This window comes from Melozone crissalis, unplaced genomic scaffold, assembly GCF_028551555.1.
Source record: "Melozone crissalis strain CALT ecotype California unplaced genomic scaffold, PUWL_Pcris_2 ptg000019l_1, whole genome shotgun sequence".
NCBI classification, from domain to species: Eukaryota; Metazoa; Chordata; class Aves; order Passeriformes; family Passerellidae; genus Melozone; species Melozone crissalis.
This window is the reverse complement of record NW_026535797.1, coordinates 15,930,226-16,063,724: the sequence shown is the minus strand read 5'-3', so window position 1 is coordinate 16,063,724 and position 133,499 is coordinate 15,930,226. Positions and strand designations below refer to the sequence as shown.

The 133,499-nt window shown below is 40.0% G+C and overlaps 3 protein-coding genes across 5 annotated transcripts; 1 reads left to right on the top strand and 2 right to left on the bottom strand.

Moving 5' to 3' along the window:
• Positions 1-28,122: 28,122 nt before the first annotated feature.
• HHEX (hematopoietically expressed homeobox) lies at positions 28,123-33,316 on the bottom strand. The gene is made up of 4 exons (XM_054277387.1): positions 32,938-33,316; positions 31,152-31,330; positions 30,878-30,928; positions 28,123-29,300 (listed from the first exon to the last, which is right to left on the bottom strand). Exons 1-4 carry the CDS (start codon positions 33,314-33,316, stop codon positions 29,067-29,069), a joined length of 843 nt encoding a protein of 280 aa, XP_054133362.1. The 3' UTR covers positions 28,123-29,066.
• An 18,509-nt stretch (positions 33,317-51,825) lies between these two features.
• On the bottom strand, positions 51,826-68,028 carry KIF11 (kinesin family member 11). Its single transcript, XM_054277378.1, has 22 exons — positions 67,949-68,028; positions 64,813-64,945; positions 64,615-64,712; positions 64,455-64,533; positions 63,584-63,769; positions 63,378-63,502; positions 61,911-62,001; positions 61,411-61,653; positions 61,192-61,287; positions 60,561-60,649; positions 59,981-60,068; positions 59,006-59,194; positions 57,881-58,088; positions 57,465-57,637; positions 57,066-57,188; positions 56,316-56,474; positions 55,780-55,919; positions 54,868-55,147; positions 53,525-53,747; positions 53,151-53,305; positions 52,720-52,833; positions 51,826-52,039 (listed from the first exon to the last, which is right to left on the bottom strand). The coding sequence occupies exons 1-22, from the start codon at positions 68,026-68,028 to the stop codon at positions 51,917-51,919; spliced, it is 3,195 nt and encodes a 1,064-aa protein (XP_054133353.1). The 3' UTR covers positions 51,826-51,916.
• A 6,840-nt stretch (positions 68,029-74,868) lies between these two features.
• Positions 74,869-126,737, top strand: IDE (insulin degrading enzyme). Of its 3 annotated transcripts, none has more exons than XM_054276636.1 (25): positions 74,869-74,939; positions 83,235-83,419; positions 84,741-84,948; positions 85,767-85,936; positions 88,029-88,151; positions 89,560-89,672; positions 90,080-90,242; positions 90,847-90,939; positions 91,471-91,562; positions 93,126-93,206; positions 95,216-95,319; positions 100,536-100,638; positions 101,593-101,715; positions 102,349-102,431; positions 106,472-106,616; positions 109,212-109,322; positions 110,603-110,723; positions 112,253-112,344; positions 114,630-114,741; positions 115,794-115,961; positions 118,622-118,894; positions 120,778-120,839; positions 122,218-122,290; positions 123,963-124,030; positions 125,194-126,737. In XM_054276636.1, the coding sequence occupies exons 2-25, from the start codon at positions 83,260-83,262 to the stop codon at positions 125,287-125,289; spliced, it is 2,937 nt and encodes a 978-aa protein (XP_054132611.1). In that variant the 5' UTR covers positions 74,869-74,939; positions 83,235-83,259; the 3' UTR covers positions 125,290-126,737. The 3 variants fall into 3 exon arrangements, with proteins under 3 accessions (XP_054132611.1, XP_054132612.1, XP_054132610.1); XM_054276637.1 differs by lacking the exons at positions 74,869-74,939; positions 106,472-106,616 and adding exons at positions 75,133-75,241; positions 107,141-107,285; XM_054276635.1 differs by lacking the exon at positions 74,869-74,939 and adding an exon at positions 75,135-75,241.
• The last annotated feature ends 6,762 nt before the right edge of the window (positions 126,738-133,499 follow it).

Below are 133,499 nucleotides of genomic sequence, written 5' to 3'. Positions count from 1 at the left end.
CCACCAAAGGATTTATATTTAAAGGCATTTGCTTAATTAGAAAGATTAATTAGTAATTCAACTGTTCAGATCTTTTATGTGCACTCGAGTCCATGAGTCCACAAGCCACAAACTCCCCAGAGATGTGGACCTGCTGTACATCCTCACTGACACAGGGTATCATCATCTATTTAAATATTTAAGACTTTATGAATAAAAAAAACAAAAATTCAAAAAAGGGGCAGTTGAGTTGTAGAGTGCAGTTGTAGGGTAGTGTGAGGTTCCACAAAACAGAACTACACAAAACTTCCAGTTTGCACTGTGCAAATGTGTATGTGAAAAACTATATGGCTGATTAGTAGATGTAAAGTCTTTTTCACAGAACTGATTATCCATATTGACTAACAAAAGCAAGGTTTCCCTCACAGCAATGAAAAGGGACATATTCTTCATGAGGCAACAGTGCACATTTACTTCCTGCAAAGTGCTGCTATTTTCGAAGTAAAACTATTTTGAAGAGCAGGACAAGTTGTTTTGAGGTATGTTCTTGACTTTCACTTTTGCTATATAATCTAACTGAAAGAAAAAGGGAGAAAAGTTAAACTTCTTTAAAAAAGTCCTTGGCTTTATGCACTTTCCTGTTTTCTGACCAGAAGTGAGAGTTCACTCCTCACAAGGACTGACAAGGCTCAAAGTTACAGCACACAGCAGCATGTCCTGCATTTTTCAAAAATTTCTTTAGCTCTACTGAGTGCTAAGGCCCACACCACCCCTTCTGTGCAAAACGTGGTCAGAGGCAGCAACCAAAGGCAGGAAGACAAAAGGAAGGGCCCCCCAGGGATCCTTGGCATAGGAGGCAGAGTGGCCACCAGCAGAATTGGGAAACTCGATTATTTCCCAGCTTGCACTCAAGGAGTGACAGGATTCTGCCAGCACCTGCCAGGAGATCCCTGCAGCTTTGGGGGCCCTGTGCTCAGATGGGATGGCTCTGCTCAGGTCACGCTGCTGACTGGCTCCCCCAGCAGCTGCTTGATGGGATTTGGAGCAATCTCCTCATCATGTTCATCAACTAATACACAGTTAAAATAATTGGAAAAGGGAGAAGGAAAAAGCCCTCAATCTGTTTCTGTGTCCACCTTCTAAGAATAACAACTTTTTTTTCTTTCTCAGGTGAAAAAAAAGAGATGTGAAGAGAAGAGACACTTTTACTTTGTCTTTTACCGCTGAGTCATTTAAACCTCTTTTTCCTCCCTTGAACAGTACTAGGAGATTTTACTGATCAGAGGGCGAGTCACATCACGGACGTTGGAGTGGATACTATCCTAATTTCATATTCTCCGTTTTTGCATGGTTAAAACACCCACCAGAAGTGTGTGGGGAGGAGCAGAAGCGGAGCAGAAGCTGCAGCTTCCCAGCCGGGGCCGTGCAGTGCCTGGACTCTTATCAGCCAGCACGGAGGCAGCTTGTGAGGAGCAGGAGGGCCAACAGGGCTGGGTGAGGTCCTGCAGGGGCGTGGGGCAGGGCGCTCTTAAAAACCAGAGTCAGCGCAGAGGAGCTGTGCTGGGAGCAGAAGTGTTGCTCCACAGCTTGAATAGACTTCCTGTGACAACATCTGGCACTGCAGCCTGCCCTGCTGCAAAGGGAACTCCTGGGGAAAATAGAAACAGAGCCACCAAGGTGGTTCCTAACCTGCACCCAACCTCCCGCACTAACTGCTGGGATTTGTTACAGCCTCATTAAGCTCATTTGACACACAGTTGTCTAGATAACCATCTAACATTGCAGATTTGTGGGAGCAATAGCCAGCTGAAAAGACAAGGATTCAAAACTTTAGAATTTTTTTTTTTTTTTTTTTTTTTTTTTGGTCACATAAGCAGACAACCCATCAGTGTACACCAAGTAAATCCCATCTGAGTCTGGGGTTTTTGAGTTTTTTTTTATTGTTGAAGCAATATTTTTGTTTTCGTTGTAGTTTACATAGTAAAAACAGGCAAACCGCGTCGCTGTTTAAAAAGTGATAAATTTAAAAACAAGAAGTGAAACAGTGCAGATACCTGAAACTACACCAATTCTGCTAGCTTTGCTACACTACCAACAGAAATAGTCCTGTCCTGTTTAGATAGACTTTGTTTTGCTACATGACTGCATATGCAGTGGAGTGATATCAAGTCCTGAGGGTCCACTCCTTTGATGAGTTAAGCACACAAAGGCCCACATTTTGATGCAATCTGATATCATATATTTAAGTCCTAGACAAACTGCAACTGTGAGGAAGTGATAAACAGAACTTCCTGCACAAAGCTGCCTGAGATAACACTTTCCATGGACTGGAAAAAAAGAGACATGATTGCTACAGAACTAAAAGGGAACTGTTCTGCTCTTAATAAATAACCCTTTCTTTTTCACGTGGCTGTTGCAAAAGTCAAAGCACAAGTGACTAAGATTCAGTAAGCTGCGAAGCAGTTCTCCTCACACATTGCTGAAATGATTCTTTGAGGAACTACACTTAATTCTGAGCTCCACATCCATGTTCTCCCAAAGGTTTCTGTGCTGCAGCTGCTGCCCTGCAATTCAGAAACCTCCTAGCTAATATTTTTACTTACGTTTTAAAGAATGTTTTAAAGAAAACTAAACTAAAAACTTTAGTCAAATGGAGGAATAAGGAGGGGTTGTTTAAAGAATAAGGCTAGATTTGTTTTCTATGAGGGAAAAGTCCTGTAGGAAATAGGATTAATTCCTTCTCATGGAATTTCCTCCCAATTTTGCACCAATGTCACCTCAAATGCCAAGAAATTTATTATATTTATAATCACTTTGAATTCATTTTGTGATTCTTTGAGCAGCCAAGTTTTCCTCACACTGAAAGTCACAGGGGAAATGAGCTTCAAATGTGAGTATTTAACATGCACCAGAAGTTGTTTGGGTTTTTATTAGAATTTAGAAAATGTTTAAAATATGGAGGTATTTCTTCATATGCAAACTGACTAGAGCACAAGATAAAAACCCATGGAAGTTAAAGGTTCAAAGCATGTGCAATTTCCAATACAAAGCATCAAGAATTCATAGTCAACTGTTAAAGGGTGAAACAACACTTGAAAACTACTTACACATTATCAAAAACACAGAGAAATCCCTGAAGCCTGGAAGATATTCCACAGGTGCTTCTGCAACAGCTCACCTGCTATGCAGACATCTTCTCTCACCTCACAGGGGAATGTCCTGGAACCAGCCTGGACATCAGAGGCACCAGAAGGCTCCAGACTCTGGCCATTACAGCCTGTTCTGTATAAAGTATTTCTGCTAACATTCATCAGTTCTGTGCGTTTCTTTTGAACCTCCTTTTCTGAAGAGCTCAGACTGTGTTACCAGTGAGAGAGCAACTGCAGTATATTAAAAATCAATCCAATGCTACCTATTTTTGTAACATTTAAAAAACTTCTCTGGCAACTGCAAGTTTGAGAAGCAATAAGGTCAGCACAATCATCAATTAAATTAATGTGACATTTTACTGGTGATATTCTCAAGGACTTGCCTGTACAGTGTTTCTTGACACACAAAGAGCCATAATATCATCATTTCTTCTGGTCCTTCCTGTACCCCACGCGCTGCTGGCTGGGTCTGCACCTTCCCCGTGTCCCTGCAGGCAGCTGTGGTCAGAGCAGGGCTCAGGATGCCCACAGCACAACCCTGCTGAGCCCAGGCAAGCCAAGGCACAGCTATACAGGGCTTCCAGTCTGTGAAACACCAAGCTATAGAAAACAAAATAGCTTTTCAGCATCCTTTTCCTTTGTCCCATTTGATAGGGCTGGGTTAGAGCAGAGCCACAGCGATGGGGCACAGCCCCTGCAGAAATCTGTGCGGCAGGCAGGGAGGAGAAGAGGAGAATCAGATTTACTCTGGAGAAATGGTAAATGAAAGCACAGTCCCGTGATTGCTGATAACTGTGCTGTCAGGGTGTGAGGCTGCAGAAAATAGCAGGCCTAATGATTCTTTTTCTGATAGCTTCTTAACACTTGAGCAAAGAACCAAATGCTGTGGATGACTACAGGCTTATGTGATTTATGAGACAGTAACTATCATAGTGGCAACAATAAGTAAAAATGTTTAAAATAAATAATAAAATACACAAGTACTTGTCAATTTAGGCCATTTTCAATTGTCTCTACATTATATTAGAAATATGGAAACTCACTCACTTTTAATCAAATTCAAAATTGATTACTTCCCCTTTAATCTTCCATATTTGCTAATTTTATTCTAAGCTCTTGTACATTCCCTTCCCTGGAAAGATTTATCTTGCAGATACATTAATGTAATCAGTTAGATAACAATCTATATGTCTCAGGTGCAAGTTGGTTTTGAATAAAAAATAATTCAGATACTTTTTTTGGGGAAGTCAAGGGCTGCTTATTCACTTGGGAATTATGGTAAAAAATTTTTGAACAAACATTTTTATCATTGTCAAAACAAGTTTCATTTTCATTATACTAAGTTATCTTGAAACCAATATTTAGTATAACACTTGAATGACTAGCTTATTGTTACTTAGATAGCCCAGTGATAGGCACCTTAGAAAGAGCAAAAATAGGTCATAGACTAAACTTAAGGTGGCAAACATTCTCAGTCTCCTCCTCCTTTACTATGAATACAACTGAAAATCTTCACATTGGTGGTAATCTCTTAATGGGCTTGAGCTCTTTATCTTGGCTATGAATTAATTATTGATTTTTCAACTGCAAATACAAGCCTGCCATGCAGACACTTGTGGCTACAGAAGGAGTGCTCATCTGATGTGAATCAGTGGACAGAGGAATATTGTGCGTCAGCAACCGATCCTTAAAATAAATAAAATGTCACTTAAATTTTGTAAAAACAACAAACAAAAACCCATTTGATTTTTAGTGCTGCAAATGGAACGCTGTGCCAACTTTGCTCTGCATAACAAGTCTCAGAAAGCTCTCCTGGGAATGTTTATATTGTGTTTCTATCCAGACTTCATATTTGCTTTGAATTGTGACAACAGTTTGACCGTTTTCATGTTAAAAGTTTCCTGCCTTTGTCATGAAAGGCGCTTTTCATCAATATAGACAAGAGTCATAACAGGAACTCAGGGATACTGCTGCAAACTCTGTGAGCACCTGCCTGGAAGCGCTTGAGCCCCAGCACCACCCCTACATTCCCCCTCAGCCCAGGCCTTCAGCAGTGGCAGTGCCCCAAATGCCCCTGAGAGAAGCAGAGGGCACCCAGACCCAAACCCTGCTGCTGCTGCCCCTCCGGGCGGGCCAAGGGCTGGGCAGGAGGCACCACAGGGGAAGGACAAGGAGAGCTTGGAGCAGGAACCTGAGTGCAAAGCATGGCAGAGAAAGGGCTCTGCTAAAATCCTCTTGGAGATGACTGTCCCATACCCCATCCCATTTTGGTCAGCATTCATGGGGATGAAGGTGGTTTGTTCAAATACTTCTGGCAGAGGATTTCAAAATGGGCTGTAACTGTCTTGCTAATCTTAACTGCACATGTCAGAGCCACTGAGAATGCCACAGAAATGCTGATAACATTAAGCTAGCTGTGCTATCAGTTACAAAAGATATCTATGTGTTTAAAAATTCGGGGAAAATATTGTTCGTTTTTTCGTAATTTTCTGTTCCAGTATGACAGAATAAGAATTTTGGCAGGCATGTTCAGATCCCTCTGCACCATGAAAAGCAAGCAGTACAGAACATTTTAAAGAGGTTTTTATGTACCTCAATACACATACATTTGTATGTCTTGGAAAGTAAGAACTTGCACACATGCTGGCATACAAGTTTGTGTTTTGATTTTTTACATTGAACATTGCAGAGCAGTTTGCTGTTTCCACACATATGCCCTAAGTCGAGTAAACTATTCATATCCCCATATATTGAAATATACTGACTTCCCCTTATGGAAAATTCTACTTGAAAGATAAGACCATGCACAAGATTGAAATAATACTGATCAGGGAGAAGTCACAGTGTCTTTGACTAGAAGAATTAGTTACCTCAAAGTTCCATTGCAATGAAGAGACATCAGAAAGTGTGATTGGCCTTTTAGGTTGTTTTAGTTGAGTAACGAATAGACTGAACTTCCTTTTTTTTCAAAGTGTAGTCAAATAGCGATTATGCAAAGTGTACAATTCTAAACAGCTAATTAAGCAGCAAACCCAAATCTTTACAGCTGAATAAGCTGCTTTAAAAAAGAGGAAAAAAAGAAGAAAAAAAAAAAAAGCCAGAAAACCTGTTACTTGTGTACAAGTTTTAAAAGAAAAGTCATCAGCTTCTCTAGCAATTCATCTCTCCACACAGTTTTTTCTGTACAAAACCCAATGAGCTACAGGATTCAGTATATTTTCCTGTCAGAGAACTCTCTGTCTGAAGCTCCCAGGAGAGACAGTGTTTCCTAATCAAGAAAGTTAACCATCAAGAAGGTAAAAGTATAATGCAAACTACTGTGACACAACTGAGCTTTCCAGTATCTCTGCTCAGGACTAAAACCTAATTACGTCACGCTGAAGAAACGAGAGCGCCTCAAATTTTCCAAAGGTCATTTTAACGTGACCTATGAGTTGTGTGTGCTTTCTTTCCATCATATACATACAGAAAAAAAGAACAAAATATAGAAATAAGTTCTAATAATATTCACATACTTTAGGAGACAAGGCAGAATCTCCTAATAACTGCATAGTAAAAGACAACTTTGAACATTTTCCTTGAAGTAGACTAGACTTGTAGGACCATGTAATTCCACTGGGTTTAAAGAGCTATCCAGCACAGTGAAAAAGCATACTCCAAACTGGTGTATTTGTCTATGCTTCCCATGCAGTGACCTTTATAATGTTATCATAGACTTCTCTGGCAAAGCCAAGAGCAGTGGCAGGGTTTGTTTTCAGTGCCTACTTGAAAAGTCCTGGGATTCTCTGGACATTGATCAGTCAAGTGTAATTTCTTTAAACTTCAGCAAAAAGCTACCAACTCTCATCTTGTAGTGCTTTTTTTGAAACCTGAAGAGAACCTGAAGTGAATCAATTATTGGTCAAGCACGCATTAGTCCGTCACAGAAGGTTAGCCCCTCAACTGTGTAATTTAATGCCTTTAGCTGCTCATTATGCACACTGATGGACAAACTGCACTATGAGAAAACAGCCATCACTACCCAGGACCCGTTTTACCAGCAATAGCATTTGCAGTACTTTCTTTTTAATCACATGTGGACTGTTTCTTTCCAGCTACCATTACTGTAGGCAGTTGTGTTCAGAGCTGTACAAAAGATAGCAAGCTTCACAGGAACAGGTACCAAAAACCCTTTATGAGGTAACCCTTATTAACCTCTTGCCTGGATTAGGACACTTAGTCATTAAGCCTATTTTATCAATTTCATTTTCAGAAACCTCCCAGCATTTGTTTAAACCTTTTCTTCACATTTACATTTGTTTAACAGCGCACTACTTTATGATGCAAGTCATCCATTGCTGCTAGGATATATACACTTCTAAATAAAACAAAAAAGTAATTCTGAAAAAATACTTCTGCAATAAAAAAAAAAAAAAAAAAAAAAAAAAAGATAACAGTTTTCCCATCTTTTATGATAGAAATACCACTTTGGATAATGGGCACTATTGCTAGATCTTTACCTTAGCAGCCAGGAATGCTGATTCAAGTACTTTGCTTATATTATCCTGTTATCTGGGACTGGGGTCTTCAACAGTGCAGAAAACTATGTGAGACATTCTTGATACTCTATTTAACTTACTTTACTATGTCTCCAAGGTGTTAAGTGAAGTCTGTCACTGTCCCAGAAAAGTTCCTTAACTCTGTGGCTTTCACAAACTTATATAACCCATTTATCTTCCAATTCACCTGGGGATTACGGAAAACCTCAGCTGAGTCGCAGCTTTTAATGAGCTTACCCGGAGCTCAGGGCTGAGATACCGAGATTGCTCCTCCTCTGCAAGGCCATAGCTCAGACAGGGCTACAAAGACAGCAGGGTCAGAGCACAAGCCAGACCTGCTTCCCTTCCATCCCTAGCCAGACAGCCAGGAAAAGGCTCACTCTAGGGTTTGCGTGTGTCATTGTTTCCTAAACAAGGTGGATCACTGAATTTCAGCTAACCCACAACACCAAACTCTCACCTGTGCTGAAGGTTAAGATGCACGGTTAACAAACATGGTGAGGCCTCAAAGGGCTTGCTCAGGTTACCTATCATTACCCGGAGAAGCTTTGCTGGGAATTAGATTTCCCAGCATTTAATTTAAATTTAAGCGTTTAATTTAAATTTAAGCTAACCTGACTGCCTCCACGCCTGGAAGGTGCAGCCCTGGACCTGCTCAGATGAGAGCTCTTAGCCTGCCTCTTCTGAGAATGAGCAGTCAGGAAACTCTGCAGCCACTTAGCTCAGGGAACTTCTGCTGAAAATTAACCTGAAAAAACACAAATAAAGTGGTTAGTTTCCACTAGTGTGAGTCTTCACAAGGTGTGTGGGAACAATGACTGGGGAGAAAAGGGCCAGAAGAGCTACTTTGGCTGCAACTTCTTAAAGGAATGGTGGGACCATCAGGAAGGGACTGAGAGCTGTGCCCGGACTTAGTGGGAGCTCTTTGCCACGACTTAAAACCGAGTTGTTTTGAAATAGTAGGTTTGCTGTATGTTTCTACGCTGCCTCCTGCTGAGGATGCTAAAGAGCTCAGCAAAGCTCACAAACAGCTCCTTGGCAGGTATTATCACTCCTGTTCTACAGGATTGAGGATGTGGACAGAGTTTGGATTGTTTGCCTGAAGCAAAAAGCAAGTTAGTGGAAGGGAGACAGAAAAACAAAGCCACTGATCCTTGATTCCCACCGCTATGTTAATTAATAAGTCGATTGTGACCAACATGCAGAACATGAAGAAGTGCCCCCTGAGCATTTACCATCAATTTAGGCAAATGAGCAGCTGCAATACAGCAGTGCCTGCTCTGCTGCACAGGCAGGGAGAGCCGAGCGCACAGCGCCAGCCCCGCGGGGCTCTGCGCCCTCCCTTAGGGCTGGTGACTCCAAACAAGGGGAGGCAGGCCAGGGAAGGCACAAGGTACGGTTTAGACATGGATAACCACCCAGCAGATCCCAGCATCAGGTTCACATCTTGAGGGCGCTGGGTGTTGGCAGCTCTCCATCTTGTCCTGCCGTGGTGGGGCTCTGTCCCCTGCACAGAGCTACGGGGGAGCCACTGTTGTGTCATCCCTGGCAAGTCAAGAGGAGTGTGCATTGCCCTCTGTGGCTGTTGGCAAATTGTACCACTCCCAGATGGGAAGCAGCTAAAATTATAACGCTATTGAAGGAGGAGGAAGAATTTTATTTATTCTGATTTACAAATACACATTATGAAAGGATACAAAATTCTTTGTCATTGTTTTAAAGCCCGTATGAAGCCTTGCAAAAATATATATCGCAATGGAGAAAGCAATACTTTACTGCTTTAATAGAGTGGTAAAAATCAGATTAACACCCACTTTATCATAGTTTCTGAGCCTGCACTTCTGCCTTTCCTTCACACCACTTTGTATTGACGTGAAGGATGGCACACACTGTGGGGTAATGGATATTCAGATCTCACCTGTTCTAAAGGGAGTTGCTAGTTGGCTGTTAAGTATTTTTATCTTGTGGTTTTATAGCCTCCCCTGCCACAAGCAAACAAGGCGCTTCTGCCCTTGAAACCATGAAGGTTGCAGAGTTAACATGGCCCTCTGAGGTAGCACCAGAGAGGTAACAAGGGCTGATGTGCACAAAGCACGTGTCCACCAGGTAAGATTTGGTGTGTCCTGACTCATTTTCACCTGTTTTAAGTATTAATAGTGGTGTTTGTAAGTATTTTTTTCTTTTTGCAGAAGTCATCTTAACATACTAATGTATGAAATTCTGTTTCAATCTCTCAAAAATTTCCAGCTGAGGACACATTTATAAAGTATGCTTAATTAAAAACAAAAATCCTAACTATTTTTTCAGCTACTCCCAAAATATTTCATTTATCCAGACTTTGGGCAAAGTCTACTGCTCATTTTTGAAATAAAATTTCACACACAAGAAAGACTTGGGCAGAATTGAGGCACTGTGACATAAAAGTGTGCAATGCAGCTCCTTCCCCTAACAGCTGGGGCAGATTTAATTCCCTGGCATTGACCCTTTTCTTTGTGTATGAGCAGACAGACCTTTCCCAACCTGATCACTGTTACCCACCTCAACACGTCTTAGATATCTTGTCTCACAAGTTTTCTCTCTGATGCTATAGGAGGGGGTTTTTTACTCCTCAAAAGCACTTCTAACCACTAATAGAAATGCTGGTTTATTGACCCAGAAAATTGACTCATCAGAATCAGGAATTTCTGTGAGGACATTGCAGCAGTGATGGCAGCCACAGGGGATGGGGACATGCCACACAGCAAACCTGGGGGCTCCAGTGACACATTGCTTCAGGGTCTCTTTGTGTCCAGCTCATTCACAGGGGCTCACAGACCCTGCAGTTGTTCTTGTTCTGCTTTGGCAGAAGCCCAGGTATGAGAGCAGTGACAAGAATGGGACAGTACCTCTCTTGGAGGAGAGGGGTAACCCATGTCCTGGCAGACAACAGCTCAGTTCTTCATCACTTCCCAGACTCCAGGGGAACACCAGTCTGGAGATCTTAATCAAGGAAGCATCTGGATGTCCAATTTTACTGCCTTTCCCAACTAGCTAGCATGCCAAGGGCTTCCTTTCAGCTCCTACCCCAGGATGTACATGAAACTGACCCATGACATTTAGACAAAATAAAGTCATAAAAGGGAGCACGGCAATGTCTGAAACCATTCACTGGGCATGGATTGCCATCCAAAGTGATGTACGTTATGAGAGCTTTTCCAGACAGGAACAGGAGCTGAAAATGTAGGCTCCAACATCTCATCAGTGCTACAGGGTTTAGCAGCTCCTCTTTCTTTAAGTTTCCCGCTGCATAATACCCCAGGCACAGACACTAGCAAACATTGTGAGAGTGACAATAATAAATAACCTGTATTAATCATGGAGCTTTATAAAATAAAATAAACACTGTAAGAGTAATAATTTCCTATGTCATTTTATCCTCTGAACTTTCTGGAGCTGGTTGAACTGGCATGTAACAGATATTTGCTCCGGCTTGTTTTCAGATACATCCGCACGGATTCAGAATAAACAACAGAGAAACAGTGCAGGAACTTGGAGCTTCCACTGCCATGACCAAGAGCAGAACATAACCCACTGAAGGACATCCTGGGGCCAGACTTGGGAAATGCTTAGAAGATCCAACACAACCAAACCCTTTCAGGCAGGAGTGCCATACTATAAACAATATATTAAAGGCAACTTCCTTAAACCTTTCCTGGAAAGAAATTTATGTCATAGTTAAAGGCATTTCCCAAACATTTTCATCTTTGTTCTTTCAATCTTTGATAGTGTGGGAAGGAAATCAGACAGCTTGTGGATATTGCTGCTACCCTTCAATTCTACTGATAATAGTTGTGGAAACATACACATAAGAATAACTTCCTGAATGAAACAATATTTAGCGCATATAGAGGCCTTTGTTCTTGCTGCCCAAAGAATATACAGTTATACACAATTATAGTGACTTTTACATGACCACTAGGATGTGTGAATGCTCTCTTGGAAAAAAAAAATGCAGCCAAATCAGGTGGGTTTTTCCACACAGAAGGGACAAACAGATATGTGCCAGCTCCATTTTTCTTAAGCCAGTTTTATCATAACAGGAAGTATTGCTCATTTTAAAATTGGTGCTGAATTATCTTACAAAAAAACTGTGATGAACAGTGGACAGAGCTTTCCCCTTTTATTTTAATACCTTGAACAGATTATTAAAAAGAAGCAGCCAATGTGTCTCTAGCTGAAACACATTCAGTCACAGGACTGAAGACATAGAGGTTTGATAATCCTGCCCTCACAATTAAAGAGAATCTGCATGATTTTTTTTTTTACTCAGGCATAAAAAGAAGAGAAATTTATGACAAATATACCTGTCACAGCAAAATGATAAAAATACCAAGCAGTCAAGGTTTCCCCTGTGTTTAGACTTTCTAATTTTGTAAGACAGTAACAACTGGGGAATATTAAAATGGCCATATTGGGTCAGACCAAAACTCCACGTAAGCAAGTATCCTCCAGCTATTACAACTGTGCTGGATAATTAAATAAGAGGACAAAAACAAAACAATGGGAGAAAAATAAATCTGAACAAAACAGAGCAAGGTGAAATAACTTCCTACAACTGCATACACATACCTGCTTTCCATCAGAAATGCTAAAGGACAAGAAGGATGCAAGCACCAGTCCTCATAGAAGGTCTCCAGAAGAAAAGCAAGGGAGCAAACTAGACCAGAAGTAGTAAATTAAGACAAAAGAGACAACAGGTGTTCCTTGGTTTTGTTTGTGTCAGGTGAGTAGAAGGATTGGCATTTCCCAAAGCAAAACTCAGATCCCATAAGAAATCCTGGGGAGTGTAACTTTATTAAGCTTAGCTTTTCCCTCCTCTACACTGGAACATGAAGAGATTATTGTGTGCTCATGTCTCACCTGTACTGTATATTCAGTAATTTTATTTTCCAGGCTACATGATTTTGACTTTGCCCATGTTAATATGAAGTGCTGTCTTTAATGCCTCTTTAATTTCAAATCAATACAAAATTCTGATATTATCTAATTGGTCAAAACCCACATAATTTTCCCCTTCCAAGCCAGTATATAACACAGTTATCCAACACATCTCAACAGAATGACTTGAATCTGTCATTGAATGGAAACAAAGCATGCTTATTGCTTTTTCCAAATTTTAGTGTATATACATGTGTGTGTGTGTTTGGTGTTTAAGATTAAGCACCCTTTTTTCTTTTTTTTTTTCCCTTTTTTTTTGTTACTTTAGTAGAACATGTTTTGTTTTAAAGAGGGATTTTTTTGACTGTGTTTCTGCTCTGGTTGCCAAAGTTAAGAGAAGTCTTTGGTTTCAGACATTACAAATTTCAAGTACAAAGTTTCTAATTTCCCTCACTCTGCACACCTTGCATAGTTATTCACTCTAATCCTACGTCTGAATTCATTGCATCAGATATTTATAAAATTAAATACATCAGAAATGAGACCTGCAAATTTAAATCTAGACTGTTTTGAGGTACTTTATGCCATATCAGAGAATCATAATAGACTTCACCATGTAACAAAACCAATGGTTTATTTAATTTATTTCAGCCTAAGATGGTAAGGACATAATCATACCTGTTTCTCCATCCTGCCAGTTGCCTGGGCAAGCAGTAAGCATTTAAAAGATTGGGACCTGTGAGGAACAGTGTCAGTGTTTAATTAGAGAACCAAAGTAAAAATACCCCTATGCATTAACCTCATTTGCTTTAAAGTTTGAACAAACCTAAGTGGTTTTTAAGTTGAAGTCTGTAAAACATCCTGATGACTGCTCCTTTATTCTTTGTAAGTATACTTGAGATTTTAACCTTTGTCTATATTTATAATTTTATTCTAAATCTTAACCTAAGAATGTCTCTTCCTTTGGTTTCCTGACTGGAAGACTGAGCTGTGTTATTACTGGGATGAGACATTGCTGATAGTCAAATCTTCAGGAGGAGGCCAGCATGGCTTTGTCCACCACATAGGCAGGGAGGGATTTTATTCTGAAATTCAGTGGAGGCAGTTAGGCTAAGAACAAATACTTTTGAAAATCTCATCCTAGTCGGGGTGTTTCATCCTCTGTTTTGCTCTATTAGGTGAGTACACAGAGTTTTGGGGTCTGGTTCTACACCTGCCCCATCTAAATGGTGGTTATGTAAATAATACACTGGCCAGGCACCATACTGGCCCATCAGCCAACGAGTGTGGCACCAGCAGCAGGGGTAGTGTGGGAAATCAGAGGAGACAAGAAGTGAAAAAAGAAGTTGCATGAGTTCTTCCTGCCCTTGGTTTGTGTCTTTTTTTTTCTTTTCTTTTTTTTTCTTGTTTTTGATGACTCCACCCACATCATCGCCCCATTAAAGCTGTGGCCTGGGCAACCCTGAGAAGTGTGCATGTGAACAGGAGCATCTTCAGCACATCAGAGGGCTTCAAAGCATAACATTCACCATTTCCAGTAACAATGTTAAAACTGTGAGTTGCCCTGTTCCAGAAAAGTCAGAAAATTGAGAAGAGCATATTTGTTTTACACATCACATAAGTTCTTATTTTCATTATGATACTTTTAGTCTCTAGCTGCACATTTTCTGATTTCTCTTTGACAGTGTTACAGGGTCTTTGCACTTCTTTTCTTTTTTCTTTTCTTTTTTTTTAATGGAAGACCAGATTATCACACAAGAGCAAGAAACAAGACTGAAAATGAGTTCTAAAACCTGTTGCAATAAAGAGTGCAGTGCGAGGAGCTGGCGACACCTCTGCTGTGTGACCCTGGGCAAGCCTGTGCCTTTTTGCTCCCTTTCCGCTGAGTAAATAGATGCCAGAGGGGCAGCTCTCTGTGTACCAAGCTCACATGTGAAAGCTGCTGAGACAGTGAGATCACAGAGACCTTTGCTTTGGTGTCATCATCCTGGAAAGGCAGAAGTACTGAATCAAAGGCATCAGGTCTTTCATGTGAATAAAGTGCTGATCCCACAAGCTCTGAGGCCTCTGCTGACTGGCACTGCTGAGCACAGAAGAGCTGCCTTTCCACCAGGTCAGCAAACAAAAGGTGCTGTTCCAGTGGTCCCAGAGGCTGATGCCACCTCTGCAGGCTCCCATGAGAATGTCGATCTCCACGCTAGCACAAGTGCTGACCTCAACCCACCACATAGATAATTTTGTCTTGATGAGGACCCAGAAACATGTGTTATATTAGAGAATTTGTAGCTCCAGTTGTTGGGCCTGGGGCATGGGAGGAAAGCAGCTACCTGGGCTTGTTAAACACCTGTTATGCGTGTTGGTGTTGGCAGAAGGGAAGCTCTTTATATCACTTTTAGCTACACAGATGACTCCATTTCCTAGCTAGAAGATGACTCCCAGCCCCCAGAGGGTCTCAGCCCCTCCTCCTAGGCCCTGCAGGGAGAGCAGGCTCTCTGAGAGCCCCCAAATGCTGCCACAGCATCCAGCAAAGGCAGAGCCACTGCGCCCCTGGGGACAGCGCAGCGGGCGGAAGGGTGAGCCCAGGGAAGGAAGGAGTGGGTGGACTGCAAGCATGCACAAATATGCACAACTCTCCTCCCACCTTCTAGTGGGTCTCACTGGAGAAATTGCTTTAATTCTCCATCTTCTGCCCTTCCCAAAGCAGAGGCATTAACTAAAGCCCTGTGGCCTAAATTGCCGCTGGTGCCAGGGGTGGATTGTCGTACCCTTGGGCTGGTCATCGCTGAGCACTATCAGCAAGGACAGGACTGGCAGAAACAGAGATACGTAGCACTTGAATTTCTTGTTGCATCCTCAGATTTCAGACACCTCCACAGAGTATAAGCTATCAGTGTTGGAACTATTTTTCCTTCAGTTTAGGTGGGGGAAAAATTAATTCATGTCTGTTCATTGAAAAGCACTGTTTTCAGCGTCCTGAGTAGCTGATTCCACATACTTTCCTTACCAAAATCCAGCCACCAAAGGTAAATGATCATTTAGATCATGCAGATGCTGGCATTGGATTCAATGGCATCAATCAAAAAAAAAAAAGGAAAGAAAATGGGCAGGTGAATTGTACTCTTCACAATCAGTGACTTCACTGTCCTTGCACTTCTGGAGACAGGGCAAAGTTCAGGCTTGACCTGAAATTCTGCAATTCATTTTGTTTAGATAATTGTAAAAATATGCTAGTCTTCCTAAACAGACACACGTATCCTATTTCTCATGGTATTACTACACTGGACACAGAGGCTGTTGTGCACTCACTAATTATCCAAGGGGGCTTCAGCCACTCCTGCAGGGAGCCATTCCCTGCCAGGGCAGGTGAGGGACCAAGCACTGCTTGTTGGAGTAGCCCTTCTTGCTGGTGTCACACTTGTCTTTTTATTGTTATTTTACTGATTTTGATAGAACTAGTAAAGCTCTAATTCTGTGAGCAGACCCTGGTGAAATGGAACGTGGCAGGGGAGGAACAGAACTCCCTGTTTCATTTTTAACTCCTCAGGCTGCCCCAGCAGTGCTGCAGCCCACACAGCATCCACTTCTAAACCCACGAAAGATGGAGGTGGATTAGAAATAAGTATTAAATTGTTCTGCTGCATTTATAACAAGATATTCCCAATTCCAGGTATTTTGAGCACAAGGTACCTGGCACTGGCATATCCACATTGTATGTAAGAGCTGGGGTGCAGGGCAATATGTTGTCCATTCTGACAGCCCTGCCTGGGTAAAGGCACACACCTGGAGGGGGTTTTGGAGCTAGAGGATTCTCTAGAATCATCTTGTCTGGTCAGCAGGGACCATATAATTTGGTCCTCTTCAGTTTTGACATTTTTTTGGAAAACCTTTTTTTTTTTTTCTTACTACCAGCAGATTAAGAAAATTTTTAAAAATGGCCAAGCAAGGGGAAAAAAAGGCCCTATGAAGACGAAACTAAAAATAAGAGAAGAAATGGAAATCCAGTGGTAGTTTTAACTCTAGTTTCAGCTACCTTGACAGGAAAAAAATGCAGTATTTAGATAGCTTTTGACCACCTAGTCAATTTAAGCTATTTTTGTACCATTAAAACCTGATTTATAGTCTAGAACTTATCTACTGTAATAGAGCCAAATGAACTTTAGAGATCAACTTGTTATAAAATTATCAAAACCAAAGGTTTTAGGCAAAAGACAGCAGATCCCTCTCCATAGCAGCACAAGTGCTACAAGAGGTAGCTGTAATGGCATAAATGGACATTTTATCAGCTTTCTGTCAGGGACTGACAAAATCATGTCAAATGAGGCATTAAAGCTCTAGTTTTGAAAAGTGTGATAAATACCAGCCAATCTACTGACATAATATATTGTGAGTCAAATATTTAGTTTTGCATTAAATCTAAATCCAACATTAGAGCATTTCCTCTTGATTAAAAAGGATAAAATGTAGGTGTTATTTTATGCTTCAGTTCCCACATGTAATTAATGCTCAACATTCAGAGCTCTTTCTTACATTATAAATGTGTCAGTAAACATGTCAAGGAAAGAGGGGAGGCACAAAGGAAACAAGAGCAAAATCTATATGCTTAATTCATATTCCTCCATTTGCAGTGGCTCATATGTTATTGCAGAGCCTATTTGCAGACACTTGCCCTGCCAGTGAGCAGCTAACTTCCCTGATTGCTTGTATAAACAGTCTTCCAGATCAGGAGACAGACGTTGTAAGGGAGTTCATAGCTAATTTAATTTCAGTATCATTAGGAATTAAAAGCAGGGCATCAATAGATTCACAATAAATGTTGGCTAGGCAATGTAAGCATTGCATGATGTGACTATTAAAAGCCTTAGTATTTGTGAATGATCACATGGAAAGGTTTTTGAGAAAGTTTATCATCTTGAGAATAAGATGTACCAAGTTAGAGAACAGATTGCTGCAGAGATATGATGAAACATTTCAGTGTTTTTGTATCGTATATTACTGATCTTAGTGGGCAAGGGAAAATTCTACTTTTAAATGTATATATATGTATAGGCTAGTTAATGACCTACTCATATCTAGAAATAAAATGAGACAAATCCTCATGAATCACTGAAATATATTTATTCATTATACATTATATTTCCAGCATTATGCTTCAGCTGATTCTTGGAAGACAGAAGTTTGAGAAATGTGTTTTATAAACAAGTACTCTGACCTCAGACTCTGGTAGTTTCAGGAAGCACTGCACTGTAATTGCTCCTTTTCTAGAGAATATGTTTTAGAGAACTTAAATGCAATCCAACACTGTATAAGCTGGCATGAGTTCAAGTGAAATGAAAAACACAAAATAAGTAAACACATGCCAGCTTCATTTTAGGAAATATGTTGATTTATTTGTTAGGGAAAAGGTCTCTCTAGGCTTGCTAAGTTTGACACATAAATCAGCGCTCCTTGCTAATTTTGACACATAAATCAGCATTAAGTGCAACCTGCAGGACTTGGTATAGCTCATGCTACCAGAAAAATAGTTCTTCCTACTCTGAAGAACATGAAAAATCACTGAAAATAAGAACAGAATAAAAATAAGTAAACATACAAACACAACAAAAAAAGAAAAATACAAACTAAGGAGACCTTAAAAAGTGGACTTCAGGATTAAGTACTCATTATATTCAAGAAAATTATACCTTGATTCTTCTATTTTATTTCAAAAATAGAAATTAAATGTATTATTAAATGAATGGCTGTATATCAATCTTCAGGGTGCAAGTTACAAGATATTGGACACCTAAGAAGCGGGATGAACTTTATTGCCAGTCAAACACCTCAAAAGTTGTTTACCAGGAGTAGCAAGGCAGCCTCTGCCGGTGCTCAGGTCTGCAAGGGGGAGGAGAAGGCACACAGAAGTGATGCCCTCATACAATTCACCCTTTTGGTGGGTAGATGTTTTTATTCAGTTTCCTCATTTTCTTATCTGAAAACCACAAAGACCCTAAGCAGAACCATAGCTCAGAACAGTTGTGCAAATATTTGGCCCCAGGCACTTTCCTGAGCTGGCTCCTGTAGTTTCTCCCTGCAGGATCTCCTGGAGCACAGGGCTCTGCTCACAGGAATCCTTCAGGCTCTCCTTTCCACCAGGATGGCTTTTCTGGCCCACCTACCAAGTAGGAAGTCAACCCACTGTTGATATCAGCTATCACCAGGAATTACCTTTGAATCAGTGCTTAAAATGGTTCAATTGTTCCTGTAAAATGTCACAGCCAAATCTGCTACAATTCCAAAAGCTGCCGTGGTAAACCAAGTTACACAGGCTCTACCCTGTCCAAAAATGAGTTTGTGCTACTTTAACCTGAGAAAAGCTGCAGGACCATTTTGGACAGACTGGTTGATCACAATAACACAGGCACATCAAACTTCTCTGGCTTGACAATATCAGTGAGTCTTGGAACAGCTCTACACAGCTTCTACTCTTTCTGCACATTTCTGCAGTCAATAAACAACAGTTCAGGGCCAAAACCTCCCCAAACCCTAAAAAGGCAATACCTAAAAAAAGGAAAACAAACCCAAACTCCAGACCCTGAGTAGTTTTGCCCTCTAAAAGACCTAAATTGATGTTGTTTTCTTAAAAACTAGGTTTTGTCCTTTTCATGCCCACTGTCTTGTGTTACAATAAAAAATACTTTTTGGCACCTACATAATATTAAGGAAGACTCCAGGTGAATGTCCTCAAATTCAGGTTGATTTATATCATAATTTATATCACTGCCTTGTGCAGAATGTAATTGCCAATTTACATGACATCAAAATGCAACACTAGCAGTTTTATTTGCCTTGCACTTTGCACCTCAACTCAAGTACCTAAAAACCTAAGTAACAACCACACCAGTAGTGTAGGAGCTACTGATGGATGGGAACTTCAAGCAATAATAGGTAATTATAGAAAGATAATTACATTTCCCAAGAAGTTCGGAGGCATGTGCTCTAAGACTGGGGAACTGGCACATTTCCTTGTTGGTGCTGTGTGCTTTTGTCCCCTTTTCATATTTTGACAGTCAGTTTTTAACTCCAAAGAGATTTTAAGTGGCACGTGGACTGGCACAGAACCAGAACCAGACTTCAGTGGGAATATCCCCCAAAACTGGGAAATCTTGGTGCTACAGAATTTCTTGTAAATGATTTCTCTTCAGCTACTATGTCTCACTAACCCTTTGTGAAGGGGGAAAAACACAACCCAGCTCTTCCTTCATTTCTCCTTTTGGGACTTGTTCATAATCTCGTCAGATCTTTGCACCGAGAGAAAAACGTGTCTAGCTCCTTTCTGAGAGTTCATCAAGTTCATGTGGCTGAAGTCACATTGCTTGCAGGAATGAAGAAATTGATCCCAGATTCCTTCTGCATGGAAACCAGTTGTCTTTCTCTGAACTGATTTAAAAACCAAATGAAGTACATGAGGACAGAACCCTTGGCATACATGTTCTGGAAAAGGCTTCCTACATTACTGTGTGAACATTGACTGATCACTTACCCTTTCCGGGACAGGCATCCTGCAAAATGAAAATGTGCTAACCTGAAAGAATGTCTTCCTAGGATGTTTGGAAATACAAAAAATGCCACTGATTGCTAGCAGTGTTCATGTCAGTGCTGTACACTCTGGCATATAGAATCCAGGAGGTGCTCTGCCAAGTCCTCTGTCAGCAACTTCCAAAGGAACAAGGAGAGGCCCAGGATGAGCTGTCCTTGCTGCTCTGGAGTCTTCCTTGTGCTGCCAGGCTGGCACCTCCAGCATTTTCACAGCATGGGGCTTCTTCCTCCACAGGGATGCCAAATGCTGTCTTAGTTTATATTTATTCTTAATACAACCTCTGTTATGTGACAGGCACTGAAAATATTCTTGCATTTATATTTGAAACAGCTTTATTATTAAAAAATCATTATTTTCTACTTGTATTTTCCATCCTGTTGATAAGATTCAAATAGAAGAAACCTTAAAATATTTAGAAGTTTAAGGATCATTTAAGCAAACATAAAAACACATTTTATATCCTTCTTTGCCCTTACATACTTGGTGCATGGTAGTAGTTCAAAATCTCTCACATGGAGAAAGCTTATTCAGATGCTAAAAATATCCCATGTTTACACTTGTAAATCGCCATTAGCAAATGATTTTCCTAATGCTTTAGACAATATAGTAGCAAAGTGCAGCTGCTTCAGCCAGAATGGTATTTTAGTGATTTTTAAGAACTTAATGAGATCAGGTAATTGACTAGTGAAGCTAAAAATTTTACCTTCAATTAAACAATCAACAGTTCAGTACATCAACATAATCATCTTTGCCCCTCCACCTCTCTGTTATTAAATCAATATGTGGGTAGCAGTTGTCTAAGAAACCACTTCCTCTGTGTTTCTAAACCAGTGTTCAGGACCCATTTTAAAGCATTTATTCAACCTGTCTGGTGTAATTTGCAAATAATGGAAAGTATGTAGTAATGCAGATTCCGTAATCAACTAAGAAAAAATAAGGCCTTAATCCATTTGTTATTTAATGACATTATTTATCCTACATTTGTTCTGGTGCAACCACCAAATAACTTAATATTTTACATACATTTTTAAGTATCATCATGTGTGCCTCATTTGCCAGTGCTAGATTATTCCTCACATATATAGGAAATAAGATTGTACAGGTTGTGTTCATGAATTTTGTGATTGATAGCTCAGGAGACAGTCATGAGGCAAAAGTAGCATCGTGGAAAAAAATCACAAAACAACAGAAAATAATTTTGCCAGGAAACCCCTTCCAAGGGTTATATAACAACACAGCAATCTCATTTTGGAGTGGTTGATGATGAATCAATATAAACCACCCTCCCCAACCACAACTGTGCATGTAAGATGTTTATTACTTCAAGCACAGGGAACTTCTGCTGCCTTGCAAAAGACTCTGAAGCTGGCCAGTTGCATCCTACCACACAGGACTTTCTGAGAAGTTCTGGTGTCATGTCATCCACAGGCCTCTGTGGCATAATTCTCTTCCCTAGAAAAACCTGCACATTTGTTTCCATGAGCAGGTAGCATTTCTTTTGCTACAGCAAAAGTATCAGGTGAAAGTGAAAAAGGGAGAAAAAACATGTACTTTTCCATGTAAGTTTTTAAATTAAGACATAAATATATTTTCAAGTATACCGACATTCACCATCTGCCCTTTCTGTGAGTGTACCCTGACTGCCCAGACACACCCAAAGGCTGTGGGGTAGGGGTAGCTGGTGGAGCAAACCAGCACCAAGCATGAACAATATTCATTGTGAGAGTAACACGGGCAGAAAATGGGTGTCTTTTATTCAGTTATTGCAGTGTCAGCATTCTCTTCCCCTACCACAGTATGGGAAGTGGTGAACAGCACAAAGACTATCTGCATACATTTCTGACTGAGATTTTCAAGAGCAACTAGTGTTCTGATGGGGTCCAGTCCTCCCCAAAACAGAGTTATCATAAAGAGAAATGATTCTGGGGGAGTGCTGTACATCTCCTGCCTGTTAACAGAGGTGAGTTCAGGAGGCAGAGACAGCCAAGAGCTGCCATCTTTGCTGCTGCCACTGTTGCTGCTATTCCACTGAACCAAATTAGGATGCTTCACTTGGAGTAAAATGCTCCTGAAGTTGCAGGGGGTATTGCACCAAGGGGACAATATTATACCAGGCGCTTTAGTGGTGGCCAAGCCAATGTCGGTGCCAGCCTCCAGGGCCAAAGCCACAGAGAAGGGTTTAGCTCTGCAGGGCAGACCTGATCCATCTCCTAGGGATTGTACTGACCACTAGTTTCTCCCAAAATCTTACTTAAATGGAAAACTTCAGTCCGGTCCCTGACAGGCTGTCAGATCAGTCTCTGTCCTTTGCCCAAAACAGTAATTTTCCATTATCTGACTTTAGAAGAAATTTTTGGTTTTCTCCACTGCCTGCATCAGTATGCCATGGGGCTGCAGAGCTACTGTTCCATCCCATAATTTTTGCCTGTGAGCCCCTGAAGCCCCTGCTACTACAGCTCAACTCCCTCAGCTGTTCTCACTGTGACTTACACAGCCCCGTGTTTGTTTTCAGCCAACAGAGCAACTCATTCGCAGTTCCTGCCACATCTAACTGGCACTGACATGCTCAGAGATAAATTTAATCTGGTGCCTTACTGCCATGGAGCCCAGAATCAACCAACAAAACGCCCTCAATGAGCCAAACTTGCTCTGAAGTGCTGGTGGGGCTGCAACATCCATCAGCCAAAATGAACCAAATTAGTGCAGAGCTGTTCCTTAAAGGGTTATTGTTTCCAAACTCCTCACAGCAACTTGGGCCAGTTCCAAGGTATGTTTGGGAAGAACTTCCAGGATAAGTCCTTGGAAAGTGACCTCAGCCACTAGCCCATCCTCTTGCAGAACTGGGTCCTTCTATACCTTAGGACCACAACAGATCTCTCTGATGGACTCTGTGTGCTAGATTAGGTTTTTGGCTAATGTGTAAGAGGGTTTCTTATTACAGAGAAGGAAGTGGAAGAACTGATGTGTATAAAATAAAGTTACTTCTTCCCCTTTTAACCTGTGATTTTTATCCTGATAGCTGCAGTAAGTAATTGAGATACAATTGCAGGGTAGTGGGCAGTCCTGACTCATTTTAAAAGGGCTCTACCCTCATGTGGGTGTACTCCAGGACAAGAACTCTCAGTATGTCTAGACTAGGATAAAAGCTGTGTTTTTAAAGGTACTGGCTATCAAGGTTTGACTACCATGATTTGAAACCTTGCATAGACAGGACAAGTCAAATGCTAAAAGGTGTTCAAAAGTGTTTGCTAAGTCATTCTAAAAATACAGCTTTGATACTTGTCTAGACCAGGACAGAATGCTCCTTACAATGGCATGCCCACCGCACCAGCCAAGGGGTAGCATAGGAAAGGATCAGCAAGAATTTTCTCCACATAGGTCTTCAAAGCAATGGCACAGATTGAAGTTCAGGGAAACCCTGAAGGGTCAGCCTAGACAACAAGGGAAAAAGGATCCCTTTTTTCAGTAGATTTAGTTCAGTCAGGAACTCTTTTGTCAAAAGCAAGACCCACTAAGAGTCTACTGATATAATCTGCCAGGTTTTAGCAGGTCATATTCTGGGCTCCTTGCTGACTGCAACTCAGCCTGCTAAAATCATGTTAAAAGTTTTGAGGTCTGTGTGTCTGTCAGATGGGATTTTTAGTCCTTAAATAAGCTTGATTGAATTAGACCTCCTGGAAATGGCCCCTTCCCTAAGGCTGATGAGATGGCAGCTCATTTTTCATGCCCATTCAATCTTTTAGCCCAAATCATTTGCCTAAACTGTACAACAAATGTGAAGTTCAGTTTGTCTTTAGGGTCAGTATTTCCAGCTGACTGTGAGCACCAATTAATTTCCTACAGGCCACCACAGCAATTCGTTTTGACTTTGACTTTGTTTTCACCAAAATGTACTCAGACAAAACCCTTGAAAAATCTGCTCCTTTGAGCAGCTACTTGAAAATGTCCAGCCCACATGCTTGCACACATACCCACTCTAACAATTGTCTTGTAAAAAGTCAGCAGATAAATTCTTAGTCATTAATACATATCTTTACATTGGTTTGCTCCTACCAGTGAAAAAATCAGAACATCTCTTTCCCAGAATTGTGCTAGTATCTTTGACATCTTGAAAAATACTTTCAGGAAAGAAAAAAAAAAGGAGGAAAAACGAAAAAGTCAATATGACAATTCTAAACAACCATAAGCACAGCCTCTCATACTGTTTAATATCAGGCTCTGTTTTGCTATGTAAAAAAAAAAAAAACTCCACAATGACAACAAATCAAAACAAGCAGAAAGAAAACCAAATAAACAAACAAAAAATCCAACAAACCCAAACAAACCTATTAGTTCTATTTATTATTAAGGCTTAATGACATAGGTAGGTATCAATTTGATAGGGAGAAAGAGCTACCTTTCAATTAGTCCCATTAGAGATTATGTCTTTATGACATGGGTGGGTATCTAACATTCAGGGGGAAATTCACGAGTCACCAACTCAATTGAAAGACTCCACCAAACAATAATTTGCTGTTATAACTCGAAGTGACCAAAGTAACACAGTCTGGATGTGCTTGAGACTCCCGGGGTTTAGTAGTCATTTGTCAATAGCTCTCAGACAATGGAGTTGTGAAACGGAGCCACTTAACATGATAAGGCTTTTACACGATTGTGTAAAGGTTTTTTGGCCTTAACATGCACCATCTGAAAAATTTTAGAAATACACATTGATTTCCTGTTTTGGATAAATAGGAATAAGCAAACCTCCTGTGCTCAGGAGGCCTGGAGCCAGCCCATGATTCAAAATAAGACAGAGACTCAACTGGCAGCAAAGGCTTTTTGGTAAGCTGTTGTCACCTGGACAAAGTCCTTACTAAGCCCAAACTACTGCTAAACGGTAATGCCAAGTCGATCTGAATCAGATCAGCATGCTCTGACCTGCTGTTCATGCTTCTTCCAGGGTTACAGCTCTGTCTGTCTTGGTACTTTCTCATGTGGTAAAACAATGTCTTCAAAAATGAACATTTTGCATATATATATGTGTGTGCATATATATATATATATATATATATATATATATATATATATATATATATATACATATATACATAGCTAAAAGATAATAATATCCATCCACATGATTCTTTTTTTGGTCCTCTGAGAACACATATAATAGCCGATGTCTTCCAGGCCTAATACCATTTCTTGTCATCCACTAAACTGAGTGGATGGATAAAACTCCTTTTATCCGATATGACCAGAGGAAGGTCCTTTTCAGCGAAAGCAAACAATTAGCAGCCCTGAGTTATTATTTCCTATTATTGTGCGATAGAAGAGCGAAGGATTAAAGCGACCTGCTTCACAAACATCGCGCATCCGCCTTCCCCCTCTCCCGCCCCGCGGCAGCACCGGCGGCGGGCGCGAACGCGCAGCCCCACGCGTGTCCCGGCCTGCGGGCGCGGGGCGGCTCCGGCCGTGGGCCAGGTGCGGGGCCGGGCCTGCGGAACGGGACGGGACGGGACGGGACGGGAGGGGAGGGGACGGGACGGGACGAGCCCGCCCGGCCGGCGCTGCCCGCGCATCCCGCGCTGCGCTCCCGCGGGCCCGGGAACCGCGCTGCGCACCGAGTCAAAGTACACAGCGGCCCGGTCGATAGCCTATTAGGCTAGAAACAGTTCTGCATATCAAAGGCCGACGAACCTAATGACTAAAAATATAAGTACCTGACCCGGAGGATTAATCACACACTGTCAAGCTGAAATTGGTGCAATTCTTCCAATCATTAACGTTTTGCTTACAAAAATGTGCTTTTCTATTTGTTTTTCTGCTAAATGATAACCATTTTCAAGTTGAATCGGCTGATAAAAAAGTCGAAAACAAGACGAGAGTTGTGCTGGAAAGGTCATACGTGCCAGTTCGGCATGGAAAAGCCAACGGGCAAACAAACAGGACAGAGCGGGCTGGCACGGAATGGGCTCGAAGGTTTTCCCGAACGGTGTAAAGTGCTTTGGCTGTTTTTCTTCTGCCAAAGAGAAGAGACTGCCCGAGGAGGGACACTCGTCCGCCCCACCGTGGTAATCCCCACATCGGTCTCCCCCGCGTGGAAACGAGCTGGGGAAATTAGGGACAGAGGCGGGGGATTGCTTCTGAGCGCCAGCTCGGCCGGCCCCGCCGGTGTGTTTTACTTTCCTGAGCCCCCTCCCCGGCCGGGCGGGTGAGCAAGGACATATCGACTGCCCGGCCCGGGTTACAGCGCTGTTTGTCACTTGTCGCGACACCCTGGAAATCCACATCCCCGGGCAGGCGGCTGCAGACGGCGCATCCGCGCTCCGCACCTGCAGGGAGCCGCCAAATCCCCGCCACGGCGGGGAAAGCGCCTGGGTCGGCGAGCCCGGCTTCCCGGGACCCCATTTCATCTCCCGGGACGCGACCCCGCGCAGTACCTCGGGCAGAGCCCCCGCCCCGCCCGTCGCACCGGGCCCGGCTGGCTCCCGGCTGGTCCCGGCCGGCATCAGCCCCGTGGAAATGCGGCTCGCCCGGCGCCCACTCCCACGGGCCGCCGCCGGCTGCCCACCCGTGACAGCCGCTCTGTTCCACGCGTGTTCCCATCCCCACGCAAAGCACAGCCGTAACACGAAGTGGAGTTGAAGAGGTGACGCCAGTTTCGTGTACCTTGACATCGGTCGGGGCAGATAAAGAGATAAAGAAAAACAGACGCGGACGGCATCTTCCCTCCCGAGCGCTCCCTGCTCTGCTCCGGCCCTCACGACCTCACCACCCTCCCCCGCAGCTCCCGGGACTCACGGTGGCTGTCCCCGTCCCCGTCCCGGTCGGGACCCGCGTTGAGGCCCAGGACGGCAACCGGAGCGAGGGGAAGCCGAGGGATGGAGAAGGGATCTCCTCCTCGTCAGCGCAGCCCCGCTGCGAGCTGTCTGCGCCCTCAGCGATTCCTCTGGTGGGGCTCACCGCGCTGGGCTCCAACCCGGCGCTAAGGGGGAGAGGAGCCCCAGGCACGGCCCGGAGCGCCCCGGGGCTTCCTCCCTTTGTCACGGGCGGTGTTAAACCAGGGGCCGGTGCAGCGCCACCAACGCCGGAGCGTTCGGCCCGGCCGCGGCCCCGACCGGAGCAGCTCAGGGCCAGAGCCCATGCCCGGTGTGCTCGGGCAGGGGGTACAGAACCTCCCGATCACCTCGTCTTTTCAGGCCCCGTTCATGAGCGCGGTTTTCGGACAAACCAAAGCTAAAGCCACTTATTCAGAAAACTCAGCTTATGTTTCTGAAAGAATTAACTCAGAAGCAACAGCTTGTCTAGTCTAAGGGCCATCCTCCCATGCCAGTCACAACAGTCACTTGTTGCTATCTAAAAGCATTTCTTGGCACTAAAAGTCTCTGTGACACTTGGCCAGGTGTAAATCCCCGTCCTCGGGTGCTCACTGTGTCACCTGGAGGGGCTAAATACCAGGATGCCCACTCAGGACGCCCGCTGCCAGGAGCAATTCTCACAGCCCGGCATCCGTGCTCCTTCCCCGAGTCATTTCGGAGAAATGCCGATGAATAACCACTGTTGACTCAGGTGGGTCAGCGTCTGCCCGGCTGGGGTCGATGCCCAGCCCGAGCAAACCCTGCCAACCCCGCTCCTCCTCCAGCCCGCGCCCCTCTGCAGCCCCCCAAGGTCAGGGCGACTCGGGGGCAAACACCCACGCTTCCAGCCCGGGCTTGCCAGAGCCCGTTCCCGTGTGGGCACAACCACGGGCAAAACCGAAACGCGGGGTGAGAAGCTGAAACACAGCAAAAAAATACAGCAGAGAGCCCACACGAGACTCCTGCAACTGAGGGTGCCCAGAAAGCTGCGGGGTGGCTGATGGCTGGCACAGTACTGAGGGAAAGGCGCTTACAACACACCTGGCAAAGGAGAGGTTTGGGTTTTCTCCTGCCAGTAACTGGACAGCCAGAGTGGCGAGTGTTGCAGAGTTTAGGTTTATTTCACAGATATGTCCATCAAAAATTAAATACCAGGTTTTGCCTTTTTTTTTAAACACTGAACAAATATGTACAAAATATGAACAATGTGAGGTATAAAACCACAAGATTTTTAAAGAAAACTAGTATGTACAGAAGCAGATACGTGTACGATAGGCATTATCTTCCCACGGCTGTGTGCTTCATTTCTGCCCTGCAGCAAGGCCCTATCACTCCCTGGATTTTCTTCTCAAATATGAAATCCATAAAAAACAGTGCTAGAGATTTTGAAGGAGAAAAATATTTTTTTTTCTGCAAATTGAACCATCCAAACTGTGAGGCAAAATTCTCAAAAATCTGAGAAGGCACATTTAATCTCACACAAGAAGAAAAAGGAAACTGTCTGACAACTCTACCTGACGAAGGAAGGATGTCTCAGTAGAGAGCACATAAAAGGGTGTGAGTATAAGGCACTTCTTGGGATGGTCAAATCCCTCCCTATTTCACAGAACATGCTTCTCTGCTTACAAAGGGCGTTTAAATTAATCTATTTAAAGTACGTTTGTTTACACATATAAAGGGCTTAGTCCTGCAATCCATACTCACTTCCACACTAGTTAGAGTTTTGCCTGATCACTGACAGCAGCTGATTCAGACCCTCTCCACCACCATGAGTAAGGACAGGGTGCAGGATAATATTCCAGTTAGAACATTGACAATTGTACAAACATATCTTACAAATAATTAAATACAAACCATGGTCCTTTAACCAAATTAGAGATGGCAAAACTGAACTGTTTGCAGAAAATACATCTTTCTTTCTTTGCTTGTTATAAAATTAGTCTATTTGGTGATGCTTTTTTCTTTCAATGTAACGGTGAAAGTTTTCTCCTGTAGCACAATATTCTTTCAAACCAGCCCCTGGTAAAGTGCAAGCCGAGTTAGGTCCGCTCTCTGCATGGGACTGTTAGTGGGCAGCAGTGTAATAGCCTTTATCACCTTCAATGTCCACTTCTTGATCAGAGTCCTCAGAGACATCTGACTCCAGGTCCTCGTGTGAGGCTGGTGAGGGGGTGTACTGTGAGCCATCCAGGGACAGCTCCTTACCCTTCTGCTCGGGGCTCTGGCAGCTCTCCGGCCTTTGCTCACTGTGACTGTCAGCACCTTCTACTTCTTCTTTTTTGGTGGCCTGGGGGTTCTCCTGCAATGAAAGAATCCTGCTTGGCACAGAACTAGAGGCCACAGAGACAGGAGGCCAGGGAATTCCAGCTGTGCTGTGTGGGAAAACCACCTTGCAGAAAAAGGCAGGTGTCCTGCTGCCTCCCCAGGCCTCCTGCCTATAAATCTGCCCGAGTGGGACAGGGCTGGGCAAGGGCTCTGATCCCACTCCCTCACAGCCACAGGGGCTGCTGCCGTGAATAGGGCTCCCTGGCGATGGTTATCGCAGCCACTTCAAAAGAGTCAGGAGCTGCTGGAGCCCAGGAACCTCTGAACTTTTGTCTTTAGCAAAGCAAATGTTTATTATGAGTCTACAAACACCGACACACAGCTTCCTCCTGCCCTGATCTTTCTTTAATTACACCCGACAGCAAGAGGAGGGAGGTTGAATCCATCAGTGGTCCAAAAGCAAATGGAAAAAAACTACCGATTAAGCTAAAACTCAACATTAAAACACTCACCACTAAAACCAAATCAAACCCCTGTTTGTGAAGGCAAGAGTAGCCCTATGTTGGCCCCTGTCTGGAGAGCCCAGTCCCCTAAGGGGGCATGAAATGCTACGTGAAAGAAAAAGCAGGCAGGGACACGTACCCATGATATAACCGTGCGGGCTTGGAGAAATGGATGTGACTGAATGAAAAGGAGGAAATGACTTAAAATGGCCGAGATCCCAAGCAAGCTCTCCGGACACTCTGGCATGGGCTGGGCCCTAGATGGCCTCTTGCCAGAATAATAGAACTTTATTAAAAAATCAACTGAAGATTGAGTTAAACTCAGGCGAAGGTCACAGAATAGATTCATCTAGAGCACCGTACCATGATTAGTTTACTTTTCTTTTTACTTTTATATTAAAGGCGAATTTGCCAGTAAACTGTGTGCATCCATGTCACATTTGCTGAAGCCAAACTCAGGTCAAGATGTTGGAATTTTTCAAAAATATTTGAGCCAAGGGACCTCAGTTTTGCTGAGTTCCTATGTGCCATAAAAATCCCTAAATAATTACCTGCTTGAGCATGATTTCTAAGGGAAGGGAAACTGCTTTAATTTCTTAGGCTCATGCATTGTAACTGCTTGCGAAAGGAAGGTAAAAACTGCTCAATTTTCCATGTGGCTCGTCAAACCAAACAAGGTGTTTGTACCTGCTTTCTCCTATGTTAGCAAAATACATCAACTTGTGTTTATCAAAAGAGGGCATTTTAAAACACCAGTTAATATTCTCCAAAAAAACTGCCTAGGTAATTTACTGACAATTACTTATCTTCTCCACGTTAATTGGCTAAACAACATATGGGTTTACAAAACAATTACCGTGGAGTTTTAATAGGTGGTGTGTGAAAGACGGGCATAATTGATATAGGAACTGCATTAGAAGCTTTTAACGTTAGTGCTGCCTGAACGAGCCCTCATGGATTCCAGCATGACTATTTGTCTTTTTAATCAAGGTGAAGAGGTTAAACAGCCTTTCAGATGACTTCTGCATACAACCTGGAATAGGCGAGCACGGCGTAAGATAAGACAATTAAAATACTTATTTCTATAGAAACAGAAACATCTCCGTACCTGCTTTAGACGCCTCCATTTGGCTCTGCGATTCTGAAACCAGGTTTTGACCTGAGCAACGACAACGAGAAAAGGTGCAGGGTAGTCTTGGAGCCAGTTAGCGCCCAGAGCCTTTCCCAAGCCACAAGCAAAAAGCAAGAACCTGCCAAAAACCCCTTCCCGCCGACCCTGAGCCGGCCAGGTCCCGGGAGCGATGCAGCGACAGCAGCTGCACGGCGGGGCCTGGAGCGAAGGGGAAGGGGTGCGGTTCCCCGGGGCGGGGGCACGGCCTCACCTGCCTCTCGCTGAGCTGCAGCATCTTGGCCAGACGCTTCCTCTCCGGCGGGGAGAGGTATTTCTGCGTCTCGAACTTCTTCTCCAACTCGATGGTCTGGTCGTTGGAGAAGCGGACCTGCCCCCCCTTCCTCTTGTGCAGCGGCCGCTGGATGAAGGGGCTCCAGAGCAGCGGCTTCCCTGCAAAGAGAGGCAGAGCGCCCAGGGTCAGGGCCGGCCGCGGACACGCGGGACTGGGGAGCCCCTGCCCAACCCCGGCCAGGCCTGGGAGCGCGCCGAGTCCAGGGCTCGCTAATTTCCTTCGCCTGATTTCATTTCTCTCAGTTCCTACTCTGATCTTTCCCCTCTCTGATTTTTTCCCCTCCGCCAAACGGAGAGACCAGTTAAAGTCACTTTACGGGCTTTGGCAACATTTCCGTCAATGTGTTTCCTGTTGGTCTATCTCGCAAAGAAAGAGACCAAAAAAAAAAAAAAAAAAAAAAAAGACCTTTGCTTCCTTCTGCTCTTTCACTGCGATGCCCTAAAGAAACCGTCAGAGTCAGTGCCCGGGTCCCTGTGGGGAGCGGGGACATCGCGGGGCTCGGCAGGGGTGATGCGCCGACAGGAGGGCACTGGGTTTCTAGGAAGGAGGGCCCGCATGTCCCCCACCCTCGGCGGGGGCTTTGCCCGCCAGAGGCCGCGGGGTGCCCGCCAGGCTCACCCGGGGCCGGGTGAGGGGCGAGGCGGGGCAGGCAGCGACACGCCGGGGAACCGGCCCCGCTGCGGAGCCGCAGCCGCGTCCCGGGGCAGGAGGCTCCGGCCAGCGCAACTGAGTCACGCTGTTTGTCTTTCTGCCTGCACCCTTTGCAATTTGCTGCATTGTTTTTCGAGATTTTGCTTGCGTCAGGCTTTAGTAATTCTTGTGCAAAACAGACTCAAAAAATAGGAAGCAACTGGTTATTTTAGCTGTCATAAAGTCACATCCCACACAGAGGAAATGAACAATATCAGAAAAACGGATCCCGGCTATCAGAAGTCGAGTGTTTCCTGAATTTGTCTGTATTGAGGATGTCGATAAAGTAATCAGCAATGTGCACGACTCCCGGGGAAGAGCCTGCTTCAGGCGGCCAGGAAAACACTTAACAGCTTCTGAAACCAGATTTACTCCTATCGAGAGCTCAAGGTTTCCTGTATGAACGGAAAGGGTCAGCCTCTTTCACTGCACAAATGTGGTGAGTCAGGTCCAGTTTTGCAATCACTAAGAACAAGTGCTGCAGCCCGGGCACGGGGCTCAGCCCCCGCAGAGGGGTCGCTTCCCGGCCAAAGGCGCGAAGTAACCCCCGGGACCCCCGGCCCGGCCCGGCCCGGCCCGAGCCGACCCGCAGAGGAACCTCGGGGGCCCCAGCGAGTGGAGCCGGCCTCCCGAGTGTTTTTCAAGTCATCCGCAGGAAAGACTGAGATCTGCCATGCGATCTCCAAGCACAATTAAAACTCCCCACCAAAACCACACGCGACATTACTAAGGACACTCTCAGAGTCACTTGGTTTGAAGGAAAACAAATCTGAGTCACGGCGGCCGCGCACTGTGGTCTCGCTGACAGACCCGGAGCACGGCACGTCTCTAATTTACTTACTGTAAATCAGACGGGGGCCGGAGGGAGCCGGGGGAACACAGAGAAGCGGCGGGGCGGGCGGGAAAGGGGACGGCTTTCGGGCACTTCCCATTTATCCCTGCCCCGACGGCGGGATGGGGACGGGACGAGATCTGCGCCGGAGCCGGGGAGGGCGGAGGGGGGCACATGGCTTACCCAGGGGGTCCTGCCGGATCAGGGCGTGCGCGTAGTCGCCGACGGCGCGGGGAAAGGAGTAGAGCGGCCCGGCGTAGGCGCCGGTGCCATAGGTGGCGGCGAGGTGGTGGGAGAAGGCCGGGTGGACGGGGGTCGGCTCGTAGATGGGGGTCCGGTACGGGGACACCAGGCTGGTGAAGGAGGAGTTGGGCGACGGCAGCGTCGGCGGCGGCGGGGCGGGCAGGGAGTGGGGGGCCGGGGCGGCGGCGGGGCCGCGGCCCAGGATGTCCTCGATGTAGAAGGGCGTGGGGTGCGCGGGCTGGAGCAGCGGCGTGGGCGCGTACAGCGGGACGCCGACGCCCAGGGCCGCCGGCGCCGCGCCCGGAGGCTGGTACTGCATGGCGCGGTCGCCGCCCGCGCACCCCCGCGCCCCCGGCCGCCCCTGCGGAAAGCCGGCCCCGACCGCGGCGGCTGGGTGCTGGCACCGCCGCCGCGGGTTTCTCTGGGCTCGGGTTACCCTTCGATAGGTTTCTATTGGCGCGGGGCGGAGCCCGCGTGGTCTCTGTCCCCTTCCTGCCACGGCGCCGTCTGGCCAATGAGCCTGGCCAGGGAAGGGGGAAACCACCCCCCGCCGGCAAACACTCCCCCGCCTCCCGGAGCGAACTCCCCGCGGCGCCAATCAACCACCGCCGGGGGAGCCCGGGCCGGCGGGGCGCGATCTCTCTCCTGCCGGGCCCCGACGGCACAGAGGCCCCGGCGCCTCCCTCAGCGGTTCTCGCTCCTCTGCCGGCGCAGGGTGCAGCGTCAGCGGTGCTCGGGCTTCCTCGTAGGGCTACGCGCTGACCCCTGCAGCGTGGCGCTGGCGCGGACCCAGGCAGGAGGCACGAAGCGGGCGGGCACCCCCGCCCGGCCCGGGGAGCTCTCCCTTGGAGAAACCCGCGCTGGCGCTGCGCCTGACTGCGTGCGCCGGGAACGAGTGCGGGGAGTGCGTGGGCGGGGGGCAGCACAGGCTGCGGCCCCGTGCCCGGGACAGGGCCGAGAGCCCGGCGTGGCGGAGCAGGAAGCGGCGCCGCGCTGCTCGCTGGCTCCGACGGCCGGCACCGGGCGGTAGGCTGGGGGGCGATGGGGCGGCGCGGGGCTGGGGACCCAGTGCCCGACAGCCCGGCTGGGAAAGCGGCGTGACGGCCCGAGCAGCGCCACCTGGGCTCCATCGATTCGAGTTTTAAGATCCCGCCGGGTGATTCCCCCTGCCCCGCAGCCCCAGCGGGAGATTCCCGCTCCATCCGGGCGCCGCCGACTCCACTCCGCGGGGCCGCCCCTCGCCTGCACCGCTGCCCGCCGGACTTGGGAGAGGGTGATTGGAGGCGTGAGCAAGGGGCAGCGAGCCCCGCTCTGCCCGCGCCCCTCAATCCCCGGGGCCTCGCCCCGACGGCAGCGCTGGCGCGGCCGCCCCTTCTCCCGCTCCGTGCGAGCCGAGGCGACAGGTGCAGCCTGCGTGTCCGCGGAGCCCGCCGTGTCCCGTCCCCATCGCACGCCTCCGTGCTGACAGCGAGCACGGAAAGCTGTTGAGGAATAGCAGGTGCCGGTATAACTCTGCTTTTTTTTTTTTTTCTTAAAAAAAAAAATTAAAAAAAAAGTCTGCAGTTCAAACCCACGAAGATCTTAATGAGAGGCTCAGAGCAAGACGAAAGGGTGTTGGTGAAATGAAAAACAAAAAAAATATATTTTTTAATAATACAGAGAGGTTAGGTTTTCTTTTTCTTTACATTGTTAACAAATGCCAAAACTCACCTTTAAAGCGTGGTCTTGTGTCTTGTAAATATCAGGTACACGTAAAGCGAGCTGACAGTTTTGATTATTTTTTCTCTGTGTTCAGTCTCCCAGGCATTGCTCTTTCCAAGGGGTTTAGTTAATGTTTTCATCTGGAAGTGTTGGATTTGCAGCTTGATTTACTTAATAAATGTACAGTAAACCGATGACCCGTTGCCCTCTGGAATAACGACGTGCATGATATGAGGCAGCAGAATGGAGGGCCCCCACAATATTTTACAAGCTGTCGATTCAAAATCTTGAGAACAAGTTTATACGAAAAGAAAAAAAAATGTTTTTCTGTATTATTGGAAAACAAATAAATAGAGGAAGAGATTATTCTTTTCTGACTTTTATACAAGCAATAGGCCTTGTTAAAAGGAAGTTTTAATGACACAGTTATTACATTCCACTACCACTGCATAATCCCTAACAAGAAAAATGAAGCACTTAATTTTGCAGTTCTACAGAACCGCCCCTTTCAAATTCAATTGTTAGACCTCAGCCTTCCTCTTTCCACGGGTTGGAGACTATTAAATCCGCATTCATGAAATGTCACATTTATTGAACTACATAATTTTTTAATATCACTAGTGCAGGTTTTATAGTTGATTTTATTGTTTTTATGGTCATTCGGGGCTCTAAAACCCGGATTTTTTCAATGTTGTCCTTATAATTTTTTTCACACAGTCAGAACTAATAAAATAGAACAGTTGTGACTTTTTAATGCAAGGGGTCTCGGAGTTTCAATATTTTCACTCTGCTGGATACTAAAACCAATAAAAATACATGAGATTTTAATTATTTTCTGGATTAAATAAAACCTTTTCCTTTTCGCTTGGAACATACATTTTGTTTGTAGTTTCTGTCGTGAAGGAGACAATGCAACATCAGACAAAATACTTTATTACCAATATTGTTGCAATGAATACAGTTTTGACCGGATTTTACGGTCTAACGGGGATTTAAAGAAAGGTGCTGTAAATCGGGGCAACCAAGACAGTGTTGAGTATTTCTATTATTTCTTCTTCAGGTTCCCTCTGGAAAGCTCTCCAATTTATCTGGAAAACCCTGATGGGGGGGGAAAGTGGGGGGATGGAGAGGGAAGCCTTGGGAGGGTGAGAAAATATACGCCTTTCTCGATGGAAAGAGGAATGCTTTCACATTAATTTTCTTGGTATGCACTTGAAACACCACCAAGTTTTCCTGCTAATCTGGGGATTTCTGGAGGGCGGCTGGGCGGGATGCGATCCCCGCACTGGCACGGTCTCAGCCCGGAGGAATCGGCTGGAGAACTCATTATTTTGTGTAATAACTTCGGGGCCCTGTCTTCCCCTTCACTTTCCGTGAAATCACCCGCCTTCGAGGAGTCCTGAGCTCAAGGAAAAAAAATAATAATAAAAACCAAGGCCCGCACTTGCAGCAGGCGGCGCCGCTGCCAGCCCCGACGGTGGAGCCGGGCGGGACCGGGCGCGCTGCTCGCCAGGCGCTGCAAGGAGCGGCTCTGGCTCTGGCCCTGGCTCTGGCTCTGGCCCTGGCCCTGGCCCTGGAGGCGGCCGGACACGCTCCGTGAGCCGCTCCGGTGTCCCCTCAGGCCGGGGTCTGACGGGGAGCGCTCGGACGGGCTGCCCGGGGTGCCGGTTGCCACCGAGTGATGTTATCCCGCTGGCCTCGCAGCACGGTGCGCCCGGGGCTGCGCCGCAAGCCCGGCCCAGCCTCGCCCATGGGCTGTTTTGAGCCGGTTTCCCTCCCCTTCCAGCCCTTGTCCTGCGTGGAGCCCCGGGCCGCTTCCCCACAGGTGCCCCGATGGGGGAAGCCTTTGCCGGAGGAAGCGGCACCCGCGGCCCCGCCGGGACTCCGGAGCCTCCCGCCGGCCGTGCCGGTGCTGCGGGGAGCGGGGAGCCTGGCCCGGCTGCGGGTGGTCGGATCGCCCTCGGCCCCAGCCCCGGGCGGGGCCCAGCACCGCTTTAATTTCGCGTTTATGTGTCACCGTGTTCGTGCGCGGCTTTTACGGGGCGGCGGTAACACGAAACACCTGGACGGCGGCACCGCGGCCGCGCACGGCGGGGCGGGCGCTGGGCTGTCCTCCGGCCGCTGCGGAGCGGAGGACAGCCCAGAATAATTTTAAGAATAATTTTAAAAAATCAAAACCACGATCCTCCCCGGTGTCAGAAAAATCAGGAAATGAAAGCTTCCAAAACCAGCGACACACGTCAGGCGGTATTTCCACCGCACCCATGATTATCTGTGATAAACGCCCCGATAAACAGAATATTCCTGATTCCTGGGGTGGTTATATCGGGCAATACATAAACCGGTCAGCAATTTATGTGTGAGTGTGTCTGGAATCACAGAACACTTTCCTTTGCCTCACGGATTGTTGTCACTAGCATGTACCTAGCCGGTTTCTGCTCTCCAAACTGGGATTTTCACCCACAATCACACCGTCTGTGACACTACAGGCTTCAGCACAGTTACACCAGAGTAGGATCGTTCCCAGCTGCAATAACTGCGTTTGGCTGTACAGAATTACTGAGCAAATCAGCAAAACTTCATATTTTTAACAGCTAGAGCAGGCTACCGACAGCGTCATTCCCTAATGCTACAGGGCACTTTCCAAGAGGATCCAGCCCATTCCACCCCTTCTCATTATTGAAAATATTTCAAGACTCCTCCAAGAGAGGTGAGGCCACAGCCTTGAACACCTTCCAAGGAGGAAATAGGAGGGAGTTCACCTCTCTGATTTCCCCAGCATCATGGAAGCCAGACTGCTCCAGACAGAGGCACCGCGCGTTGCAGGGTGATGTCAGTAGGTGCTGCCTTCTTCCAGATAACTCATCTGTTAGATATTCACTTCTTACAACTTCCTCCTCACCGTCATGATTTGATTTAATAAATGAGTTACAACTGTAATAAACATTAAGGCAAGTTAGTCTTAAAGGCATTCATTATATATAGCAGAACAAGACAAATCTTGGTCTAAAAAGGAGTGGACGACATATAAACTATTTTTCTAGGCAGACCTAGCAGGAGCTTATCAGTTTTTGTTGTACATCACTATGATTTCACCAAATTTAAATCATCCAAGTGAAAAAAATTCTGTTCTGAGGGAATCTCCATCATGCTGAGTACATTTAACGTTTCAGCATGGGTTAGAGGAAAGCAGATTTTTTCCCCCCTGGCATTTAGAAATCTTTGCTTTGCCCTGACGACCTGCAGAGCCCCATCACAGGGAAAACTTCCAGAGATGAAAGCAACTGGCAAAAAGTCGGTCAGGGGTTTTCTCTTTAGTCCCTCCTTTGCTCTTTTGCTTGGGATTGTGGTTTAGAGTAGGGCAAAATAAAGACTCCAAATCTCTGCAGAGAGACATAGGCACCTCAGGAATGTTTAAGCAATTCATTAATGTTAAATGAATATTTGTGGGTATGAGAGATGTGCTGCCACCAGCAAGGGCGTTTTTCACCTATGCTTTCACAGGCTCTGATGGGAAAAAAAAGAAAAAGAAAAGAAAAGCAAGCTACAGAAAAGCTTTAATGGTGCTTTTGAGTCTTGTCAAGGATTTCCAAGGCAGCACATGCCAGACCCTCAGGGGAACATATTGTTAAGGTGCTTCCATTTCCTGTAGACCCCAATATCATTAATATCTCTTCTGGGATACCTTGACTTGCAAAGTGGAATATGCTACATTTATAGCTCTGTGGTAAAAGGAAGGAACACATGGCCCCACATTATAAACATAGTTAATACCACTTTCTTTCTGGACTGGGCTGTCTTAGTGATTATTTTGACACAGTATCTCTAAAACAGTTTAATTCAGCTGAAATGTGATGCAATTCACCAGGTTTTTTTTCTGAATTGCAAAGAGGCATCCTATTAAACTACATAAATTGCAATACTTTTAGAAATGTACTTTTCTAACCCTTCCTTGGTCTGAAAACTTTTTTATCTGACCATTATGAGAATGTGGTGAACAATGCTATGAAAAACAAAGCAATATATTGTTCCTTATAGGCTCATATTTTCTCTATATCTGCCACCAAAAACATGAGCTATTCTGGATCCTGCCTATAAGTGTGACTGAAAGCTGCTTGTTTAATTATATTTATTTGGGGTGATGGCAACAGTAACATGTTAAAACTTCTCTATATTTTTATGTGTTGGCTATACACATAAAGATTACGCCCAAAACCATATATAATTCCCAGGGGCTAGATTGCCTCTCACATCTTGCACAATCATTTACGTAAGTGCAAACTGAATCTAAAATGCTGCTAACACAGACTGCTGGCTACTGTACACCCACTCTGTGTTGATATAAATGACTAGCACAAGACACCAGACAATGGAGAATCTGCCTAAACTACAGTGATGACAAAACTTTTTTTTTTTCCCTTAACAGAGCAATCAGAACACAAATATGTTTCAAAGAGGACTTGTGCAGCAAGATTTTTCACGGTAACAGTTCCAATGAGTCCAAAGTACACACAGCTAAATTTGATGTCAGTAGGAATTAGGTATGAATAGGGAGTGTTACTTAGTTATTTTTGTTAATGTTTTCCAGAGCTTACACATTCACTCTACATTTTTTAGCAAACTTTATCATTTTGGCATCATAAAATCAATCCCTAGACAGGTTTGTTCTATATGGAGCAGACACACACATGCAGTTGCTGTTAATAGTCAAATACAGAAGCTTACAATAACCATCTAGCTAACTATTAATGGTTGTTTAACAGTGGGGTTAGAAGGATGGATCTGAAATCTGTCCTCATCTGAAAAATAGATTTTTAGACTCTCAGGGGCACAAACTCTTCAAAAGCCTCATTTTCACAGGTAGAAGCCAAAATACTTTGGTGGAATTGGCTCTAGAAAGCTGGAGAAATTACCTTAGAGACAAATTCAGAACTTGTGCAGTGGATTTGGAGCCCATTGGAGCTGATGATTTTCATAGGCAAATCATTTATTTTTCATAACAGACTGAGAGAATCTACCTCGATGGTTGCACATGGAAATATCCCATTAAGTACAATATTAAATAGCAGAAAGGAAAAGAAGAATAGTTTTTCCCTGAGGCAGATGTCTCCCCTTCTTGCTCCTGCTCCAGAGGTCTCCCTGGAGGGAAACTGCTTAGCCCAGAATGAACTGACAAAACACAGCAGCATCAGTCTCAGACAGTGCCCAGCCCCGAGTCTCCGAGTCCAGAGACCTCATCACTTCAGTTACACTGTTAGCTCATGCCAGAGGTGTCAGGAGAGTTAGACAACAAAACTTCCACTTCTTATACTACTTCTCATAAAAGCAAAGAAAAAATAAGTTGTGCTTGACATGAAAATAAATATGCCAATATAAAATCTGTATATATCTATAATCTGTATTCAAAATATTACAGTACCTTCCAAATACTTTGAGCATTGGACTTGACTAACTTTTTGGAAGAGCTGTTCTTTCTTAATCCTTCCTTAGTTTGTCCATCTCATAAATTTACCTTATCTTATTACAGGGGTTGGAAATTGTAGCTGTAGATATAGAAGGTTTTAGTGTTGAGTAGAATCTAAGCCATAACCCAGATGTTCTCTTGAAGTCAAACCACGACACCAGAGTCAAACCTGACACAGATGCTAATTGAAATATTGATCTCTAACCATACTCTGTTTATTTACTTTAAAACCTTACAGCAAAACTCATCTGAAAAGCTGTAAGTAGGTGTCTGAATGGTATCCTCAGCAGACACACAGGTGACACAGCTGCTGGGAAGAGGCAGCTGGACTTCAACCCAGGGCTCGGTGCTACATCCTCAAAGAGGGACAGCTTGTACCTGTGAAGCTCAGCTGCTGCACAGGAATTCAGAGGCAGATCTATGGTCCACACTTCTGCACCTGACTCTGCTGGAGCAGGCACATGCAGGAAATGCTGGAAAAGGATCCTGCACTGCACTGGGGATCCCCCTCCCCAGCACTGGGGATCCCCCACCGTTCCAAAGCATGTGCGACTCCAAGGTCTCCAGGACAGCCACAGACAGTGCAGGTTGTGGGGGTCACTCACACAAAGAGCAATGAGAAATGTTGTGCATAGGGGTCATATGCCAATCCATACAGTTCTTCACATGTCAAGGGACAGCCAAAGATATAATCTGTACAAAAATGGGCTTTTAAAAATCTGTTCAGACTCACAGAACATTTGGAGAGGAGGGGCAGAAAGCAGACTGCTCACCAGGACAGGCTTCAGAGATCCTGTAGATAGTGGGAGAGACCCACTAATTACAGCATCACAACTGACCAAAATTATTCCTTGCATAATATTACCAACATGTACTAGAAATTAACTGGAGAAATATCTTCATTTAGAAGAACAGATTCCACACTGCTCTCTGTGTAGCTGTGTGTTTTGATAATCTTTGGGAAATCTGTACACTTTTCAGTAATTTTTTTAAGAAGGTAGTGCAAATTAGAGTTTTAGGATTAATTAACGTGATATAACCAATTAAAACTGAAGGTAGAGGTAGCTCACATCTGTCCTTGGAAGAACATCCACCAGTCTGGGGGGAACAGTGTGAACCCTTTCTGACTTTTGGCATTACATGACCTTCTAAGATTTGTTCTTGAAGAAAAGAGACTTTCAGTCTCAGATGTATTGGCCATAAAGGCAGGTTTAATTGGACTGTGATTACAGAGTCAAGTCAGAGTACTCTACTTTTGAAGATAATTAAGCAATTTAATATTAAAATGTGTCTAAACTAAGTCCTCTGTATAATTTAATTTCTGTGGCTTGCCAAGCTGTTTTTCTATTGTTTTTGTCTCTTCCACATTATTACATTTACATTTGTTACATTTCCCCTCAGGACTGAATCTATTGGTAGACATGACATTGCTCTCATGTAGCCTTCATAGCACCCATCTGACACCTGTAAAATATTAAACTGTAAGAATGTGTGTTAAAGTCAGTTAGCCAGGATAAGTGTGTTCTACAGATAAATGGGTTTGTTTGGGAGAGAGCAGCACAGCCTCTGTCTGTATCACTGAAGGGTAAATTCCTAAAGAGTCAGGATGCTGTAGATAACAATTAAATCACAGAAAGCAGCAGAAGGAAGTCATGTCACCCGCAGTGCACACTCCCCAAACCCTGCTGCAGTTCAAACTGTTGCAATACAATGCACTTTCAATATTTCCTGTCGCATTTTCTACAATTTTTTTCCTATTTAGTTCACACATGGGCTTTGAATACTTAAGTATCTCTGTCTGGGGGTTTCATGATGTGTATAGTTTCTTGGGGAGTATCAATAAAGCCCAGACAGGATCCGTCTTTCCATGTCTGCCTATACCCTAACTTAGACCCAGGGATCTGCTTTCTCCAGAGAACACCTGAACCAACGTTCTGCCAGACACAGTAATGTGCAGGGGACGTGAACTGTGCTTCTGTTGCTTTTGAGACATGCAAGCAACACTTGAGCCCCTCTTCACAGTGTGGGCAATGGCCCTGCTGAGTTTGTGGCCACAGTTCTCTGTGCTGGGCGAGAGCATCCCAATGTGTGTGCTCCTGGTAAACATTGCATGCTGAGACCAGGAACACCCAGGTCAAACCCACCCATGGGGCAAGGCCAGGGATGATAAAGCCTTGTTATTACATTTTCTTTATGTTTGTCACCACTTATGCTAGTCTCTTGTCCCACACTAACCTAGTTCCTCTCGTTCCTGCAGGTTTACACTTAAAACATTACTCGACAGTTATTATACCATCTTACTCCCTAAGCCTTGGTTAGCAGTTATGCTGTCAGCTCTTTGTACTTTTTCTCATCAGGCAGCTCTTCCAAGCACACAGCTACAGTTGGCTCTTCTTCTCTGAACTTCCTGCAGCTTCGCTTCCCAGTAACGAGGTGCAGAGAACTGCGCTCACCTTTTCCAGATGCTATCGCACGTCAGTTCCAAGAAGAGAGACTCACTTGCTCTTTCCCTGTGGTGTGTCTCCACAGAGCCCCAAATCATATTGACATTTTTAACTGTCGCATCACCTAGAAAGTTCAAATGCAAATTCAGGTGTCCTCAGCACAGCAGTCACCATATCTTGTCTTCCCTAAGAGAAAAGGAAGACCTTGGAGCTCATCTTTCTAACAAACATTACTATTTCTGTAGAAACCTCAGACTGTTTTCTAACTTTTCACACTAATCACGTGAATTGGCTTATTTATGACAGGGAGAGGAACAATAGGAAGTATTAACTAACCCTGTACTGGTGGTCAGAGTAAAGCAAAAACAAAGCTGGTTTCCAGTTCTCTGCGCTGAGACTGATTTTCCATTGTCGTTCCGCATTATCTTCCCATTTAAGTCTGCTCATGCAATTCTGTTGTGCATCCTGTAATTCTCTTTTAGTAGGTTTAAAACAAACAAAAGGAAGTACTTTTTCACACAACACATAATTAAATTATGAAACTTGTTGCCATGGGAAGTGCTGGATGCCAAAAGTGTAAATGGGTTCAGAAAAAGAGAAGAGAAATTAATGGAGGATAGGTACATTGACGAGTATTAAACATAGTAGCTAGCTCACTGTGTTTGGCTCAGGAAGCCCTTTCAGAACTGTTTGATGAAAGTAGGAAAGGATTTTTCTGCTGGTGCCTGTTTCTCCCATAGCTCTCCTCAGTAGCCTCTTCTGGTCACTGGCAGGAAGAAGACACTGGAGTTAATGGACTTAGTAAAGCAGCTCCAGTGCTCCTCTCCTAACAAGACACACAGATGTCAGCAGATGCCTGTAAGTTTAAAAAATACAATCTTTAAGCCAAAAATTTACTTCTCTTTGGATGTTTTTATAGATATGATCAAGCTGACTTTAATACATGCTGTTTACAGCAAAGTGTATAACTGAAATTGGGAATTTTAAGGTTTCAGAATGACAAGATTTATTGGCCCAGCCAAAAGTTTGATTTTGCAGATATTATAAGTTGGATCAACTTCGCTGGGGACTGATGTCAAATGGCAACCTGTTATCTGTGCTGTGAAAGTTGTACCTGCTCTGGAGCTCTCTCTCCTCACTGAACAAATGCTCCCACCGCCCATTGTGGTGCCATCTCTCCTTGTTGACTTTGCTCTGTAATTGCTGCTTTATCAGTCCCTCCTGAGACTTCTCCGTTTGTCCTGACTGACAAGCAAAAGGAACAGCGTCGTTTGTGCACACACAGGAAGGACAGGAAGGCAGGGACAGCAGGGCAGGGACAGCAGGGCAGGGAGAGCAGGGCAGGCTGCTGAGACAGGGAGTGAGCCCTGGCCCTTTGGCTTCCACCTTGCCTGGGCACAGAGCCTCACCCCACAGGCTGCACCTGTTGCACCAGTCTGTGAGGGAGGGAAAACTGGCCCTTAATTTTGATAGCATCATGAATTGCTTTAATTTCTTGTTCTGTGTTTGGCTGCAAAAGATGTTGTCTGATTTAATCTGTATTGCTTTGTCATGGAGGTGTCTTTCTTTCATCATTTGGAATGACAATATCTCATTTTGGTGACAGCCTTGTTTCCAAATATCTCCTGCATTAGCTCAGATGATGTGTAACTGCCTCAGTTACTGCAGAAAAATTCACTTAGGCACAGTAATGAATAGGCTGAAGTGATTTATTTCTATTGTTGAGAAAACTGTATGTGTTTATCTATATTGTGTTGTCAAAATGCACATGGCTAAAAACCAGAAAACAGTTTGTTGGCTGAGGGCCTGCCTCACTTGGAAAGTAATGACAATGCAAGAGAATCAAATTCAGAGACTTAATTTTCTCTTTATCACCAGAAGCCCCAACATACAAAGCATTACCTTTGATTTTGAAGAATATTTCAGATCCTTTGGTTGCAGGAAGGAGGTCAGCCTACACAATCTGACTGAATTAGCCACCTGCTGCTGTAGCTCCATCCCATAGTACTTCAGCATCTCAAAGTTATTGACTCAAATTTCCTAAACTTTGCTATAGTTCATCATTCTTTGTATGACTTCTGGAAATTTGAACTTGTAGACTCTATGGACAGAAAGCTTACATTCAAGCAAAGTCTTAGGAGCAGCACTGATTCTCTTTTTTTGTCTGAGTGGTACTGGGATGGAGAGCACGAGCTCCCTGGAGGGATGCAGCAGTGACTCGAGCAGCATTGTGCTGCCAAATGAGAGGGACAGGACTGTGGTTCAGCAACTCTGGGTTGGAAACTAGGGGCCTGCACACCTACCTTTGTCACATTATGCTGCTGTTGGAGTTCATGTCACCACATCCACGCCTGTTTGTGCATGTTCACCTGCTCCCCAGCTTTTAAACTAAATTCTTCTACAGGTATGATCACCATTCAGTGTATCTTGATGGGAAGCTCTTGGAATGTCCATAATTTAAGCATTAATTAAAACACAAAAGCAGCGATCTAAATGTTCAAGCCAAAGTCTTGAAAAAAGCTATTAAAGTATTTATTAACCTTGCTTCTCTAACAAGCTAAGATGCCCCCATGAAAAACTATGATCAAGCTTTATTTCTGTCAATCAGTTATTAAAATACTAATCCTTAGTTTTTCCACTGCCAATTAGTCTGGTATGTGCAGACTGGGGTGCACTGGTCGTGCTGCAGAATATTCCTTAGAAATAATAGGTTAAAATAAACAGCCAACCCAAGCCCAAAGGCAAAGAGCTAGTCCTGGACAACAGGCAAGATAATCAGGGAATAACTAACATGGATAATCAGCAAATCATTCAAATGAATTGATTTGGCTCTGGCTGGCGTCCCTGTTTCTGCCTGAAAGCTTCAGTGAAATCTAAATAAGTGGCAGTTATCTCACTGTCTCTTCCTGTTATCTGACTCTAATGACAGCAGAGGAGAGAGGGGAAATCATGTCTTTGAATAGGAGCATGGCCTTTCATTTAAAGTAAATACTGCATCAAAATGGAAACTGCCTGAAGAGTAAGTCTGTCTTGGCTTAGTCCTGAGCAGATTAAGTAATGTATTAAAACCAGACAATATCAGTTTCTTGCAATGGCTTCAGGACCTTCACTGCAAATGTGCACAGAGAGAATCAGAAAGTGCTGTTTGTAATGACCTGAAGGTGGCTAACAGGACAGTGTGAGGTAGCTGTGAAGAGTTAAAACTCAGCCAAGGCATCTGTATTTTATGTCTCAATAAATGCCTTTACCATTAAAAAAATCACAATAGGAAAATTTAAGGGGAGTGATACTTATCCCAGATTCAGCAATGCCCTTGTAGCATCCAAGTTAAAGTCACTGCCTCCTTAGGTTCCCATAGCTGATGAGAAGCACACAGGGCACCAAGCAATGAATCATCCCATGGGGTTCCTGTCTGCCTCCCCTGGTGCTGGAGATCAGGGCATTGAAGGTTCTGACTTGGGTACCTCCATACCAGTGCCTAAATGAACATAGAAAGGCTGAATTCAGGCCATACCTTGCTTTGGGAGGAGAACTGGGGACCAGGAGGTGGCTTGACCACAAAAGGACAATGTCCAACAAAGCTTCACCTGGACTGCTGAGCTCCATCAAAATGAGCCACAGCTGCTGAAGGGGTGGTGAGGATTGAACTCCATCCTCTGTCATGCCAAACTCCAAATGGGTTTAAGCCTGGGCCCCTCAGCACCCCAAACACAAGTGGAAATGCTTGCAGCTCCATGAATACGAGACCAGGCTGTGGTGGCAGGGCAAGAGGAACATGGGCTTTTGTTGGCAGGCCAGGGAGGCAGCTCTCAAAGCATGGCAGCATGAACTGCCAGCACTCCTGTGCCTCACCCTGCTCACTTTCACCAGGAGTGGGTACTCACTTGTCAGGGGCTGTTCACACAGCAGGAATGCCACAGAGGAGGAATTCCTCTGTAATCCTTGCATCCTGGCTGTGCAAGATTTGTATTTTCCCTTAGAGTAAGAAGCAAAGGTCCAAATCAACTTCCTTAGTAATACTGTTTTTAATTCTTAAAACCCCCTAGGTGTACAATTTTATTGTAGATCCAACATCTTTTTCAACAGACTCTGAACAATTTAATGACAAATATGAGAAATGATAGGATGACATAATAAATTTCTACTTAAAACTTTAATTTGTTTTATTTTACTTCTAAAAGTTTAAAAATGTTTTGACCCTGTTTTATTGGAAAGAAAATAAACTAAAAGTGAGGCTTCAACCTAAACAGTTTTTTACAGCAGTAGGTGTAAACCCTGGGAAATAAAATGAAGGCTAAAAATGTTCAGGGACTATTAAATGTAATGGAAAAAAACCACCTATCACTTAACTGAATTTTTGCTGCTAAGGCAGTTTAATGTTTGCTATTCTCAGGTACTAACATTTATTATAGTAACCTTTATAAAGTAAATTTAATTATCTTTATCTTTTTACAAATATAAATTTAGTTGTCCTACAATGAAAATCAATTGTCAACATAAGCTATGGTTAACATCTAATAAAACAGCCCTCTGTAAATCCATGATTAATAAGATTGGCTTCTGTATTAACTAACAGACATCATAAAATTTTCTTCCTTGCAATAATTTGTATATTCAAGGTTCATCCTTCTGGACAGAGTTTCCTAAAATAAACTGTTAGAGTGAATGAACAAAATTTTGGCAGCTATCGTTATTATATAATAACTATTTAAATATATATCTGTAGCTGAATGGCTTCCAAATTAATGTCATATTTTAATTAAGTCAGAGAAGATGGTGGCTATAGCAGATGATAAGTGATTCACTTCTTTGTTTCCTTTACCTTCTGAACATAATGACAATGCTGCTTAGGTTTTACCTTGAGCGTTAGAGGAAGCTAATTGCAATGTGAAAAGCCAATTTCCCAAAACAATCTTTACATATGACAGGGATTACTTAAGCTCTTCTGTGTCACCAAAAATACCCCCAAACCAACAACAAAACAAAACAAAAACCAAAACAACCCACGCCCCCAAAATCAACAAAAATCCTCACCAAAAAAACACCAGCCACTAAACTCAAAAAAAACCCCAACACCCCCCATATTTAGAGTTCACTCCCTTAGAAACAAATGTCTGCTTCCCAAGTGGGAGCAGCGGTGCTCAGATTCAGCATGAAGTTGTGCACCACACACACTGCCCAAGGACTGGTGGGATGCAGTGGCCACTGCAGGCAGTGCTAAGCTTCAATTGAATTTGGGTCTAGTTTTTAAGAGCAGAGCAACTTCACACCAACCCTCAAAGATCCCAAAGTCATTTTATGAAGTAGAAGTAGGTGTGCTTGAAGCACCTACTAAAAGAGCGTAAAAGAGGATACAGAACTAGGCATGAAAACTACTTCACCCCCTTGCCCAGACAAACCCTTCCAAATGCCAAGAAATCTTTTGGCCACAGAAACCTAACTGGGCCTTTGATTGTTTTGTGGGTTTTTAGACATCATTTTCACTCTCAGTGTGTACTTTGGAAAACAGAGATTCTGATCCTTCATCTTATTACTTTACTGTAAGTCAAGCGATTGCAGCAGAATTAGCAAGACTGGACTTGTACAATGGGAAATCAGCCCTTGGAGAGGCACCAGTCATTATTATTACTAGAATGGAGCAAGAGAAGTATCTTACTGCGTATTTAATCTGTTCTAAAAATGCTAAAAAAGCATACATTAGTTCCTGCTAGTTGTTATATTTTGCTTCACAAAACTTCCATGTTAATTAGGAAAAAAAATCTTTAATCTCTGGCAATAAAAAGAAAATTCTTTATCATATAAAAAATGTAGCTTTAGTGCTCTAGACATTCTCAGAATAAAATGTTATATATATTGACAAGAACTGAGAAGCTCTGAAAAAACTGAGTGTAATTTTATGTGATATTTCCATTTTTTTCATTCCTTTATTTGATAATTTTTAATGAAGGAAATGCACTTGTCAAGTTCAAAGTTTTGGTCATTGTGCTTCATTCTCTGAAGTACAATGATTAGGTTATAAACAGGCCAAGAGTAACAAAAGCATTTCAAGTACAACTAAGGAATTCAAGGGAATATTTATAAAGGTTTAATATTTTGGAAAAAAAGAAAGCAATCCAGTTAACTTCCATTATTTTACAAAATTTAACTTTGTGCCACCTGGAAGCTGACAATCACCTCATAAAGCCATAAAAGGCTGGAAAAATTGTACAATTTTCAGACCTAATATAAAAGAGGCAGCTTATTTCTAACCTCTTCCCTGATGAGAGACTGCTAGACCAAGCATTTGCTCTTTTTTATCTGTCTGAAGATCACTTGTGTAGCTCTCTAACCATGTCCTCCTATTGGCAGCTAGACTCTTTTCTAGGGAGCCAAAGAGTATATTGCAAGCATAGAAATAGAACAGAAACATAGAAAGGTAAACATTCCCTTCGGTGCTTTCACTGTTCTCCTGTTTTTAATGATTTCAAGACTGAGCACAGCAATGCTGCTGGGATGGAGCTTGTGCTCCCCCTCCAAGCACAGCCTGCTTTGCTAGGTGGTCTGCACCTCACCTCTAGAACCTGCCACTGAAAGCCTATGAATGCAAAGCATAGCATGGTTTACTGGTGTTTCACTTCATCCAGCAACTGCATGGGTGGGCGTGCAGTTTATAGAGCATTGCCCTCTACCATAAAAAGTAGTTTGTAACAGGGAATGGAAAAAAAATAGTAGTCAAATGGTTGTAAACACTTGTTTAAAATGCATAAATTTTAAAATACATAGCAAATATACGTATTTTCCTGTTTTTAATGTTCTCAACCATTAGAATTTTCTTTTCCCCCCATAAATCTCTTGTTGATGAAAAAGGAATGTTAACTTTATTTTTCCAGTTCTTCCTGGATTAATTTTTTTCTTTTTTCACCCTAAAGAGTTAAAGGCTTCATCTTGTTTCCTCTACCCTTTTAACAGCTAATTGTAATGCTGACTGACGCCTAACAGAAAAGAGAAAAGCAGTCTAGCAACCCTGCACCTTCTCCTCACTCCCCTCTAGCCCCATGCAATGGTTTGATACCCAAAATAAAGGCAGTCATCAATAGCAGCCAGTCAGCTCAGTCTTCTTTTCTCTCTTCAAATAAACATTGCATGCCCCACAGATCTGATGCAAGTGCTGCAGCCCCCTGATTTCCAGGAGGAAGCAGGAACTTTCCTTTCCCCTTCCTCACTTTCCTCCTGGTCACTCATTTTCCACTTGAAAATGAAGCTGGTGACTCAATTGTCTGTGCTTCTTGTGGTCCTCTTACAGTTGTCTGTATCCCACATGCATTTAAACTTATTTTTCCTTATTTCACTTCCCCACTTTGCATCTAAGTCTGTTGTTAAATCAAGGGCTGTCTCACTTAACCATTAATCTAGAATCCAATCAGTACTCATTAGATTAATTAGAACACGGCCATCCACCAGAGCCCCAGTCACTGCAACTCTCCCTCATGCTCAGCTGGCTTGTGCCAGAGTGGGTGAGACCTGGCCAATTCTTCTGTGGAAATGGCTTTGTAGCCTTCTTGTAAAGGATGCCTTACACAGAACAAAATCAAACCACCAGCAAGTTAGTCTGGACAGTGCCATTTCTTCCCTTGGGTAAGATCTGGGATTACAATGAGTACACACAAGAAACAAGCATTGCTTTGTTTTTCTTACCCTTCTTTTCTCCTTGTCATACACCATACAATACACCAAAGCAAATTAATGCTGCTTTCTGCTTTGAGCAATGCCCATGTTGTGGGGAACAGAGAGCAGGCCAGGACAAGAATTTGGTCACCAGGACAGTTTGCAGTGATGCAGACATGCACTAGATCATCTTTTACACAAATGGAGCTCTTCATAAAGCAAGCCCCTGCTGAAGAATTCTCCATATGGAAGCATAAATTCAATATTAGATTTTGAAACTTTTTTTTTGACAGATGCTTGAGGGAAAGCTTGGCAAAAGCTGTATTTCCAAGTTCTGTTTAGCAGCCAGCACCTGAGCTCAGACCAACCTTTAGTGTTGGGGCCATCTAGTGGGAGAGGAGGCACAGACAGGGAGGCCAGGACGTGTTCTGCACCTGGATTTTTCATCCTATTCAGCTTTGGTGTGGCCTCCAGATACCTGGGCCAATGGAACAATGATCAGCAGATCACTGCCAGCATTGCAAACAAAGGACAACACAACTTTGAGGGCGACTTTAAAAAAAGAGAAAATGTGAAGCAGCACCTGAAATTCAAACAGCTGCTAAGGAAAGCAGGCTGTCCCCATGCAGCAGGAACCAGTCAAGGCAGAGAGTTGCAAAGAGGATCAAGACAGGGAACACAAAATATGGCATGATTTCATGGATGTAAGCCTCCTCTCACTGGCTAATCCAGTTTGTTTGTTCATACTAATCCTTTCAACTCCACAGGGAAAAGGTAGTAGGGTGAAAGGGCTTGTGCAAACCTCTCTCACTTGGCTTAGGCTACTCAACACAGCTATGAGATCAACCTTTGGGGTTGATTTTTTAGTTAATAAAGGATTTCTTGAACCATTGTGGAATGTTAACAGGCATACAGTGCAAGAAAATGGAACCTAGAGACTGGAGAATTAACCCATTAAGTTTTAGGTGCCAGAATTTGCATCTGCAAGTTAAGAGGAAGAACAGTGGGGTTCAAACAAACAAAAAGCCCAAGACCCAGCAGTAAGACTTCACAGAATGAAGAGGCACTGAAATACAACTATTGTCTTTTGTGAAACAAGGGAGAGAACCATCCTCTCCTGAGAGCACAAGACTGATGACATAGCTGATAATGTTTTAGCTAAATTAGACCTGGCACCATAAGAAAATTATGTAAGTTTTGTTCTGAACAAAGTGCTTGTACATTTGTTTTCCATTTATTAATTTATTTGAAGTATCACAGTAAACAAAACAGAAATTGGAATAAAAAGCAGGTATAAAAACCAGGCCACTTATTTACAGCTGATTAATACATAAGATGCTAACTCATAATGCTGGCAAAGCAAATTTCCACATTCCTTTCTGGTACTTCAGACCTACTGGGAAACAGATAATTTCTTATTTGACCACATATATATATATATATATATTTAACATAACAGCACTGTAATCTGCAGGGGTTTTTTTCCTCAAAACTTCACAAGCTGCCACATATAAAAATGGAACCAAGGCATGAGACTGAGCAGGTAAATCTTTTGATTCAACTTTGCATCACTACATAGAGACACTGAGAATACCAAAAAAAGTTGTGGCTCAGTAAGACAGTAAGATAGAAATATCTAAAAACAGGGATCTGCAGAGGATATATCTTAGTTCAGCAATCTTAAAGGATGCTTAGATTTCTGAAGAAGCTCTTCTGTCATATCCTCCATTTTGTTCTCCAATGGAGCTGCAGATTTGTTCTCTTTACCCTTTTTGAGACTTCTTTTGCGCTGGGATTTAAAGAAAATACCCAATGTTAAGAGAATACAAAGAAATCAAAGACTTCTGCTCATGTGCAATGCAGTACATAGTGTTCTGAGAAAAAAACTTGATGTAACTCCTGAAAAAGGTTCCTAAGAGATTGCATTTACTCAAGGGATTGACTGTAGACATACAGAAGCTCAGCAGCTATTTTTAAAGGTCCCCAAGAAGAAAATATGCTCTTCCCAGCAAGAAAACCCCTAGACTAATATACCAAGAAGTTTACACTGATGTGCTGGTAGAGCAAAAGGGTCAGAAGCCTGTAAAAACCTCAATCCCATGAAGACTTAAGAATGCCATTATTTCTGTCAGGCCTCTAAGAAAATACTGCATATACTTTCAACTCTCCCATTAACACATGTCTAGCAAATTATGACAACTTTCTTTATGGAGGATTATTTGCTGAGGAGTTTTCAACAGTCTGCCCAGCTTGTCAGAAATCTGCATTATTTTATCTACTATTGACTGCTATAATAATCTGCTGTAACTTTAGCACAAAGTTAACAAAGGATTTGTTAATCTACAGGATTTGAACAAGTTGTGAGACTACCCTGAAATGTTAAGAAGTGACTTGAAACTACAGGACTGTTATGGAAAAGTAATATTTCTTCTCAAATACAAAGCTGTTTTGCTTATCTGAGGAAGTTACCTGGAAAAAAGGAATGCCACCATTTGTGTGGCAATATACATTTGTATCCATTGAGTATTTGTCACAAGCAAGGCCTTCACTGGGTTCTTGCAACACTCCTTCTTCCAACAGGTCCTAAAACAGGAGTTTTCCAGAAAGATGTATTTAATGTCTGAATTTGCTTAATGAATGTATTAAGAATGATCCTATCTATAAAAGACATGGAATTTTTATTTTTGAAAAACAAGAAAGAAATCTAAATTATTAATATCATTGCTTATTTTTCAAGAGATGGTTTTTGTCAAGAACTCAGCACATTTGAGTCCAGGTACACTGTAAAACACAGGCGACAACAGCCCTGGGGTTCCAGTCAACTCTCCAAAAGGGCCTGGAAAAAACTCAAAGATGTGAAATGTTCATTCAAGAGCCTCATTTGCCATTTATATACATACCTGACCTGCACTATCCTCCATCTCCTTTCCCACACTGCTTAGCATAGCATCAAGATTTGGTTGCCTTTGCCTCAGTTGCTCCAGAAGCAGCTGCCGGGGCTCTGTTCTCACAAGGGTGACAGGATAGGAGTAGTCCTTTCTCTGTGGAGTTGTCCCTTTAATGAAGATGATACACTTTTCAGTGTTTGTTAATTTCAGATCCTCAATTTTCTATCAACTCATTACAGAAATCATGCCTTGTTCACACACCATTCTTTGCACACATCTTAAAGGTGTAAGGCTGCCAGGTTATGTCCCCATCAACCTTCACTTATGAATTCTGGAACTCAAGTTGTTTTCTTTAAGACCATTCTGCCCCTGACCTGATTAAATACCTGTTGGAACATCCACTTTGAGATCCTCTTGCAGGAAACCATTAACCTGAGTTAGTCCATGCTGCACTTGTTCTTTCAGTGCCAGCTTCTGCTCCACAAGTATCTCCTGATCCACCTTTATCTGATCCAGAAGGCCATTTAGCACCTTCTCCTCAGCAGCCTTTTGGCTGCCAATGTGGTCAGCAATTTCAGCTACTGCTTTATCACAATTTTCTTCATTTTTCTGAAAATGAAACAAAAAAACAACCCAACTGAAAACAAGTTAACAGGAAAGGTAAGACTATGGCCTCTTTTCTAAGATGTGGTGCAGGATTAGCGACATGACCTGAAACGAAACAACTGAGACCTCAAATTGAGAAGTTTCAGTGCCAGTTTTACACTCTCATTTTGACAGCTATCTTCAGAAGAGTCAGTTTCTTAGAAAGTATGATCACTTTAGAAAGCTAGTCACAAGAATAAAGATGATGCCATCTGGCTCAGACCAGACTCCTCATGCTTCTATGCACAAACCCTGCACAGAATTAGGATATTCACCTGAACGTGAACATCCTGTAAGTACTAGAACATTTATGCATTTGTAGGAAAAAAGGCAATTGTGTTTTCATCCATTCCCATTGAAATGAAACTCTTCAAGTGTTCAGCAGGTGCAACAGATACAGAGAGGTCTTGAGACCACAAATGCTTTTAGTTTAGAGTTGACTTGATGCTTGGAGATCCCTTCCAACTCAGAGTATTCTGTGTGAAGGAACTTTCTAGTGAGTTTTTCTTTCCAAAAGTTTGCAAAATATTGGATTTGCCTATTTTATTGCCTATTACAACAATAAAACCAGAGTGGATGTCAAATTTGTGATGGAAATTTTAAAAATTCCCCCAAAAACATGAGAGAGAAACTCTTAGATAAGAGGCCAGAATTTGCATGTACTTAAAAGGAATACTTTCTCCCATATTGATTCAATCTGACCAATAAAGTCATTTGCAAACTCCCGAAAATAGCCTGCATTTGATCACTGTACATCTCCCAAGGACAGTACTGTAGATAAAGCTCTAGAATTAAACACCACCAAGATGATGCAAAACACTCAGATTACATGTACAAGTCAGTTGCATGGCATCAGCCATGACACCATTTTTTGAGGTTAGGGGCACTTGAAGTTCAAAGTCTTCCTCTTAATTTAGGCTTTTGATTTCCTCCAATTACATCTTCTCAAGCTTAGTAACATGAGTCTGCTATAAAAAAAAAAATCATAGTTCTGTTTTGACTAAAACTTTTTTCTCTCCTCTATAAATTCTGCAGTAAAGTTTGTCTCAGGATGTTGCCTTAAACTACAAATGACTATAAGTACCTTTTGTAAATACTGAAATTGCTGTTTCTCATCCTTGAATGACAACAGGTGCCGATTAGTGAAGTTGACCATCTGAGCAGTTGTAAATTCACCCCATGTGTTGGTATGCTGAGCCACATTTTTGAGATTGGTGAGAAGATGTTGACAGTGGTCATTGGATTCTTCCAGCATTGCCTTGTTTTCAGCATTTATGCTCCTGAGCTCTTGAGAGAAATTATCCAGAGATGCAGTAAATTTGCTGTGATTGGAATTTGTACTGCTGACTAAGTCTGTAGTTTTCCTGCAACAACATATTTGTAAGAGTTTAGAGATTTTGAAAGGTAGATTTTAACACAGTATACTTTTAGAAATATGAAACCAGAGCCAGTGAAATAGCACAGTTCTATCAAACCAGTTAATTGTAATATTGTTGTTCTACTTATTAGATCTGCAGCACTTGCAGCAGTAGGTTTGCTACAGAAACAAAACCCCCACCAACCAAAAAAACCCAAAAGAGGACAGAAAGACCCTAACCACAAACCAAAAACAACTTCAGCAAGACCTTAGTTATGCAGTCTGCAATTGAATGAAACATATTGCAACAGACACATTATTACGCTTCATGCTAAACCTTTATATGTTCTGAAGTCCAGACACTGAGGGACACTCCTCAGCATATTGCTCCCAAAATGATACTTTCTTATCTCAATATGCTCAGGAAACAAGTTCAAGGGCAAGCCTTCTAGAACTACTGTTTACTCTGGGGAAAGGCCAACTATGATCTACACTCTGTGGCAGAACCCAGCTCTAACACACAGGCCATGCCCAGCAGGCTTTATAAGCACATAAAGACGGAGAGCATCCAATTTTGAAGTTCTCTCTATATATATTTTATCTTGTGTAAATGTACAGCAAAAAGAATGTGCCCCTTACAGGTGAACATTTTCTTGCATAGCAGTGATGGTGGTCTTCAGGCTTCCATTTCTTGTGAGTACATCAGTTAGGCTCTTCTGAGTCTCCTGAGCAAACAGGTCAAGCTGGCTTTGCAGTGAAGACATCAATTCAGCTGCACTCTATCAAGAAAATTACCACAAGTTTTGCTGTTAATTCTGCACTTGTTAAAGTCTTAAAGCATACTTGAATGCCTGAATTAAAAATGCAGAAAAGGCAGAGTTTTGCAATTCTAAAGCAGAAGGTACAATTTCTATGTAGTGAAGATACAGACACTTTCTTTTTGGAGACATATGTAAATGCACATATACTGATATACAGCAAGGGGAAGGGAGTTTTTGCTTTTCCTACATAAGCTACCTAAAGCAGCCTAACAAAAGCTGAATAGAATTAGGATCAAGTTACTGTCCTCCTAATATTTTTGTGAAACAAGTACAATGGCTTACTACCACATAAGAGTTTAAATCAAAGCAAGCAATCACACTTGGTGTTAGGATGTTTTCTTACTCCAAGGATACCTTTCTATGTGCCAACCTCATCATTTCCACTTCTTCTTTTAAGCTGTCACAATTATGCTGGAGCTGAGCAAAGCCACCGGCTGTTTGTTCCCGTATTTTTTTCAGAGTGAGAGCAAGATCTCCAAAGAAGGTATCCATTTCCTTTTTATGGTCCTCCATCTTAAAAAAACAAGTTTTACTTATAGTTATATTTCTATATCTTGATTGAAAAAACTGATATTTTTCCCTAGCATAACGAGATAGACTAGAACTCTAACTTGAAGCAAAGGGCTTCAATAAGTGCAGCATTGTTTACACTTACGGTTGTTAACAAGATAAAGCATCACATTCCCCAGGAAACAAAGGGACTATAGAAAAAGTCTGGTATGAAGGCAGAAGATTTTTGGAGGGGTAGGACTTGCCTAAGTTGACTTTTTTTTTCAGATTTCTTAATCTACTCTCCCCCTTGTATTTCAATGTATCATTGAATATTTGTTACATAAAGATTTAAGCATCTGTGTTTTGCCATTCTACTGTGGCACTCACGCAAAAGGTTGTGCCAATATAGAGAACAAGCAAATTTACCACACCCAGGAGAGGAAAAAAGTCTGAAAGAAAGTTAAAAGACAGGACTTACAGAACAAGATAAAGGGGAAAAGGCCAGACAAGAAGTGGAAACACTCTGACATACTGCAGAAAAACAAAGAACATATTATCTGTAAATTAAATAAAAAGAGAGCATAAGGCAAGGAGCCAGGTTATGTGCATTACCTGGTCAGCCACAGCAGAATATTTCTTCATGTTACTCTGGAACTGACAATTTAACCCCAAGACAAATTCTACCATTGGTGTCAAGCTATTTACTGCTCTTCCTAATCCAGTCTGATGCTCTTCCTAGGAAGAGGAAAAAAAAAATTAAACCAGAACATGGCTGTTCCTTCATCTACATTTGCAAGAAGTTACTGTGTACATATCCATGTGCTCTATTATGGCAGTATATGGTATTTAGTACATTACAGCTTGTGGGGGTGACATGGGAGAGACAATCATGGTCAGGTGGTGAAGCAGATACAGGTAAAGAGCATCAGAAAAAATGCCATACAATTACAGAACCCCTTTTGATCAAAATCGGTTTCAAATATTTAAGTAGGAGCATGCAAATGTACTAACAATTAATTTCAGCAGCTCTGCTTTACAATCAAGTGATAGATTCTCATGCTGTGTTATTTTTTCAGATATGTGAGAAACTTCAGTAGACACCAATTCTTTAAGAGAGGCAAAAGATGCTGATACAACTGATGCAAGAATATCTGCTGTAGAAGAACTGGTAGACAGGAGGTCACCTGCAAAAGAAATTCAGAATTACAAACTTTTTAAAAATTTCCCTATAGGACAGAACTTTTCTTTTTAGTCATTACTTTATTGCCCCTTACAGGAAGGCTGTGGATCATCCCAGACACATCATTACTGGTGGAACTGTAATCATTATGTCACTTAAATAAAGGCATCTCTTTCCTAAAACACATTTCAGGAAGCAGTCTTTGAGATTACTACAGGATGACTACTAATACAGGTATTACACTTACCTATAAGATTTGTGTAATATGTCAACATCTGTTGCTGCTTCAAACTGTTTTCAGTAATTGAATCTTGTATTTTGCTGAATGAAGCATTCATTTGTCCTGCAAAGGTATTTTGGACAGCAGCATTGTGCTGATCAACAGCCCTCTTACGGTCCAGTTTTGCATGGAGCCCAGACACATCTCTTGTTGTTTCTTCAACTGTAGTTAGTAACTAGAATTTTTAAAGTTATTTCAGTAAGTCTTGAAACAGCAAGTCAAGCATATATTATATAAGGAAAGGCAACAAAAGTTCTGAGTTAAAGAAGTTATCTCTCTAGGAAAACAGGTATTTCCTTTTACACCATCAAATCACAACTGTTCTGGACCCTCGTGTTATGTCATTTATGCTTTTAGAACATGGGAAAAAGTTACCTACTAGAGATCATTTCTTCTGCTTTAAAATCAAAGCACTAATAAATTACTTCCTCAGTATTTAAGGAATAAAGGTATCATTTATCTCAGAATAGTAACTGAAAAATACCTGAGTGAGCACTTCAACTTTTTTTCTGAACAATCTGACAGTAAATATATTCTTCAATATAGTACTAAAACAAGAGGTTTTAGTATTAGTCCTGTGATAAACAATATAGAATTCATACAAATAGTGAAGTCCTTGTTTGTAGTGAGCATAAATAATTTCTGCACCTATTTGTCTCAAACACTCCACAACCCACATGTAAAAACCAGGCATTCCCTCCTAATCTTACAGGAATCCAAATAGAAAGAAATTGTCACGGTGCCTGAAGGTACAAGTTTCATCACTTGGCTGTTTAAATAGCAGGATACACTCTCTCCCTAACTCAAGTGTGTTTCGATAATTACTTATTCTGCAAAAAACATAATAATAGATACTGAAAAGCACTGGAACTCCCATGACAAACTGGCCTGAAGGAAAGTTAGTTCCAGACCAACCAGAGTGTTTAGCAGTCAGCTGTCAATACTACCACAGAGAAAGTCCTGTAATCTAATCCTAGCTTTCCATCTTAAATTCAGGTCATGTCTCACTCACATCATGCTTTAGCAACAATAGCCCATCCAACTCCCAAAAATAGGAAGTTGTTTTACATTAGGCACAAGAACTGTGACAACCTGGCTAGCTGTGTCATGAAGCTCTTGTTCAGTATTTTCCAAAACTGAAACCACATATTCTTCTTCAGCCAGCTGAACTTTGGTTTCTTGCAGATCTTTCTGTGTTTCTTCCAGTTCTTTCTCCTTGATCTGCAAATCTGTTTTACACTGTTCAAGCTCATTTTTACTGACTCTGAATAGTTCAGTGACCTAAATAGGAAGACAATAATCAAAAAGGCAACACCACTTTTTACAAATGTGACAGTCTCATTTCACATCTCTCAAATTACACTATAATGACAGAAGGCAAATTGTCATCTAGCAATGTAACTTCAGCTGTAGAACTCCAGACTTAAACCTAAACTACAGGTTTGTATAGTCTCTGTAATCACTGAAAATATCAAGCCAACACCATTCTCACTGTAATAATTGCTTGCTTCTCCTCTGAAAACATAAGACCAAACTACCATTACAGAACACAGAAAAGAATTCCACTGAACAAACATAACCACATAGACTGAGAAGATACAGTAAAGCTGATTACATAGAGGAGTTGCATCTACCAGCAAATTAATATCTACATTTCTCTTAAAGAAGGAGCTGCAAATTTTGTGTAATTTGTTAAAAGGAAGCTCATGACCACCCTCCCCTCATTCTTTGTTCCTAAGCAGATAGATATCTGTCAACTGAGATTATATCATTTTACAAGCAGATTTTTTGCTGAAAATTACGCAAAGAAAATTATAGTAGTAGACATGAAAACAGCTTTAAAAGTAAGTACTGCAATCTGCAATTTCATATTCATTATTTCAAATTCCTAACTTCAAGGACTAGGAAGCTTCCATTCTTGACTAATTGGGGAACTTTAAGATCAACAACAACAAAACCAATCTTCTGACTGTTCTTTCTTCAAACTTTTTTCCTCCTTTTGACAGGAGGAATGAATTTCTTCCAGTTTTTGGCAGATTTCAGCCACAGTTGAAAAACATCACTTACCCTTTTCACTTCTTCCTCCATGACACTGATTTTGTCAATGTACTCTGTAATTTTTTCTTCCTGGACTGTCAGCTTTCCATTAAGGGCTCTCAAGCAAGGATTAAAATAAATGAACAAATTAGTTAAGCAAGAGGTAGTTTCAAGATTTACACTAAATTTTCAGTAATTTTGGAAAATTCTATATGAATAGCAAGTAATTTTCACTTAAGGCAGAGAAGATTTAAGGCAATTTTCCATTGTAAACTTTCTAGCCCTATTTAAAGTGAAGTTAAGTATATCAAGTTTACTTTCCTGTACTAGTGTCCACTGAAAAAAAAAAAAAGGCTGCATGTGTAAATCTGCATGCTGGCTAATGGTTATAGCAAGTTCCACACATACATAAATTCCTCAGTGCAAGCCCATTAGATTTTATCTGTATAATCATTAATTTTGAAAGAACAAGTTGACCAAACAGTAAAGTTTTCCTCACTATCTTCAACTTCCTGGATTAAAAATATATCTGAAAGTATTTCTGTATAAGTATAGGTACCAGTATCTGAGATTTGTTGCTAATTATTTAATAGAAATTTTGCAGACATACTCATAGTTTTCAGCAGAGATATAGACTCCATTTTTCTCTCGAGCAGCAGCAAGGTCTCGCTTCAGACGCTCAATCTCTTCAGTGTATTCCTGCATAAAGAAACAATCACATGAACATGAACATTTCTATTCTGGTTTTGATATTCAGCTTAACAGATACCTCACAAAGGTAGTGCTCTACAGAAGTGTTGCATAAGTACAAGAGCAAAGCACTTCTCTTCTAAGTTCATACTTGGTTGCATTTAGCAGCTTACAACGGGAATACCAGCTTCCTTAGGGGCAGAGCTACTATACATTGGTTCTTCACTTGTACTTACTGACAAGTTCCCTCTAATTCAATCACTTTTTAGGGAAAGTGCAAAACTACAAACATGTAATCCCCACACTCATAGCTAGTAGCAATAGCCCTCTGTTCAACTTCAGTCTTATTAACAGTGCCAGTATCTGCAGAGACCATGGCAATGTAAGTGCAGCTTTAGTTTAAAAGCATCAGTTCAGTAATTAAAATCTCTTCAGAGAAGCACAGCTACTAGTTAGTTTCTTCTGTACTCATAACTCCTGTACAGCAAAGATTACACTAACAAGAAGTCATACCTAACCTGTAACTTAATTTTTTTAAGATATCTAGTTACCTTAATAAGAGCTTTTTTGGTTAGCTTCTGATTAACTTCAGGCTTGTTCATGATGTTCTTTGCTCTATGGGCATATTCCAGTGTACTCAATGTTTCCTGTGAAAAACAGATGTAACACTAGGTCAAGCAGATGAATTAACTCATATTTCTGTATCATTAGCAAAATTATTCCTAAAATATTACTTATTTTAGGAATAGGTTTTCAGACTTTAAATTTACCTCAAGATTTACAGATGCAGGTGAAATTGTGGCAATTATTGATGTTTTTGTCCGTCCTCCAAGAGAGTCTTGAAGGATTCTTGTGAGTTTAGATTCCCTGTATGGAATATGAGGGGCTCTTTCCACTAGAGCAGTAATAACTCTTCCAAGTGTCAGCAGAGATTGGTTGATATTTCCAGCTTCACGAGCTCTTTTGTCAACAGCCCCAGATCGACCAATGTTTTCACTTCCTGCAAGATCAACCTGAAAGGCAGGTTATGCTTCTGTCTCAATCACACTGAAGAATGCTTGCCCCAAAGTCTTGCAGAACACATAAAAAAGCTAACTAATTTTTCAGGAGACACTGGGGTGACACTGGGGACTGATATTTTTCAGAGTGACAAACACACTTCACATCACTTTATGAGAGCAATAATTTTTCCCTTTATCAGGAAAAAAACTCTAATAACTCCAGTACATGGCTAAAAATTCTATCAATGACACTTAGTTCAAATACTTACCAAGTTTAGCTTTCCAATTTTAACAAGTTCTTCTCCATCTACCGTTGTTTCTTTCATATGGATGGTGATTGAAAACACAGAGTGGGAACGGCTGCAAAAGAAACCAGTTTCAGATGTTCCATTAAAGCCAAATATTAGTTGCTATATGACTGCTGCAAGTTTTGTGCTCTTTATAGAAAATACACTTAGCCCATGAACTACAAAGTACATTTTTAATACACAAAGTTATTCTGCTAAGTAGAATTTTGTGTGGGTACGTATGAATTTGTATTTAAAACCAGTGATGAGGCAACTGGTTGACATTTGATTTATTCAATCCTGTAGATTTTCTCTTATTTCAAGGAAAAGCAAGAGAAATGCCTTGGTTTTGCTTAAATTTGAGTATTCTCAACTCACAAGCATCACATGAAAACTGAATTGCAATTTTTTTTTTCAGTCCTTGTGCTAAGAACAGTTGCACAGAATGTGAGATTAAGGAACATAACTTTCCTTATGCAGGCTAAGAAAATTCAGCAACTAGTTGAATTCATTATTAAAAATTTAGAAGTTCAATTAATTTTTCAATCAAAAGCAGTAATACAGTTTAAGATCACAGAATCGTGGAATGGTTGCATCCAGCTCCAACCCTGCTACCATGGACAAGGACACCTTCCACTAGACCAGGCTGCTCAAAGCCCCATCCAACACGGCCTTGGACACCTCTAGGGATGGAGCACCCAAAATTCCTCTGGTCAACATGTTCCAGTGTTTCACTACTCTCATAGTAATAATGATTTTAGGTTGAGTTTATTGCTTTAATAAGCTTTTACTGCAGGAAGCTGACATACATAGAAAGCCATAGATGTCAAATAACACCAGTTTGACCATACATAAAACACCTCTGGCACATAAATTTCCAAAATTCCCTGGAACCTCAGACAAAATGAGTTCTGTGTTCCAATCAGTGGTAGAAAACACCTATTTCCTTCCACCAGTAGACAGACATGTTCAGTGTATCTTGAAATTAAAATACAATGCAGAGAGGGTACATTCCTTACTGTTCCAGCATTGGATCACTAGTTTTCACAGTGATATAGATTTCACCTGTGCAGCTCAAGAATGTGAAAGCAGTAATAAAAAGAATACTATTTCTGACCCAGGTGTCCCTATTACATTCTATGACCTGCAACCACATAAAGCAGTCCTTATTGCCATAGAATATTATCCCCAGCTTCCACAACCTAATTTGCAAATTTTACAGAAGCTGGCTGGGGTTAAACCATGACACCCCTTCATACACCTATTGCAATCATCCCACAGCAGGCGGTAAGGAAGATATTGTAACTCTGGCATTCTAACCAACATTTGATAGGATAGTCTGCACTGTGATAGACATGATATCATGTTTGCACTAGCTGCTTACATCTTCAGTAAGATTCTGTTTAACAAAGAACAAAACAAGGTTTCTGAAATGGGGAAGACTTTTACCTGGAATATGCGTTCATGTAAGTAGCTGCGGTTGTTCTTTTGGCTGCACCCCTCTCCAGGATTTGGTAAACTTGATTTTTGTTGTGTACAGTTACTTCCTCCAAGCCTTTAATAATTACACCCCTCTGTCAGAAATTAATACATGCTTATTATACATCTCTCAACAATTTGGAAAGCCTCAAGACAACAAATTTTGTAGCACTCACCTTATTTCGAGGATCATCAAACATCTGCAGTCTCTCTCCAACATCAGGAGTAGGATTCAGAAGATCAAAAAGCTCCTCATTATAGATTTCCAAAAGAGAGACTTTCACTGAAAATTCGGTTCCATTCTCTGTGAGTTTTTCAAATATTTGATGCAATGTACGGGGTATGATACCTGCTAGTGGATCCTATAAATTAAAAAGAAATATTTAATTTATAAATTTACTAAAAGAGATTTGGAGCTAGGGCATAGAGTTTCAACTAAAGTCTGACTGAATATAAATACAAATAAAGACGACCTTCCATATAAAAGTCATCAAGAGTTGAGTGTAATACATTAAAGATATTAAGTTGTTGGGAGTTTAGCTGACTAGAGACTGGAAAAGTACAAGGCCGTGGCTAATTCCAAGTCCTGCACCTGCAAGACAGCGTGTCCTTGGGCCTAGCTGGGTATGACAACAAGTAGACAGAGATGTGGGAAATAGGGAATGTAGGCCCAAAGGAATGAGGAAGAGTTGATGGTATAGTTTAACCAATGGATCGCTTGGATTACAGAATATTCATAAGCTCATTACTTGCTGTATAAGTGTCTGATGCTCTCTTCAATAAACAGAACTTACTGTTGACTCACATTGAGTCCCGAGTTTTCCCTGCACCTGACAAATGGCTCGTCCCAGACAAACGGACCATTCTGCAACACTAAGTTGTCCTTTTCATACAAATGAAGGAGATCATTTTGTTAATCTACAAACATTTAAGGAAAGTCAGCTTCAGAATTTGAAAGGCATCAACTTTTGGTTTTCTTTAGTCTTCTGCAGTTTCCAACTGTGAACTACAGTACCGACAAGAGACATCTCACAAGTGATAATATACCTCTTCCCAAGTATATTCTTCATTGGGTGACCGCTCCCCTTCCATTGTGAAGGTCTTACCAGTACCAGTTTGGCCATAACTGTGAGAATAAAAATTAAAATGTAAACAATAAACTAAAATACAAATAAAGTTTCCTAACGCTAATTATTGGCTTACTTACGCAAACACTGTACAGTTGTAGCCCATAATGACTTCATCCAAAATGGGACACACGACACTCCGGTATACATCAATCTGCTTTGCCTGGGCTCCAAAAACCTATTGGCACCAGACAACACATCCCATTCAGCCATACAATAATGTGTAACATCACACCCAGTATTAGCTTGTTTCTGGAAGTCCCCGAGCAGTTACTAACCATGTCAAATGTGTAAGTCTTTCTTGATGACTTATCTGTCACTCCTCCAGTGCGGACACTGACTTCCTTTCTGCCTTGATCACAGTCCACAACAGCGTAGGAGCTCACTTTCAGTTCTGAGGCATTAAAAGGCCTAAAAGGACAGGAGTCAGAAATATCAGATTGAAATCACTGAAATCAATCACAAGAACACAAACAGATGAAGCAGCAATGTCACTCAGTTTAAGGATCTAGAATAGTAAAACTGGGCAAAAACCCCAAAGTTTTTAACTTTATCTGTTTAATAATTAAGAAAAAATGCTGCAATTTGGCAGTTTACAGGCCCTTTTCCCACTGTGAGACAATTCAGGCATCCAGAGCTTTTTGTTTGTTATATACGTATTTTTAACAGGCCTATAACCACTTTCAAGATCATATAGATGCTCACATAGCTAACAGGCATCAGGACATGTTCAGTTGCAGGGGGCAGAAGATTAAACATATCAAGCAACTGTTTAAATAAGAGCCTTAAAAAATCCAAAAAACACTTATTACATGCAAGTTAATGCAATAGTGAATCAAATGCTGATAACAAAACACTCTAAAGCACCAAAAATACCAAGAGATCCTACTAATTGCAGGACAGTAAGCAGCAATACCAGAACCTTCAGGTACTGATGCACCTGAATAAAACAATGGGGGGGGGGGGAATCCACATTAATTTAAAGTGGATTAGTGAAAGGTAATAGTAAAATATTTAACACAGCAACAATAAAATTTTTGAACTTTAGGGTGAGCATCTTGTTTCACCACTAAGTTAATTCAAACTTGGTGCACACCATTTTTCTTAAAGAGACATTTGCCACTATTTCTCCTGAAATGTATGGAAATACCCTAAAAAGCATTAAATCCTATTTTATTCTTCATTTAGTAGTCCTACTGCACTGAATGTCTATGCTACCTATATAGGTGACCTGAGCAGTCAGCTTGAAAATATAACTTCTACAAGCTTGTACCCTTTAAAATATCTTAACACTAGAGACACTTCAGATAGTCTTTCAATTGTAATGTTAAAGAAAAAAAAAACAAAACACAAGAAAACCACAACACATGGCACCTCGAGTTTCCTGAACCTTGTGGCTAACATTACTCCCTCAATACATCACTGAGGCTGAAGTGTCAGATTCTAAACAGACCATGGGACACCTGGGTGCAAGATGGACTGATGACAACACAAGATCACTAAAATCTCGTGCAGAGGAGCAAGTCACAGCTTCGAGCTCGTGACTTTGAAAGTAACAGAGCAATGAACACATTTTGCTGTGTAACCATGAAACACTGACCCAGTCCATGGCAGGAGGCACAGGAGTCCACAGCTGTGATATTAGGGGAACAATTTAGCTGGGCTGGAGTAGGCATACAGATCATCACCACCACACAAGCAGCTGCCTGGAGTGCCAAGGACACATTTGATCTCAAGTTCATCCCCATAGCTATGAAGCACATTATGCATATTAACAATACTAATGGATGCATTTTGAGCTTCCAAATTAATGTTTTGCCAAAGCTCAATAAACATGCTGCTTGAAAAGATTTATTATATGCTAAGATTGACCAGGTTCTGGGAACAAATCAGGACACCAAAGAACACAGTTGCATCTACTTTCATATCTGTAAGATAAGGACAATCTGATTGGATGCAAAAGAAAAAAGAAAGGTGGAAGAAACATTTACTAGCTCAAAGAAACTGAAGCTATTAAAAAAAAAAAAAGCTCTGCAAAGGCATGAGCGGGCAAGGAACTTTAAAGAGGTTAGAAACTAACTCTTGACAGAGCAATTTGTGAGCTACAACAAAAGCAGAACACTCCACTATGGATAGTCTTAATGCTATTTTCATAGTGAGCATCATATTTAGTTAAAATAGATATTAATAGTTAATAAAGCTATTCCAGAACAATTAAGAGACATAAAAACAAAACAGCTGCTCTTGACAGCATTTCAAATCCAATTGCTCCAATAAACTTATTCTCTTGCAATAGCCTTGAGTCACAACACTTTCACCAATCCCACATTTGTTTCAGGAGCTTTGTAGTTGCATTGCAAACATAAGGCTAAATTGATTTTAATTTCTATATTCATTGTGCACGTGTAAAAGCAAAATTTGCAAGTTTGAGAATTTGACTGCAAAAGGCATTTAAAACATAATACATAAACTAATATTTTGAGGTCCAGCTCAAAAAAACCCCAACTTCTACAGGTGACTTAAACACAATACATAGTACATTACCAATATTACAGTTTTAACATACAGTGCTTTAAGATTATTTAAGACCTAGCACTAGTATGCAATCCTTTAAAACCACCTCAGAATTACAAAGAAAACCTAATATTATAGTACATGAAATTTATTATTTCATACAAAAAAGCAAATTCATCTCATCAACCGAGACATTTGGTCATTTTTAATTCAGCAGGTGACCGCCATCCCATTGTTTGTCCCCGGTAAAGTCTGCATCAATGAAGTTATGTGACAGGTATACCACAGAGGGAGTAGCAGCATTTTTAGCTGTCAAAGCTTAGCGACTTCCCACAGGAGCTCACAGAAGAGCAAAATTCAGCCTGGGTTTTGTGCGTCTCGAATATCACACTAATTCCGCGTAGCTCTTCTTAAGCTTCCAGCACAGCTTCATACCGGGTGTGTGCTGAATGAAGATCGGAAACTGCAGCTTTTTGCCTTTTTAAGCTATAAAAAATCGCTCACAACAGCCTTAGTTCCGCGGAAGCGCCGCTTCCCCGGGAGGCACAGGGGGCCGCCTCAGCCGCAGAGCGGAGCCCGGGACAGGCGGCTCCCAGCGCGGTGCCGAGGCCGCTCAGGAGTACGGGGTGGGGGCGGCTCCCTCGCCCGCGATCCCTCCGGGCGGACACACCGGTCCCCCGGAGCACGTACCCACAGCCGGACACAGCGGCCCGGCAGAGCCACAGCTGCACAGTGCCTGTCGCAGGGCGGCGGCCTCGGCTCGCCGGCCCCGCGGGCTGTCTGGGGCACCGAGCACAGAATGTTGGGCCCGAGTCCCGGAGGTACCAACGCGGGACCTGCCCGGGGCTTGCCCGCGGACCGGCCCCCAACGCTCGCCCAGAGAACGGCCGCCACGCTTACCTGCACCGCACCACCACCTGGATGTTCTTGCCCTTCTCCTCCTTCTTGGTGCTGCCGCCCTGGGAGCTGAAGGAAGCCATGGCGGGACAGGCACGGCACCGAAACGCTACCGCGGACCCGGGGCTCGGTTCGACCGCGCGCGCCCCCGCCAACGCCGCTTTGAACCGCGTACGGCCCGGCCCGGCCAATCAGCGGCGGCCCCGCGGCACCACGGGAAGGGATTTCAAATCCTGCGGGTGGCGCGCGCCGCAGCGGCAGTACTGCTCCGCCCCGCCGGCGGCGCCGTGAGGGCGGGGAGTCAGAACGGGCCGGGCTCCCCGAGCCCCCGGTCCCGCTGAACTTGACACGCTACCTGCTGTCCACCCGTACGGCTCGTCTGCGCCGCCAGTACCGCGAGGGGCCAACAGGACAATGTCTGGCCTTCTCTGCGGCTGCCGCTGACACCCACGGGTCTGGGGGCAGCCAAACTCCCCGCCTGCCAATCTTCCGCAGTCACGTAATCCATGGAATCCTTTCTCACAGGTCAAGCCCTACGGCCATCCGTTCTTCTGTCCCTTCTAGCTCTCCAGCTGGCCCACGATTTCGTTAAACATCACAACAAATAAACACAACTCGCCAATACCTTGTAGAATTGTACTGTTACTTGGCCCCTTTAAAACAATGCCCAGGTTTCTATTTACCCAGTGGGGCACAGCGCTCACCGCTCCCAGCAGGGCCCCGGCTGCCCCCTCGGCCGGAGGTGCCCCAGTGCAGGTTGCCAGGCAGACCCTGCTGCCAGCCGTGCACCTCTGGCCATGCCCGCAGAGCTCTGCTCTGGTCCCTCTGTGCCTTGTGCACGCCTCAGCTCAGGCAGGTCTGCAGAACAACTCATCTGTGTTGGTCTGAATGCCACACGTAACTTCCACGTGTTTACAAGTTGGTATTGCCTTATCGAGTAGTGGGGAAATTGTATGTAAGAATGAAAATAAGTAGTTACAGGTTCAGGACAAAGCACCACGGGTGCACCACATCCATCCTTTTATTTTGAAACTACATCATGTCAACCACTTTGCCATTTATGTCACCCTGCCTTCCCTGTGAGAGCTTCCTCTGAGGCACTATTAAATGCTGTGCTAGGTGGAGATCTATGACAGGATAAGAGGTTTTCTGGGTAGAAGTGAAGAAGCAGATGTTAGAGGAGATTCAACTTGTCTGATGTGCTTTTTTTTGTTAAAACTGTACTGGCTCCTACAGCCCATCATCTACCTGTTACGGCCTGCAGTACTACAGTGCTTTGCTCTTCTTCTGGGGCCTTCACAATTTCTGAAATTTAGATTGCCCATCTATATAATTTTGCAGGTGTCCACACCCTTTTTTCCCCCTAAAGTTAGCTGCTTTGAATCTTATTATACTTCTTTCCTCCATGAATTCTTAAAGTTAATAACAAATGAATCCTAACACATAAGGCTTGCAGTCATTTTCCTGACAGTGATATGAAGCAACATCCCACTATGCTCCTCTACCATTTATCTGAAGAGTCAGAACAATGCCAGAGCCAATCAATCTTAAATTAGGTGCAAAGAACAAACAGAGAATACTAAAAATCACAACACCACATTTTGTTTCAGCTAATTAAAGATTTAACCAAACAAGAAAATAAATATAATCCACAGCAAACATATTTAGACTACCTTCATTATTTGCTTTTTTGTGTACCATCTATGCTAACAGCAAAAATCACTTGTACTGACAGTTGTGCAGTAGCTACTGCTAGACTGAAAAGTCAAATGCAGGTATGCAAATAATCTAAATATTTACCTTTTGCTCTATACTCCTTCATATGGATCACACAAAAGAAGGCAGCACTGGAACACAAGAATTCCTCCAAATAATGCATTTTTTTTTCATTTCTAAATGAAAAAAATCCATTATTTTTCCTGAAAATATAACATCTCTCACAGACACAGAAGAGATCATTCAAACTTGCATTAAAGCAATAAGAATTTATTTGATTACTGAAAGTTAAATTTGGCCGATAGCTACCTTTGCTATAGCTGTGGTAAGTGGAAAACGTGTATTTCTGGTAATCAAGTTAGCTTAAAAATGCATACAGATTGATGGCTGCAAGTCTGTTTTACAAGGTCAGCTTATAGCATAGGTTGTACATTTCCTTAGACTAGGTAGAGCCTAATGATACTAATACACTATAAACACAAACTGACTAACAGGGAGCTAGCATTTCCCGAGCAATAAAGATAAATATGAGAAAAAGGAAACAAGAATATCTAGGCCACAGTCTTAACAGTCATTGGGAGAATGACCTTTAAGAAGACAGGTATTCATCTGTGACAAATGTTTTATTTTGTTTAAATAGAGACAAAGACATTACAGAAATCTGAATTAAATAATAGTACACACAACAGCAAATGTAGCAATTTCAGAAGAGGGTATTAATCCCCACGTATGGATCAAGAAGGACCATTTTAAAGTAAAGATTGCAAGCAAAAAGCCCTTAAATTGCAGTGATATTCATAGACAAAACAAACACTGTTTTCCTAGGGCCTGTATCAGATCACCTGGGGAATGGTAGGTATGGAGGCCTGAAAAGTAGTAAAATTGTTTACATGGAACATGATTACCTACAAATTAAAAAGGTTATATAAGGTATAATAATGGAGAGATATAATTAATACAAATTATAAGGTTGGGTGAGACTTCTTCAAGGCTTAGTAACACCTGATTTGATTGCCAACATGCTACACAATGTATCACCTGTATTGAGCATGTGGAGAGTTTAATATTTAATATTATCAGTGACATAGTAAAGAAAATTGCTGATTAATTGCATATTCACATTAAAGGGGAAATCACCTGCACCTCAGATAGACATAAACCAAATTGTAGCCTTTGAACAGCCTGACCAGTTGGCCAGTAATATTCTAAACTCTGTGTTGTCCACATACAGTAAGTTAAATAACAAGGACTTACTCTCAGAGAGCACTGCTATATTCTCAGCTGAGGACAGGATTCCCCTTCAGTCAAGGTAAAAGGATAACTATGTCACTGTTAAAAGAACAGAGAAAATGCAATAAAATAAATAGCTTATTGTTAAAAATTAGGGACTCAAAGCACATAACAGGATTAAAACCAGACCTGGTTTCATCTAACCAGGAAAATACACAGAATAAAAGAGTTCTTTTTTTTTAGGCTTGTGTGCCAGATCACTGTCCAACACAGACAGTAGCATTTTTATAACTTTTTATAGTCACAGTAATAAAAAATTAGCAGTAACATAGGGGGATGTATGCATTTGTGTGATAAGCTTAGAGTTAAGCTAGTAATTTTCCATACAGTTACCTATTTTCAGTAAAGATGTGCAGCTAGATGACATACTTCACACAACAAAAAAAGAAATAATGAATGGGAAAATTGGAAACACACAGACTGAATTAACAGGAAACGTCTCTTTTGCCTCGTATCTTTTAACTTAATTCTTTAATTAATTTAATTTTATTCATTCAGTATTTTTATCTTGGGAAGAGCCAATGGACAATCCTTTTTTCATATATGTCTTGTCATGAAATTGCTGCTATTTATTTTGGAGTGGAAATAACAATCATGATTTATGCTTTTTTTTCAGCCCAAGGCCAGTTTGCTACAAAGCTCTATTATATGCAATTACAATTCAAATTTAATCCACAATTTTATCTATGTGGAAAAGCCATGCTTCCATTAGAAGCCTAACAAGACTGTACTTAAGAGTTTCACACTTACTGTGTCTCAGCTTTCAGGCCATACATAAAATACGGTTTCATTCTAAATTATTTTTAACCTACCTACTTTGAAGATCATTTTCCCTCACTGTACATTTATGTCACATATCCTGAAGAGGGATCTCTACACTGCTACTTCGTAAGGTTTTTTCATGGGAGTATTTGAATAATTTCCACACTTTAAATTATGCTGAGGCTCATTTGGTCTTTTAGGCAACACCTATTTTTCTACTAGGGCAGATAAAGAAGGCAGGACCAAAAGCACCAATTGTCTATGAGCAATTAAAGTTTCATGGGGAAGAAATCTTAGTTGCAGGACCAGCCTGAGAAAGGAATTTCACTGGAAGTCGTCTTTACTTTTGCTGAGGGTGTCCTATTAAAAATATCTTTAAAAGACAGAAAATATGTCCAAAACAGTGTATGAGTGTAATTTTGGGTAGTATAAATGGACACAGAGAGGAGTCAAAGAACACAATCTGATTTGAATAAACACCAGTGTGCCCTGGTTTTGGCTGGAATATAGTTAATTTCTTCTCAGTAGCTGGCACAGTACTGTGTTGTGGATTGTCAACATAAGAACAATGTTGATAACACACTCATGTCTTGATTGTTGCCAAGTCGTGTTTATCCTGTATCAGGGACTTGCGTCTCATTCTCTGCCAGTGAGGGGGTGCAGGGGAAAAAAAAGGTGTGAGGGAGCACAGCCAGGACAGGTGACTTGAACTGGCCAGAGGGATATTCCACAGCATAAAACGTCATTCCCAGAATATAAACTGGGGATTTATATTACCAGTTACCCAGAAGGGCTTGACTGGGCCTAGGGGCAGGGTCTGGCATTGGTTAGCAGGTGGTGAGCAATTGTATTGTGCATCACTTATCTTTTTCTTTTTACCATCATTACTATCATTATTTACTATTATTTTTATAATTTATTTTGTTTCAGTTACTAAATTGTTCTTATTTCAAGTCGAGTTCTCAATTGTTCTTATTTCAAGTCAAGTTGTACTTTTGATTCTCCTCCCCATTACACCGGGACGGGTGGAGGGGAGGAAACTGCCTGATCCTTCGTTGCCGCCTGGGTAGCAGGACACACCAGTGACTTTGAACAGCTGCTAAATAAGCTTACAATGGATAAAAAAGGTGTAAAGTACAGTAGGCGTGACCTCTATTGCATACCTCTGCATATTAGATGCATGAGGAGGTGTGATCTTTCATCACACCACAGAAACACAAGTGCTCCTTTTAGATTCACGTATTAGCAGACCACCAGTCCTCCTGGCACAGTCTACCTTGCTTCCCCAGGATTGCCCCTATATATACTAGGCAAGATTTATAGGAAAAGGCAGGATTTATTAGAGCAGCTAAATATAGATCAGGCCAGCATTAGCTAAATATATACTACATTAGGCTAACAAACTCGCTGTTGGGACCCGAAAAGAGTAAATTGCCTGAACCTGTATAATTCTACAGCATTCACCCCTACATGACAACTGTATTAAAGCCAAAGGCAGAAGTATTTCTACTGTACATTCAATTTAACAGAAAGACTCCAATTCACAACCCCTTAATCCCCCAGCTGCTCCTGAAAGGGAGGAGGCAGATTGTGAAGGGGCACTCACCCTGCAGTCCTTCTGTCAGGCACCATGGGATGAGCCTCTCTGACGCACTGCCAGCAACAGGGTGGAATTCAGATTTAACAGCTCACCATTTATCCTGTCCTCTTTCTGTCCAGCTTGGTCTTCACTTTTACATGCACTAGGGACTGGAAAAAACCCAGACTGCCTCAAACCAGAATCCCATGAGGACATTTTCACAGGAGTTAACATACTGTGTTAAAATTAGGCACCCACACAGTTCTAAATCCAAACAGTTGATTGAGGTGAAAACTACCAAATGCCTTGCTCCAACCAGGATGAGTTAACTTGAGAGACAGTTCCATGTCTAAACTGAGGCCAGAAGTGTGGGTGTACTTGATGTAGGCACAAATGTTTTAAACTGGGTAGCTCAGGTAGGGGTAAGAGCATCTCTATAGCAGCACAGACCTCCCTGGAAACCAGATGAACGTCTACCCAAATTCCTTGACAGATTTTGTTGATTCCTGGCTGATTCTGCTGACCATATGAAACAGTGTGCTGTCACTTCTTAACAGCAATTTTAACCAAAGCTGACTAGTTTAAAGTTACTTTTGATACCTCTTCAATTCCATCTTTGGGTACAGAAATTACCTTAGGTAACTCGTCTGGCCATGTCTTCCTACATTTTTATGATAGGAGGATTCGGTGAATTTCCAGCTGTGAGATACCACCTTTTATAAAAGGCAAGCAGTGGGGAAGCTAAAATCAGGCATTAAATGTAGCACATTTTGTCTTACTTCTTTTCCCCCTCATAACTCTGAAAAATAAGACACAGAAAAATAAACTCGTAGAACTTCAACCAGTGGGTTGTTTTGGCTTTTTTTTTTTTGGGTAGGGGGGGGAAGGAGACTTGTTGGTTGTTTGGTTTTGTGGTTTTTTGTTTTATTTTTTTGGTGTTTGTTTGTTTTGGATTTTTGTTTTGCTTTTAAAAAAAAATTATTTGGGGGTTTGTTTTTCCTAATAAAGAATTAAAGCAACCAGCCACATCCACGACTTTCCCATACGGAAATCTACTAAGGAAAGAAAAGTCACCCTAGAACCCCAAATCTGCGGGTTTATAACAGAAACTCATCCTTATCCAGCATTTACACTTCGTACACCCATCCTGCGAGGCGAGTCCTGTGTCCGGCGCGGCGGGGCCGCGGAGCTGCACGGCAGGTGAGCGGCGGCCAGCGGGCTCCAAGGGGAGCGCCCGAAGGAGGGAGAGCTGCCGGAGGGCGACCTCTCCCTGGGGGACGGAGGATTTTGACACCCGAAATCTCTGCCTCTCAGGACGGCACTGCACCCACTGTGCTCAAATTACGAGGCTTCTAATTACCTTTTGTTTGGCAGACGCCGCCAGGGACGCGGAGCGCGGCCACCAGGAAGCGGGCGGGCCACGACACGGTCCCTCGGCGGGTGCAGCCCGGGGCCGCCCTTCGCGCCGCAGCCCCGTCCGCCTCCGCCGGGCGCGGCCCCCCCGCCGCGGCGAGTGTCGCCCCGGCTCCCCGCCCAGCCACCCACCCCCTCCACCGCCTCCGCCTCCTCCCAGAGGCCCCCGGCCCCCTCCTCAGCCGCAGCCCCGGCCCTCCCGGCGGCAGAGGCGGCAGCTCCCGGCACCCCCAGGTACGGGTCCCGCCAGGCCCGGGCGCGGAGGGCGGACGGGACCCCGCGGGCGCCGGGAGGGATTGGCCGGGCGGCGGGGGGAGGCGGGCGGAGAACATGGCGCCGGAGAGCGGCGCGTGCTGAGGCGAGCGGAGCCGGGCCGGGCGGCGGCGGGGAAAGGCCGGTGCTGGCGGCGGGGCCGCCAGGGATATGCGGCAGCGGCTCTTCCCTGTGCTGAGCCGGGCTCTGCCGGGCCGGACGTGCCTCTGGGCCGCCCCGGCCTCGCGCTCCTTCCCTCCGGGCTGGCGGCGGAGCTCTCTCTGGTACGGTGCGAGTGCGGCGGGGCCGGGGCAGGGCCGCGGGTCCCGGGGCCGTGTGACCCGGGGCCGTGAGGCCGGAGAGCCCCCGCGGTGTTGTGTAAGAGGCGGCGGCGCGGCCGGGCGGGGGCACCTTGTGAGTCCAGGGGAGCGCCCGCCCTGCCCCGAGCGCGGCGGGGAGCCGGGGGAGCTCGGGCCGCAGAGCGGGGCTGGCGCCGGAGCTTTCCGGGCGGGCGGTGGGCGAGATGGGGGCGGCGGGGCCGTGCGTGCCGAGGAGGCCTGAGCCCTGCCTTGTGTCCTGCTCTGCTGCCCGGGAGAGCCCGCGCTGACGCGCTCTGGTGTTAGCAGCTGCACCTCCTTTGACAAAGCAGGCTTGGTCATCAGCCGTGTGGCTTTCGTTGCCCGGGGGCTTGCTTTGTTCTCCTTCCTTCTCCAAAAACCTCAGTGAATTGTCGTGTTACTTGACTTGCCATGTCTTCCTAAGGCATAATTATGAAAAACAGAAAAAAGTTTCAAATCTTTAAGAAGAGACTGCTCTCAGTTACCCAAACTTGATGGGAGAGGCCTCTTCAGTTTCTGCCGAGTTATCTGGCAGTGGCATCGTGCGGGGCTTGTTACTGCGTGTTTGTGTCACCAGTGTCCCCAGCTCCGGTGGAGATAGCGCAGCTAACCTCGATCAAGGGAGGAGCGGCCGGGAGCATTGGCACAGCTCACTTTTAGGGGCAGTTTAAACTGCGTAACAACTCGGCAAAGTTTGTCCGGGAAGGGAGCTAGGGTCAGGGACAAAGGCTAAGTTGTTTTCTTTCTTTAATTAACACTGTAGCTGTTACCTTAGTAGCCAAACCTATATTTAATGCTGCACGAGTTAGAGACGTCAAAAGTAGCATCTTTCCGGGGAAAAAAGTGAGTTATGATGACTCATACTGTCGGTGCTCGTGTGTCAAAATTCGGATGCACTGTTACTGTTCATTATTGCTATTTATGCTTCAGAATTGTAAAGGTAATTCACAGTGTGGAGAAAAGCCAATGCTTTTCTCAGGCTGTAGTTTGTCTTGCTAGATTACTCCTCTTTATGCATGTGAATATATGCAGTATTTGGACTTAACTTTATGTATGTGAGCAGGCCTGTTGTGTTTTCATACTGCCTACAACCATGATTTAATCATCCATTTAATTTTAATTGTGAATTAGGATTTACATAAATGATAATGAAATGAGAGCAGGCATAGTTCTTTCATGCGATAATTTTTTTGAGATGTGAAAATTAAGAATCTTTTTCTTCAGTTACATGTTCCTGTTTTCCATCTCTGTATTTTGTTCATGCTTGAACTTTTTCTTTTTGTAATATTTTTAACTTTCATCTTTATGTCAAGTAGCAAGATAATTTCTCAGTTACAACTTACCTCCTTTTCATCTGATGTACAGAATTAAAATTATCTATTCTATTTGGGAAGTCCCTAGAAGGATTCTTATTTCTATGCTTGCCTGCTTTTTTGCTTGCTTTCTGCTTTTTGTCTTCAGTCAGTGTAAGGCTGTGGTCTCATCCCTTGGATGAAATGGCACCTTTGGGAATTGATTGAAGTGTCAAGTATAACTTATGTTGCACATGAATACAGAAGCATTCCCCTCCCCTGTAAGATCCAGAAGAAAGAGGGCAGGGTCAAGAAGTTCATTACCTCTGGTGTTTCACTGTACTGGAAGGTATTCGGCTTCTAGCTATAGGGGTCATTGCTGGTTATTGTAGAAGTCATTTACTAAAAGTACAATCAGACCACTTCAGAAATGGCATGTTGGGTTGATATTTTTAATGTATTAATTCTGTTGTATTTGATGCTTTTATAGTAACTTCGGTGTCCAGTCTTCTAACAGCATAGAGATCAAAAAGCTCATAATAAAAATCTAGAGAAATTGCTTTGATCGGTTTTGTGTCTGGTTGTGTATTTGTATATGCATGATCTGTCAGTGAGTATCTTTGCTTTCACCTTTTATGACGCCCATAAGTTGGTAAAATGTTCTTATCACATAGTACTGTATGTATATAATAAGGTGATTTTTGATGAATCCTGTTTGAAAGTTGCTTCACTACAGCTTTCTATTAAAGCATTACCTTCTGCCCCTTGTTTTTAGAATGAGTAAGAACTATGGCTTGCCTGAACAATTGATATGGAAAAAGAATGCAGTAGAGCTCAGTGTTTATTTATAATTTTAACAGTAGAACCAGAATTGTCCAAAATAGTGAAAATCAAACTACAAAATAGGTGAACAGCCAGGACTTCATTTGTTGAAACACATCGCTGACTCTTGTAAACTGCTCATTGTTATTGGTTTGTTTCTCATCTCAAAGCTCTAGTGTTAGATAAACAGTTGCTTTTACTGTAGCATTACAGTGTTTTTAATGATTCAGAATTCTGAATTCTCTCTGTTTTTGTCACTAGATCAGATTTTCTTGCCAGTTCTCTCATCTTTCTGTGAATTTCTTGTTGTTATGCAGTACAACTGAAGTTTTAATCTCATCTTGTTTTTTGTTTTTTTTCTAATTCAAACCTCACAAGTTTTTCTTTTTGAGTGTATAAGACAGATGGTAGCATAAAGCATTAAGTGAGTTGGCTTTACAGAGAGTTTTGGGCAATCTGATGTGCTGCTTACACATAAAATCTATGAAATACACATCAGAACACAGTTAGAATAAAGCACAGAGATGTCTCCTGTAGCATCCAGTTTAACGTTTCCCACTGTGTGTGCAGGGCCATGCAAAGACACCAACACAGTCCTGGGTTGTCGAGCAAGCCCTGCAACTGTGGGGTAATGGAAGAAAAATGTCACGGGGAGGAAGAGAGAATGAGAACCCCTGGTCTGCAAGTATTCAATGAACAAAGCAATTAATTGAATTAATGAGTACATTTCTTAGGAAAATCTGTAAAATACTTTGAAGCAAGCAGTTGGTCACGTAGCACAGAAACTAGTCTGATCAGTCGTGCAATTTGAAAATACTCATGTAAGCCAAATTACTATGCCAGATCTGTGAAAATTTTAATGATACTATATTTTAATGATATCTAAAGATTAAGACCAGATAATTTTACTTACCCCCCCCCCCCCCCCCTTGTCCCCCACCTCATCCCCCAGGTCAATCAAATATTTCAAAACCCTTTTGGAATTTTGTAAAATATTGAAGCAAAGAATTGTTAGGGAAAGATTAATTGTTCTGTTTCTGGTGAATGTGGTTAGAGATTGTTTACTTTGGAGGTTTGGATGAATTGTTTGGGGCAATTTTTGAGGACGTAGGAAAAGTAAGCTCAAGTAATTAAGAGATTAAAAAACCTTGTTATCCTTTATTGTGTAGCATCAAATTGTATAAGGTCCTGCCTTTTTGTTTGACTTTTTTTACCCAGTGCTTTGGAAACTGTGGTCAAGTTAAGGACTGTAGATGTAGGGCAGTAAACTGGCTTTATGGTGTCTGATTGTATATCTCATCTCGTTTGGTCACCACATCACTGTAATTATCAGGCCAGTTACTCAGCTGGGGCCTCATCTCACATGTGAAACTACCAGGGAGGGCCCTTGTTTTAGCCAAGGTCACACGTGGTGTGGTCTCATTAATGCTACTGTAATTCCTGTACACCCGTGTTACACACCGGTGTTTCTGCTGTCACGTTGGCAGTGCAGCTGTGGCAGACCGAGTTTTACTGCTGTGATCTCCGAGTTCTGGAAGCTGGACTCTGGGAAACAAGAGCATGGTAGGCATCTGCCCTGGCCACCATCATTAGGAGGGAATTTTCTGAGTCAATTACAGACTTGGCAAAAAGCTGCAGACTGAGGTTCTGAAAATGCTTTAATTGTAGCGAGACTTTAGAATTTCTTCAAAATGAACTACATAACAAAACCTTATAAATATTCATCATCTTCAGACTTGCCTGATTTGGCGTGATTAGTTGTTCTTAATAACTTGGGAACACTGATTAAATCATTGTGGGGCTTTGTAGTTGGACCCTTTGTGTATGAAGTAGTAGGCTGAATTCCTGATGAGTTTAAAAGTGATAAAACACGTTCGCGTTTTGAGCACGTTATCTACTTACGCAGTCTGTCTGCCTGTGCATGCAATCAGAATTGTTTAGATCACTATCAGGAATGTGTTGGGATCTCATACATTCTCTAGCTTCATGGCAAGCAAATTCACACAAGACTGATGCTTTATGGATGTTGAAACATGAGGTATTTTAATCTCTTAAGTGTCTAAAAGAACGATTGATGAACATGTAACCTGAAAAAGTATGGATAGTCTCCTGAAGGATCCTTTTTGGTAATGTTCAACCTGAATTGATTTTAACTTTCCTGCCTACAGTTTATTCTAAAAAAAAATAATTATTATAACATACAGGTGAATGGAAATATTAAGAGAGTAGGTAGATTCCTGATTGTTTTACTGATAGCATAATTCTACTGCTGTCATGATCAGCAGTAGGTGCAAGAGAAAAAAAGAGGGGTGCAGATCTGTGCAAGAATGCAGATTTACTTGGTTGTTGCAAAGCCAAGAGCCTGGGACTGAAGAAGTTCATGGACTCCTCCAGAGTGCTCAGTTTGGTGCTGCCATCCTTGTAAGAGGTGAGAAAAGTCTGGCTGGTAGTTCTGCAGCACTGGGCCTCCTGCCAAAGACACAGCACTTCTTTCACTCCATACATTGGCAGCTGGAGAAGTCTTCATGTAAACCAAGATGGATTAGTAAACAGCACAGAGAACATGTTACCAATGGTAACTCCCATGCAGGACAGAACAGAGGCTCTCACTCAATGAAGGTTTCACTTCACTCTGGTAAACGGTAAGCAATTAGTTGCATAAAAACTTGAAGCAAGCGTGAATTTTAAGGCAACGGATAGAAAGCAAGCATCAAAACCTGCCGAGATGGTAACTTGCCTTTCATCTGGAGCAGACCTGTGTACTAGTACTTGACTTCAGTGTGTGCATACTGTCATGACAAAAAAAACCTTCAGAAGTGCTTTGAGTTTGTGCCTTGGGGGTCATATTTTTATTAGCTAGTCACATTCTTGCATTGAAGCAACCCTCAGGAGTTTCTGTTAATTGGTTTTCAGATATGGTCCTTTAATTGTTCAAACATTGGACTTAGATTTGACTACACAGGCTAATTTTTAATTAAAGTAACTTTGCTAAAATAACTCTGAGAGATTAAAATAGTGAAGCAGAATCATATATCACTTAATCCCACTCTGTAATACTCTGTTTGCAGGTGAAACCTGGCATCCCCAGAGAGCCTTGCTGCTTCCAAGGGACTGCCTGCCTGGAAATGATTACAAAAATGGAACCTCAAAGAATAGAATATAATTTCACTAGAAGTGCTGTAATTGAAAATTCAGTGTTGGTTTTATAGGATGCTTTTCTTGTACAAGTGAAATAGTTTTGATGAGGAGGAAGAATATTTCTTATTCATTGAATAGGGACGCTGTTCTCAGCTCAGACATCCATATTCTTTTTTCCTTTCTACCTTTGTAATCTTTCCACCTGTAATTTTTGAGCCAGTGGAAGAATTTCCATTGCCACAGTAATGCTTTGTATTGTTCCTGCTATTTTGGCTTTATTGACTCTTTCTCTGTTGCTTCTGCTTTATGAAAGTAACAAGGCAGTATTTCTTTAATGTTTTTGTTAGGCTATTAGCTCTGCAATAAACATAGCACCTCCTTTGTATAAGAATTGTTTTGCTACTGACCAGCAGCATCCAGTGCTTGCTGTAATGACTGTACAGCAAGTAGCTGTAGCACATGGATTTTAGGACAGCTTCTGAACATGGCCTTAGAAATAAAGCTACTTCTCAATAAGTACAGGATTTCTGGTTTTCTTGATTTTTTTTTTTTTTGCCTGTGGTTAAAAGCAGTTCTATTGTCAAAAAGTGATTTATAGAGTTTTAGGATTCTGGTGTGAAAGAATAGAGTGTGGTATTTTATAAAGCAATTGCACTTACTTAAAAGCTGCACAGGAAAACAGTCATATGAGGGAATGTTTAGTATTGAGTCTTACAGTTTACTCCTTAAGAAAACATAATGGTATAGAAGTTCTCTCTGAAGTGAAAATTTTCCTTCTCACTTTTGTATTGTAGTAACATATCAGCAGGAGGAGCAGCACGTAAGCAGGAAGGTGTTGGTCTTGTCCTCTTGACGGATTTGCCTTCCAGGAGCACTGCTTAGTTGATCAGCCCTTGCTTTTATTCCAGTTGTCTGGTACTGTGATTCACTTTGCAGCAAAATAATCGTAGGTAATCATGCAAACCCATTTGAAGTTAGAGGATGTTGTATTCACAATGCCCACTGAAATAACAGTGAAGGTGGAGATAAAAATTTCAGTCCTTAGTTTGAAGGCTTAATTACTGGTGTCGTCCTTTTGAAAATTGTAGCTTTTTCCTGTACTGGAATTTCCCTACCAAGCTGGAAGTAGCCTGTGAAGGAGGCAGAAGTAGGGAATCATAACAAAATGAAGTGGAGGTGTACAGCTTCATGAGACACCAATTGAAATCTCCTAAGGTTTCAGAGCTGCGTAATTTGATGAATCACATTGGAAAGATGAGTCATCTGAACAAACAGTAAAGTTCTGTGACTTAGTGATGTGGTATGGAAATAACAAGGAGATATCAGATGATAAGGAAATTGTATAACATTGAAAAAAAACGCCATAACTCGAATAGTTTATAGTATATATGTGTCTTCTGACAGGCAACTAGTATCTTATTGAGATAGAACATTCTAGCTGAAAACCAAGGCATAGGTGTTCATTAGCAGACATGGAATCAGGAGCTTAAGGGATGTCCTTGTTCTGCATACTTAGATCTGTCAATCTAACTTGTGTGCAAGTGAAAAACAATTAGGAGCAGTTTAGTTACTGGTTTTCATATATGAAAAGTATCTACACTCACTTAAAAAATTTTACACAGTAGCTTAAGTTTAGTAGAGTATTTCTTAAAACTCTGAACATGGAGGCATCTTTTAATTGTTAGCATGGCTTGTATCAGTCCTGTTGATGCAGAGAAACAGAGATGTGGTACTTGAATTTTTGTATTTCAATGGTATATGCATTTTTTCAATGGAAGAAGGCCATAGGCATTCCAAGCAGGATTAGCCTGAGTGGGGGGGGGGGGGGTTAAGCTAGTGGATAAATGACCAGTTTAAATGAGAGTGTACACATTTTAAATTTAAATTCAGCATTTCAGTTACTGTTTAGTGTTTACATTTGTTTTTTAAAGTATTTGATACTGGGAGAACGATGTTTTACTAGTTTATATGTTTCTTTCTAAAATGCATTGAACCACACATTTTAAAAAGTTATTTGATATTGTTTATAGCTTTTGCTTGGAGACATTCAGATTCTGAATCAGTCACACTAGTTTCTTAGCATTTTAGAATTATGCCTTTAAAGAAGGGTATCTTGTAGCATCTGTTAAACTAATGGTAGACAGTCTATTCCTGTTTATCATGGTAGTTCTTCAGTCTTTGCATTTTTGTGGCACTATTGCAAACAGTGTTACTGTTTCTTGCTTGAGTGTACAAATCCAGTGGTCTGTTAGTAAAATTTTGTTTATTTGACAATCAGAGTTACAACACTTGTAATATAATCAACAATTCAGATCCATGAAATACTTTCCTGAAGTTTGAAAGTATACTTGAGATAGCAGTATATGCTTCCTTTGATTTAATTTTTATCGTAATTGAATAAGGGGTTGGCATTTATTAAGTTTGGGTTGTTTCAATTACAGTTAATGTGATACTTGAAGCACTCAATTAAGTGATCTACATCTTTATTGTGTTTCTTGGTCTTCAAGGTTTCTTTTTTGTTTCAGCAGCAGTATCTTTCAGGATCTGAATTTTAGGAAAGTTCAGTGAATTTTGCATGTAATAGAACTTCTAGCTGTTGGTATTGCCCTGTATTGTCTTAACATAATATTGAAAAATTAGCAAGGCTTAAGTGAAGATAATAAGAAATTTTTTCTTTTTTCTTTAAGGTTTCAGAAGGAGTCAAACAACAAAATGAACAATCCAGCTATTAAGAGAATAACAAATGAAATTATCAAATCACCTGAGGATAAACGAGAATATCGTGGACTGGAATTGGCAAATGGCATTAAAGCTCTTCTCATTAGTGACCCCACCACAGATAAGTCTTCAGCAGCACTTGATGTCCACATAGGTATTCAATTCATATTGTGTAATTATGTCATTAATAAAAATGCTTCAAGTTCTGATATCATGATGCAAATAAACTGACAGGAGTGGTATGCAGTTGGCAGCCTAGCCTTTTATTGTAATTTATAGTTTATTTAATTCTTTGACACATCAGGTTCAAAACTACTGGAGCTAAATGCTTTTACTGTACTCTGTGTTTACTCAAGTGTAGCTCAGTCAGTTGAAAGACTGCTTTTAACCATTAAGTTTCATGTTATGAAAGATCTTTTGTAAGCAGAAAAGGGGTGGGTGCAAGTGCAATGATTTCAGACAGCTCCATCTGTCATGTCAGACTTTTTTTTTTCATGCTAAGTTGTTGATGTGTAGAGGTGAGAAAATGCTGTAGTGGTAGAGAAGTTGGAGAGGCACTCCCTGACTTCAGTGGTGCCTATGTGTGCAAACAGAAACATGGGAAATAGAAGGGGGAGGCAATTGCTTTGGCTCTTTGGGATAATAGAACTGAGGTATATCTCAAGCTTGTGTAGTTTTTCAGTTGATTGGAAGGTAAGATGCAGTGTGTACAAAACCTAAACACGCTCTTGCCATGTCTGTAGTTGGGAGCTCTTGCTGCTCTTTGTGTTAGGGCAGAAGTCATGATGGACTTCAAAAACTTCTGACCTTTTCTGTTGTGGGGATGGCTGTCCCAGATCATTATCTAGTTCAGAACATCCTGAATGTGGTTTTGTTTAGGTCCTGTGACAGTGATAGCCAACTGCAGCATTGCTGCACACTCTGAGGAGAGGCTGCCACTCTCCAGCTTCTGCCTTCTTGTTTCCATTCTTCCAAATCATTGTTGTCTTTTAATCTGTTTGTCTTCACACTTGCTAGCTGGTCATCCATAGCTGCTTGTGTTCAGGCAATTACAGGTTATCACTCATCCTATAAACCACAGGATAAATACCTCTTTAATTATGGTTGCCAATTGCTGCCTCTTAACACAATGCATTTATTAAAGCCAAGGTATAGATTTCAGAACATTGTGATATGCCAGGTCTTTACAGATTATGAGTCATGGGCTTCAATTGAAAATCATCTGTATAAGGAAGTGTAAGCTGATCTGGAGAGGCAATTTGAGACACTAATGGGTTCAGTTACTAATTCTAAATTTTCAAATATTTTTTCGAGGATTAATTTTAGTTGACTGTAGTTGCAGAAGTGTTTTCTTACAGCCAAAGAATTGATATAATTGTCTGAAGCCACATACTATAATACAGAGTTCTTTAAAAGACTTAATGTTTTAGTATTACTTTTTTATGAATGTCTACATGAAATTTTTCCTCTTGCAGGATCCTTGTCTGATCCCCCCAACATTGCTGGGCTTAGTCATTTTTGTGAGCATATGTTGTTTCTGGGAACCAAGAAATATCCAAAAGAGAATGAGTACAGCCAATTTCTAAGTGAGCATGCTGGGAGCTCAAATGCTTTCACGAGTGGTGAACATACCAACTATTACTTTGATGTGTCACATGAACATCTAGAAGGTGCACTGGACAGGTAAATGTATTTTTTAGTATTTAAATTTTATTATATATGTTCTACTTGAATTTATTACTGTAAAAGTTTTCTGATAGTTCTATCATTATGTTATTTAAAAAAAAGGTAAAAACCATCTTTTGTTAAAATTGATAACCAGATATTTTTCAGTTTGAAAGTCTTACTCATATTTATTTCATCTAGGAGAGTTCTTCATTGAGACAGAATTTCTGAAGTTTAAATGTTGTGTTTGCACTGAATATTTCTGGAAATGCAAGGCACAGAATCTGATCATGAATTTACACATTGTGCAAACACTGGGATGGTGCAATCAAAATCTGTGCTTCCCATGGGATCCTTATTGACAGCAAAACAAGGGTGAAGTCTAGAAATATTTAAGGATGCTCTTAGTAGAGGGAACTTGCTGAAATCTCAGTGTTTTGTGGGATGGGACAGAAATTGAAAGCTGTGTAGCCAGTGAGGTAGACTGAGTTTTCTCTTTGGCTTCTCCCTGGATGTCTGACAAGACTTATTTGATTGGTGAAATTAAGAGCCTCCTGTACCTAAAACTCAGAGTAGGAGAAATTTTCACTGTGGGAATTGTGAAGTAAGACCCTTGATTCTTGTACTACCTTATATGATGAACATATTGTCTGCATTTATAAACAAAGAAATTGAGGAATAAGGATATAAAATCAGTGTCAAAACTGTTAAAGAATTCATAAGTTTTGCATTAAAAAAGAACTTATTCAGCTATTTTCAGGAGGAACCAAGTTTTATACTTTTCTGTTGCAGTTCATGTACAGTACTCTTGACTTAACTAAATTTTTTCTCTTTAGATTTGCCCAGTTTTTCCTGTGCCCCCTGTTTGATGAAAGTTGCAAAGATAGGGAAGTGAATGCTGTTGATTCTGAGCATGAGAAGAATCTGATGAATGATGCCTGGAGGTTATTTCAATTGGAGAAGGCTACTGGAAACCCCAACCATCCCTTCAGTAAATTTGGAACGGGTTTGTCAGAATATTCTTATCCAGTGGCATTGTGTGTAACACACATAGCATTATTGTTAATATAAAATTACTAAAGACAGACCGTAACAGTTCTCTTATTTTCCTTTCCCTATATGTTTATTATGGTGCTTATGGCATTTTTCACATTGTAGACCAGAGCTAGACAATAGCATAGGAAAAAGTTTGATCCAAAACTTTGAGTACAATGATGAAGAAATCTTTGTGATCCTGAAAATTACTGCAGTGAGTGCTGTTTTCCAGTTACTGGATTTGGTCATCATTTGGTACTGTTGAGTCTTTGTGTATAACAATGTGAACAAATTGTGTTTAAATTGTTGTTAGCCACATGCTTTTTGTTTTTTAACATTGCATTTAGACTAGATGACAGTGACTAGGTTAAATCAGAAAGATCAGCAAAATACTGTGAGAATTACTGAGTAGGAATATAGAAACAAAAATCTGCACCATAGAACACAACAGTAGGAGACTGACAGACAAAATCATCTTGGACAAATCCCAATCCTACAGCTGTATTTTTTTATGCTTAGTAACAATTTAAAATAATTGTTACTAAGCATAAAAAAGCAATTCAAAAAGCCATAAAGTTAAAATACCATAGTTCTGGACAAAGCCACAAATGTTTGATGTTTTGGTAGAAGTTTCAATGTTGGGTGGTTTTTTGAATAGGCATTATTTTCTACATGAATTTATTTTTGAAACCTTTGAAGTAACAGGACTGCACTGTTTGATCATTGAATATAATGTGTGCAAAAAAAGTGTTTTGTGGATGGGTCAGTTTGCTTTATGAATAATTGATACAAATATTGGGTGTGGTAGGAGGATGGGAGAGCAGATAATGGGCTTTAAGGCAATGGTTTCTTCCTCTCTAAAAAGATAAGATGTTCCTTTACATCAGTTGATGGAGAGCATAATTTTGGGTCTGGTGGCCTCCTGCCACAACAGCAGGCATTGCTCTGTTGAGCAGTAAAGAGAGGCTCTGTATAAAACTATAACTCTGTTTTCCAAACAGGTAAATTTTAAAATAAAGCCTTGGGAGCTGTGCATTAGTAGGCAGGTGTTCAAAGTACATTCTGTAATCTCTGCTACTGAAGGCATTCTTTAATTCCTATGTAGCACACATAGAAAACATAAGTGGAAATTGCAGAAATAGTTTTGTGCAGTTTAAGAAGGTTGTCTAGCTCACACAAGGGAAATGTTTTCTTGGGGGGAAAACCCAAAATGTGCTCAAATTCAACAGTAACAGTCATATTCCTTTCTCCTTAGATTAGGTTCTGATTCTGAAATTAAATTACAGCATGTAGCTTTTCAGTAGGTATGACTTGGCAGAAGTAGAGCTCAGCTTTGATGGTTTTTATTTACCCAAAGATATGACAACTGTGATGCATTTGGCAACCTTATTGGTTCCCTTTGATCAGCTGAGATGTTGTTAATCTAGCAGAGGATGGGAATTACTCCATTTGATGCTTCAGGTTACTCCTCATTGCTGTGCACCCTGTTTGGTCAGCAAACCTTCTATTATTCCTTGTCTGTCCATAGAAACAAATGCACCTTCCCCTTTTCTTTTTAAGGGTGTGCATTTTTCCAGATACCTCTCACTGATCTCCCTGAATTAATGCTTGTGACAGTGATTCTTCTCCATCATTACCCTCAGTGTCAAGTAATTTTCCAGGCACTTGTGCACTGGCTAGTGTCCATTTTTCTACAGCTACAAGGTGTCTTTTGACTGTTGCTTCCTAAAGTCCTCCAGTACTGTAACAGCACAGTTACCAACTGTAACTTTGTTATTTTATTTTATCTTATGTATTGATGCTGTGGGAGTAAACAGAGTAGGGTGTCTAGGACTTCACCATTTAATTTGTCTGCATATGGTGAGGAATATAGACAAATATTTAAAACATAAGACAATATTGAGCCAGTTTTCTTATTATGCATATTGATTATTTTTAAAATTAATATCCATCCAAAGGAAAGCAGACTGATTAATTTATATATTTCTTTTTGATCTGTAAGATTAATCTGTAACATTAAATATTGTTAACCTCACATATTGTTAATTATTTTCATGTTACAGGGAACAAATTCACTCTGGAAACTAGACCAACTCAAGATGGAATAGATGTAAGGCAAGAGCTACTGAAGTTTCATTCTACTTATTATTCATCAAATTTAATGGCTATTTGTGTCTTAGGCAGAGGTGAGTTTGCTCTCTTGGTTGAGTAAGACTTTACATATATACTTAAAAAAAAAGGAGGTTCCAACTGCTTAGAACCTTCCACAGCTGAGATGATATTTTACATAAGTTTGCCAAAAGCTTAATAACAGTTTGTTGAAAGCTGTTTGCATTTTGAAAATGCACTGGCAGACAAGTATTTGTATGGTGTTTCACGGTAATGCTTAGATGGTGAGTATGAATGGAAGAAAGTGAGCTTTTTATCTAATCAAGGGCAAATTCACTGAGGAATTTTACATGGAAACTTTTACAGTAAGAATCACATTGGCAATTGTAAATCTGTGCTAAAAGAAAACTGTCCCTGCAAGATTAAATGAATGTTTATTTTGCTGATATGCATAGAAACTGGTGCCTTTTAATAGAATAACATGCAGGTCACAAAATTTTAATGTATAAGGAACCTTCTTGGTTCACATTGTTTTGTTAGTTTTTTTCCCCAGCACAGCTCTGGTAGTGTAGTCTAGGAGCATGTGTCTGTTGGGCAGGAAAGATTCTACTTTCTCAGTTTAACTGGGATTGTTTTGATAACAAGGTAACTGCTTTTAGAAATCTTTCAATCTATCAAATCTTTCATTTTGAGATGTCCAAGCAATTGATTTTTTTTTCTTCCAATACCCACCCTTGGAAGTCTTTCATTAAAAAATTGTCAGTAGAATCTTTTTTTATCTTATGCTCACTTTGAGAAGTGCTCCAAAATGCATTTCTTGAGGCAGAAAGCAATTTTGAAGGCAGCATTTCAACAGAAATAATCTAGGTCAGTTTGGGTGAGTTAATGCACGTCGTCATGTTCTTTCTGCAAAAAGTCTTCTCTCATTCTTGCAAAGTACTGCAGTCACAGACTGAAATTAGAATGGATGGAAAATTAGAAGTGCTTGAACAGGTTACAGGTGTGTGTGTTTTGGGTGCCAAGGACAGACCTGGTTCAAAGTGTACTTGAAGTGCTGGATATGAGCTGAGGCTAAAGAAAATTCAAGTTTTGGCAAAACTATTTTCACTCTAGAAAATTTGCAGGTGTAATTCTATGTCCCTTAAACTTTTGTAGAATGCTTCTTTTTGTAGGTGTTCAACATCTGATGTATCTTTCAGTTCTAGCTTAGTTTAATCTGTAAAATGTAGAGATATTTTCAGTTACAGGATTTAATTTATTCATGATTGAAGCCTTCCTTTAATAAGCATCGTGCTTCTAGCATGTTACAGTTTAAAATTTAAACATGAATAATTGGTTTCTTTCTGAAATGAAAAATCATAACACCATTAAAACTACTTTTCTGTATAATTCATTACTCTCCCAAACAATATTAAAAAAAAAAAAAAAAGTTTGTTGGAATCCTTATATAATTACTGTGGTTTTCCTAATGTTTCTTTATTCTAGAATCCTTGGATGAGCTGACTTGCTTAGTGGTCAAGTTATTTTCAGAAGTAGAGAATAAAAATGTCCCTATACCAGAGTTTCCTGAGCATCCTTTCCAAGAAGAGCATCTCCGGGTACGTATAGAGATATGTCTTCCATCCAAAGTGTACATTTTAAATGTTATTTTTTATGTTTCAGTAATACATTGTGCACTTCACTACTCTTTTATCAATGTCCCTGTTGAATTCCTTATTTTTCTATTGATTTTCCACCCACTTTTCCATGCTGAGTATAGTTTTGTATAGCTTATAGTAAAGGTTGCACAATTGGTTGCAGTTGTAAGCAACTGTGAGATAATTAATTTTCTTTGTTTTTATAATGAATGTCTGAAGTATTGCCCTAAGTTTTAGATACTTTTGAGATTTAGGAGATGTGTTTGTAATGTGTGTGTGTGAATGGAACATGATACATGCTCCTGAGATGAATACAGTAAATGAGTTTCCCTTTGTTTATGGGTCTCCTTGCTTGTTTCTCTCCTCAGCAACTTTATAAGGTGGTACCCATTAAGGACATTAGAAATCTTTATGTCACATTTCCCATACCAGACCTTCAGAAATACTATAAATCAAACCCTGGCCATTACCTTGGCCATCTGATTGGGCATGAGGGCCCGGGGAGTCTTCTGTCAGAGCTTAAAGCCAAAGGTAAGTCCTTCAAGGGTGGAGAATTGAAAAATGTTTGATCATACAGTTTTTAAACTTTACTGTGTCTCACTTAAAGTAGATCTCTCTGTGTTAAAGCCTTTATCTATTTGAATAATTTGAACTCTTAAGTAATTTTGTGCTTTATTTTTATTTCTGCAGCAGGGAGGAATAAATAGGTAACAGTCACTCAGGCTGTGAGGCTATTATTTCTTTTACTCCCCTTTATGTGCCTTGTTTAGAGAGAGTTATTTAAACTTTGGCATAATGATCTTGTCTCTATTCTATCACTAACTTTGAGGTTACTGTCAGGTCCCTTAATGTCTGGAACATTATAATGGTGTATTTTTTGCTATTTACTTTCTATCATTTTGTTCCACACAGAATCCAGTAATCCAATGATCTTGAGTTTGTCATATCACTCTGAGTACAAAATCAGATGGAGCTGACTTGGGTTATGTTTAACTTGCACTGTTGCTTTAGGCATTAATGAAGTAAAGGAAAACATGTAAATGAATCAAAATGGGTTTTAATGTTCCTGAAGCATGCAAAAAGTTGCATAAATTGTTATAGATTTATGTAATATAGTTTCTTTTTAATGACATAGGGTGGGTAAATACTCTTGTTGGAGGCCAGAAGGAAGGTGCTAGAGGTTTCATGTTTTTCATCATTAATGTGGACTTGACAGAAGAAGGACTTTGTAAGTGAAGCACTTTGTCTGTATTCCATGTTATTGCTGATGTGATGGTTTTGTGTTTGTATCTGAAGAGGCTAATTGGTATTATAGCTTGAAAGCCAGTTTGTTTTAATTAACCTGTGTTTAGTTCCTCTAAGTATGCTAACACATTTCACCTAGCATAAGAAATCAACTTAAGGTTATATTAAATTGGTTAATTAAATACTTTAAATAAACTTCTTTAGAGAAGAAGAGCTGTTAATACCTTTGTGTGCTACTTATTCATACTATTTAGACCCGAGTTAAATTATATTGTAAATAAATTTTTTCACATAATAAGACATGTTCAGTGCACTTCTTGGAATTATCTAGGCACATAAACACTTACCTTAAATTTATATCTGAAAAAAGCAAGTTTAACTTTTTTGGTGGGATTGCAGATGTACTTAAAGATCTTGACGTTTCAAAGTGTAATTAAAAATAAAACCATATTTGTGTTCATTAAATTTCTTTGTGCAGAACTGAATGAATTATTAAGTATTTTTTTCTTTTCAGTGCATGTTGAAGATATTATTTTGCACATGTTTCAATATATTCAAAAACTACGCACAGAAGGACCTCAAGAATGGGTTTTCCAAGAGTGCAAGGTAAGAAATTGGGGCTGTACCATATGTGGTGGTTGTCTTTTTACAAACTTTATTTATTATTAGATTATTTGACTTTGTAACTAGCATTTAATAATCACATGGTAATTAAGTTTGTTAGTTTTTAAGATGCAACATGACACAAATGACAAGTACACTCAGAATACATTGTCTTAGTGTTGGTGTGTAATGTTCTTATAGAGCTGGGATTAGGATGGCACAATGGAGGTGGAGGAAGAAGGATCTTGCTCTGTCCACAAGGGTTTTACATAACTTTGCTTAGTCTTCACTGGAGAAGGGGGGAAACATTTACTTTGAGGAGTAACATTGAACTGGAAATTTAAATGGCTGCTATTCTACCCCTTTGAGATTGTGAAGGCAATAGGGCATTGAATCTGCTGTTTGTTCCCCTCATCTTTTTGAAAAGTCAGCTAAAGGCTTTTCATGAAGTACTTTGGCAGTACATGTCAGTCTTTGTTGAACTGTTCATGCTTCTTACAAGTCTGGATAGTTCTGTGTGCACAGGAAATGTGGTGTCTTATTAGATAGCACTGCTCTTCTCAGTGTCAGTGTGAACAAACCCAGTTTTATTTATATATATACATACATATATACACACACACACACACACACACACATATATATATATATAGCTTTGTTTGATCCAAACTATTGAGTCTCCCTGAAATAGAAATTCTGCAGCTGGGTTAGCTTTGTTTCATACACTTGGACACTATATACCTGTGAAAGTACTCTCAGGTCTTGTTATCCTCTGCTAAAAGTCCCAGTGGATTGGTTTCACTGACAGAGTAAGCAAATCCAAGGTTTGGAAAAGGCAGTTCCATCCTTCTGTCTCATCCCTGTGCCTTTCCCTTGCTCCTCTTCTCACAGTCCCAGAACTCCTGAGACTGTGGGCCTGTGGGGTGAGTCAGAGAGCTTGCAAACTAGTATGGAAAGAATCTTTGAGTTTACTTTCAGCTGAATTGCTGAGTTAATCAGTCTCTCTGCATGGTTTCATGGAAGGATGGACTGTACTTTTCACTGGCTTTAAAGTCTTAGCTCTCTTTAATTCACCCTTGCCATTATATCCTAAGAGCAATGTGTTCTATTTCTCTGGCTGAGACAGCAAAAAGAAACACACTTTTTCTGTCTCTAAACTTACTCTTGGCTGACTGAACAAAAGGAAGAGAAAAGGAAGAGGGAGAGAGAGGCTTCAGTTCGTTAATATATGACAAACACTGGAACACTGTGTACTGGTGGGATCAGAGTTGGTGTGTTTTCAGATTATCAGGAAATTTAAATATATGAGAGATGAGGCAGATCTCTTAGGCAGCTTGAAAAGGACTTACAAGACTTGTGTAATGCTTCACATTATGAGACTATCACAAATTGCTTGGGAGTTTGATGCAACTTGAATAATCCTGAAAACTTAGGTACTTGTCTGCTAAAACATGGATACAGCAAAAGTACTTCCTTTTCTTTCATTATAAAAAGGAATTATGTAGTAATTATTCTTAAAATAGGCTTTAATTTATGATCTTTATTCATTCATACATTGTTTTCTAGGATCTAAATGCTGTGGCATTCAGATTTAAAGATAAGGAACGACCACGAGGTTACACATCAAAGCTTGGAGGAATGTTGCACGTAAGTGGAGGGGATTGTTTTTGTTTGGTTGTTATTTTTTTTAATAATAATTTAACAGTGTATTTGATTATCCACTTAATAAATACAGGCATCTGTGAGGTCCTTTGCACTTCTTGTATACTGCATAGGCCTTAATTTTGGCAGTGAAAAAGTCACATTCTGTTCATTCTACCATTTTATACTTCTGTATTTGGTAGAACTGATTATACAGTAACTGGAGGTGCTATTTGATCTGTTTCAGTGTTTCTAAAGACATATGTACCTTGCCATTGCATTCGGTAGCTAAGTGTTCTCTAGAGAAATATTAGACAAAGAATATTTTTTCATAAACACTGTGTTCCTTAGTTCATAGTATTGAAATACTGCAGTAAGCAGAAATGTTTGTATTAAGATGGCAAATTACAAATGCTTGACTTCACAGATGTGATTGCGTGTTGCTACTGAAAGAATCATGTACTTTTACTTGGTCTTTCATGCTTCTTGCAAAATTCCCTCATTTTGTGGTAATGGAAGATTTAGGGGGGTTTACTGATTTTTTTTTTTTGTTCTAGTGAAATTACACAACTTTTATACATTGCAGCCATTTGTCATTTTATACCTAATGTCTGTCTCCATCTGTTCAGAGAAATTTTTGGTTTCTTTGCAGGAATTACCGGTTTAAATTCTTTTGCAGGAATTACTGGTCTAAAATAATGGTGTTTAATTTTCAACTTTTCTGTCTGTATGCTGGAAAGCATTAGACTTAGCTGAAAACATGTAAATGGATATTTAAAGAGCTCCAGTGTGGCATGCTGTCTCTTGCTTTTGTTCTGTCCAATGCCTAAAATCTCTAACAAATGGACTTCCGACTTCTGAAACAGTCTTTCAGTAATTGTTGGATTATTTCTGATTACAATTGCTGTCTCCAAAAATCAGGCCAGGAAGTTGCCAGCAGTGTTCCAAAGAGCAGGGTATTGAATGAGGACTTTTTTTTTTTTTAACTGTCTTTCTTTTGCTTTGCAGTGTGAATGGTAATTTTTGTTCTGCTTTAGTAGTTAAATGACCATCAAATTCTGAATCTTTAGCATTCCCACTTGAATTTTTAATAACACAGGTTTGGTTCGTTGTCCTTGATCTCCACCCCCTACCACCCTTTCTCTTTTCCACAGTCCTTTTTGTGACTTACTTTCTGTTCTGGAAGTCATTCCACTGTAATTTTTTGTATGATGTATATAATTCAGAAAGCCATTTTGGAATATTTCTGGTTGAGAAAAGTACATTGGTATGGCAAAGTGCAAGTACTGAGCACTTATGTCACCTGGTAATTTTTCCTTGGTAAACAGGTGTTTATCAAGAAAGTTTTCCTGTCAACTACATTAATCATTTTCAGATGAGTTTTAGCTTTTTTTTTTTTTCCTGAAGTTGCCATGAACCTTAAGAGATTTTCAGTTTGACCCTAAATAAAAAATGTTACAATTAAGTGTTTAAACATTTATTATACTTTTAGATATGAAAATATAATTTTCTTTAAATTATGGTAAATAACAATTGAACTGTTCAAGAGTCCTAAAAAAGCCTAGGTTTTGTGTTTCTTTGGGTTTTTTTGCTTGTTTATGTTTTGTTTTCCCTAAATGTACTCTTGTGAGTACTTGGTCTTCTTTTACCTTCAGAAATATCCTGCAGGGGTCAGCATTTACCATGTTATTTTTACTTTAATCAAAATACCGTTTAAAGGTGGGTGACTTTTATATTGAGACATTAAATATTCTGAGAAAGAAGAATGGTAAATATGAATTATGTAAAATTGCCTAGTACGTGAGAAATACGATTACATAGTTAGAATGCTACTTCCTTTTGTTTAGTTTTGAGGGAGATTTTAAAACATCCTACACATCCCTAATTTGAAATTACCAAAGTAATATCGCTTTAGTGACCAGGAGCGTTTGCTTTTGTTTCCTCTACTGAACCATAGCTTTTTCATGCTTTCTTTTGTTTCATTCACCTACGTATTCCTCGGCTTTGTGTTTTAGTATTATCCTATAGAAGAAGTATTGGCTGCTGAATATTTGCTTGAAGAATTCAGGCCTGATTTAATAGAGATGGTACTGGATAAACTGAGACCAGAAAATGTTCGGTGAGTTAAACTGTATTTTAACACAAACATCATAAGAAAGCAGATGAACTAATGGAAACACAAAATCTTAGGTGTCTCTTGCAGGTCCAAAGTAAATGTGATTGAAAAACATTCACTATGTTTCTTTGTGTGAGAAGGTCTTAGATATATGTTAATTTATTTTCAAAGGTGGATGCATTTCAAATAATTATTAGATAATGTCAAATAAACTTGAATTATGAACTATATTTGCAAATGTGATGGGTTCTGGTGTTTCTGGAGATATGCAAGTAATGATGGAATAAATGGAGTTGCCTATATGAGCAGCAGTAGTTGCCATAGTAATTAATGCCCTTTAAAGAAGGGCCCATATCTTTGTGTGTGGGTGTGCATCTGTGTGTAATGTGCGTGGGACACTTCAGCTGGAGCTTGACTGTGTCGAAAGATCATCTTTTGAACAAACAATACCTTAATTAAAGTCTCTAGTTCTGTTTCCCAAAGTATTTAATACGTCTCTATTTGGAATGTATTTTCATCTTACTCTACCACCCAAGTTCTTGAAAATTTGATACTTCTAACATATGAGCACTGTTTTTAGTAATTAACATAGAGAACGTGTAATTACTTGCTCTCTGTGGAAAGTTTAACCAAATTCCACATGAATGTGAACTTTTAACTGGTTTTAGAATTGCTTACAAGCAATAGGTAAACCTGAGCTGATGCTGATTTAGTAAAGAAGCTGCAGGTGTTAATGAGATCTGATGATTATTATAGCTTTACATAGCTTTGAAGCCTAGGTCTTAACGTTGCAAGAAAATAGTCAGTATTATCTGATTCATAATGCAAATTGGGTCTTTGTTACTGCCCAGAGAACTTCCAAAGCATCTTCTTACTTTAACACTGAAAAGTTGCTGGAGGAAATTAGTACAGGTGCATACATTCGTAGATTCTTCAGCTTGTCAGATGCTTTGCATGCTACAGACCACTCACCACTTTTCTGTGTTACTCTTGTTGCTGGCTGTGCCAGCCTTTTAACATTCTTTCCTGACTTAAGAAATAGATGTCATTTAATAGATGAAGAAATGTGTCATTTTAAACTTTTGTATAAAAAAGGTGCTAAATATTGAGAGAAAAAAATGGCTTTCAGAAGTGGAATAGACCTGGTTTTATGGCTTCTTCAGTTAACTGTTAAAGGAATTATATATTGTCTTATCAGACTTTCATACTTTGATTTGACTGAAAGAAAATACTAACTTGTATGTAGTACTATATTCCTTTTAGATATATTTTAAGCACTTATCCTGTGAAATTAGAAGTAGATTGAAATGAACTGCAATTTTTAAAAATCTTTTACTTAACTAGGACCTTCAAAGTATAGTAAAATATAACAGGGAATATAATTTTATAATATCTTTTGTTTTAAATTGCTGGCAAGATACATTATCTTGGGAAGGGGAAATTTACTAAAATTTTGCTAAAAGTGATTTCATGGTACCTTATGAGGATTCAAAAAAGCCACTGTGGATTTTGTTTTTAGTGGGCTCTTTTAAAAGAATGAGTTGAGATTACAGATGTTAATAAAAGGGTCCCTTTGTGATACACTTTTGTAAAAATTACCTCTATATCTATAGGAATATAATGAATTACCAATTCAGTAGCCTGCTCCCTTCTTTTGTCTTTTTTGAGCAATTTTATATGCTTGTAAAAGAACTTGTGCACATCTGCTTTCAATATCTATATTGTTTGGTTGTCCCCCATTTACTGATGTGTATGCTCATGTTTACCTTTCTGTTCTCCCTTTTTATGAAAGAATTATTATGTGCCACATCCTAACTTTGCCTGTTGTTTGGCATTGTTTTCCTGGTTTTATTGGGTTTTTTTTTCTTTTTTGTCTTGCATATGTTCTGTCTTGAGGTGCTTTACTTGGCACTGATTTGAATTTTTTCTTTGTATTGGTTTTTTAGTTATCATTTCTTTTCCATTCACCTATATTAAGGACCTCTTGGCATAACTATATTGTAGTAACTGCATTCAGTGTCTTTTCCAAAGTATGGTTTTTCAACTATTATTTTCTTAACAAACATTGAGTTTAAAAAGTATGAAAAAAATAATGCAGATGGTATGCATATAAGTGTGCATGTGCTTCCATTTGACTGACCCATAATAGAAAGTGTTCATATTCTCCTCCCACTTCCACACTACTTGTTGCATTTAGTGCCTTAATTTTCCTAAGAGAGAAACTTTAAAATGTAAGTATTATTTTTACTTGTTCACACTGTATTGGGTTTTACCAACCATCTGTGAAGATAAGGGAATAGACTTGGCATGTGTAGCAATCTTAGCTGAAAAATGTAATTTTCCTATCATTTCCAAGGCATTTTTTCCCTTCAACATCTGCAGAATAAATGCTCTTATTAAAATTTAAGAGGATAGTGACTCACCAGATTAAGCAGCTAAAGAGCATTTTCCCCTGGATAGTAAGTGGGTTTTTTTTCCTCTATTGATAGCAGAAGTGCAGCACTAGTACTGTCCTAGAGGGAAGAAAAATAAAATGAAAGCCAAAAGTGTTGATAAAGAAATTTCTTACTACTGGAATTTCACAGACTCTCAGCAAAGTTATCTCAGTGCACTTGGTGATGCTCACCCTGAAGGTAAACATGCTAGAAATATCTGTTTGTTTTTAATTGCATTGGATCTGAGCATCCATTTTGAAAATGACAATTTCTTCACTTATTTCCCCCCACAAATCCTTGGTAGCAACTTAGTTTTACTGAACACTAAGAAATAACTTGTGCTTCTGCAATGATCAGAGTGCTGTGCTGCAGCCCAGCAGCAGCTCTGTGTGTAGTTTCCCCTTACTCTGGTTTCTGAGGGGATTTATATGTGAGGGCCTTTGAGGAGCTTGTGTTACCTCACATCATTTTTACTGATGGTTGGATTATGGACAAATGTAGGCTTTTGTTATTTTTGGCTCAGTTATGTTTTGTTATGTATTTGAATGAGAGAAAAGTAATTTCTTCCATTGTTTGATAGCATCATGATTTGGAAGACAAAGTTTAAATTAGGTAAAAAAAAATCAGTCCTTTATAAGTATAGATGTGCTTTTACACATTTGTTATTAATGTCACAAATACTGACTAAGTATTCTAATACTATTACTTTTCCACCTTTAGAACCTTGAGTTTCAGTACATAAATCTAGAGTATAATAGTTGATAATCTTTTGTGGAAGTGCATTCATTTTAAAGCACACATCCTCTTCCCAAGTAACACTGTCCTGTGGATTTGTCACCTGTAGCTTCCATTTAGATTTCAGGAGGGTGAAAAACAGGATAGTATTTAGTAAATATGCATCACTGTGGTTGTTTTTGAAATTGGGTACTACAGCAGATTGCATGTACAGGAATGTTTATAGAGAAGTAAATAGCATTTATGAATGGCTCAAGCCTAAATATTCTTAAACAGGTCCTATTGAAGATTACCTTATTGCCTGTTTTGATTTCCCACTGCATTTCCACGCCGTCCTAAAACATATGGATGTTCATAGTGCTGGATGTTCATAGTGCTGTACAGCACAACAGAGACATGAAAAGCAAAAGTAATGTTACATAATTGGTGACTTTAGAGATGGATTACAATATATAGAAATACCTGCATGGCGTAGCATTTCTACCTGCTGTGCTTCTCTTCCCCTCTTTTATCTGTCCTGGTCTTCTTTCCTGTTGGTCTTAACTTGTAATTCTTGGGCAGACAAAATGCCTTTGATTTGTTTCTATTGTTGTGGGTATGTTTCTGACAACTCAAAATGTCATAATCATTCCAGTAGTCATTTGTGATAAATCACTGTTCTGTTGAAGCAGAACTGCTTGGAGAATTACAATGTTGGTTTCCACAATTTTGTTTTTTATACAGTGAGTAGACAATTATTTTTAGCTCTTGAATTTTAGTATGCTCCTGTAGGAAATGTTTGGGTGCTTGGATTGTCATTACTACTTGAGTGTCAGTATGTTGGAGAAGGGTAGGAGGAGGAAAGGTTGAATAACAGACATATTCTAAGAGTATATTCTAGCACTAAACATCTGTCTTGCTGCTCTAGCCATATGATTATTGGAATTTTATTAGGATAATTTTTTCACTTAGAACTCTGACTTTTTCTTATTATTATTTACTGTGCAAAAAGATCTGGTAGGTAGGTTGCTCTGAAATTCTAAGAGACTTCATAGTTTTTGTAGTCTCTTAGCAACTTTGTGCCTCTGTTGTGGTTTAACCCCGGCCAGCAGCCAAGCCTCACACAGCCACTTGCTCACCCACCTACCAGTAGGATCAGGGAGAGAATCTCAAGGGTAAAAGCTGGAAAACTCCTGGGTTCAGATACAGACAGTTCAATAGGGAAAGCAAAAGCAAAAAAAAAAAAAAAAAGAGCACAGCAAGGAATCAATGTGCTGCTTCCCAAGGGCAGGCAGGTATTTAGTCCAGGAGAGCAGGTAGTTGTGCTTCCTTTTTTGACCATTTCAGATTTCTTAGAAACATCTATTTACTCTTCAATTGAATAGTCTTTTGTGTCTGTTGTGTACATTGTTCAGTAGAATTAAAGGAATTTTCTTGATACCTATCATGCAGGCTACTAACAAAATACTGATAAGTTTGTAATTTTCTTTATTCTGGATTTCTTCTTTTTTAGTGTATTCTTTAGTTCAGGCAGCACCTTGATGACTGGAGTTCTTAGTCACATGGTTTAGTTTTAGGTAGTCCTGCAAGAAGCAGGGAGTTGAATGTGAGATCATCCTTATGAGTCCCTTCCAAATGTGAGGTTATCTACAATTCCTGTGACACTAGGAATGGAATAAAATTTCTATAATCAGTATTTTCACATATTTGGATGTTCATACAGGTGTATAGAAAATGTAATTGCTCCATCAGTTTTCTAGAAGACTGCAAGAACTGCTTTGTTTTCTGCAAAAACAAAAGTCTTAAAAATAGAAATTGCATGCCACACTTCTGTTGTGTAACCCCAGGTTGTAACACTTTAGAAAAACAGTGGCATTAAATGACTGTGGTAACCTGATTTCATGGTTAACCTTAGCATGTAGTTCAGTATACTTATACTTGCTCTCCTGCCCTGTAATTGTCTGTGGACTGTTTGCAGAAATAAAGGTGTTCTGGTGATGAAGCCTGCTTGGAAAAATGTCTCAGTGTTTTCTCAGACCCATTCATGCCCAAATGTCTCTTTGTTTGCAGAGTTGCAATAGTTTCCAAGTCTTTTGAAGGAAAAACAGATCGAACAGAAGAGTGGTATGGAACACAGTACAAGCAAGAAGCAATTTCTGATGAAGTTATTAAGGCATGTTAAAATTTGTCACATTCTAATATCTGCAAATGAAAGTCAGTGGTAAATTCTTTGTCCAATTTTCCATATAGTTGAAGGGGGAGCTTAAATCCACTGCTTTCCATAGCATGAAAATCATACAATGAGTCTGTTTAGTGTTAAAGGAAGTAAGAATGTTATATTAGTCTTTAGATTTCAAATATTTATTACATAGGAGGGATATATTTTAATGGCTATAAACCATGGTAAGTGCAGGGAATGTTACAGTTTTTTTCTGAAAGAAGAAGAAGATCCCTGATATGCAGTGGTTGAATAAAAATGTAAGCATTAATGTCTCAAAACTTAAAGCTCTCTATTATATGTTAATGAACTGATCAGTACTTAAAAAAGGAATTCTTGAAAACTGTTCTTTGTAACTGTTTCTGAAGTTGATTTTTGCCGTATAGAAGGTATGTTTTGCCAGCTAAATGAGACTGTAAAAATCAAAACTCAAAGAAAAAAGAGGGGGGCAAATCCTTGTTGAAACTTTTTATTGTTCTGATCTTCCAAGAAGAGATGGCTGTAAAATTTGCCTTAGGGCTGAATTGAACCTTCTGAGTGTGCTCTGAACAGACATTGCATAGGAGCACTTCCTTGAGGTTGACCTTGCCTGTGTTCTTCATTAGAATTCTTAGTTAGGTGTTCAGTTTAATATCTTCATTTATGGTTCACAGCACCCTCCTCTCTGCTGTAAACTTTTCAAAATTATTTATCTATAATCCTTGCTTCTAAGAGCAATTCATCCTGCTAGTGGCCTATTCCAACTTTTTTTTTCCCAGCTACTTCTCTCTTTCCCTATTATCTTAATAATATTTACAAAGAGTGTACTGGAATACATTTTTAAATCTGTTGTTTTAGTGTAAAATAACTAAGCCTCCATATGCTTTAATTAAGCAGAAATTGGCTTCATTGTTTCTTCTATTGATCTAGAAATGGCAAAATGCTGACCTGAATGGGAAATTCAAGCTTCCAATGAAGAATGAGTTTATTCCTACAAACTTTGAGATTTTGCCATTGGAAAAAGATGCAACACAGTACCCTGCCCTTGTCAAGGTAAATTATCTGTATTTGTCCTGTTTACTGCCTGACCTTCTGGGAAGTTAGAATTTAATTCCTTTGTTTTATAAAATATAGACAATCTCATATTTCAAAGTGTAGAAAACAAAAAAAGTACAAAACTTGAATATTTTGCTACAAAGACAGTAGAAAGTTCATTTTTTGCTGAACTTTGGACTGTGACAATTTGTGTTCCTAGGAAAGTGAATCTAGATACAGCTTGAACTCTCTCTGCCCTATTGAAAGTGTGTCAACTCTTGATAAAAATAGCAGTAGAGCTGTTTATTCAGCAGAAGGGTGACCGCCACTCTTACATATTTTTGACCACTGTTGAGTAAGTTGAGGGTGTAGGGAAGGCTATTGTTTTGTAACTCTGTACAGAAAATGCCTGTGATTGCATGGAAAAATGAGAGAAGTGTCATTTAGTGGTCTCAAAATATATTGAATATATATTCAAAATATTGAATATATCTATATTCACTATATATATTGAATATAGCAATTCAAGCAATAGGAATTTAAGGGGATAATTCTAAGTGGTGATTTGCAGTGGTGAAGAAACTTTTTTTAAAGCTGTGGCATATATTGCAGTTAAAAGATGACTTAACCAAACCTCTTTTCTTGACACAGGACACTGCTATGAGCAAACTGTGGTTCAAGCAAGATGACAAATTTTTTTTGCCAAAAGCTTGTCTCAACTTTGAATTTTTCAGGTATGCAATGTTAAGTATATCACATAAAGTTATCTCCAAAAGTTTCTTATTTATTGGGAATCTGCATTTGTGCAGCAAATGCTTTCTTGCACTTCAGAGTCTTAGTCCTTACTTTGAATATGAAATAAGGCTTAGATGCAGGAAGGCACATCTAAGAAATGCAGCAGTTGAGTAGCAAGAAATTTGGTGTGCTCCTTCCATATTGAAAGGAAAAGCTTACCTAAAAATACTTTTAAACCACATTTTCTTTTATATTTTATTTACTATACCTAAAATATACCTGACAGAACCCACTACATATTGCAATATCCCTCTTTAAAAATAATTGTGTATTTTTAAATTAATTACTAAATCACAGCTAACATGTATTTACTTTATGAAATGCTATTCTGATAATAGTTTTAGGCTCAAATTCCATTTTCATTTGCATACTGCAAATCAGTTTTAAAAAGTGCTTAAAATTTTGGGATTTTACTTAACTGACACCCATAACTGATTGTACTTTTTTTTTTTTTTTGAAGAGCATTGTCTATATTATCAATGAGTGTTTGATTGTGACCTCAAGATATATGATAAAATGATGTAGTGGTAATTCTGGTCTTGCATGACTTCCATCATAGTAAGATAATCTTTTTTGATTGAGCATGACGGTGGAACTTCTTTATGTTCCTTTCAAGTAATAAATTTTTAACTTTTGAATTAAAAAAATAGTTTTTAAAGTGCTGTTTTTAAAGTGCACCTGATTCTGTTTCTGTGAACTACTGAAAGCCAGAAAAAATTCAGGGACTCTCCTTTTGCCTAATTAAGTTACTTGGTGATATTGATGGAAGGGCCATTGTGGGGGCTCCCATAGATTCACTGTTGAATTCTTGTTTTGAGAGAGCACTTGAAATTTTCCTTGCAGGATATTTTACAGAGGTTTTTTCAGTGTGTGTCATGTCTTGGTACTGGCTTTGATACTAGTTGGGAAAAATAGTTTGCTTGGGCATTTTCTCTTTTTTGCTTTTTGAAACCACCGGCAGGATGTTAGAACTGTTTCAATGTGTGTTAGAACTTCAATGTGTCAGGAAATGGAGGATCAAAATGGGAGCTCCCCATCTCTTGTTCAGAGAACAGCAATTGCAGTGCTTTGCCTTCTTTTTCATTCTTGGTGGCTTTCCTTTGTGCTATGTTTGGCCAAAATCCAAAATAGGATTTTACTGATGGACACTGAGTTTACAGTTGTGGTGTTTTTTTAAATCAATTCAGGTGAACCATAGTGAACTATAATATCAATAATCTGTGAATGAATAAAAGATAATAATTGGGTTTATGGAGAGCACACAAAGGTATAAGTGTATGCAATACACACAGTATCTCAGAATTGTTTGTGTTGGAAGTGACCTTTAAAGGTCCAGTCCAGCCCACCTGCAGCAAGTGGGAATATCTTATCTAGACCTGTGGAGATGGCATTTCCCAGTTAGATTTGTGCTTTCATCTCAGTGTGCCCTTATAAAAAGCCAAAAGTACTTGAGCTTTGCTGACCATTGTAATGGAATGATTTACCTCTTTCCTCCTAGGAGCAGTTCCAGGTGAGAGCTGGCTTTTTTCCTTAGGGTTGGGAGCAAGGGTTTTTTCCTTTTCCTTAAAAATGAGATGGTAATTGTGCATGAGCATGAGCGAGGAGATTTTGACAATACTGGGTACATCACCTCTAAAAGATGTTGTGAGCAGGTTTGTCTAGTTTGAATACTTAAAAAAAGGTTCTTGGAGAATCTGTCTCTGTTTGGTCATGGTGATGGTCATTGAAGGAAATGGTGAAATGCAGGGTGTTTATTTATGAGACTTGATGGAATCACTCATATCTCATGGGACCAAGTGAACTGGTGAAAAGCCACTTTTATGACATAGTTTTTCATAAAAAGTCTAAACCTTAGTTCTAGATCAGAATATGAAGCCTCTGCTGCCTTGTAGTGGATTACAGGAGTTTGTTCACACTGCAGACTGCTTCAGTATGATAACAAAATCTAGGAGGATTTCTTCTGCCTGCAGCCCTGCTCAACATGAAACATTGAAAGAATCCTGGTCCAGATGTTGTAGTAGCAGTTGTGTGTAGATAAATTAAGAGGAAGTTGATGAGGTTGGTTTCTCCCTTAAATATACAAATTGCCCAGGAACAGTATGTGTATGAACCTCTTGTTCCAAAACTGAAAAAACCCAGGCATCCTTGTGGTAAAGAAACATCACAGTAAAAACATCTGACATACTGCCCAGCCTAAAAGAGGATGATAAGCTTTTTCATTTGTATGAATTGCAACTTAAGAGCTCAAAAAGTATCCTTTTGAAAAAGGAAGTAAAACAACCATGTAATGTGGTAATGCTTTGAGATTCAGCGCTTCAGTGTTGATTCCGGCTGTGTCACTTACTGCTGTTTGAAAGGGGAAAGGACTGGACTTTATGGGGTTTTTTTCAACAACTCAATCATTAGTGATTGAGTTGTTCTACTTCTTTGAGTCTAGTGAAAAAAAGGTAAACTAGAAATAAGCATTTGTTTACAAAACTGTCAAATAATAGGAAGCAACTCCCAGAACAATGTTGTAATAATTGTTTTCTGTTATTTTTCACTTGAGGATTAATGATCTAGTAGTTTTGATTTTGTTCAAAATTCCCAGTTGGCCTTTGCCAGCTAAGTGAGAATACAGAATTTAAAAGTGATACAGACATAGTAATCACTCAAACTGATTAAATCTGGGAAAAACGGGAAAGAATTTAATGAGTCTGGAGGAAGGTTTATAGGATTGACCTACATCTCACTTTGAATTTGGTCTTAATTAAAAAATTCAATAGTAATTGGATTTATATCATTTGGCATATTAAAATTGCTCAGTTTTGGGAAATTCTCATTGTAGGGAGAAATGCAAAGACAAGTTCTTTTGTCTTTTTTACTGACCTGTTTGTTTAATCTGGGCTAAGATTTCAGACTATAGCAGGCTCTGCTTCTCAAATACATATATTTGAAATTATTAATTTAGTTTGTTAAAATATCTTCCTGTGCTTCCTTTTCTTAACCTAAAAGGAAGGAGAAGTTAAAAGCTATGAGGAGCCTTCTTAAAAATATCTTTGCCATGTGTTTTGGTAATCAGTTGGTGTGTTGTGATCTTGTTTTACTGTGTTGGTGTTGATACACACAGTGGCATACCCTGCTGTATAGATGTCAACATATGTAATAGCCTGAATATCTGACTGCTTCAGGAAAAAGTCAGGTTTGAATTGTGAGCCATATCCTGACAGCCAGTGCTTCAGATACTGGTGATCATATCTGTGACATTGAGAATGAATTTACATGCACTTCAGAGATTTTACCAATACATATAGTACAAATAACTTGTCTTCTCAAATCTTTAAAACAGACAGGTATTTAACAATTAGCGTGGTTGAAGCATTACTTGAGTCTTTGAGTTGCATTTCTCTTTTTGAGAAATTTACAAGTGTTATGTATGATCATGTGCTCCTAATGCAACAGTAGGTTTTGGAGAGTTGTTGCTATTGAAAAAATAACACAAAAAATTACAACAGTAAGAAAATGGATACACAGACTTATCTCCTAAGCTGACCTTGGCATGTACTGCATATTGTCATACCAAAAATTGTTGATCTCCTAATTTTTGTAATAGAAACTGATAGTGTATGAGTATTAATTAATTAATGTTAAGTACATGGACTTTTATTTTGGTCTGTTAAACTATGTTGGTGTATTTAGTTTCTTTTACTCCTGGTGAATTCTGACTGTGCAGCTAAGTAAATAAAACCTGTCTTGATTTATGAACATAAATAGAAAATCTCTGGGATCCTGAGTGAATTTAGTCATCAAACCATATGCAAGCTAAGTAACACTTTTCAGATGTGTTCATATTTGGCTTCGAAATAGGAGTCCTTCAGAATGGGATCCATCAGCATAAAAACCCAGAAAATACTGTTTCCTTCAGATCAAACTTAAAAGGCCAAAAGAAACAGAGAAATAATTTTAAACTGCATATTTTACTTTCAACATTTTCTTCCAGCCCATTTGCTTACGTGGATCCCTTGCATTGTAACATGGCCTATTTGTACCTTGAACTACTCAAAGACTCCCTCAACGAGTATGCATATGCAGCAGAACTAGCTGGCTTGAACTATGATCTCCAAAATACCATCTATGGGATGTATGTAAGTACTCAAGTCAAGGAAAAGCTTAGAGCCTTGAAACTACTTCCACTCATCAACATTTTTATATTGATTTGATGGAAGGACTTCTAAATAAAAAAATAAAGGCTGTTAGTCTTTTTGATCTTGGTTATTAGCCATCCTTTCTTTGATTTGAATTTTAAGTTGAATTTCATTAAAAATCTTCAACAGTCTTTTCGTTCACATTAAGCAAATTTTCTTCTTTATGTCTATATAATTTGTGAAATTAATTAGTTTGTAAGATTTCTTCCTCCATTAAAAAAAAGCCCACAACCCTAAACCAAACTTACATATTTGTTGGTCAGATATCTACTAAAGATTTTCTGACTGATGGGGTAAAAGACCCCCTTTTTGTGCTATTAAATAAATAGTGTACTTCTGCTTTCCTGTTCAAGAACTACTGATCATGAGGCTGCATATACATACTCTTCAGTCATGTTTCTTCATCCATTACCTTGTCACTGCCTGAGGTATCAAAGCATTTCTTTTGTTTTTCTTTTTGTTAGTCGCTACATTTATGCTGATCCTCTCCATTGCAACATGACATACCTGTTTATCAGGTTATTGAAGGATGATTTAAAAGAGTATACATATGCAGCACGCCTCTCAGGTTTGGTCTATGGCATTGCATCAGGAATGAATGCAATACTTGTAAGTAAGAAAAGAACGCAGGAGGAAATGAAACAGCTTGGGAGTTGTTGAGCTTGGAGAAAACATTGGACTTCTGCATTTCTAAATGAGATGGTTAATGATTTTTTTTCCTTGCATATATCTCATGAATTGAAGGCAATGCAAGACTGTATTTCAATCAGTACTGAGTGACCTGTTTAAGATTGCAGTGTCTTGTGAACGTGTGTAGTGCAATTGTTGCATTCTGGTTCACATTTTTACTTGCTTGCATGATAATCTGGAAAGCAGTATTGCTGGTTTCTGTATAAAAATATTAACTTTTCTCTTGAATGAATCCTCAGCTTTACAGATTTTATTATAATTATCTAATTCTACTGTGGTGAGCTGTGGAGATGGATTGTGCATGTGTTCATTAGAATGCAATGCTGGATATTTATGCCTTTTTCTTTTGTTTTTATCACATTTTAAAATCTGTTATAAAGCATTGACAATACTTGATAAATACTGGTATTATGATAAATTCTTACTTCTTATTCAGCTTCTCTTATGAGATTTATGATAGGAGATTTTAGTAGTCTCTCTTGAAGTTTGGTTAAAAGCTTTTGTTAACCACCCTGTAGAAGTGTTACTTTCCAAAGCATTTTAGCAGAAGAATGTACTCTGTATTGTCTTTACCTTTTCTACATGAGAGAGTGCTGCATTTTTTAAAATCAAGCACAAATATCATTTCCTGCTTGCATTCACCTGACTTACTGCAAACATGAGGTTAACCTCAGTTTCAAAGCTTGCTGATGTTTGTATGATCAGGGTTAATTCCTTAAAAAAAAAAAGTTCGTAATTTTCTTAATTTTAAGTCGCAGTTATTTTAAATATTATTTGAGAACCTGTAATATTATTTTCCATATTGTAAGAAGTTTTATAATTAATAAGTGTAACTTATTAATGAGTATATTGATGCTTTGAGCAAGGGCAGGTGCTACTCTGAGAAGTCACCCGTGGTGAATGTTGAACTCTTTGGGCTCCTATGCTAATTTAGTATACCAACCTTTGTCATAAATTTATTTATGATAACTTTGTCTTCAGATCCATTGTTAGCTGTGTTTCAGCAACAACAGAAGACTATATTCTTCCTACTGAAAAGCAGGAATTCTATATGTTGATTTGTGTTCTAAAGTTTAGTTTTACTTCTAATTAAACTGCACAAATCAAGTCAAATTCCTGGTTTGAGATACCAAATTTTGAAGATTTTCCCTGCAAAAAAAGACCTTTTAATGCCTTTTTGCCAGAGAAATTTTCTATAGCTTGATGAAATCATACAGTCATTTTTAAGTTTTTTGTTTGTTTTTTTTAAATGAACAAGTCTATTTCACTTATGCTTTCAAAACTATATATTATCAGGTCAATGTGTCATCACAATTCCAGGATGACTACCTTGATGTTTTAGCTCAGCAGCATTCTGGGTATAAGGTGTGCTGCTGTTTATAGCTCCCCTTTTGTGTAGTATTGCTTACTTCCCCTTAAATATTCTTTGATCAAGAACATAGATATGAATCAAGGATTAAAGTAAATTGGAGAAGTAAATTTTAGAAAGTTGTGAATTCAGACCTCACTACTAAAGTGAGGAAACCTAGATTAAAACCGTTTCAAGTACTCCAAGACTATAATCATTAAATATCTGTATTCTGAGTACAGTTTACTTACATCAACATGAAATTCCATGAATTCTGTGCATTTAGAACTCCTATGCAAATATGCAATCATGTATTTGTCAGTTAGTTACCTTTTGATGGGTAAAAGGATTTAACTGAAGAATGATTAAATGTTCTGTAATGGTGAATTTAGCGTAAGTATTGAAAAGCACGTTTCTCTTGGCGTTGTACAAGACTTGGTAATGGGTTTATTCTTTTATTTTCCACATTTAAAGCAACTTCTGCACTTTTTCCATAGCTCTCTGTAAAAGGTTATAACGACAAGCAACACATCTTGCTCAAGAAGATCATTGAGAAGATGGCTACTTTTGAGATCGATGAAAAGAGATTTGAAATTATCAAGGAAGCGGTAAGCTGCATGAGAAATTCCCATTTTGGAGTAATTGAAAACTCAATGCATTGACCTGATAGGAGATCTGAGGGCTGACAGTCTGTGGAAATAGAGAGTGAAATGCTGTGTTAGTGGGACTTCAGATGGTTTTTTCCTTTTTTGTGGCTGTGAGTTTCTCAGAGTTGTGTATGTAACATTCTTTGGTTAAAAATAACTGGTCTTGGAATCTTTTTTTAGTCAGTCTTTCTTATGATGTATCAAGGAAGCACAGCTTGCTTTGGTCGGAGTAGAAATTGAAGTAGGGGGATGGAGGGGAAAGTCTTAGCTTTAAATCCCTTTTGGAATTTGGAAAGGCTGCAGTAGGAATTAGGCATAAAAGAAGTGGGAAATAGATGAAAGGGGAAAGGAAGTGTTGAAAAAGTTAGCAACATTTCTTTTCCCTGGATTTGTCTTGGCTCCTGGGCCTTGATCCTTTGGTGCAAAGGTAACCACCTGGTTTGGTACATGCTGATTTCTAGCAGTTACACCAGCTGGGGGGATTGCAGTTTTCTCCTCATGTCTGTGCCAGACAAATGAGGGAGATACCAACTTTGGGCTTCTGTTTGGAGCAGACAGAAGGAAGGATACTTCCTCAGCAACCTGAGGCATGGTCACTCGTGCCCTGAAATGAGTTACTTTTTTCCTACATAGGAAATGCTTACAGCTTGCCAAAACTATTAGTTTGCACTTTCCAGTTTCTCTGGTAGAGGAAAAAGGTTTTGCTTATTTTGTAAAAGCACAGCTGGACTAGAAAGGAGTTTTTTTGCAGAAGCTCCCTGGTTCTTCTCTCATACGTCCTTTATCCAGCAAAACCTGCAGAGAATTTTCCAGATGCTCCAGATTTTGTCTAAACAAGTCAGCCAAAGTAGGTGACAGGGAGAAAAATACATTTTCTATTAGCAATATTCTCCCACCCCTGGTCAGTTGTCATAGAAGGTGAATTTCCTGGGTAGAACAACTACCCAGGAAATTTGATCTAAACTCCTGTTTACTGCAATAATTTAATTTCTAGGCATTAATTTTATGGACAAGTTTGATTTCATGCACATTTCAACCATCTTAATGGTTTCTGCCTAATCCAAAGGCTCAGAAGACTGCATTATTACTAAGGATATATAACACAATTTTTTAGAGTTCTAACAAGCAAGGGAATGTTCTTAATACCTGAGCTGTATATTTTTGATGTTGAGAGTACAATTTTAATATGTTTAGAAGTCTATTTCTGAATTTCTAACTTGCACCTGATTTTTTTGGTTTAGTACATGAGATCACTTAACAACTTCAGGGCTGAACAACCTCACCAGCATGCAATGTATTATCTCCGACTCCTGATGACTGAAGTTGCTTGGACCAAAGATGAATTAAAAGAAGCTCTAGATGGTAATGTTCTGCCACTTTATTATTTTTTTCCTTATGTTACCTAACTATTGAGGGTACCTGTTTTGAACTCTGCTCACTATTGAAGGGAAGTCCCTGCAGTACCAGGCCTGAGCTGATGCTGGCTGTGCTGCTCTTGCCCTCCAGTTTCAAGAGAGTAAGAGTAGTTCATGGAAAAGGTCTCAAATGGCAAAACTTGCAGATAAAAGTTCAGGCAAAACTTTACCAACTTTGGGGGTACATGAACCTGGATATGGTGAATCCAGTACTTAATCAACATTGGTGAAATCATTTGTCTCTAGTTGACATCTTACAGGCACACTGGAGTGTATCTGCCTTGTACTTCCCAGTGTGCAAACTATTTTGTTTTTTCCATGGCTGGGGAATCCTAGCTTATGTTTCTGTAGATAATAAAGACCTGTAGCTAATAAAGAAAAAATATGCAGTTTCTGTAGATGATGGCAACAATAATAAAACAATATATAAATAATAAAACCTTGTGGCTCTTAACACAAAGTGGGTGCCCCAGTATATTTGAAGGAAGAAGAAATTTTTAATTATGAGATTTAAGTGATTTTTCAAGTCCAGATGGAATGGAGTTCTGAGCAATGAGCCTAGTGGATGGTGTCCCTGCCCATGGCAGGGGTGTCAGAACTAGATGATCTTTAAGGTCCCTTTCGACCCACACCATTCTGTGGTAATTCTGTGCATGTAGAACTGAAGAACTTTTCTCTACCTGTATTTTACTGCGTTGTATGAAAAGGCTGTTCCTGGGACAGTTTGCAAAATGTCTTGTAATATCTTCTTGGAATACACCAACATTCTTTTCAAGAAGAATACCTGACTTTTGTATTTGAGGGATTTGATTCAGAACACATATCCATGAATACCCCATCCAACCATCATTCCTCTTACTCCATTGATTCTATAGGTTAAACTGTATTTTGCACTGTGTATGAAAACTGCTTTGCAAGGACAGGCTGGATAGAATGTGTGTGTATGTGTTGTGCATGTGTCCTCTAGGATATATTGCCAAAATATTTTTCTTGTGTACTCTTTGTTCCAAAGTTAATAGTAAAACATTATATTTGACTTGAGGTTCTTTTTTTCAGTCTGAATGGTAAATGCAGAGTCTTTCTTGAGCATTATAAACTACATGCTGCTTGTTTAGTAAATAACTAAGGCTTTTCCTTGGAGCACCACCTGAATGATTGCAAGTGTGTTCTCTGGAGAATGAGTGTTTGTTCAGCATGATTGGAAAGGCAGCTTTTTTTAACTTTTCTTTTTTTTTTTTTTCTGAATCTGGGTCAAGACAGCATGTGAATTCTAAGTGGAGTAAACTATATGATGAGTGCTGCAATTTAGACCTGGAAGCATTCCAGTGCTGCATTTTTAAGGAGAGATTTCACTTCTTCCTAATGACAGAATTCTCCTCCTCTGAGAATGCACTGTATCTAATGATGATTTGACCTAGGTCCTTCATAATTTAAAAATGCATTTGAGTGATTCAACTGTCTAAATATGTATTGTAGATGTCACCCTTCCCCGTCTCAAGGCCTTCATAGCACAGCTGTTGTCACGGTTACACATTGAAGCTCTTCTCCATGGCAATATAACAAAACAGGTTGGTTTGATACTTTCTTAATAAAACATTTTTTATTTAAAAGCAGCATAAAAATGAGGCACTGGTTTAATCTTTGCAGCTCTTGAAGCAGTTATGCCAAATGTGATTTCATAATTTAACTTTGTACTTTTTTATCTTTATAGGAGTATGAGAGTGTAATTTTTTCCACTTTAACTTTAGTAGGCTAAGTGCTGCCTCTGTATTGCTCTTGGAAATTTAATAAAAGCAACTTAGGATTTGAAAGTCTATTTTATTTGAAAGTCTATGTTGCATGTTACTGTGATCAAGCTGCAGAAGGAGTGATGTGCTGCAAATCTTGCTTTTTTCTACTGAAAACCTTCAGAATAACTAGCAAAGATTTAAGAATCCAGTATCCTTCCAGTTAAGTAGTTTGCACATAGCTAAACAGGCATGGTGGACCACGAAAAAGCCACGTGTCAGCTCTCAGGGGAGTGAAACTCAGAAAACATTTGTTTTGTCTTCCTTTAAAATAGTAACACTTTGTATTTGCATATGAATTCATAAGAAATACTTTAATATATGTACCAATACAAATTCTAATACTATTTTGTATGTTTTTGTGTTCTTTTTTCATAAGGCTTGTTTACAATATTTTGTGTTAGAACAGCTCTGGGATAGTTTACTAGCAAGGACTGTTACAGACAATGCTTGTGACTGCTGAGTGTATGGAGGAAAAAGTTAATTTGTAAAGTGGGAAAAAATAAGATAGGAAGGAGCTAATAGCTTGGAGAGACAAACTTTTCTTTGTCAATAATGTCTCAAGTATTTGTTAAAAAATTTTATAGAGTGTTCTTCTTGCAGAGAAATTTAAAAATAGTCTCTTTTTCCTTCCTTATCCCTTACATGTTTGTATACAAAAGTCAGTTGCTTTTGGAAATAGAACTGAATGCCCAGAATTTTTTAGATTTCCGTGATGATGCAGTTATGTCAGAGAAGTGTATTCTTTACTTGGCATAATGGGTGGCTGTTGAAAGTCCTACTGCTAAAGAACTGGGAAAGATGTCCTGGTGTACCCATAGCTGTGTAATGTTTAGAAATTATCTGCAGACTTCCCTCAATAGAAAGTAGAAAAACTTGTCTGTCCTTTAGTACCCATGATGTGATAATCACTGATAAAACTCAGCAATTTTAACCTGGACCTAAGAAATTTTTCCAACTAAAATAAATCAAAATTTACATTGTCATGTGACACCTTTCAATCATGAAAAAATTTTTCAGTAAATCTGGACTTGAAAAATTAGATTTATATAGCTGCTTGAAATTCCTATTTTTTTTAAATTCATTCTGATGCTTGGGCTTTTTTGACAATTTCTTTTATTTATTTGCTGTAAGTGGATGAAAAGTAAACTAATCCTGTTCAGAACATCTGTCTGAGCAGTCTTATTGTCAGTATTTTAATATGATGACTTGACTGATAGAATAAATAGTCTTTTTCTCTAACTTTTTAAACTGTTATTTTTAGACCTCTATCTTTTTGTCTTTGATACTGCATGGGGGTTTTGGATGTGTTGGTAGGGTGTATGTTTATTAAGTTTTCAAACCTTTTGCATGTTTTTTATAAAATCACTTGTGTTGTGAGTTTATGGCAATGCAGAATGAGACATTTTAGCTTTCAGCCAAAACTACTTGAGCAGGTTCCTGTAATTTCCTGTGTGCAGGCTACAAGAACACATCACCCTTAAGAGATGGAGCTATTGAGGTTAAATCCCTGAATGAAAGTAATGACTTTGGATTTTTTTCACTCCTTATAGATATTTTTCTAATTCTTACTGTAATCCATCAAATAAAAGAAAGTATTTGTGCAATGAGTCTTAACACCACCAACACATCAATGAAATGCATCCTTTACCTTAACCATTTGTTTTCTTAAAATTTTCATCTACTGAAATGCCATTTGTTCTCAGACATAAATTTGAGAGATATCTCCTTTTCACTTTGAAAGATGAGCACATCAAGTAGTGGAGGGAAGGTGAAAAAAACCCGTTGATCTTTAATTTCAGAAGCACTGGGGAGAATTGGGAGTAGTTAAACATGTAGACAGTTTAAATATGAAGACACAAAAAAACTCTTGCCCTCCATATTCACTCTTCCTCTCATCTACTTAACTTCTACTGTATTTGTATTGAATTACAGTATCCCTGCTTTATATATCTGATTTTTTTCTTTTCTCTCACAGCACCATCAGTAATTGGAAAGTCTTACGCTGCTGTTAAATACAGAATAACTAATGATCATTAAAAATCCTCTTATGTTTTCTTTTCCAGGCTGCATTAGGAATTATGCAGATGGTTGAGGACACTCTCATTGAGCATGCTCATACAAAGCCACTCCTTCCCAGTCAGCTAGTGAGGTACAGAGAAGTGCAGCTTCCTGACAGTAAGTTAAATGATTGATTTATGATATTTAAGGCACATTAAATTGAGATTCTCCTTGCTCACATTTTTAAATGCATATTACTGTGTTGCTAGGAGTGTGTTTTGAAGTCAAACTTGCTTCAAGTATTCTAAACTTAAAATTCAGAAATATAGTTAGGGTGTGGCTTTACTGATAAATTTATGTACTAATACATGACCTTTCTAGCACACTTAGCAATTACTTTGATTTCATTTTTAATTTGTGTATGTAAATTGGACTCCTTGGGATGACGTGGATGATCTTTGGTGGCTGCCAACCCACAGCCCTTCTATGATCATACAATTCTGCACTTCAGTTCCAAGTCACTTGTTATAATTTATGGAAATAAGAGCCCTGTCCCAGTCTCTGCTACACAGAGTATATACATTTGAGTAAACACCATTCTTTGAGCATTTCTGAGTGTCAGTTGACCATTAAGAATTGCATGTTATGACTCTTTGCAAAAACAAAAAGCTCTTACACAAATAATTTTTTTTTCCTTACACAAAGTCTTTTGGTCTTGTATGTTTTTACTTCCATAGTGAAAAAAGTGTTTTTTATAAAAAGGAGGTTCAAGGTATTGCTGAGAGTGGTGACATATGTAGCTGTACAGATAAGATAAATTACCCCTAGCTGATTATCTGTGGGAACTACCATATACAAAAGAAGTTGTTGATATTAAATGCTGAATTATTTTTAATGTTCATAATAATTTCTGGCAGATTGTCTTTAGAAACTGTTTACACAGTAGAGCCTATGCAGAATTTCACTGCAGTTCCAAAAATACTTGCTTGAAGAAAAGCAGCCAGTTTCAATTTACTTGCTAATATTTCCAAGCGGTAACATTTTGATGGTAAAATGATGTATTCTTTTCTTGTCTTATGAAAAGTATGCTTTTAGTGGAAATTCTGCTTTGACAGTCCTAAACCACTTATAATAAGTCCATTCTACAAACCTTAGCCCATTATGTTTTTAATTGTCAACAGTAAGAATGTACACTTGCATAAACTTCCATTTTTAACTTTGTCTTTCAGGAGGTTGGTTTGTATATCAACAGAGAAATGAAGTTCATAACAACTGTGGCATTGAAATCTATTACCAGACAGACATGCAGAGCACTTCTGAGAATATGTTTTTGGAGCTCTTTTGCCAGATTATCTCGGAGCCGTGCTTCAACACGCTGCGCACCCAGGAGCAGCTGGGTGAGTTCTCAGCAGCTGTGTGTGCACACCAGTGCCACAGGGAGCTGGGGAGGTGCTCTCTCCCTGCTTACTGAATGCCATTTCAAGGGCACTTGCTAAATGCAAATCATCTTAACTGCTGATGACTCAAAGAAATTCTACTGTGCACAGAGTCTAAAATAAGAACAAGCAGGCATGATTTTTAAGATGTCTGAAATATCTGAAATCAGCTCCAACTCAAAAAAGTGTGATCACTGTACAGAAAACTTCATGTTAGAGTTTGCCAAAAGGAGATTGGATCAGTCCCCTAAATTTCTAGATCTTCTTTAAGAATCAATAGTAGTTTGATGTTTCCTCCTTGTGACTGTACTTCTAGGTGCACCTCAAGATTTGTAGAATTACAGAATCATTTAGGTTGGGAAAGACATCTAAGATCACTGAGTCCAACTGTTAAATTGTAAGGCTTAAATTAGAAATACTACTGTGTGGGTAGTGGTAATCTACTGTATTGGTGAGGACCTAAATACATTTCAGGCTTTTTAAGATTATAGCTATTCACCAATAAGTACAAATAATTGTTACCTGAACCAGTAAGACTGAGAACTGGTGAGGTTATTCCAAACAGAGTAGGAAGGAGAGACACAGACTTTGCATGTCAGCTCACATGATTGTAATACTGGTGAGGAGGAGTAAAGGTTTTCCAAAGGTGAGAAGCAGACAAATATTTCAGTGTGATGACTGCCAGGGATGTCAGGCAAAATTAGGCTTTTTGTGAGCAACTGGCAGAACCAGCCATACAATATTCATCACAGGAGTTTCAAGTACCTGTATTCCTGCTGAAAATAGGATAGACCCAGGTTATTTAACAGGATTTTGAAATGTTCTGGTGGCTGGTTTTGTATAGAAGTTGAAAGTAACAGCTGAAGTTGGGGGGGAACTGAGGAAGAACCAGTTTAGTCCAGCACTTCATAATTGCCAAATAATAGAGCTCACAACACTTAGGAGGGGAGACAGTAGAAATATCATCAAAATCCAGTAAATTTCATGGAATTGTTAGTAAGATTTCTGAGAAAGCTTAAGGAAAAAGAAGTTAAAGAGTTAGAAGTTTGCTAAACAGTAGAAGTAGTAACAAGAATTCTTTCAATAAATGGTTAAGCAGTATGAGAAAGTGGGGGAGAAAAGTTGGCAATGATGGAAAAAAATCAGTGTTCAAATCATCAGAAAATTCAGGATGGCTTACTCAGTTTTCACTTAATAAATACTGGGGATCAAAGTTCATGTCTTACTTTTGAACAGGAAAATAACAGATTAGTCAGATTAAATTAGAAATTTTTAAAAAGTTCAAGGTGTGATGAGCTCTGCATTCTATTCCAAAGAATGAAATTAGGAAATCCTGGAATTAGAAGTCTTATAATGGAAAATTTGTGGATGATAAGGTATTGGAAAGATAGACACAGCTAAATGCTACATGTTTCTTTTTAAAAAAGGGGAGAGAAAAAGCAGGGAAATTATAAATCAGTCAGTTTAATTCAAATTCCAGGAAAACATGGAATAAATTTTCAAGCTAGTTCTAAATTCATAGAAGGTAACTGAGAGACAGTTACTGAAGTATCTAGGTGGAAGAACTACACATTTGGGTACAGGAGTTTGGAAGGTCATGCCTGGAGAATAGTTCATTTGGAAAATGGTGTTCTGCAGAGCTCTGCTCTGATCCAGTGTTCCATGCTGTATTCATCAAAATTCTGGATGATAGAAGAGTGAGGGTATTCACTGAATTTTCAGATAATTTGGGAGAGGCTGCAAGTGTGTGGGAAGGTAGAGTTAGAATTTAAAATTAGTTTGACATTTTGGAAACATGACTTGAATGAAGACAAGATGCAGTTTGTTAGGAACAGTTTGGCAGGAACAACCAATGGCACAGATACAAGGCAGGAAGCAACTGGCTAGGTAGCAATTTTGTAGAAAACTCTGCAGGGTACAGTGGATCAGAAGTAGGACATAAATCAGCAGTGTCATGCTGCTGTGTAAAATGCTGGGATATATAAATGGAAACATTCAAGATGCACTCACAGTAATACTCCTAAATTGTTCAGATAAAAACTTTGAAATACTGTCACCAGCTTTGACATGAGCATCAGGAAACCATAAGAAAACTATAAAACAGCCTTTAAAAGACTGTTACGTGATAGACTTGCTATTAAAAGGGTAGAGGAAGACTGAAGAGAGGATTAGTTGTTCAGATTAGAAAATCATGCAACAAAAAGGAAGGGAAAAATACTTTATCTAACTCCTAAAATGGGAAGTAGTGATCTTACATTACAGCAAAGAGAATCCAGATTGGATGTTATGAAAAAATAGTAAGTTTCTAATATTGAGTCTAATGAAGCACTAGAGTACAGCTTCATTTCTGGTAACCCAATCCTGCTGACAGAATTTCTTTTGTTTTGTCTTAGTGTGCCTCATCTCCTCCTTGCCCCTCCCCTAAATTGATATTGACCTCAGTGAAATAAAAATGTTCTAAAAAAATACAGTGTCACATTTTGAAAACCTACATTATTTTATTTATAATACAGAATTAAGTTAGCATAAAATTGCCTTCTTGCCAAGCATGCTGCATTTGGCAAATTCAATGCTGTGACAAAGGATTTCTTTTCATTTGTGGCTGTTCTTGTTTTGCCAAGGTTACATTGTGTTCAGTGGCCCACGTCGGGCAAATGGCATCCAAGGACTGCGATTTATTATCCAATCTGAAAAGCCACCACACTATTTAGAGAGCAGAGTTGAAGCATTCTTAAAGACTATGGAGAAATGCATAGAAGACATGACAGAAGAGGCCTTCCAAAAACACATCCAAGCTTTAGCAATCCGTCGCCTAGACAAACCAAAGAAGCTGTCTGCAGAATGTGCTAAATACTGGGGAGAAATCATTTCCCAGCAGTACAACTTTGACAGAGGTAAGACAAATGGTAATTCCTTTAAAACTGAATGCTCTAGTTTGGCTGCATTTGTGACTGTTGAGTGTCATATTCATTTGGGAACAACTTTTACACAGCCTGTACATAATGTACTGTCTGTTTCCCTGTGATGCAGTCAGAAACACACTGGCATGCCTGACAGTACACACATTTATATGTACCCTATTTCTCTTTGTATCCTGCAGTTGTTTTGAGGGAGTGCTGACAGAGGCAGCAGCAAGTATCTTAACTAACATGCAGTCTGTCTCAGCTTGGAGTGGATTTGAAGAAACACTAATTTTTTTTGGTTTTTTTCATCTGTGGTGCTTTGAAGGTTATGGGTTTGTAGGAGACCAAATGGGATCCAGCTTCTACTATTATTACTGGAAATGGACTGACATTTATTTACTGTGTGGTCCTACACAATATTTAAGTTGTATTTGGTTAAATACTTTAAAAATGTATTTTAAATTTAAAAAAACTGATATACATTGCTAATACAGTTAGACACATTAGTAATACAGTTTCTGACATTAAAAAAAAATCATTTTATGTACAGATCAGTTTTTCCTGACAGCTTCATGTCTCGACTCTTATTCACAGCTCTAATTTTCTGTCTTCATGCATAATATGCTTCCTCCATAAAACTCATTCTGTATTCTGTGGCTTCTCTTCTGCATTATGTGTACCATATTGGTTTTCCATGATAGCAAATACAGTCTTTTTGCTTCATGATGACTCACTGAGCTGATTAATAATGAAGAGTTTTGACTTGTCATCTAGTTTGGTGTGTAGAGAGAATAAGAGCTACTGAAAAGTTTCATGCCTGAGCATAAGAAGTGGAATTGAAACTTATCACTTCAAGTATTTTTTTTGTGTCTGATGAAATAGTGTGGGGTTTTTCAGCATTAAGTGTTTCTGATTATACCATAATTGGATCAATAATATCTCTTTGGAATTTCTGCTAAGTGTAGCCAAATTTTTGATACTTAATTTCTTCTTATTATTTCCCTTGACTTTTGTATCTTTAATTCCCCTCTGCCCACTAGTAATTTTATGTCATTAATTATTTTAATATTACTAGAATTGTCAAAATCAGAAATTCATATTCCAGCCTTAAGCAGTGAAAGGATTTTTTTGTTTGTGCATTTTTAATATTACTGCTTTTACTGTTTTCCCCCAAATCTTACCTAGTTTTCCAAACTGTATTGTTGATTTTTTTTATTTCTTCCATATAGAACTTCATATTGCTTGGAGCCTGCATTACAGGCTTGTTCACTCTCTGTTCTTTTGCATGTGTTTCTTCCTTGATCTTCTTGCTAATCCTAAGAAAGGCAAGCACACCTACAGGAGACCTTCCTGCTTAAGCAGCAGTGATATTAGGTGATTAGTCCATGACAGTCTAATTAATATCAAGGAATGTAGCAACTGAAACATATTGTCCCTGGATATCTTAAAGGTGGGACTGCTTCTTAAGGGATATGTAGGCACCATTCCTGTAAAAGTGTGTCCTACCATCCTGTTTCCTAACTCTGAAAAAAAGCCATCTATAACCTGCATTAGAAATGTGTAGCTGATTTGAAGATCATATACAAGAGCAGGCATATCTATTTTAGCTACTGAATAGCCCAGAGTGCAATTCTTCAAACTTGCATTTTTTAGTAAGTCAAATCAAGTAGACTCATTGAAGTACAATTTTCTGCCAAGGTCCTACTGACACTTTTAGTGAAGCAATTATTAACTTGAAAGATAGCAATGAGAAGCTTTTCATTTGCAGTCAGTTGCAGCATCTGAATTTGAAAGAAGTATACTTTGTATAAGCAGTGTGCTAATAACCAGCTGTGATCTGCAGACTTACTCTAATTTGTGCTGTTGTTGTGCAGATAACATTGAAGTGGCTTATCTAAAGACCCTGACCAAGGATGACATTATACAGTTCTACAAGGTAAGTTAGTCATGCAGCTAAAATGTTACTGAGAGTGAGATGGAGTACAACTGAATCTTATTTGGGCATGCTCTGAAGGGATATACTGACACCTGTTTTAGGGAGGTGGTAAAATGGATGCTGGTGTCTTTTATTTCCTGAATATTACTTAGTTTAATAGCAACTGTAAAAATTGCACAGAATGATAGGATTTTGTTGTGGTTTTTTCCTTGCTGGCTCTTATTCTTGTTTCATTTATCTTTCCTTTGTGGATATAAAATGTGCTGCTCTGTGACCAAGCCTGGCCAAAATTGCACATTTGTTCTTTTATCTTTTTCTTCAACCAATCAGTGATTCAGCTTATTTTATGGGAATGAATTGTGAATGAAACAGATATTTTTGAAGCTTTGTTCACTGTAAAATCAGTAGGGGTTTTTGTTCCTCTAATGGTTAGGCAGAGCAAAGGAACAGCATAATGATGCAGTAAATGTACATTTTAACTCAGATGGATAATGTAAATGATTCAAATCATTGACATGTCCCTGTCCTGTCTGTGTCACCCCCCACCAGTATAAAAAAAACTTGGGCATCATTCTGTCTGTTTTTTAATGTGTAATAGATGATGGTATTTCACTATATTACAAAGTGCTCATGGAGTTTTATTACTTATGAAGTACTGGTAGCTCAGGGAGTTCTCTGGAAAATTAGATCAACTTAATGTCTTCAGAATTCATTCTTGGATGGAAAAATTTCTGCCTGTGAAGAAGCATGAGCATGTGTGTGTCTGTCTTCTTTTTTCCTCTCTTGGGCAGAGGGGGTTGTTTACTTTTAATTTTTTTTAATAGTGCTATAGCATACATGAAGTTGTGCAGCAAATGCAAAGTTAGTAAATGGAATTTCAGTACCTGGTGTTTAATAAATGAGAATTTTTGAATGAGTATGCATATTCTGGGTTTGTAGGAATCTATACTGTTTTGCTTACACCAATGCTCAATATGTGATTATCCAGCATTCCAGAGCAGAAATAACAGGCTAGATTGGATAGTCCAGCTGAATTTAATGAGTGTTCAGGGTGATGTGCTTCCAGGAGGCTGCTAAGGGATTGAAAGTTCTGCAGAGATTTTAGGTTGCATTCCTGATACTATGATAATTAATGGCTGTATTTCTGTTACTTACAGTTTTTCTGAGTTCCAAGCAGTACATGAATTGCTAACTTGATTGTAAAATAATTCAGGAGTACTATATGGATGACTTTTAATAATAGTTGAAGGCACATCTCAAAATTCATCCCCCATTTTAAGGTTTAAATTAAAATATAAGCTCTTTAATTCTTTTTGCTATTTTATAATGTCTAAGGAATACTTCCTAAACCTGAAGGACTTGATGTTTTTTACTGTAGGTGCTGTTGGCAATAGATGCTCCCAGAAGACACAAGGTATCAGTACATGTCCTTGCAAGGGAAATGGATTCCTGTAAGTATTGTGCTGAATACAATATTTAATCAGTTCCTGTTCCAGCAAGTGATAGTTAGAGATAGCCATGTTACATCATACAAATGCACTGTAAGAAAAACTCACCTTTGGAGATAATACACCTTTCAGAGGAAGAAGGTGGGTTTTATCCTAGGTGTACTTCACATGGTACATGGATTTTTTAGACAAGTTTTTCAACTTATCAATATTCTGAAGTATATTGATAATAAAACAATATATCCTAAAATACCGCTTCCGCTTTCAACAAGATATTTTCAAACAAACATTAAACTTTGTAACAGTCCTACAGGGGAGCAAAACCTCCAACCAGCCCAAAATTAGAATGTGCACTTACCAGTCCAGTGTGGGCATTTTTTGCCAAACTAGCAATGAATGCCCATGATAGTATTTGAACACCCTCAAAGGGGAAAACAAACAAAAAACAAAACCTCTGGGAATAGCAAACATTTTATTAAAACTTAAGAAGGTCAACTTTTATTTGAGTTTTATTTTGAAGTAATATAGATCAGTTGTGCAATCTAAACTGTATTGTTCCATTTTAGAATTCAAGAAGGAAAAGGCAAGAAGTGTTTCTGGTTAATAGGAATAAACTGAGAGGAAAAACTTCTAAGGCTTTGCTTGTACATCTTTCACCATTTTATACTGGACTTGAATTCCAACAAACATTTATTTGCAAAGTCAAAAACATTAAAAGCTGGTGTGTGGTACAGAGAGAAGCTCATACTGGGTGCATGTCATAAAAACTCTCTTCTGCCTCAGGACTGATTTTTATGGTAGTGTAAAAATGTGGCTTTGCAGCTGAGTAAGGAAGACTTGCTTCAAAGCACCTTTCCAGTTCTCATGACTGGAAATTGCTACATACAAATAGTTCTACAACTTTTCCTATCTAGAGAAGACTGCTTAAAGTGTAGTAATTGTATTGCCAGATTGGGTATTACTTGCTTGGAATGGTATCTTCCCAAGACAAGGGTGAGCTTGCAAGACAACCTGACAAGTGATTGCTTACAGAAATTGTAACAAGTCCTAAAACAGCTTCCCAGTCCTAAATCTTTTAATCTGGCATTTGGCCTCTCTTATGCTATGGAAAAAAAAATATTAGAAATACAAAAATAAGTTTTGGGGTAATTGGAGTTGGACATGCATGGGTATAGGCAGGGAATACTTGGGGTTTCTGTCCAGATTTTTGGTGCCTGGAGAAACCTCTACACTTCTGTAGGCACATCCTTATCAAATGATGTGCTGTTCTTGCACTGCTCTTGTATGTACCGCTGGCATTTGCTACTGTGCTCATCATTTGTACTGAGAAGCAATTTTAAGTGTTGATTGATCAACAGATGAGCAGTTTTTATTTCTAAATTTTCTTTATGTATAAGTAAAAGGAATAAAAGCCCCTGCCTCAGCTCATGTTTTCAGATAAAATAATGGATTAATATCTGTATTTCTAAAGACAGACTTGTAATATAAAAGCAAAATGTTTACAAAAACTTATTTAGTGATACTTCAAATTTAAATATTTAAAATTTTTTATTTTAAATATTTAAATAAAGATGCTTTATTTAGATACCTGTCTTATAAGAGAAAGAGTTAATCAGTTTTGTAAAAGATAGTCATTAAATGATGGTCCCAAATTAATTTCTCTGATGTTAAATAGGTCCTGTTGTAGGAGAATTTCCATGCCAAAATGACGTGAACCTGGCACCAGCACCACCACTACCACAGGTAAAAAGAAACAACACACAAAAAAAATCCTAGCCTGCATTTTAATCTAGAGGTTTTGTATCATTAAGTACAAGTTTATAGGGAGAAACAGACCTCTGGAAATTGCTGCTGTCATGGGCCTGACGTTTTAGCTCTTTTCTACCTGCATTTTTGTCCTTACTAACAACAGGGATTTTGCTGATTTCTCTTTTTATCAATTTGTCCTTTTTCCTTGATTCTTTTTAGTCCTCTGAAACAAAAGCTAATAGCAGTAGTAAACTGCACTGGTTATCTGCACTGTGGATAAAATACAGATGACTGTCTGAAAATACTGATTGTATGTGATCAGATAAATCAGGTGTCAAGATAGACAAGCGTACGCATCAACAAATTTATCATCTTTGTGTAAAAAACCCAAACAACCCACCAACCCCAGAGCAACAGCAAAACCAACTACTTGGTCATTTTCTTAAAGCTTAAAATACTAAAGCACATTCCTGTCCATGTGTTTATTTGTGGAGGAAACAACTTGGTAAATTCTATTCATACAAGTATTACAGATTTCTGGACAGGACAGCACTGGGCCCTCATTGGACCTTCAGTGACTTTTCTTGAAGGATGGCAGTGTTTGTACCAACAGATGATTAACTTTTCACAGTGTGGTAGGTCTGTGTTCTTCATCAGAAGAACATTATTTCACCTGTCAGGTGAAATAATTGCCATGAGCAGAAATTTCTGTGTGAGGATACATTAGCCATTATGACTGAAATATTAGAAGCTTACTTTGTTACTACATCTAAAAATAATAGTGCACAGAATAGCTGTTGTGGTTAGGATCTCAGTCTGATGTTCAAAGGACAGGTGGGGTGCTCTGAAGTAGAATGAAAATGAAAAGATCAGCTCTGCATTTATGGGAGAGTCTGATGATGTTAGCAGTGCAGTTACTGCAGTATAGCTGTTTGAATGATGTAAATATCAAACTGGTTGTTCAATAAGAAATAACATTGTATTTTGGAGGTTCCTGTAATAATGAAGTATGAATCACTAATATTGTAGAAAAGAGCAAGGCAGGTATATTTATATGTAGCTGTAGCAACAGTTGAAATGAAAAGCCACAAAGGAATTTGCCACTTTTCTGATTGAAGATACTGAGCAGACTTTTTCTTGCATGCACTTTTTTGCAGCCAAGTGTGATTGAAAATATGACAGAATTCAAGCGCAGTCTGCCACTCTTCCCACTGGTGAAACCGCATATCAATTTCATGGCTGCAAAACTGTGAAGAACCTCAATGGATGAAGAAATGCAGATGATCAGTACTGACATGGTTTCAGGGGACTTTGTGATGAACAAAATTATTAAAGATCATTGGGATAAATGGTTCTGTTCATTATGAAAGTCCCAAATTCCTCCTTGGTTCATTTGACATTAGCTGTGTGTTAGGGATAGAGGGTATATAAAAATCAGTTGTGGTCATGTGTCATTTATATTACAGACAACCTGTTAAAAACCAAAATCAACTGAAACAACAATAATAATTAATAAAAAACTTGTAGATGCAGTATATTTTTAAAATAACATATCCCTTCAGAATTTCATTTTGATGAAATAACCCTCCAGAGCAAACGAAGTTGCTTGAAATGTGCTTGTTACTCCTGAAAAACACCGTTCAGTATCCCAATAATTATCTTATTGGGATTTGGAGGGGGTGAGATTAGTAAGTCCTTTTTGGGATGGGGTCAACAATTTTTCTTAAAAATAGAGACTTTCACATTTTTTTGAAGTGACGTGTTGAATGATACTTTTTTAATTGATCCTTAATGCAACCAACATATTTTCTATTTAAGTTTTATGAAGACCAGTGGGGCTGGAAGAAAGGAAATTTGACAACACAGTAATAGGTGAGAGAATTGTCTTAATGAGAATAATTGAAGATAAGGGCATGATTTTAATCTTTCTATACAAATTTGGGGACATTTTATATTAAAACTAGTAAAATGCTGGAAACACTTTATTAGTGCATATTATTTTTGTTACCAAAAGTGTTGTCCCAGTCTCTTGATACCGTCAACATCCTGTTCAGTTTTCTAGCATTACTGTGAACTGTCCATTTGGTATATCAAATACTTTCTTTGGTGTAATTTTTTGTTTTCAGTTGAATATGTGCTGATGGAGAACTCAGTCTGTTTTGCCTCACCTGTTATGTTGGGTCTCAGTCCAGCAAAGCACTGATTAGTGCAAATAACTTTAAACACACACCAGTTCTTTACTCAAGATCAGGTGCATGTCAAATAGGGGCTCTCTGATGAGTCAGATACATCATTATTTTGATTCTTGTCTGGGTCCTTCTTGTCCTTCAGGAAGGTGTTTGGGACAGTGCAGTGCTGGGGTAGCAGTGCTACAGCACAGCCTGTGCTTCAGGTTACATCACAAAGGGTTTGCTCCTGCTTCTGGGAAGAAGGCAGAACTCAGAAGGATCAAGAACTATGCTGAAATGATGTTTATATATATAGATAGATATATATATTCCATAATGTAGTAAAATGGTAAAACAATATAAGGTGTCTCACCAACTTTACTGACTTCTGCAGAATGGTCTGGTGCTTGGGACAGCACCCAAATAGGAAAAGGCAAGGAGCAGGAAGTTCTCCTACCTGTGTAATACATAAAAGAGAGGGCACTTACTGGGACAGGAGAGAGTATGTAAAGCTCTGAAGGTGTATAATCTGCTAAAAGAGCCTGCAGGTAATGCCCTGATGGGATGGGCATGTGTGTCAAACATCAGAATCCTGGTGTAGTCAGTGGGGCTGTTCTGTGAATGAATCACTGTTGGTTCTTACACTGGCTTGAGGCCAGATTAAGTGAATGCTTGACAGGGAAAGGGCCTTAAGTTGGGTTTGAGAGTCTCTTCTAATTGAATAAATATGGTGCATTTAAAAGTTGTTTCAAAGGTTAATGGTACATGTTTCAGTAATTTTTTAATAAATTTGGTGAGAGTTTGTGATGTAACCTGTTGCCAAGGAAGGCCACTAGCATCTTTTTTAGCCTGATGAAGAAAAAAAAAATAAATACAGTCTAAACAAAACCAGTAAAGATGTCTCTGCTCACATTTTTCATGGATCCTTCTCATGAGGCTTTTTGCCCTCTTGCATTTCACTTTTGTTTATAGTTTTCCTTTAGTAAAAGTATTTGTATTATATATATTAAAAGTTTTGACAACATATTATAAAAATATATATTTTGGGATTTAGTATTTAAACATACCACTCTTATGGTGAATATAATGAAGTGGCTCCTATTGTGTGTAAAAATAAATATATATATATTCATGGAAGTATTATCAACTCTTAACAGATTATATAAATAAATTGGAATAGTAGTGTATCTAACACAAGCTAACAAATCATGTTTTCCAGAGGAAAAAACGTATACCCTCAAAGTTCTGTGACTGGATGTGGAAACCCATGGAGTTTTCCAACAACTCTTAATTGCTTTTAAGTGTTCTCCAGCATTTTACAGTTTCTGAGTTTGATATAGCAGTAAATTTTGATAAACTCAGGCATACTAATGGGTTCATTTTAATGGATCCAAAGCTGCAGTGTCTACAAGCAATAAAGAACTACCTAGAATACACTGTAATTCAATTTTAGTGCTTGTTAATTAGTTTATGTAAGAAAACATAAATTATTATTACATAACTGTAATTTTTGCAAGTGCTATTTTAAGCAGTTGATGTGGAATTTGGGTGCATGTGACACAGCCAGTATGACAGAGTGCTAGAGTTATTCTGTTTACAATAAACAATCTGAATTTAATGTTTGGAGTTCTTAATTTGTTTCATTTTAATTTTTGCATACTGGTAATGTTACATCTATCAGTCTGTGCATGTTTTTTATTAGACATTAAATGGGATTTTCTGCTGTCCTGCTGGACTAGTTTAGGCCAAATAGCATTGCTGCAAAAATGCTCCCAGGCACTTCTTGGGGAGTTTCAGAAAACTTCCCCACATGGCATCCCACACCTCTTAGGTAGATCCACCTTGTTGCCCTCTAAGTGTATGAAAAACTTAGTAATATAAAGGTAGAAATATTTGCACAAGACAGAATTTTAATTATTTAACCTGAAACTGTAAATTTAGGGCCTGGCTGCAGCCAGACTGAATCTTACCTAGTGCAGCTTCAGTGTTGCTTTGGAGAAATTACTTTGCCTGGTCATTTCCTTTGTTCTATGCACACCAAAAGCCCACATTTCAGAAGGTGAGGAGTGTGTGATAAAATAGTGAATAATGTCAGTTCTGGCAGCACAAAGATACAAGTCTGAGGCGACTCCTTGAAGTAACACATGGCAGTGAGCAGCATTAAGAGAGACAGGTTTTGTCCTTGGCACTGGGAAGAGTGTCTGGTACTCTCAGGGGAGAAAGAAATTCCAACAGCCCACCTGGAAAATTACTTGTCCCACCACCAGGGCTTTGTCCACTCCCAGTTGTTAGAGGTTGGTGCAAATCTTGACTTACTGACTTTACTGTCTTTTAAACAATCAAGTTATCCAAATCTACTTTAACTAATAGTATTAGCCATAAAAGAATGCTTGAGCTTGTTCAGATTATTTAAGTGCTTGGATGTGAGCAGCCCTTATTGATAACACATTCCACAGTGTAATCTTAGCATCTGGAAAAGTGTTACACACCTTTTTAACTTCATTTATTATTACCTAGCTCTTGTTTTAAAACAGGATCAGCAGAATTTTACCTTTTCTTGTCTGCTTAACTGGTTAGTGTGCTTTTACTGTAGGTCTGCTGTAAAGTGAAAAACCATTATCTTTTACCTTTTTGTACATTTTTCCCATGTTCTTTCAGTAGGTGACCATTGAGCTGACATGGTCATCCACAGTGACACTGGGGCCTTTGCTTGAGCTCATACCTAACGTGATATTCAAATCCAACTCTGAAATATGTGGTTTGCAAGTCAGTTTTAAATATTGATGCTAGTACAAGGCACCTCTGGGTATTTTAAAGCCAGAAGAGATCAGAAAGTCAGGCCCCTTTTGTACCTTGGAATTTTATAAGAAGTCTGACTTAACATAGATTCTGCTGAAAGGCTTTTATTTGAAACATTCCTATTTACCATTCAAAGAATAAAAGTTACAGTATGTGTTGTGGGTGGAATATAATGGTAATAGTGGGTGAAATTTGAATTGCAGTTCAAAGGAGCAAAGTGTATAAGGCCTAAGGCCCAGGAGATTGTCACAATTAAATCAACTTACTTGAACTAACATCTAAAGAGAATTTAAGAAAAATATTTATGGCTTTCTAAATTAACATTTCTAAGGCCCAGTGCAGCATTAAAGGATGTAGACATCACATTGATGAGCATTTGTTGCATTTGTTGTCTTTAGTGGTGCAGTGCAAAATTGCCAATTAAATCCCTTGACTGTGCAATGGGTGGGGGAAGATGCAATGGATGGGATTGCTCCAAGTGCAAGGAGTGGCCAGGCTTAGCCTTTGGGAAACTCCAGAGAGAGGCATCCAAGTTTAAATCCTACATCTTTCTGGGGATTTGCCACACTTTACTGGGTGTTAGATGTGCTTCCTTCTACATCAGATTTCCATTACAGATTTTCACTGTCTGCTCAGCTTCCTTTTCAGAAAGGGAAGCAAGGAATTATGGTACTTCTGCAGTGACTACCAAAGACATGTAAAATTTTACTGGGACAGCAGCTGGAACTCAGGACCCTTTCCAGCCCTCTCCCCCACCCATACCCAGAACTGGGTGTCCTGTGGTTTGTGTGGGCTCAAACACACATCTGCTCTGGTGGGGAACACTTACAGAATCAGCTCAGGTTCCACACAGGGGAGTGAGGCAGTCCTCTGTTAGTAACCTGGAGAGTGGGAAGAACAGGCTAGGGAAGAAGCTAATAGAAAATGGAAATGAGGGTGATGCTTTGGTAACTTCAGCTAACCACTGTGTTGTGTATCGAAGAGCATGTGTTTAATATGAAGTCTGTTGTAAAGGATGGACTCCTGTGATGGCAGAGAAGGAAGAAGAGCTGTTTGTGAGTTCCAGGCAGATGTGGGAGACCAATACTAGTTAGTGCATTTTACATGGCTAAGGCTGAGTCATTTCAGAGCATGTGCAAAAATGGTATTATGGGGTATTGAATGTAGAAAACCTGGGTGTGCAAATGTCAGTGAAAAGGCAGCCCTTTGAAGATGTAAATTTTAGGTGTGATGCCTTTTAGTGTACAGAGATCTTAGAAATTTTCTGAGTATTACTAAAGGTGGTGCACTTGACAAGGCAATGTTGGAACTAGTTTAAAACACAGAAATACATAAACATTTCACAGTAATAGTACTCAAAAATAGTCTTTTTTAAAACATTCCAGCTGGCTTTGGAATCAAGTAAGTTTAGCAGGACAGGTTTTAACCCAAACAATTATTTGTAGATGTAGGTGAAAGCCAGGGACATTCACAGGCTTAGTGCCCATCAGTGCTCTGGAGTCAGTCAGCTGCCAAAAGCACCTCCTCCCTTTATCCCATTGGCATTACAGTAACTTTCAGCCTGCTCACAGTTCTGCAGGACCTGAGGCATAGAAGTGTTTTTAACAACCAATTTCTTAAAACCCACTAGTACAAGTGAAGTTATTTGTTTTGACTGGGAGATACCCATATCATGCACTGGCACATACCTGTTAAAGGGGGAATTTCAAGAGTCTGAAAAAAATCTATGCAAATAATTCTGTTCACAGATTATTTCCAGATAAGATTGTAGGAAGAGAAAGTAATAGTGACAAATGTACTTTAGGAAGACAGGAATCTGTATGTATAACTGGATCTGTCATCTCCACAAGCTGATTGTTTAGTTCTGCCACTCTGTGTGTCACCTTCAAAGGCAGAGATGGCTGCTGCTCACCTCACCTTGTGTGACATCTCCCTGCCAAGGTGAGGTGAGCAGTCACTGCCATCGTCACACCAGCCCAAAGTGTCACTGGTGTCCCTTTAGCACTGGCACACACTGTGTGCAGGCACCATGCATGTGCCCTTGGATATTTTTTCTGTGATTAGAGTTTGTCTTCTAACCCTGGGAAGTTTTATCCATGAAGTTGAACAAAGCTGGCACCCACAGTATGTCCAAGCCTGGAGAGCCACCCTGGGCTGCTGCTGGAGCTCAGCAAAGTGGGAGGTTTAAGCAAGTGAAACGATTGCAGAAATAATTTGAAAGCAGGTGCTACTCAACTGCAGCAGGAGACATCTGCTGATGTATGCACAACATGATTCTATTGCTGTGAATAAGCTAAGAAAAATGTACCTTATGCAGCCTTTCCCTGGAAGCAGGAAGAGTAGAATATTTAAGAGTGGAATGGCTTGTAGGCTCTGTGTAACTTGAAGAATGCATATATAAAGAATGCTTGTAGTTTGGATTGTCCACTTGAGTTTAAATGTCAGTAATTGTTAGTTTAAAGATGCTATGAATGTGAAAATGCAAAAGTTTGTATTAAGCTCAATGTATACAAAATGTAAGTGTGAGCTGGGCTGCCAGCCCACACTGTGAGCCACTTCATAAAAATGATGTTGAAATGGAAGATAATGCATATGAGTTGCATGCCATTTTGCACTTCTTGTCTGATAACCATGTCTGTCTGTCATGTCATTGTGTAAAAATTATAAATTCTTGGGAAAAGGGGTTGTGTTACTGTGTGAACTACCAATGCACAACTGTGGTGCTGTACAGCTAATAATAGTATGTGTTAGGCTTTTTTTAAATGTTGAATTGAGTAATTTAGAGTGAAGACAAGACCTTCATTTCAGGACAGTTTGTAATGTCTAAATAGTCCTAAGTTTCTTAGAAAGCAACAGAATAAAATTACCAGAATTTCTCATTGACTTTATTAGCTCCACATTTTCTACCCAACCAGACACCAAAAAAATAAAGGCAGTTGAGATAATTGATAACTAAATCCTTAAGCTGGCCTGACAGCTGGAGTAAATGTGTTGCCTTGTGGTCTATCGATAGCCCTAGATTATGAAATCTGTATATCTTAAAAATGGGTTTGGCTTACACTCTTGGCTAGTCATTTTAAATAATCTTAAACAGTTTTTGAATGGCTAACAGTCCTGGAAGTCTTGCAACACTGACGTTTTTGTTTTAATGTGGAATCCACCTACAAGATAGAAATATTACACAAGTATCTATGTAGATAGATACATTCATTCTTGGATACAAATAATCAGAGTCCCGCATTTTCACAGGTTGTTGGACTGAGCTTTAATTTGGCAATGGTGTCACAGAGATCTGTGACAGATGTTACCAAGATGCCAGAGGAGCTGCCTTGCTAATTCCCTGCAGCCACCATACATCATGCAAGCAAAACAATAATGTCTGTCTACTTTTGTGAAGTATGCATCTGTAGTGTAATGAATCTGGCACTTTTTCTTAAGCTGAAGTAAATAATATACCTTCTCAAAACTGTGTGGAAAGATTTAATAGATCTGGTTGACCAACAGCTCAGCAGAAGCAATTGTTCAGAAAATGGACTGCAGCTCAAAATCAAAGCCAAGTGTCAATTTATGTGTGTAATAAATAAGACTATAAGGGATAGCACAGTTAATAAATTATTATACTTAGGCTGGTGGTAATTTCTGGTGCACTGAACATGCTGAGGTGCCCCCAGCAGCCATACCAGAAATGTCCTGGCAATGCCATGCACAGTCCTGGTGCTCTGGCATTGCAGGAGAGAGTGCCCAGTTTGGGGAGCTGTAATGAGAGCCACAGCAGCTCGGCACTGTTTGTGATGTTCCTTCCTGGTCCTGAAAGTGAGAATGGCCAAAGCTCTCAGGAGAGGAGAGTGATCCTGCCTTTACTGGCCCCTGGCAATCTTGGATGCTTTGGGCAAGTGTAAAGTTCTGTTCTTGAGCAGCAACTCCATCAAATCACATCTCCTTACTCAACAGGTCTTTCCTTTGGCTCGATTTAATGTCACATGTTACTACCTTTTTCTTGTCAAAAAGGAAGTTTAATATATCTCCTCTTCTGCAGTATTTATAGTGCATTAATTAGAGCTATTTCCAACTAGTTACCTGTGCCTGCAGGTAATGGATGTGCATAAGTATTTGAAATTGCTTGTCACATCTAGTTCTTCATCTTTGAAATGAGCAGCAGAACTGGATGTTTTATTTATGGTGATGCAAGAGAGTGAAAGACCTGAAGTAAGAATTTTGGGGTCACTTGTTGAGTCTTTAGAGCTGGCACTTCCCAAAATATTTTTGAAAGTCAAGTAGAAGTGACTTATTGGATAGTACATTTTGAACTCTTTAGTGCCATTTTTATAGTAATAAATAAAGGAGCAGGACTGTAGGCTTAAATTTTCAGAGAATGTGCAAGTTCATGCTGTAGTTGTACATATTCAATAATTAGTTCCTGCTGTTTGACCAGGCTAGGGTAAGGGAAGACTAGGAAAGAAAGAATTAATTTTTTGGGGTTGGGTTTTTTCTTTTGT

Coding starts and splice junctions, on each gene's coding strand:
- HHEX (XM_054277387.1), bottom strand. CDS start 33,316: ATGCAGTACCAGCCTCCGGGCGCGGCGCCGGCGGCCCTGGGCGTCGGC. Junction 31,331..32,937: donor GATCCGGCAGGACCCCCTGG/GTAAGCCATGTG, acceptor CTCTCTTTGCAG/GGAAGCCGCTGCTCTGGAGC. Junction 30,929..31,151: donor TGCAGCTCAGCGAGAGGCAG/GTGAGGCCGTGC, acceptor GTCGTTGCTCAG/GTCAAAACCTGGTTTCAGAA.
- KIF11 (XM_054277378.1), bottom strand. CDS start 68,028: ATGGCTTCCTTCAGCTCCCAGGGCGGCAGCACCAAGAAGGAGGAGAAG. Junction 61,654..61,910: donor AAATTGGAAAGCTAAACTTG/GTAAGTATTTGA, acceptor CCTGCCTTTCAG/GTTGATCTTGCAGGAAGTGA. Junction 61,288..61,410: donor CTGCATCTGTAAATCTTGAG/GTAAATTTAAAG, acceptor TGTTTTTCACAG/GAAACATTGAGTACACTGGA.
- IDE (XM_054276636.1), top strand. CDS start 83,260: ATGAACAATCCAGCTATTAAGAGAATAACAAATGAAATTATCAAATCA. Junction 118,895..120,777: donor GCAGTACAACTTTGACAGAG/GTAAGACAAATG, acceptor GTTGTTGTGCAG/ATAACATTGAAGTGGCTTAT. Junction 122,291..123,962: donor TGCAAGGGAAATGGATTCCT/GTAAGTATTGTG, acceptor GATGTTAAATAG/GTCCTGTTGTAGGAGAATTT.